At 40.8% G+C, this 143,522-nt stretch overlaps 7 protein-coding genes across 11 annotated transcripts; 2 read left to right on the forward strand and 5 right to left on the reverse strand.

Moving 5' to 3' along the window:
* Window positions 1-21,066: 21,066 nt before the first annotated feature.
* On the reverse strand, window positions 21,067-34,784 carry rgl3b (ral guanine nucleotide dissociation stimulator-like 3b). The gene is made up of 17 exons (XM_006805046.3): window positions 34,397-34,784; window positions 32,380-32,669; window positions 32,068-32,112; window positions 31,762-31,961; window positions 31,494-31,651; window positions 31,161-31,403; window positions 30,920-31,023; window positions 30,494-30,578; window positions 29,098-29,166; window positions 28,444-28,530; window positions 27,898-27,930; window positions 27,457-27,578; window positions 24,869-24,958; window positions 24,465-24,594; window positions 23,610-23,912; window positions 22,785-22,899; window positions 21,067-22,661 (listed from the first exon to the last, which is right to left on the reverse strand). Exons 1-17 carry the CDS (start codon window positions 34,433-34,435, stop codon window positions 22,522-22,524), a joined length of 2,253 nt encoding a protein of 750 aa, XP_006805109.1. The 5' UTR covers window positions 34,436-34,784; the 3' UTR covers window positions 21,067-22,521.
* Window positions 34,785-43,721: 8,937 nt separating this feature from the next.
* LOC102794288 (choline transporter-like protein 2) lies at window positions 43,722-62,491 on the reverse strand. 4 transcript variants are annotated; one of them, XM_087839571.1, is made up of 22 exons: window positions 62,335-62,491; window positions 55,391-55,439; window positions 55,237-55,310; window positions 55,062-55,146; window positions 53,894-53,978; window positions 52,962-53,075; window positions 52,801-52,861; window positions 51,820-51,940; window positions 51,592-51,675; window positions 51,388-51,500; window positions 50,126-50,257; window positions 49,921-50,020; window positions 49,627-49,719; window positions 49,094-49,178; window positions 48,698-48,960; window positions 48,498-48,592; window positions 48,255-48,358; window positions 48,071-48,144; window positions 47,903-47,973; window positions 47,458-47,546; window positions 47,280-47,364; window positions 43,722-46,815 (listed from the first exon to the last, which is right to left on the reverse strand). In XM_087839571.1, exons 1-22 carry the CDS (start codon window positions 62,360-62,362, stop codon window positions 46,637-46,639), a joined length of 2,184 nt encoding a protein of 727 aa, XP_087695697.1. In that variant the 5' UTR covers window positions 62,363-62,491; the 3' UTR covers window positions 43,722-46,636. The 4 variants fall into 4 exon arrangements, with proteins under 4 accessions (XP_087695697.1, XP_035769894.2, XP_006805111.1 ...); XM_035914001.2 differs by lacking the exon at window positions 62,335-62,491 and adding an exon at window positions 57,733-57,888; XM_006805048.3 differs by having other exon boundaries at window positions 43,731-44,482.
* A 4,010-nt stretch (window positions 62,492-66,501) lies between these two features.
* On the forward strand, window positions 66,502-71,839 carry gcdhb (glutaryl-CoA dehydrogenase b). The gene is made up of 12 exons (XM_006805049.3): window positions 66,502-66,610; window positions 66,835-66,950; window positions 67,310-67,342; window positions 67,455-67,595; window positions 67,720-67,782; window positions 68,158-68,328; window positions 68,464-68,593; window positions 69,537-69,753; window positions 69,873-69,976; window positions 70,104-70,229; window positions 70,617-70,777; window positions 70,996-71,839. The coding sequence occupies exons 2-12, from the start codon at window positions 66,848-66,850 to the stop codon at window positions 71,067-71,069; spliced, it is 1,323 nt and encodes a 440-aa protein (XP_006805112.1). The 5' UTR covers window positions 66,502-66,610; window positions 66,835-66,847; the 3' UTR covers window positions 71,070-71,839.
* A 6,865-nt stretch (window positions 71,840-78,704) lies between these two features.
* Window positions 78,705-81,205, forward strand: LOC148102879 (uncharacterized). The gene is made up of 2 exons (XM_087840232.1): window positions 78,705-79,279; window positions 80,247-81,205. The coding sequence occupies exons 1-2, from the start codon at window positions 79,051-79,053 to the stop codon at window positions 80,540-80,542; spliced, it is 525 nt and encodes a 174-aa protein (XP_087696358.1). The 5' UTR covers window positions 78,705-79,050; the 3' UTR covers window positions 80,543-81,205.
* Window positions 81,206-83,658: 2,453 nt separating this feature from the next.
* On the reverse strand, window positions 83,659-93,499 carry farsa (phenylalanyl-tRNA synthetase subunit alpha). The gene is made up of 13 exons (XM_006805051.3): window positions 93,327-93,499; window positions 93,084-93,221; window positions 92,679-92,777; window positions 92,474-92,592; window positions 89,749-89,841; window positions 89,135-89,263; window positions 88,943-89,058; window positions 88,771-88,855; window positions 88,585-88,684; window positions 85,875-86,043; window positions 85,648-85,725; window positions 84,807-84,921; window positions 83,659-84,184 (listed from the first exon to the last, which is right to left on the reverse strand). Exons 1-13 carry the CDS (start codon window positions 93,471-93,473, stop codon window positions 84,079-84,081), a joined length of 1,494 nt encoding a protein of 497 aa, XP_006805114.2. The 5' UTR covers window positions 93,474-93,499; the 3' UTR covers window positions 83,659-84,078.
* Window positions 93,500-95,408: 1,909 nt separating this feature from the next.
* Window positions 95,409-110,244, reverse strand: ilf3b (interleukin enhancer binding factor 3b). 2 transcript variants are annotated; one of them, XM_006805052.3, is made up of 18 exons: window positions 110,177-110,244; window positions 108,795-108,891; window positions 107,872-108,092; window positions 107,591-107,765; window positions 106,116-106,263; window positions 104,596-104,687; window positions 103,334-103,429; window positions 102,956-103,067; window positions 102,742-102,839; window positions 102,063-102,174; window positions 101,816-101,929; window positions 101,351-101,556; window positions 101,018-101,197; window positions 100,654-100,935; window positions 99,113-99,245; window positions 98,295-98,342; window positions 96,365-96,760; window positions 95,409-96,256 (listed from the first exon to the last, which is right to left on the reverse strand). In XM_006805052.3, the coding sequence occupies exons 2-18, from the start codon at window positions 108,795-108,797 to the stop codon at window positions 96,126-96,128; spliced, it is 2,547 nt and encodes an 848-aa protein (XP_006805115.2). In that variant the 5' UTR covers window positions 108,798-108,891; window positions 110,177-110,244; the 3' UTR covers window positions 95,409-96,125. The 2 variants fall into 2 exon arrangements, with proteins under 2 accessions (XP_006805115.2, XP_006805116.1); XM_006805053.3 differs by lacking the exons at window positions 95,409-96,256; window positions 96,365-96,760 and adding an exon at window positions 96,782-97,770.
* Window positions 110,245-112,209: 1,965 nt separating this feature from the next.
* Window positions 112,210-115,886, reverse strand: LOC102796312 (prostaglandin E2 receptor EP1 subtype-like). The gene is made up of 3 exons (XM_006805054.2): window positions 115,553-115,886; window positions 113,362-114,284; window positions 112,210-113,065 (listed from the first exon to the last, which is right to left on the reverse strand). The coding sequence occupies exons 2-3, from the start codon at window positions 114,235-114,237 to the stop codon at window positions 112,787-112,789; spliced, it is 1,155 nt and encodes a 384-aa protein (XP_006805117.2). The 5' UTR covers window positions 114,238-114,284; window positions 115,553-115,886; the 3' UTR covers window positions 112,210-112,786.
* Window positions 115,887-143,522: the final 27,636 nt, after the last annotated feature.

Here is a 143,522-nt window from a genome sequence, read left to right on the forward strand (position 1 = left end):
GACTTGACTGCTAAGTTGTGATGGGTGTGAGCAGTTTCCTGAAAAGAGCATGCAGGAATGAAAACATATAACACTGCATTAACTGCCCGTGTACACATACAGACGACAAACATTCGGTGGCATCTGTAATATAATTTTAGTCAGTCTGACAGAAGACAATGAGATCAATCATTAAATAAATATTAACATAATTATACATAATTAAATAACTATATTTAATGGCCACTGTCTGATCTGAAAGCTTTCCTGGAACAAAGAAAACTAGAGACTGTTTTGTGGAGGGATTAGATCATCTTCAACGTCACCGAGTACAAAAATATTATCTGTTTAAACATTCAGAGTCACATTTGTTAGTACTGCCACCTCAGACAACACATTACTAAAGGGACATTGTGAAACCTTTGCTTACAACATAGGTGTTTTGATTTGAAACCGCAGCCATGTGTTTTAAACCTATCAAAAACATTATGAACGCCAACGTTTGGTACAGTTCAAATGAAAACCTCGGTGATCATTTATAGCTTTATTTAGGATTTAATAGCTATTTAAAATCAGGCAACACAAGCTCGCTAAAATTAAATAAATAAATAAAACTGGGTTGACTCCTGTTGAACGGTTAACTGCATAAATGTGCACATATACACTATCTGTATTTGGCATCTTGTCTCTAACACTGTCACTCCCCAAAGGAAACGCTTGCATGTCAGGAAGTTGGAAGCTACCAGTTAAAAGTTAAAAGTCACTTTTGAAACAGACGATTTATTATAGCTGCAGAACACAGCTTAGATTTTAGATTCTAGACCTTGAGCTCATCGCTCCCCACAGGTATGCTATGAGATATAAAGCTGTGGAGTGATACGTCAACACAGGGTCTCCTTTGACCCTACAGGTGGAGAGGTTGAAACAACAGGGGGTAATGCAAGCAGACGCAGCAGTGGGACATTTTGCAGCTTAAATGGAGCGCCAAACTGGGTGGGTGTGTTTGCTTTATGACATAAGGAGAGCGAGGCATGTTATGTGTATTATGCAATGTTCAACGCAGCTCGAGTTGCCTGCCTGAACTAGCCTGCAGGCTTCTAAAAATCTATTTTTTTAGGTCACATTTATTAATGCCAGCCAAAGGGTGTAACATGCAGAGTGCTCACACAATCCCAAGAGTTCCCTCACTGGCCTCTAAACCTATTAACAAGTTCACCGATGGAGCCAGTGTGATAACTATTGAAATCCCTTATAGTCTTCTAGTGTTCATTCATCTTTATGTGTGTGTCCATGTTAACTAATTTCTTGTTGTTGTTCCGCTCCACTATCCAATCAGAAACAAGCTGTCCATTTTCACTAGATAAAATAGTTATTTTACCTTTTGTCACACTCAAGAAACGAAGATAGAGTTAACATACAGCAGTCTGCACAGCTGCAATCAACCCCCAAGTCGTACTGAGGTGGAAACTGAGTTCTGGCACTAATATAGAATGAATAGGAGTGTCACAATATGCCACTTTAGTCAAAAGCTTCAGGCGTGCTATATTTGAAAGCCTCTTTATCATTACTGTCTGAAAACAGGCCAGGAAACGGGCCATTATTATTATCTTCAAATGTAAATCTTCATTGAAACACATTACAAGCTAAAAGGCTTTTACAAGCTTCCATCTGGTCTAATGTTATGTCTTCTGATGCCTGATAGCAAACAGTCTGAAGCAAAAATAGATATTAGTCAGTGAGTCCTTTGTGGGTACACAGCACACGAGCCAGCTCGCTGGAAGCAGACGGGCAAAATGTAGGTCAGCTCCACCCTCTTTCTTCAACACGGCCCCACCTTGTTTTTTACCCTTCGACGAAATAAGATTTCAAGCACTGGAGCCTCAAATGAACCTCGGGCAAAGCAACGGAAAATGTGGGGTAAAAGTGAAATAGTGGGCAGGTGGGGTGGGGGCTGTTAATCCAGAGCAAAGAGAGACTCCAGCAAACAAGGGCATGCTAAAAATTCAGATTTGGCACTCCGAAAATGGTTTCCCCTCCTCCTCCTCCTTTTTTTCCCCTCCTGGAAATATCTGCCTAGCTCCAAGAACTCTGACCATATACAGCAGCCTGTGGGATCAAAAATCAACAGACTAAACTGCAGTCACGTGTCTCAGCTGGCTTTGATTCAGCCCCACGAACTGACTGCAGGAATGTCATGTCTGTGCAGTGACCCCTGTTAGAAGTGACCGTTATCTATCAGCAGGTTAAATTCATTTTCCACAGTGTTACTGCATGGCCGTCAGTGTGCGTGTTTGGACCGCAAACAAAGCCACCTTTTAAGGAAGAAACAAAGGTGGTATTTGATCTCTGAGCTCGAAAAACAAAACAGACAGAAAAACAGATGAAGGAGTAATTTATATTGTCTCCTGAGGCGGAAATGTGAGTACGGAGTTGGGGGTCATGTAGCAGCTGACTGCATGGCTGTGGATGGGTGACTACAGCCTTCCGTTATGAGTCTGCTGGCTGGGGCAGTGTGTCACATGCTGAGAAAAGCACACTTTCTCTCCTTCACACCACTGACAGATGCAGTGCTGTGGTCGTTAGAGGGTGGATGACTGAGAAGTGGGTTTTACATACCGAGGGAAGCTAAATCACAGGTTATGCATCACCAACTGAGCCGTTATGAAAATATTAAGTGGGAGGAAAATGTTTCTGAGGTAATGCTGATGAGTCACCTTCTTTAAGGTGGTGGCATGCTTTGAAACCTTATGTGAAACTGATTAGATCTGAAGACTTCCTATATTCTTTCTTATATCCATACATCACAGAGACACGATAATAACGGGGCTGCACACTGCCCCAAGTCAACATGAAACGTGAGTAAAAAGAAAATGAATCATATAAAGAGAGCAGTGACACAAGGGCGGCAAACAGCAGCGGGAGGGTCGGCATGACTGCGGTTTGCAGATATGGTACTGAAGATAAACCTCAGAGAAGGGTTTCCATGTGAGATAACTAAAATTTGATCTGAAAGCAGAAAGGCAAAACAGCATTCTGGGGCCTCTTACACAAGTTGGAGGAAAAAAGCAACTTTTGTTTTAGACTGACGGCACGGAAACGAGCTCTGCTCAACCGTGGCCTTTGAATGGAAAACAAGAGATCATAAATACAAACAGGCGCTAGAAAGCAAAGGGTTGTTTACGCGGCGTGTGACTGGTGGGACAGCGAAACAGGTCAGCTGATGAAGCATTACGTGTTTTTTTCTACAGGGTATAATTAAATTCCCACGCACAGACACGCTGACGTCCATCCAGAGACTCCAACCCGAGTTTTGCTCATGTTGTCCGCTTTCTTCTCGCATTGTTGACACGCATCCACTCTCACCGCTCCAGAGGGGGTTGCAATACAACTGATGCTTCTCTACACGTGCAAAAACACCAAATCTATTTCCTTATCCAGTTCCAAATGGGAAAAATCTTTGGTCTAAAGCAGAAAATGTTGAATACAGACTGCCTTGCTGGAAAGGTTGGGTTGTGTCCATCTGTAATTCAATGAAAAGTTTCTTTTTGCTCTTATACTGTTTCAATACTGTGTATACACACAGACCTGGGTGGGTGCAACTTCTTTTATGACTTCACAAGAGAAAAAAAATAAATATTTGTTTAAAATCAGAAAAGACAGAAATCCAAATTCACTACAGACTATAGTACTATTCCACAAGCTACATGGTACTGGGGGCAAGAATAACTAGATTTACAGCCTACAGCCAGCAGCTCTGTAAGGCTGGATCAGACCTGCTCTATGGAGAATTTGTGCTTACGTCCACTAAAATTAGTTGATTTCAACCAATTTTTTAGTTTAACTAAAATTGATTTCAACCAATTTTAATTAAACTAAAATTGGTAGATTTCAACCAATTTTAGTTGGTTAGGGAGGAAGCAACAGGTCTTTCTCCCTTGAGGGCATCATCTTTCCAAGTATAGTTAAATCCAAGCAGAAATCAAAAAGGTGAATGCTATAAAATCCCTCATGGTGCTCTAAGAGTCACAGACAGGTATTTTACAACAAACATCACCCTAAAAAGATCTAATAATTGAATTAGAACAATTGGAAAACTGTAAGAAGAAAGTTTATGCCTTGTGAACATCAGATTTTTGGGCTAGAGCTTTTTCCACGTGCTTTATTTTACAGTATTGTGTGATTGAATGATATATCACTCAGAAATCATCACGTCTTTTCCAGTATAAACTCTTTTCTTAGTATTTGCTCAAATACAGGACTTTGCATGAGTGCTGGTTTTGTTTTGGGGTTTTTTGAAAATTTAACTAGTCAATACTTACGTACTTTGATGTACGCTATATAAAGGCAATCCATTATTATTATTATCATTACGTGTCCCAAATTACAGACCCTGATTGATTTTGATACTAAGGACCAGTGATAATTCCTGGCCTTTATCTTTAATAGTTTTTGAGATACTTATAATCAAACATTGCTGCAGATTTTTTTCAAAATGTGTCTTGAAGACTATTTGATATATGAAGCTAAATTTTCACAGCAACCATTCTATATGTTCAAACTTTATACCATTAACTTTTTATGTAAATTAGGCTCATGACAAATGATTACATTATAGAAAAATCCCTCTTTTTTAGATGTGCTCAATTGCTGATGATCAGTTTACCAGATGCATCTGATTATCAGCATCTGGCTACAGCTGTGATGCAGAACTGTGTGACTGTATCAGAACTGTACCTAATTTTTTAAGCTCACAATCAGAGATGTTTTGCTACAGAGTGAAGCAGGAGTGTAATGAAGATTTCCAGATCTGTTCCCTTTATAGTGACATCCATATGAACATAAACATGCAATAGCTGCAGGTGCAGAGAGACTGTCCTTTTCACTGACATCTCATCCCTCCCCACAGTGGCGATGGCCTCATAAACAAAGAAATTGACCGTGACTGTGGATTCCTCTTAGGCCTCCGTGTGGATCTGGTTTATTGTGCCAGACACACTCAGACAAGGGCAGGCCTTGTATCTCAGTCCATGTCTCTGTAGGTCACCATCATTTTCGATTACATCGCACCCCCGCCCCACGCCTCCACGGCTTTGAGGAGCAGCAATCTGTGAAGATGGATGAGGTGCCCGCTGAGGAAACTCACAGAAGGAAATTAAAGGGGATTTAATTGGAATAATGACTTGAGTTCATTAATAACACTTCTAAGTGCAGTCAGTTTACCCACTAGAGCTGTAACTGCAGTCATCAGGGCCAACGGCAGAGCAGGGCGAAGAAAATCATCTTCTGTTTAGTGTTCCCTCAACATGTTTCGACTTCAAGGCTAACCCCATCCAAGACCAATGAACAAGTTACGGCCTGTCCTAAAAGAACAGTCCATATTATCCAATCACATCAATCCACTGTATCAGTTACAGAAGCTACTTTCATCACCTCAGCAGGTAGTTGTGTATCCAGCTGGGATCCCTTATATAAATAAAACATATTATGTTTCTCAAGTTAAATATAGTTTTAAAAAAATAAGTACAAGCCAAAGAAATGACATTTCAACCAGAAACATTTGATCTTCTTTGGAATAGTGTCTATTAATAAAGGTTTTCAAGAAGTTGATTCTGTTCATCTGGACGTAACGTTTTCAGTGGGAGAAACGTTTCATCGCTCATCCAGGTGACTTCTCCGGGGGATTTCCTTACCTGGATGATTGAGCATGCATCAAAACATTAATAAAGGTTATATGTTTAGATAAATGACATATTAGAAGCGCGAGGTTGGTTTTAAACACTGCAAAGCTGTGGAGTTCCACTTCTCAGCTATTTTAACACAGAATAAATCAATCCACTGCAAGAAAAATCATCCACACATGAACTCACGAACTCGTGACTCCCGGGACTCTCCTAGGAGCAGACCCAAACACAAGTCTCCTCAAGTCTGCCAAAAAAAAAAAAAAAAGAAAGAAAATGTAAAAATCAATGATTTTGAATCAGAGTTTTGCACAGCAAAGACAGCTTTTAATGAAAAGAGTCTCATACAGCTGTGAATCATGGTGGTTGAAACATGATGGTTTCAATGACTGTGTGGTTTGCAAACAATGACTAAACTATGACTTCTTTATATCAAAGAATGATTGAAGATAATGCTAAAAACTGCAACGGACAGAAGGCAACGATCTGAAACATAGAAGCAAACGCAGGAAGAAATGGCAAAGGGAAGAACTTAAAGATTTTGAGAAAAAAAATACACATTTTATCCAACTAATGTGCTGTGGGAGGATCTGAAACAGATCATATTTGGGGTGAAATAAAAACACTTTAACACCTTGTAACCAAACCAATAAAGCAATAAAGTAGCCTCATATGGAAACCTTGTGCCGTGTGTATTTGCATCTGTTCTTTTCTAAGTGGTTATTGTTCACTCAGTAATCTGAAAAACCTTGGAGAGATATCTTCTATTATCTCTAACATACAGACAGCAGGTCTGTATGATTTCACAGCAGGAGTTTGGCCAAATATCACCACTCAGGTTCCGTTTAGATGAAATTCATGTCGTGTGTGGCATTTGAAACACAGAGAAGAGCAGTTTTTAGATAAAAGGAAACAATCATTGATATAAATTCACACGGACTAGCTCACACAGGCCTGGTACAACCTCCTCCTCATGGCCTCATTACAGAACGATCAGCTTATCAACTTGCATATAAATAATAGCAATAAGAGATTAGCTGGTTTGATTAACAAACTGAGATAAACAAACTGCAGCTAACTTCAAACAGGGGAGCCGTGAAAATGAGTGCACATTAAACCCATATTGCTCTGTCCACTTCTGACATTACTTATGAGCTGTGGGTGACATAAAATTAAACTTTAATAATAAGTATAGACAACAAATGACAGCTATGTTACTGCCATTTATTAGGGTGTTTATTCTGTATTGGGTTTTATAGCACTTTAGCTCCAAGGCATGGCTGATATCTGGGCAATGAGCAAATGTCATATATTTATCATGTTTGTAACAACTCTATGACCTCGGTGCATGGATACAAAATAATAAAGTGATGCAATAAAACCCCTAGAAGGCAGTTTGATGGAAGCGTTGAGTGGGTCAGTGTTGTATCATTACAACACTATTTACACTCGACATTAAAAAGCAATTTCATATAGAGATCCTGTCTGGATAAGTACAGGTGTGCACTCACTGGCCACTTTATTAATTACCCCTTGTCAGAACTGGGTTGGAAGTGCGTTTGCCTTCACAACTTCCTTAATTCTTTACAGCATAGATTCAACAAGGTGCTGAAAAAATTCCTCAGAAATTTTGGTCTGTGTTGACATGACAGCATCACGCAGTACCTGCAGATTTGTTAGCTGTATCCAGTTCCAGAGCATCCCAAAGCTGCTCTATTGTAATGATGAGATGTGGTAACTGTGGAGGTCATTTGAGTGCAGTGAACTGGCTTTCATGTTTAAGAAACAAAGCTTAAGATGATCTGAGCTTTGTGACATGGTCAGGAACAACACTCAGGTAGGCTGTGGTATTTTAAAGGTTAATTGTATTTTGCTTTAATACTTGAACAAATTGTTTGCCTTGTGTGAATCCTGGGTGTATCTGGTACATAAAAGGCCTGTTTTATGAAGTTTAAAGGAGCTCGTGTACCGCAGATCTAATCATTGCAGTGATGTTAGTCGATGCAAAGCTTGAGCTAGTTGATAATAATCATTTTTTTACAGTTAAAGCCCCAGAAAGTATTTGCAAAGATTAGCCGCACTATGAGGTGACACACTTGGTATGTGTTGTTTTTGAACTTGGGAATGAAATGAGAGCATATCTGATTCCCCTCTGCTCCTGATCCTCTACGTTATATCCTAAAAACTATGCAGTTTTGTCCTTTTTCCTTTTTTTTCCTTTTGATTACTAAAAACTAGAAAAGTGCAAAACAAAGGAAGCTTCTTTTTAAATCCAGGATTTAGTGTGCTTTACAGTGCTGTATCATATTAAACACTTTTGTCACCTATATTTCTCTCAGTGTTTTCTTCTACCAAACTTGGCATAGCCATAGGATGCTAATCTCCTGTTCCACCACATCCCAAAGGTGCTCTAATGGATTGAGATCTGGTGACTGTGGAGACCAGTACAGTACAGTACAGAGACCTGATTGTCATGTTGAAGAAACCAGTTTGTGATAATCTGAGCTTTGTTATCCATGTTATCCTACTGGAAACAGCCATCAGAAGATGTGTACACACTGTTGGCATGGTCAGCAACAATACTCGGGTAGCCTGTGGTGTTTAAATGATGCTTATTTGGTACAAAGGGGCCGAAAGTGTGGCAGGAAAGTATCCCCCACACCATTACACCACCAGCAGCCTGAACTGTTGATACAAGGCAGGATTGATCCATTCTTTCATGCTGTTTATGCCAAATTGTGACCTTACCATCCAAATGTTTCAGCAGAAACTATGATTCATCAGACCACCGGTGTTTGCTTTGTTTTAACGAGTGGTTATTTAAGTTACTGTTTCCTTCCTTCTATTTTCTCTTTCTCTACTCCCTGTAAACTCTAGAGATGGTTGTGTGAGAAAATCCTTGTGCATCAGCCGCTTCTGAAATACTCATCTGGCACCAGCAACCGTGCCAGGCTGAAAGTCACTTAAATCCCCTTTCTTCCCCAAATTCTGATCCTCAGTTTGAACTTTACCAAATATATGCACTCAAATGTTTGAGCTGCTGCCCTGTGACTGGCTCATTAAATATTTGCATTAACAAGCAGCAACAGGTGTACCTAATAACGTGGCCAATGTGTGTGTAAATGCAAGTAGTAAACCCACACAGTGTGGTCAGAGAACAATGTGGTAAGACAGGCCACATCTGGAGTAGCTCCCCGGAGGGTAACTCGTGCTGACACTGGAGATCGGCAGAGTCTGAACCTGTCCTCAGAACATCTGCTGAATGTGACCGGGCCAACCATGACACACCACATTGTGAAACTGCTTGTCAAAAGCACAGCGGGGTTAGCACTCACGTGTACATTCATTAAACATTTTCTTCTGTCTCGTCCTTACGTTCATATTCTCGAAGACAGGACTGCGCAAGAGACCTACACGCATACATATAATGTCACATGACCTTCTTAATGATTACTTTTCTTATACCTTTCAGACACTATCTTTAAAATTATGTATAAAATGATTTATTATATGTCAAATCTGCCCTAACCACCATTCACAGCACAGTAACCTGCCCGTGCTATGCCAGCCAAAGCAAAACATGCAGAGCACATGCCCCTCCCTCCAAGTCAAACAGTTTCTTTAAGTAGTTCATACAGTTAGCAGCATGCAGCCAAGTGCACAACAGCATGTACACATTCACACCCGGCGCATGAGTCTAACTGGCACAACTGAGACTGGCCTCGCCATGCTCTCTGATGCAATCTTTGTTTCCAAACAAAAGACTTCAACTTTCTGTTTCACTTTAATGCTGCTGCTAATGAGTTGCAGTCTGATGACTTGATTAAAACAAGAAACTCTTGACCTTGCAGGAGCGAAGCAGAACTGGTGGATCTGTAGTGCTGTGGGGGCCGTGGTGTTTGAAGTTAACCCTGTAAGACCCAAACCATCAAAAAATAGCCAGAAAATTCAGATTTTTTGGCACTGAGATGTTTATTAACCTTTATAACAAACTCCACAAAAAATGTCCTATATCATGTTGTGTATGATATATTTTTATGATTTTTTTTTTTATCACATTTGATACATTGGGTGTTTTTGGCAACTTTGTGTTAACAACGATGTTCATTTTAGACAAAAAAAAGAGTTTTATAATAATATTTTGAAATTATGGCAAGTATTGATCATGTTGATGTGATAGAGGTCTCAGAAACTCATGTTTCAAATATGATACCGAGGGAATAATAGGGTTAAAGTTACATTAGAATAATGATAAGTCCATTATCCTCATTTTAGTGCAGGAACACATTGATAGCATTTAAGTATTTTAGTGTTTTATGAAAACCCCATATCATGGCTTTCAACTAACACCTGCATAGTCACATTTGTAGCAGCAACATTTTAGTCCTGCTCCCTGAGTTTAGTTAATTCTGAAGAAGTGAATCACTGCACGAACTCACCCACCCATCCACCCACATATACACGTACACACAACTGCAAGGTAAAAGCACACAAACACACACAAACGTATGTACATACACCTAGACTTTATTAATGATCAAATCAAAGTCTTATCTCCCTGCTCACAGCAGAAGCACCAGTGTGAACAGTGCAAACACCCACAGACATATATTATGGTCCTCTATAGCTTCTGGGAAAAGAAAGACCAAATGTGTACGCTTGCTTTGGTGCCACGTGAGTTCCTGGTTAAGTAGGTCAGTCAGTAAGTCAGGAGTGGCAGGGAAGGAGTTCACAAACACGAGCTAACTCCATTACCTCACGTAGTGGATTAGTGTCAACAGGCCCATCCATCTGTCTACAGCTATCTTGGCTCAAGTGACCATGAGAAGAGCAGCACGGGTTTGTGTACCTGTCCCCCGGTTCGGCCAAGTTAAGCCACACAGATAACCTGTAAGCTGTGCACGCAAACATCCACATGAGGGAATGTGCGGTCAGCAGTGCACCGAGTCAGGCTGGTGAAGTTACACCTGTGGCAGTCGATGCTGAGTTAGAGCAAACAGGCGGCTGACACAAAGCAACACATCCTGTTTGCTGTGTAGTGTGTTAAAGTACGAACCGGGAGAAAACAACAAAAAGAAGGTGGAGAAGGTGGGGGTGGGGGGGAGGGTGGCTTCCTGGTGCAATAACCTCATAAACAACCCTCCAGGAGTGTTTTGACTGCTGACTGAAACATATACAGGAAGTGTCCAATTGCAGCGTCTCTGGTAAAGCCAGCAAGAGGCTAAAAATTTTTTAATCTGTATGCAATGAGGAAGTTCTCTGGTTTAAAGTGTTTTATTACTTTCGTAACAAAACAAAGTACAACTTCATGAACACAGACAGGGTTGTTTTTCTTCTCACAGAAACACAGAGCTGACATTCAATTTCTTGGTGTGCTTATTTATAAATCCATCAGATACAGTACAGCAATTACTTTTATCTCCGTCACTTCTAAAAATATTTGTTTCTTTAGCCTCTAAACATGCCCCTGCGTGTTAGCAGACACTGTCACTGTCTGCTGTGTAGAGTGGAAATGCAACTGTAAGGTTTGTGGCAATGCAAAGAGTCTGCAACATACAAGCTGTCATCCACTGTTAGTAAGACAATAAATAAGTACATGAATGAATATATGGATTGTATACACTTTAAAAGCACACCTCGTATTCTGTTATCACAATAAACTGTGATAACAGTGAGAATTTGGTGAATTTCACTGTTTTGTTGATAAAAGACCCGTTTACCTTGTCTTTCTTTTGATCTTTCTCTTCTTCAACTGAAAGTAAACTATGACTGGCATCCTGTTAGTCACTCTCATTTTTCGGGTAAATAAGATTTTCCAGTTGAGAACACTTTGAGCCTGCGTACTTTATATTCATAATTTGTTTTGATGGTCACAGTTTCCAGTACATTGCCTGGAGTTCGAAAACTTTAAAACAATCAAGTTCCAAAAGCATCTACAGTTTCAATTTGAAGGAATAAATCTTAGTTAGTTAGTGCCAGAATACAAGCAGTCACATAACAAAAGAACCTTGTTTCTTCTGTGAGCATGTGGCTTCTGCCAGTGCTAGAGTTTGACGTGCATCAGTTGCATTATTTTTATTCACCAACTTTTCCTAGAATTGTAAGATCAAGACTTCTTGCTTAAATGTTCCCATGCGTTCCAACCTCTGAGGCCTAGAGCGGTTAGTTGGCATGCATTTGCCAATTTATCTGCAAAGACTCGCCAGCAAACCACCAAGCAGCAGAGGAACTTCACCTTCAAAGTAAAAGGTGTGCCTTACCACTAAAACAACAAGTTCTGCTTTTGAAAGTAAACAATCTCCAGATGCACTTTTTATAGTTTCACTACAGCTCAGCAAGTGGTTGGCAACTGTTTGCAGACAATTTGGCATCTTCAATGCAAGAAGAGACCCCAGAAAACTGCTCACAACCAAAAGTAATCATAACGAGGTTTTCAGTGCATCACTGTATACTACGGTTGGACGATTGGACAAATTTATCGACCATCGACGACAGGCTGAGCTGTTCACCGATCGTTTTTACAAGAGGGATTTATTTATTTTCCCATGAGTAAGTTTGCTAATAATGTTCATTGAAGCTAAGAGAAGCAGTCAACGAAAAAAACAATGGGTCTGTTTTAATGGTACCCTCTACCAGCTGCGAGCAAATGCACCCTCCTTAGAGTGCGTGATTCATTTACTCAAACTCATAACAAGTGGTGGACATGTAAATGCTCATCCAAGTTAGTTGTGTTTGAGTCCTTTGCTGGCACTATACGTCTGCACAAGCGGCACACCCCTTTGGTTAAATAATCAGGTTTATCTCTTTCATCTGGTTTAAAGCCAAAGAAATCCCAATTTGGCAACTTTGTATTTGTTTTGGCAACTAGTTCCTTCATGTTTGGACTTCTTCTGTGTTCTAAATGTGCAAATCAGTTCATGCATTATTACATTGCTCCACCATCAACAAGTCACCTGCGCAATTATATTGCCTACTGTCATTTATTGGACTGATGAATGTTGGTTGGAAAAATTCTACATATCGCCCAGTCTTACTGTATACCTCTTTGAGACAGCAAGCAATCTCCAACTACTTGGCACTCGGTTGGGGAATACACATTTTTCCCTAGCAACAAGTAGTTAAGAAAGGGGTTACTGACTGGTTTCTAGGCATGTGTGACTTCAACCACGAATCCCGTTTTTCTCTAGCGGCCGGCGGTCAGTCTGGTCATATGACATTTATTTGATTTACACATTTAGTTTACCAAGCACATTTTCATCAGTGATTAATTATCTGAATAAAGAAATCTTTTTACTAAAAAATATTGTTTCATGTTAATTGAGAGTGAAGAAACATTTTTGGAGCTTTTGCTTTAATGGTGTAGTCGCTTTGAATGGCAGGTGGATAAAGATATAGGTGACTGTAGCCACCAGCTGTGTTTCACCTCTGCTATTATGAATCAATGAAATCCCTCCACTCTCTTTGTGCTGTTGGTGCACTCCTGAGCAATTTTAATGAAGTTATGCAACAAATGATATTGTCTGTGCTATTCAACCTTGTTACATCTGTATCTGTACTTTCAAGTCCAAATAAGGTCACTTCTGAATCCGAAAACTAAGACGGAGAAGCAAAATGCTAAAATAGTGAGCGATGGCACGCTTTTATATATACACTATAATAAATCCATGACCACCATAAAGCCAGTAACAAAAACATATGCATGCCTTACAGTTGCATTTTTTCACATTATAAACTCTGATCATGCCACCTTGATGTCTTGACAATAAAATCACTTCAATTGCTGTTACATAATTTTAAGTATTTGGGGCTGAAATGAGCTTGTGTTTACCCCATGTTTGGTATAAACGGCTGAAGCACTGTGGCCTGCTTCTAAAGACATTTATGCAGAATTGCATTTAGTAGCACTGCCTCTCGCCGACTGCCAAGAAAAAGTTAGGAGAACGCTTGAGGCCTCACTGGAAGTAAAAGCAACAGCTGTGATTACAGAAGCAGATGGAATAGAAAGCGAGCGCAGTAGCGAAAAAAAAAACACACAAAAAGTGAGATCCCTGAGGCAGATACGCTGAAGGGGAAAGGAGGAAGTAAAGCAGGCAGAAGTGAGCTGTAAGTGCACACAGTGACAGCAAAGGAGTCAGTTTACAGTAAGGGCCTCCCTGCTCCTCCCAGCCACTCAATCCTTCCTCCTCTAATCCAAACACCTGGAGGGGGAGGGGGGAGGGCAAACAGCGGGCCCCATGTGAGTGGTTGCTCACATGCAGCCAGGACTCAACGTGTTACAGTAACACCTTTACTGGGGCCATGGCAGGCAGTTATGTAAAGCACACACACACCCCACACACACACATACATATATATAAACCGAGGGCATGGGAAAAGCTAGTTAGGTTAGCAGGTGGACGTGGCAGCAAATAGGACAGAGGGGATTGAAAACCATCAGCTGTTGTTTGTGTTTGTTGTCCTGCTGTTTACAGTACAAAAGCGTGTTGCAATAAGCACACAAGCCGGCCACCAAAAAAACACAATGTGCCAGCAGTTTAGATTCTGGCAGGTTTTACTGGAAGTGTAATGACCAGACTGGATGAAAAATCAAAGTGCGAAAGTAGTCTCCTCTTTGTAGTCCAGGTCTACGTGATCCCAGGAATAGCTGACATGTCTGGCCCTGCGGAGCGCAGGGAGATGGGCTAACAGGGTTAAACACACACTCGTTCACACAGAGGCAGTGTCTCCATAAGGCTTCTACTTGTGGGAAAGTTCAGCTGAAGTCCCCCTCAGAGAGTGTGGGTCGAGGATTTGCGCGCCACTTGTGATGTCGGTGATGACAATTAACATTTCAGCTCAAACACTTGGCTGCAGAGTGACCTTCTGCCTGAGCGTTGAGCAAATAGGGTAAATCCTAGAAAAGCAGTGATAGAGCCTGAGAACTGTTTAGCATTTGGGTGTATACACAGAACTCTTTTTTTATGAGTGTGTATTTTTTACACCAGCAAAATAGCTTCCAAAGTATTGTATGTGAGCAGGGTGGAAGCCGCCCCCACCTAAATTGTATTTGATCTCCTCTTTTACTCCTCTTGCTCTTCTAAGAAGCCCCCTCCTGCTTCCGAAAAATCCACTGGCATTTGTGGCAAAGCCTTTTCTCGGCTCTGAGGCAACTCCTGCACTGACAAATCTTTATTAATAGCAGCAAGTGCCTGAGCCGTTGGGACATGTTAATATTCAGCCCGAGCAGGACTCTGCCATGAGTTGCAACAAAACGTGGAGAATAAAAAAAGCTCCAGCCACAAAACAAACTTCCTATTCCCGTTAAACTAACGTAAAGCTTGTTGTTGTTTCAGGAGAAACTAGGTTATCAGCGTGCGCTTAAATCAGGGAGTGGGAATGGGAGAATGGCTGCCATTGTCTGTGAAGCAACAGGCAGAGCTGAGGGAAAGGGTGGGTTCTTCAGAAGAAGGAAAAAAAACCCGGCTCGAAGAGAGAGTGGGAGTGGAGTGGAGAAGGGTGGGGGGGACAGGACAGCACGTGAAGGCAGGGAGTGTGTTGTCTGAGAGCCATGTGCTCAAGCCAGGCGTGTGAGTGACTGGAGCTGCTCGCGTCACTGCATGACTCACACTACAGAAGGCTGCTCTTCGCACATCTCCATTCACATACACACAGATGCATACGTAGACACGGATAAATCCATCAGAAGCGCGCCCGCCTAAAAATAGACGAGACAAATAAATAACTCTTGGAAATGCACTCAAACCAGGAACTTACAATAAACACAATAGGCCCACCCTGCCACGCCAGGCCTCAGACTTAATGAAGATGCAATGATAGGAATAAGGAAGATGCATCTTAGGAGCGGCAGGTGATGGCTCAACATAGCAGAATAAATGCAGTGAGACTCTAAGGCATTCTGTATTACTTTCAAATAATTACACCCCCTCTTTTCTCATTTAATTTCATCACTGCTGAGTCAACACAGGCATCATTTACTCTTCTGTCCTCTTTTGTGTTTCCCGAGTCCAAGCATCACAGTCAGTGTGATATCACACTAGTTTTTCAGGGGTTGTTTGGAGATATAACCTACTTAAATGCACACGTGTCATCTGTTCACGTCAATGATAAATTTATTCATTTTACAAACCTTTGGACTTTGATAGGTCAGCTGTGCTTCAGCAGGATGTTTGCTCATGCTCAAAGCTTCCTGGAATCTGAAAGCATGTCACAAAGAAAAGAGTGTTGGAGTACCTCAGTGCTGTTATTGAGTCTGACTGAAAACAAGGTCAGATGACATTTACTTAAAATCAGTTCCACTTCTGAACTTGAATGAAGAAACAAACATGCAGCTTCGAAGCCGTGTGGGGTTTATGTGCGCACAGCCAGAGCTGTGTGCTTGAGATGAGGTTACTCACACATTGGAAGCTGAAGATCTTGACACATATTGTGTAAATGTCAGTGGAAACCAAAATCACACAAAAAGCTAGAAAAAAAAAGGGTTCAGGGCAGTGGTGGTATAATTTCTTGACCCATCCATCCATTCTCTTCCGCTTATCCTTATCAGGATCCCAGCTGCCATAGGACTAGAGGCAGGAGTGTACCTCCCACCAGTTTACAATCACCAGTGGACCTAACCCAACTAACTGCATGTCTTCGGACCGTGGGAGAAAGCCAGAGTACCCAGAGAGAAAACCCACACACATGTAGGGAGAACATGCAAACTCCACATAAAACAGGTCCAATGATTTGACTTAAACCCAGGACCGATATTTCGGATAGTTTCAGTAAACTACCTCCAGAAATTTGCCGACATTTGGAAGTCCTTATACTGACGATTGTTGCTACTGAGAGGATGATTGTTGTTCTCTCACTGACAAATTCAAAAACTGCAGCGAAAAAGTATCCAGGAATGCACAGGAGGAACCAACACCACAGGACATCGGTACAGCCAATCACAATCATGCATTGACCTGACATGTACCTACATTTCTAGAGAAGTACACATCAGGTGTAGATGTATATGGGTAGACCATAGCTAAAGCATAAATCTCCCACTAAAGCATAAATCCACCTTAAGTGTTCAACAACCAAGTTTTGGAAAGGCTTTGGAACAGTCTCCGACTCCAGCTACATTTAGCTGATTAAAAAGCGCCTAAAGCATTTTTCTTACCTCAGCCAACGAGGTTGTGTTTTTGTAGCATTTGCATGCATGGGTGTCATCATTCTAAAAACTGCTTGAAAAGTTTTGAATGAATGCTGATAAAACACTGTAGGGGTGTAGAGTGAGGTCACGTTAGGGATCCATTAAAATTTGGCTTACATCCACCAAGATCTTCGAGACCAATCAGTTGAAAACTGCTGAAGATGGTGATTCTTGATCACTTGCAGAAGTAGAGGTAACCCACAAACATCAGGCAAGCCTGAATCTCACAGATCTTCTTACTTAGTTTAAAGACAAAGACATTTTTACACCCTTCAGAGCAGTGCGAAGAGAGATGCAACAGTATTGCTCCATAGTAGCACAGCTTCATTAAAAGTTTCTCAAAAGAGAACTTTATAACTAACCCCGCTTCACAAGCTCCCAGCGTGTGACAAAAAAGCTGCACTGTGGCATCATCAGCCGTGGTGAGGAAGCGGTTAAAAATTCTGATCAGCATCCTACGTTCATTCCAGAGGTGAGAATGGAAAAGCGTGAATAACTCTCGTGGGCGTCAAAACATCTGTATATTAATTTAAACGTGCAGAGTCGCCATCAAAGTAGGGCGTCATGTTTAGCCCTTTATGCATATGCATGAGCCATGTGCACGTATGCCGTAACCAATCTGCACCCTGCCAAGCGTGCCCAACAGTGCTCGGGTGCAAATTATCACACTCACTGTCACTCACATTGATATGCTGTTTGTATACACGGTGTCTGTGTGATTATTTTCTAATGCACACGTGTTAATTACACGAGGGTCAGTATGTGGACTATTCTCGACCCCCCCCACCCCGCCTCCCACTTCCTCTGAGAATGAGGAACAAGGTTGTGTTTATCAACAGCGTGCAGGGCCCACACATGCAAACGAGGCTTCGAGCTGGCTTTGTTACAGCTTCTACAGCACACGTGTGACATCCGCAGAGGTGCTAAAAACCACAATTGTAGCAAGCTGACCTCAACAACCCATGCAGCATCATCGCACTTTATCTCAGCTTTTGAGCAGTTAAAAAAAGAAAATGCATCTCCTCTAAAGTGGGTGAGGAACCTGCCCAATGGTAGCAGTCAGCTTTTCACAGCCTCACATGTTCCCTGCGAGTACAAACAAAACAGCAGTGTGTTTCATAAAGATAAGGACAAGTCGTCTTTCACATGCTGCACTTCATCTTGATGCAAGAGAAGAAAAATTAGGATCACAAGCTTGGCCACTGTAAGCAAGCCCTCCTCTCTTTTTGTTTTTGCTGCACTTCCCCCTTACCCACCACACAGGATGTGATATCATTACACCTTGTGCAAAAAAATGCAGAAGTTACAGGGGTCACTGGATGAAAGATCAGTTACCTGACCGCAACAGAACCTGCTAAGTTTTATTTGCTGGTTGATTTTCTTTTTTGTGTGTGTGTGTGTGTGTCTTACCATGACATGATTTTATCTAATGGATTTCACTGGATAAAAAGAAGTTGCTTCTATGGAATGTATATGGAGTGAATCACAGATGTGGGTGCAAAAGTTAAAACACAAGTCCACAAGCCTGCAGATTTATAAGCAATGGCGAAAGAAATTAGTCTCATCGTTTTCTGACCATAACATATATCCACAGCGGGCCAAAAACAGGATACACACCTCAGTTTAGGAGTGTGCGTGAACATGAACTGAAACCCTCTAACTTCCTCAAACACTCCATGGTCAAGAGAGGTGAAGATCATCGGTTTTATTGATAACTGGACTCTGTGTCTAGTCCATCCTCATAGAACGTCTCGTGTGGCCCCTGCACAGCACCACTCCAAAGTCAGATGAGAATTGTTCTTGATCAGTCAGAGTGAAGGCCACGGATGATGCACTATTTCCGTGGCTACATGCAGCTCACGCACCCAGCTGAGCTCACTGCCGGACATCACAGGCATGCATAATACATGAGAAAGTGTCCTGTTTCTCCTCCAGAACTGCTGACCTGTGCATCAACCTCTTACACACATACACACAGTGTGAGGCAGGTCTCATCTAATGACTCCAGAACCCACATCCCTTTGCTGAGTGTGCATCTATTGCTGCAAAGTTCTTTGTTTGGGTAGATGGTCCAGCAGCCTCTGCGGTGCTTATCCTGTGATCAGGTAAACCACCGAGCAGCTCCTGGGCTGAGCCCTTAGATATGTTTGTATTATTTATTTATATTTAAATTTAAAAAAACAAAAAACAAAACAGGGCCTCCACAAGAATATGTGGGGCTCTTATTTTTATGCTTTAACAGATCGTAGTGTTGCCTTCATGCTATCATCTATCAAAATATCTATACCCCAAACACCTCTATAGTATTTTTTTTTTTTTTTTTTTAAAGTGTATAATAAACCAACTGTTCTGATATTCAGTGTAGTGAGCCAGTGCTACAGCCGAGTGGCTACTCCACGTCAGTGCAGTTTGCTCGTAAATTAACTCGCCCTTTGCTGAGCAGATAGTGCTCTGGCGCCATCTAGTGGTAAAAGCTATACCATAGTTACTATGTAACTATTTTGGTTTTGTACGTTTACAAAAGATGTTACTGTTAGTTAGTTAGTTAACACTTTGTCTTACCATTGGTGAGCAGCTTCACTCTTCTCCACTGAGCTGAGAAGAGATAGATACACTTTGTTGCAGCCATATTTGTGTGGGTGGGGGAAAAAAATCGCAGTAACTTATTTTAACTTGTGTGTTTGAACCTTTGAAAGAAACAGGCGCGAGCAGTAACGACATTGATGTACCACGCACGAGCACCTGCAGGGGTCAGTGACGTCAAACATTGCGGAAACCACTTCAAACTAAATAAAGTATATAAGTATGATTAATTATCTTTTAATGCGTGGTCTATTTGCAGTTTTCTCCTCGCTCGAAGTGTTACAGGTCATACTTGCTTTTTAGATTCTGAAAATAATTTAAAAGGTCTTGGAGGAACTGATGAGTCGATCTAATAAAAATATGAAAATAGTGGAAAAGAGATGCATTTTTGATTTTAGAAAGACGTCAATTAGTCTATGTCTTGTTTTAATTAGTTCTTGTTTCATTAGCAAAAAATAAATAAACCTTACTGGAACACCTTTAGGTTATATTAATTTGATTTGAAGCTCACTAGCCACTTTTTCGGGTGCACCTGTCAAACTTATTGTTAACACAAATATCTAATACGACAGCAGCTCAGAGCATTTAATTATGTAGACATGGTCACAACGGCCTGCTGAAGTTCAAACAGAGCATTAAGAAAGTTACTTTGAATGTGGCATGGTTGTTGGTCCCAGATGTATTGGACAGAGTATTTCTCAAACGGCTTGTCTGCTGAGACTTTCCCACAGAACAACCTCTAGGACTTGCAGAAAATCGTCCAAAAAATATGAGATATCCAGCTAGCAGCAGTTCTCTGGGTGAAAATGCTTTTTTGATTTCAGAAACACCAGACTACTTCAAGCTGATAGGAAAGTAATAGTAACTCAAATGACCAGTTTTAATCAAGGTATCAGAAGAGCATCACTGAATATGTGGAACCTTGAAACAGATGGGCTGCAGCAACAGAAGACCACACTGGGTGCCGCTCCTGTCAGAAACAGAAGCTTTAATTCAGGCTCATCAAAAATTGATCAACAGAAAAAGGAAGTCTGGATTTCTGCTGTGAAATTTGGCCTGAACATTAAATTTTATATCATCCGTTCAGGCTGAAATCTTGGCACACTCAGTCCAACCTGTCAACACCACAGCTTACCATAGTTGCTGACCATGTCCATCTCTTTATGGCTGCAGTGCACCCATTTTCTGACAGCTGCTTCCAGCAGGATAACACACCATGTCACAAAAGCTCAGATCATCTCAAACTGGTTACTTCAACATGACAGTGAGTTGACCGTACTCAAATGGACTCCACGGTCACCAGATCTCAATCCATTACAACACCTTTGGGATGTTGGGGAGTTAATAATCTCTTGCTCTCTTCCACAGCATGTCTTTTGTCTCGTCTCCCTCTCCCTGACCCTGGCTCTCCCAGAGGTTTCTTCCTGTTGAAAGAGTTTTTCCTTCCCATTGTTGCTAAAGTGCTCACTTTTAGATTATTTTAGGAGGTTTTACCTTACAATATTAACCACCCTGAAGCGGCTTTTGTTGTGATTTGGTGCTATGTAACTACAATTGAATGTGGTGGAACAGGAGATTTGCATCCTCTGGCTACACCACATTTGGTAGAAGAAGACACTGAGAAAAATATAACTGACAAAAATGTTTAATATGAAGCGTGAGATACAGCTCTGTATTGCATATTGAATTCTGGTTTTAAAAAGCAGAGTCCCTTGTTTTTTTAACTGTAGTTCTTAGCCATTAAAAAAAATAAAAAAGGGGGGGGAGGGTTAAAGTTGAAAAGAAAAACTCTGTAGTTTTCAGAATATAATGTAGAGGATCAAGAGAATAGGTCAGTGAGATGACAGAAGTTCTTAAACTTAACACATACCATGCGTGTCAACTCATAGTGCAACTAATCTTTGCAAATACTCTCTGGATCTTTAACTATATGGTCGCCATGCACTATCGCAAGATTTGCAGTAACTGACATAATTGAAATGATTAGATCTACGGTACATGAACTCCTCGTTAGGCTTGAGGGAGGAGGGGAAAAAAAAAAAATCAGGCCATTTATGCACCGGGCAAATGCAGTCTTCAAACGAAAGACACAATTTGTTCAATTATTTAAAAAAAAAAAAACAAACAAACAAAAAACAAAAACAATTACAGTTAAAATATTCTCCATATTCATCAAAAATGAGGAAATTAAATTATGTATTTTCTTTCGAAATGCAAAGTATTTTGGGCTGAGACGACCCAACAGTCAAAAATATGTTACATGAAAGTGCAGTCAGAGTGAATCACAAAGGAGACACTGTAAAAATAAATAGATCAAAAAAAGAAGTTTAGCAAGCCAACTTCACTTAGCCAAAGCGCTAACACTGAAAGCTAATCAATTCATAGAATCAGTTAACCCCCCCCAGCACTCAGCAGCAGTTTCCACATGTACATCCCCTCCAGTCCATCAAAAATATCTGCTGCCTCAGTTACCCAATCTTAAGAATGTAATCCTTCCAGTCGGAGCTGCCAGTTGCACACAGCGAGTATCACAGCAACACCGGAGGAGCAATTTCTGAAACTCCCAGGGTACGCACTGATCCCTGATGATAACGGCCCCGCCCACTTCTCACACGGCACTGGCGTGCCAACACTTCAGTGCACTGAGCCATCTCAGAGCTGACAGCCTGCTGCGGGTCCCCAGGACTTCACCGCCTGTACGCAGCAACTGACCTCGATTCCCTTTTTAAGGCGCCAGTTATTAACAGCACCCAGCTGTGCAGGGGAATAGCCAGTCAATGCTCAGTGTTCACATATAGATAGGCCACTGAAGCCAGCACGTGTTGCTCAAGGGAGGGAGGCATTATTCTGTGCATCTTTGGGTCGAGAGATTTATTGGAAGTGACATTTTTGGAGGCAAAGAAATGGGTCTTTTTCTCCCCTTCTCACACGTCCTATGTGGGGAGTCTTCTAGTCCTATTTTAAGCCCTTTCAGCAGCCAAAGAGGACTGAAACAGAGCAGCTTCTTCCTCAAGAAGCCTCTAAAAATAAAGGCCATTATGCAGAAGCACAGTAGAGCTCAGTTCATTTTGCAGTCAGAGAATTTGCACGTTAAAGTTTCTACTTTGTGAATCGTCCGAGGCTAGAAGTTGCTCTCAGTGGTTTCTTCTGGCTTTTGTGCTTGTGGCGCAGAACAAAGTCAAAGTTGGCTGTTGTAGACATAGCATAGAAGACATTTGCCTTGTCTGGTATGAGAAACTCTGGAAAGATGAAGAGAAACAACAAAAAAAAAAAAAAAAAAAAAAAAAAAAACACTGTCAGAAGAGCATTTTCCTTTCTGTCACCAGTTAAGCAACTTTTTTATAAAGGAGTTCTCTTCTGACCTTTGCTCTGAGAGATGACCTGTGTCAGGGTGAAGTCCTGCCAGGTCATGTGCTCAAGGTGATGTTTCTCCAATGCCCTCTGGATCACCTGTGCAGTTTTGTCCTGGCTGGTCAGCTATGAAAAACAAAGAATAACGAGTGCTGTTACACATAAACACACACACAATAGTGAAGACGGAAGTTCATGGACCACTGCGTTTAAGGAGCATTACCTCTTTGGCTCATATTACACATTCAAAGAGCACTGCAACAGCAATAGAAGCATTCTGAGCCTTAAGATGTAGCCCTGTCCCACTCACAACTGTGACCTTCACAGAAAAGCTTATTTTCAGCAGTTGGAACAAAGTTTCTCTGCCCTCAAATCTGAATTTACCGTTACCATAAAAGTCTGACTTTGTGACAAATGATGAGAAGGATCAGTTCTCCTGATCACATCCACTGAGAATGAACTACGCGCTGTGGCACTTGTTTTAAGGATATAACTAAAGCTGGTTTCACTTCTAAAAGGTTACCTCTACTTTTGCAGATATGAACGATATAAAGCAAATTATTTGAATCGTAGGTATTCACACTAACTACACCCCAAGATAGAAAAGCAGTAACAGGTGAAGTAAACGCAAAAGGCCAATCATATGTTCTGATTTATTCAGAGGACAGCTGCATGATTACAAAATGTTCCACCAGTATGTCCTGTATGATGTGTAGAACAGTAAATATCATTTACTTTGTTTACAGATGACTAAGTGTAATTAGAGATCTTAAAAACAAGCAAGAAAATTCTCCAGTTACTGAACATCATACATCACAACGCGAGGATGAACTCACCAGGATACTTTTGTACATGTTTCCGTTGTTGTGGCCCGGATCCACGCTCACCCTGATGATGCAAGAGTCATCCACCTGACGGTTGTACACGGGCAGTGAGGTCATAGACACCGAGCGCTTGTGGTGGGCCGCTTGAGGCTTCGGCCGTGCCCCCCCACAGGGTGAGGCTGCAGAGCTGAGGTCTGCTTGGCAGTCAGGGGAGTCTGCAGACGAAGCAGCTGAGATGCTGGGAGAGGACGAGGAAGAGGAGGACGAGGACAAAGAGAATGACTCGGATACGTTGTTGTAAGAACTGTGAAAGGACTGCAGAGGACAGAAGATGGGGGACAGAAATGAGAGAAAGAAGATTGCTGAGTATTATTGTGTCAGAGTATTTGAAGCCTTTCACAAGTGTCTGGTCTGCAGGGGAAAGCTAGGCTATTGAACCATGGTGAAGCAGAAGACTGTAGCCCATTAAACACTACTCCAGCTCAGCTAAGCACCTCCTCGATACAAACTCCACTTGTGGAGAGCTCACGCTAGTTTCGATTGCCCTTTTGTGAAGTAGAGATTATGTAACTTTTAAAAAGACATTCAGTGCATTTTACTTCTGAAAGCTAATCAATTCATAGAATCACTTTATAACAAAAACACTTCCCATGTTTCAGAGGTTTGTTTGACTGCTTTAAAAAGGGTAATTGTTTGTACAGTGTAAACAGTGACTTATTCTAAAACCGAGAGACCCAGTCTGAAGGCACAGCGTGACAAAGCTTTCAACAAAGGCTCCACTGTTAATGCAGCCAATGACAAAGGATGGACACAAAACATCCGGGGAAACGATTGCAATGATGCACGCAGCTAAACACGGTCGTTTACCTGCAGCTTGATGGAACAGTTTGGGTTTGGGGAGGACAGATCTTCCATCTCAGACCCACTGGATCCAGAAGATGAAAGACTGATCTGGTCAGCAGGCGGTTTCTTAGTGCCGTCACTCGCCATCTTGAGACTGAAGACAGAATGAGCTTTCATTAGAAATACCACACCCGCACCATTCAGTTACTTGAACAATGTCGTTTAATACCAGAGTATACACATCACACGATTCACTTCCATTTTACTGCATACCACAAGTTGTAATCTAAACATCTCATTGTTCTTATAGTGAGGTAAAACATGTAATGTGAACCAACAGTGGCTTTACTCTAAGTTTTGCGTGCAGCTCTTTGTGCTTAGTATGTGTATGTTTGAATATGCAAACTGGACTATAGCATGAGACTCACAAGGAGAGTTTCATCGAGAGTGTGCGCTGGCTCCATGGAGGTGGCGAACACAAGTCCACAGGAGGCTCCAGGTGTCTCGACAGCTCGTAGCTGTAATAAGAAGATGTTACTGAGCACCAGGGTACCTGACATCTTACTTACATATCACTTCATTCCAAACTCAAAAAATTTAACTCAGAAAAAGAACTCGAAAAAAAGCACAGGCAGACTTTCAGACTTTCTGAAAGGTGCTAGCGAACATTCCCCCATTCTCAATTCTCAGTTTGCACATCCTCTCCTCCGCATGTTAGTCAGCACCAGAGTTTGGTGCACAGAAGGTGAGGAAGATACAAGAGGGGGAGCCGAGGCATTTTACAAAGTCAGACATCTTTGACTCAAGCAATCTCAGGTAAATAGGACATTTGACACAGCTGCATCATGTCTAGGGTGAGTTACCAATTTACAACATGACACAATGAGATAAAGCCATCATGCATATTTTAAATGTCAGACACACACAAGCAATGAAGGACAGCAGGTTTGGCAACACTGATTATATAAATAATAGGGGTGCAACGATACTCGTATCGATATTGAACCGTTCGATACAGTGCTTTCGGTTCGGTACGCATATGTATCGAACAATACAACATTTTTTATTTATTTTATCAACTTTCCTTCTGACGGTGCTGTCTGTGTTGAGCGCTCAGTGGATCTGCGCTCGACAGTGCAGCCTAGGCGGAGTAGTCGAACGCAGATTCACTGAGCGTAGGGCAAACTAGCGAGACAGAAGCTAGGCTAGTTGCAACATGGCAAATTGAACCTCCCCCACCCTCATTCAGATCTAGCGTTTGGAACTATTTTGGTTTTCATGTGACGTATGACCCTGAAGGTAAGCGTGTCATGGACAAAAGTAAAACAGTATGTTGGATGTGCCAGCAATGCTCAATTGGTGGGAACTAGTGTGTTAGCGCAGTTAGCTCGTTAATGTGTTGACGTCTTCCAGCCCCACTCATGAGGCGATCCGCGGTAGCTCGTTAACGAAGATTTGCCGTGTTGTGATGTTAACGTCATTTCAGATTAACGCTGACAGCACTAGTGGGAACACAACCAATATGACTGCACATTTACTCCGACATCATCCTAGTGCAAAGACAAAAACAAGCACGCATGCTACAAACTTTACCCGAGTCATTTAGACAGCCGTTAGCACATGATTCTCCTTATGGGGACCTGATATGTTTAATATGCTGCTGAGAATATAGCCCAGAAGAAGCGTATAGTATAGCTTTTATTTTGGAAAGAGACATTTCTCCATAATAAACTCTCTTTTCCAAAGATGAGTGATTCCTCAATCAGATACAGGGCTCGCAAAATCGCTAGCCCGACATCCTGGGGCTTTTTTCCAGTCGGGCTACCAAAATCTATCTCTGCCCTGCCCGTCGGCCTATCGTAGGAAGGAAAAATATATGTCAATGCTTTTGCATTCTTTCGGAAATGTAGCTGGGTAATTATGTCATTGGCATCGGCCACTGTCAATATGTGACATACTGAAATCGCGTTTGAATTTGCGCTTGTTTTTTGCTTTCACTTTGCAATCGCGTGAACTGTGTATAGAGAGCGACAGCACTGATTGGTGAGTGATGATAATTTGCGCACCAATTCCTCTGACATCGTCTTATCAATCGTTAGCTTACTATGCAAACATGACAAGTGAAATCTCCCGCAGCTTAAACATGTGAGAGGTTGATCGCGCAGAGAATCGCTGAGCGTCATGTGAGTGCCTGTGTAAAAGCAGCAGGATATATATTTTAGTTCTGCTGAGCCAAATAAGACAGGTCAGGGTGAAGAAGTGACAAAATGGAAAAGTTATGACAAATCACACTATAAGGCAAAAAGAAAGTGCAGCTTTATGGTTTCATGGACAAAAGAATTTCTGTGGCTGCAATATGACGAGCTAAATAACCAGGGCTGCACATAAGTGGTCCGCAGGTGCGCATTCGCTGTCAAAATAAAAACGCGCACAAGATAAGAAGTTGCAACGCGTGTTTGCATACATAAGATTTTCAGGAGGAGGACAGACATTTGTTTAGAACTCTTAAAGATGTCGAAGAAGCTCCTTTAAGCAATTACTGTGATGTTCCTCCACCTCCAAAGAAATGTCAGAAGGAGTCCGAACCACAAAAGAAGCGCGTATTCTCGGAAAAGTGGTTGCAGGAGGTGAGCTGGCTTCAAACAAATGATGAACGCACAGAGATGTGGTGCAGAATGTGCCGTGAAAATTTAATAAATGACAAATTAATAAAAAGGCATGAACATTTTTTTTGTATCGAAAAAAATATCGAACCGTGACACCAAAGTATCGAACCGAACCGAACCGAACCGTGAATTTTGTGTATCGTTGCACCCCTAATAAATAATCAGTGTTGCCAAATATATATATATTATATATCTATTTTATATAAAAGAGCGGTAAGTAAGAGTAATATCAAAGGAAAGCAGCTTTATTCGTCCAGATTTAACAATCACATGACTTTATTATGTATATTATGTCTTCTCTGATGGCCTTCCTTTCATGTCCATGTTAAAATCAGGGTGTTTCAGCTCACCTCTCCTGATCAGTGAGCAGCTTGTGTCTCTGCAGCCAGGCAGCAATGCAGGGCTGGTGTCCGAGACTGTATTGGGAACAGGAAGCCTGCAGCAGACGGATCTGTGACAGAACATCAAATTCCTGTAGGCAAGGAGAGGCGTGTTGATGAATAAACAGATAAACCAGGCTGACAGTTGCTTCCGCATAGTGTCACATAACAACGAGATTCTTTATGGTTACACAGCTTTGGTGTTTTAATCACAGTCTGTGCAAATCTTAAAGAAAAAATAAAAAGCTTTCAGCCTGACACTTACTAAGGTGTAGGAATGTAAATGTTCAAACTCAGTTAACAAAGAGCTGACGGTCTTATATGCACAACTTTGCCTTCCCCCTCTCCCCCCTCCCAGCAGTCAAAAACAAAGCCAAACAAAAACAAGGAGTGACAATAAGAAACACTTACTCTCCTCCTCTTCTCAAAGTTTATAAGTCCACCCTGTAAAAACAGTACACTGTTAGCAATTACAATATAATAAATGAAATACTAAGTGACACAATAACAGCACTAAATTAAATGATACACCCTTGTGTTTTTCCATCAGCATGAAATATTAGCCAAAACGTACCAGAGTTTAGTTATCAGGGGTGATTTATGCACTGAAAACTGAGTTCTCCATGATAAAAGTAGTTTCCCAGGCCAAGATGATAACACCAAAACACAGTAACTGGGAAACCGAAATAGTTGAATGAGCCAAAAAGTCTCTCAGTTACTGCTAGAACCAAGTTTATTTATCTGCATATAAATGGGCAAAATAGAGTTTTCCTGAGGCTGAAGTTTATATGTTTATAATCTCCCATGAAGAGCATTTGATGGCAGCGCATACATCATTTAATCAGGTTTCAAAGTATATAGTGTTGCATACATACTGAGTGTATCCAACACATTGTGAACACTTTGAACCCTTAAGTCTATGAAATAATATCCAGAGGACATGTTAGACAAAAGTACCTCCACAGTGTCTGGCAGAGCAGTGTCCAGCATGGTGAGGACGGTCAGATACGTGCCGAGGTATGGAACCGCTCCACTTGATGTACTCTGCAGGCAGACGACACATAAGCACACAGCTAATAGGGAAACGGTTATATTTTCTTGTGCCAATATAGCTGGTCTTTCATTGCTTTATTGTGGCTAATGGGTTAAAATTGACAACATTCAGACAAGACAGGACCTGTTAGCAGCACTGTGAGGTCTTATTACAACCCAGGAGAATGTGCATATGACTCATGCAAGACCCCGGCCAAGTCTATTATTACTGTCCTATAATCCTGGTGATCTGAGGCCATTTGAAACTTGCTCAGCACTGAGTGGAGCTAAACATAGTTTGGGGCTTGTGCCATGATAGATAGATACTCCACCCACACTCAGGGAAATCAGCTCTCTTGTGCCTTGCTGAAATGTAGGACAGGGATTTTTTGCATGAATCCTTTTTCAGAAGCTGAAAACAAATTCTGTATCACATGAAAAGAGAGTCCTAGGATGACGTTGTAGTATCTGCTTACGTCAAATTCAGCCACAAATGACACTGGTTGCATCGCATGTTGTCAGAACCCTGTAACCCCCCCCACACACACACACCCCACCCCACCCTGAAGAATGGCTTACCATCTGTCTGGAGAGTGGACACCGTTTCAATATCCTTGGAGAAACGTTATCAGGCGTGGGACCTCCATCCTGTCACAGAGTCAGACAAAGCTATATTCAGTTCAGTGTTATTTGGATCATTTCCCCTCCCGTCTGTGTGCTCTTAGTGTTCAGTATATGTATGTAAAGCAGCATGTAAAAGATGCCGGCCCGTGTGCCAGCTTATGAAACAGTACAGCCTCTACTTGTTTCTTTGGTGCAATATTAGATTTTATTACACATTAACTCAGATATCCTGTTTAACAGTTAACTTTCAAAGGAAGAGAGGCTTGCAAGCTTCACGAGTCTCAAAACAGACTCAAGCTCCCTATAAGAGGGAGTGACTGTTTTTACATCAATAAAAAACACTGGCTGAATAAAACACTGAAAGGTGGAGGGGGAGGTCATTTTTCACTGAATAAAGCATGTTATTGTGAAGCTGCGGTTGCTATGTACAGAAAGTTTTGGTGATCTAATCCATTTCTCTATTGAACACTTCTACAGTAGCCAGACACAAGATACGGCTGACACAGTTGCCGCAAGGAGACAAAACTTAAAAGAAGAAAAATGGAAAACATTGTGTTCTAGTTTGCCATCAAAACACCGGTAAACATTTCTGTACATATGAACTCAAAAATTAAACTCTCTTAAGAGTGAAAAAACAAAAAACAAACGTACATGAAACAGGAAAACAATCACCTCCAAACTAATATTCTCCAAACTTTAAGCATGTGAAACAATCGTTGTAGCTTTTAAAACTTCAGATTCTGTTGTAATTTTGGCATTAATGTAAATTTACAATCTAAACAATTCAAGATTCTGCGTTAAAACTAATCGCAGTGATTTTAATTAACCTCAAATCCCAATCATCTCAATTGACTGCTGAGAGAAAATTATGCACAGCTGCTCGGGCTGACTTCTCTGCACCTGCGGGTTTATTTCGTCTGTTCATTAGCACGTTTACCAGTAATGCCTTGTGGGTATCAAGGTTTCAGAATAGTATCAGAATCAAATCTTGTTCTAAGGAAATTTACACACCTGGTGTCAAATGATGCACCACTCAAACATGTAAACTTCTCATCAAGCAGCAGGCAAAATTTATGTTCTACTTCCTTCCCTGTCCCCTCTCTCCAAACTGCTCAGAGCAGATGGCTGCTCCTCCCCGAGCCTGGTTTTACCAGAGGCCTTTTCCTGTGAAAAGGGAGTTCTTCCTGCCCGCTGACGCCAGGTGTTGGTTATAAGGGATCACTGGTATTCTCCCCTCAATGTGTTGTATTATAGGCCATTTACCCTGAAGTAAGCTTTCAACCTGGCACAAGTCTAAATGGACGAGTACAAGTGCAAACACTAAAGCATATGTAAGAAGTTTCAGTCTCACCTCCATCAGGAACTCTCTGTTGGTCAGAACACAATTCTCATCAGGGAAGGTCGCACAGAGGTTATCAAACGCAGCCACATTATCTCTGCAAAGACAATGATAAAGAGCCACAGCCATCAGATATTTTAATTATTAACAATTATACAGGATGGCAGGAGTTAAAACTTGACATATTACTGCCTGTTTACACCATTAAAGGAAAACCACAAAAAGTTGTGTCTCACTCATCTTTGAACTTAGAATTTGCTTACTGCAGCGTTTCATGACCCGACCTATAATATGGGTCACAGCCCAGCATTTGCTGACTCGCTCTATAAATTGACCTTAATGAGGGTTCAAACCGCTCGTTAAATGATGATTATGTAGCAAACTACACAAACAGCAAAAGCAAAAGCGGCCTTTGAACCTGCAGTTATCCAACCATACCTGCTGACAGCCGCCCAGGTCTTCCTCAGCCTGTAAACGGCATTGGACTGCAGTGCCGACAGGATCGCCTTGAGAGAAGAGAAGTTCTTCAAGCGACGACACTCCTGTAGAATAAACTTGTACTCAGTGGATGCACATCATTTAAAAATAACCCATTAGTACTTCTTGTGTTGTGACTTAGAACCAATATTAGCATCCAGACGCCTAAAAGCTACAAAACAACCACAGCATTTCAACTGACCTGCGCTACTTTGATCCACTTCTCTATGATGCGAGCCCTTTGCGCTGGCGAGGTGGGAGCTAGAGGGGAGGAAGTGGGACTGCCATCTGTAGGCTGGCAGAGCAGCGACCCGATGACCTGGTTGGTGACTGCATTGAACTGTGCAATGGTGGCTCGGATGGTGGGCGACATGTTTTCCTTCTTATCTCGCTGGGACCATACACAGCCCAGACACTGGTATGGGACCACTTTGGCAAAGAGAGCCTGGAATATCAAGAAAACCAAATCAGGCTCTGATCATTATAATGCAACATGGGGGGAGGGGTGGTGGTGTAAAGTTCTCCTCTAACATACAGAGTCCGCTCGAGTGAGCTGTTCAGCAATGGCTGCAGCAGAAAAATCCATGATGCCACCTTGATCCTGAGAGTTTTCACTGCCTGAATCTTCATCACCAGACCCCAGATCATCTTGCTCAAGATCTGCAGAAGCAGAACTGCCACTTGATGCCACTTCTGAAACAGCCAGCATCAGCAATAATCATAAAAGTGCAATCAGGCCTCGAAGTAAAGTTATGAAAAAACTTGTTGCGCGTGGCCATAATTGCTATGCAGCGAAGGATCACCTTCTTTCTGGAATGTCCTGAGCAGCTCCTCAGCTTGCCCAGCGAGTGAGCAAAAGTTGGGCTGGCTGCGCATGCTGTCATGCACCGCAGAGCTGATCCTCAGGTGATCCAAGAGCAACCGAAGTGCCGGGTGTAGGGGAGGGTCCCTGAAGTCCTCGTTGTACTCATCCAACCACGTCTGGACAAAGGCCAACAGAGGGCTGGAGAAGGCAGGAGAAAAGCAGTTACATTTTTAAAATGACACATTAAGCCAAGGAGACACAGCAGAAACATAATAGAGACACACTTCATATACACTTTACCTACCTCCGGTAACATTTGCCATTATCCAGATCTGACAAAACACTGTCTCTGGATATAAAAAACACAAACAAAAATTCATTCGTTATTGTTTTGTTTGCATATTATAAATACTTAAACCTGCTGCTAACCACAGTCTAAAACCTTTCTGTGCATAATAGCTGTTGTTGTAAGCCTCTGGATAATGAGCACCTGCAAGCTACTGATTATTACATCAAAGCTGGCTGAAGGCCACTGCTTCATCAGGTGGAAACAACAGAAGAAAAGATACTCAAGCAACACAACAGCCAACTTTGCATGTACAACAAGCATCAGTACCTCTGAAAGAGTAGCTCTATGAGCTTCGTGGGGCTGGTGAAGGTTCTGTACGTGGAGAGGAAGATCCTGCTGTAGTCCTGTTCCTGGCAGCCAAAGTCGAGGAGGTGATTTACAAGCAGGTCCAGGGTGGCGGCCTTCAGTCGTCGTACCTTGCAAGTTCGGTACTGCACGAAACCAGAGCATGGGCTCCCCTCAGTAGCGTTTGCGGAGGACAGGACGGGCTCTCGACGCAGGGTGACCCCGTAAACGGCACCGTCTTCCGTCTCTTCGCCCCACTCCTGCACTGGGTTCTGGGAAAAAAGCAGCGATCATCAGAGCTGAAAACATGCACAGACACACACACTATATACACCGAAGAATGTTTCAGGTCACAACATTAGTGTCAGAGGTTGACACACGAAAAGGTAAAAATAGCAAGCCCTCACAGCCAAACACACAGATGATCCTGCAGAAAAACGAGCAACACAAAAAGCCACACTGATCCCACATGAGCCACAGCAACTACATAATATTTGTTTATAGTCATAACCTAGTCTACTATCAGTGTGCAAACAAGCTGTGCTAGCTTGAGAAAATACTTAGTACTCATTTTCACAACGCAGGAAGCTAGAATTTCCAAGAATTTTACAGGTACACACAAATGTTTTTGGACAAATAGACCTTTTAGATCATAAGTTATCACATCAAATATTACATCAAAGCAAAATTCTCACTGAGCACAAAGTTGCCATCACAGTGAGCAATCAAGAAAATAATAAAATGGTGCACTGGAGGACTATAGTTGGTTAGTGCCAAGAGCAGGTGTCATGTTTTTAGTGAAACATACTGGTTTATCATTACATAAAGTTCAAACAAGACAGCTGACCCAGTCTGAAACTCTGCGCACTTAAGAAAGGGAAATGGAGGTTTTTAAAAAATATATATATACTTAATCTTGTCATCTCGTAAGTAAATAATCAAAATTGCTTCAGCTGAGATATCCTGAATTTAGGACATATAAGCTCAAATAAATAAAAAGTTTCTTGATGTTGAAACCAAAGACATGTTGCTTTCACATTCTGAGAAAACTTTACACATTAACTCTGTACTGCACCTCTAGATGCTCATAGCCAGTGCCAAGCAATCTGGGTCACACGAAATTTGTTACTACTGTTCACAGCTGAACAAGACTGAAAGCTCAGTACTGAAAACAGTGTCCCATAAGCTCAGTCCATATATGATATATGGGGTGGGCTTTGCACAGACACAAAGCTGATAAAAGTAACAGACTGTTAAAAGGCTCCGGACATCTCATTTAAAATGGTGGGAGGGCTTGCATGCTTTTTAGTCAATCATTTTTAAAAAGCCATTTTGCAGTGGCAAACGTTCAGCCTCCATGTCTGCTAACCAGTAACACTCCAGCCCCATTGTCCTTCATACTAACTGGAATCAGAGCAGTACAAATGGAAAACTGTTTTCCACTCAGTGTCACCAGTGTGCTGGCGTGTTGGGTACTAAGCACTGCCAAATCCATCTCAGAGTGAGAAAGCATAGATATTTATTATCTGACTCTGAGTGCAGCCGATCACTGAGGTTAACAAGCTGCTTTGGTGTTCAATGATGGAGCTCATCCAGAGGACCCAACGAGACATAACCAGGGAAGCAAACATGTTGTCACACTTGAAATTCTGCAGGCCTAACAATACGTTTGAGTCACAGAAGCATGTGTAGGCATGAAAATGACGACTGCTATTCAAGTTGCACTTTTTTCCCCAAGCAAGCACTGCACCTGGCACAGTGACAGCGTTCAAAATAGTACAAAATCAGCTTTTACCACCATAGCCCCTTTACTTGACAGGAGTGGGATTATTATGATAGATGGGAACACATTTAAAACACATTCTGGAGGTCTTTAAACGTTTTAAAAAGCAATGCTATTCAAATGTAGCGCATGGGAGGAGGAAGCAGAGTTCGTGCAGCTTCACAGACGAGCCTGTGACAGCCCACAGCCACCTCCAGCACATGTCTGATGACTTACCATTGTTATCTCCCATTTTCCCATTTCGCCTGGTTTCATCTCAACAGGTCCTGAACCTAAAATGAACTTCCAGCCTTCCCGAAGAGTAGGGTCAGGGCTTCATCTTCATGTGAAAACTTGTTCCTATGCTTTTCGTGTGTGTGTTTTTTTTTCTCCAATAATTTCGTCTCGAACTACATTCGCACGCCTTTGCCAATTAGCGGTAAATCCCGACTTTCAGCGGACCGTCTTCGTTACATTTTAAGCCGATATACAAACGCGTAGGGTGGTTTCCATATATTTAAACCAACGCGGACGGCATCTTAAGCCGCAGTAGTCCTCTATCACCCTCTGCGGACTCTCCTCGTCGACAGTCTCCCTGCCTAACCGAACCTCCTCGGCTTTATAAACAGGAGGCGACTCCTGGAGCCGAGTGAGTGCTGAGGTGTGTCTGTGAGCGGAGGGGGCGCATCGGACTCCGCCTTACTTTTTCCCTTTAAGGACAGGTGCCTGCTTGCATGTGTTTGTTAAGAGTTAAATGAAACATAGATACAGTGTTTATGGCTATAAACACATTTTTGTTTATTTGGGGTTAAGAAAAACATACTAATTCTGTGGGACTATTTTTTGCAAAACTCAAGTTGACGAGAAGCTGTAGCTAACTAGCTATGCTACCAGCTTGCCACAGTTATCAGTTTTAGAGAGCATGGACTGCTAAAGTGACTCTATCTGGTTTTTACATGTAAATAAATAAATATAGCCAAAATGGTTTCAGGACGTTTTCCACACATACTGCAACCAGTAACATGTACAATTCAACTGCAAAGCAAACTAAACTCTTTTATGGAGGGAAATAAGTGCACACCTGCCATCAGTTCAAGTGACTTTTAATGAAAATGTGTCAAGTTCAACTGCTCTTGAAGGTCTTCCTTGACTTGCTGGTTCCTACAGCCGAGCAAGAGCCTAAAAAACATTTCAGGGATCTCATTGCAAAATAATTTCCAAGGCATTACCTATACCGTGGAATATTCAATTCAATTCAATTCAATTCAATTTTATTTATATAGCGCCAAATCACAACAAATGTCGCCTCAAGGCGCTTCATAGATACAGAGAAAAGCCCAACAATCACATGACCCCCTATGAGCAAGCACTTTGGCGACAGTGGGAAGGAAAAACTCCCTTTTAACAGGAAGAAACCTCCGGCAGAACCAGGCTCAGGGAGGGGCGGCCATCTGCTGCGACCGGTTGGGGTGAGAGAAGGAAGACAGGATAAAAGACATGCTGTGGAAGAGAGACAGAGATTAATAACAGACATGATTCAATACAGAGAGGTCTATTAACACATAGTGAGTGAGAAAGGTGACTGGAAAGGAAAAACTCAATGCATCATGGGAATCCCCCGGCAGCCTACATCTATTGCAGCATAACTAAGGGAGGATTCAGGGTCACCTGGTCCAGCCCTAACTATATGCTTTAGCAAAAAGGAAAGTTTTAAGCCTAATCTTAAAAGTAGAGATAGTGTCTGTCTCCCGAATCCAAACTGGAAGCTGGTTCCACAGAAGAGGGGCCTGAAAACTGAAGGCTCTCCCTCCCATTCTACTTTTAAATACTCTAGGAACAACAAGTAGGCCTGCAGAGCGGGAGCGAAGTGCTCTAATAGGGTAATATGGTACTACAAGGTCATTAAGATAAGATGGGGCCTGATTATTTAAGACCTTGTATGTGAGGAGCAGGATTTTGAATTCAATTCTGGATTTAACAGGAAGCCAATGAAGGGAAGCCAAAACAGGAGAAATATGCTCTCTCTTTCTAGTCCCTGTCAGTACTCTTGCTGCAGCATTTTGGATTAACTGAAGGCTTTTCAGTGAGTTTTTTGGACATCCTGATAATAATGAATTGCAGTAGTCCAGCCTGGAAGTAATAAATGCATGAACTAGTTTTTCAGCATCACTCTGAGACAGGATATTTCTAATTTTAGAGATGTTGCGCAAATGGAAGAACGCAGTCTTACATATTTGTTTAATATGTGCGTTGAAGGACATATCCTGATCAAAAATGACTCCAAGGTTCCTCACAGTGTTACTGGAGGCCAAGGTAATGCCATCCAGAGTAAGAATCTGGTTAGATACCATATTTCTAAGCTTTTCAGCGCCGAGTACAATGACCTCAGTTTTATCTGAGTTAAGAAGCAGAAAGTTAGTGGCCATCCAAGTCTTTATGTCTTTAAGACATTCCTGAAGTTTAACTAATTGGTGTGTGTTATCTGGCTTTATGGACAGATAGAGCTGGGTGTCATCTGCATAGCAGTGAAAATGTATGCTATGTCTTCTAATGATGCTGCCTAGGGGAAGCATGTATAATGTAAACAGAATTGGTCCTAGCACTGAACCCTGTGGAACTCCATAATTAACCTCAGTGTGTGAAGAGGACTCTCCATTTACATGCACAAATTGGAGTCTATTAGATAGATATGATACAAACCACTGCAGTGCAATACCTGTAATACCTACAGCATGTTCTAATCGCTCTAACAGGATATTATGGTCAACAATACCATATATTGGAATACAGTAAGCACAGTAATCAACAAGGGGGGAAAATATAACTGGATGTCCCTCCAAAATTGATGAAAAGACTGGTCAGGAGCTGCAGGAATTCCAGGTGGGGACTGGTCATGTACTACATGTAATAACAATGTATGTAGTCTTCGTGTGAGCAATGTGGTAACGAGGAAAAACAAAGCAAAAGAAATGCATTTAAAACCTTTGGAAAACAAACATCTAGTCTCAAAAGAGCATGTGGGTAAATCTTTCTTATGAGACCAGTGTTGAATTTTTTGTCCATAATTCTAAAAGATATGTTTGCCACAAAAACAGGACTGTGCATCACCAAAAATACCCACATGGAAGATTTATCATCAGCTCGAACTGGAGCATTAGTCAAAGTTGGGGGGAATTGTCACAAAACATTCCGGTATCTGCTAGAACACTGCAGAGGAATAATACATTTGAGCAAAGCAAAACCCCAAACTTACATCCAAACTAACAAAAGAATTAACTTTTCAGAGGATTAAAGACTTGTAGTGACCCAATTGTAAATGACACATTATAGTGTATATGCACTAGAAGCCTGTTTAAAATGCTACAGTATTAATCACCCAAAAAGAAAATGTGCATTCTGGGTAATGAGTGTTTAAACTGATGCTTTTGTTGCTAATACCTAGGCTGGATTATCATATAGGCATTGTGCACACTGGACCAGGGTTTCATGCCACTTGGCAGTACACCCAAGCAGCAAATTTTAGGTTTTGGTGCTTTTATAACAAAAAACATGGGTATATATTTTTATTTCTTCATAATAGAATTATTATTTTGTAGAATACCAAAGCTCAAGTTATGAAAGAGGGAAAAGGTGCTCTCCTTAATGATTCAGAGCTATTATGTGTGTATAGATCTTGTTATTGAGGAAAGAAGAAAAGTTGGATAGGTCCCATCAAACATTTGTGCCCAAAGTCTCCAACTTGATCATGTAAGCATGGCTATTTTTATAGCAGAGTGTTACTAAGCACGGTCATATTCAGAAGCTGTCCCCTACATCATCTGCCTGAAAGTCCTCCTCAGTAATCTCCAGTAACTACACATCTCTGTAAGTTCAACATTAGACCATGACGGGCGTTCAAGCTAATTGTGAGATTCCAAAACAGGCCATAGCCTCTCCTTTAGCAGGTGAATGTAAACACAGTCTTCTAATGTCAAACTCAGCACATGTCACATCATTTTCTGCTGTGAACATAAAGCATATAAGCAAAGAGCTTGTTGGTTACTGACGGTTCCAAAGGGTTACACAGAAAACATAAGTATAATGGAAAAATGTGTGAAATTCAAAGTAGGAGAATGTTATCAGGATCACCTGATATGGTCATAAGATCAGGACATCTGCAGATTTCTGTCTGTCACTGATTCCACTGATATGTTGTTGCTAAAAAGAAAGTAAGTTATATGTAATTAAGTATGTATTTTATAGATTTTTAAGCTATATTCAACTTTATTGTTGATGATCTGTATGGAAATATATGTATGCTTAATCCCCATGTTATTTTTGTTCTCTAACCTATGAACTATGAGGAAATAAGTGCGTATGTGTGCTCGTGTTCCGTCAGTCCACTGGCTCCAGCGTTTCGTTGAGCCAACTGTTCTGTGAAAAGCTGGTGCTTCTTTTCTGTACTTGGCATTTTTCTAAGTCACATCTTTCTTTTATTGTTCAACAAAAGCATCACGTTGTCTTTGTTTAGTCTCCTTCAGGGACTCCCTGAAACACTCGTGATGCGTGATCAAGTGTTGCCAGATGTTTTGGGTTACAACTATTCATGGGTGCTATCTCATACAAGTTGTATTGAAGTGTTTTGTGGTAACAAAAGCAGTGAAACAATTGATAGGAGAGACTTCCTGATTCTACTTTGTCTCGGTGCAGATCACGTTTCCATTTTCCAGCCAGAGATTCCCTAAAGCTACGTCACTGCTTTAACGCTTACGACACCCTTAGACGTCATCCACCAAATTCTAGTCACTGTTGATGGTGCTGGCGTCTTGTTCTGTTGGGAGGCCAGAGGCACTACTAACACAGGCCAGTTGTAACACGCTCAGTTCCTCAAAGCAGAAACTTTGTTTTGAGAAACTCTGCATGCTAATGTGCAGAATTCATTCACAGAAAAGGGATTTTGACATAAGAAAGTTACTTTTTGGGATGTGAATTTAAATTTATGTCAATTGTTTCCCTGGATTATATTCATGCTAATATAGGCTTTGCTATCTAGAATACAAGACTGGACCCTGGATGACATATAAAAGGAGCAGAATGTCACAGAATTGGAGCCCCGCTGTTTGTCTATCCTTGGCACCTTACTAAATGGACACATTTAATGTAAAATGATTTAAAACAACATTTAAAAATGAAAATACACTATTTTTTATTTACACATTTTTGTCTAGACTGTTTAAAACAGTATTAGCCTACAAAAACAATTACACATAGGCAGGAAAGAAGCATCAGTTTCTCTTTGTCATCTCTTTCATCTCATATTATTCTATTTAGGTTAGAAACTGTTCTTGTCTCATCAAATAATCAGTGTGTTTGAGAAAAATGGTCATTGCATCTCAAATCATTGTAAGCCAACTCCGAGCTGCTGAAAAAATGTTATGCTCCAAAGTTTGTACAGATAATGTTGGCTTTGAAATTGAAGTTTGATGCTTGTTTGGTTGGTTGGGTTTTTTTGCCCATTGAAATGTGAAGCAGCTTTCAGCCAGAATACCTCTTAAAAATATTAGACAATAACCTAAAATTTCCACTGGTGTTTCTTACCATTGAAGCGAAGGACTAAATTGTAATTTGGGACAGAAATAATATCTGATGACGAATTAAAATATGAAAAAGGAGCACACATTAATAAAAAAAACTTCACAAAAGACAACTAGTGACCATTTCTCAATGGTATATAGCCGCATTTCACATCAATGCAAGATAAAAATGAAATGAATAAATAAATAACATAAAAAAAATTTAGTCAAAAAATGAAGAAAATAAAATAATTGCTTTTTTAAACTTTTTAGACAGATCTAAAAGTACAAGTGCTAAACATTTGTTAGCTAACATTATTAGAAGCCACTACAGTGCTGCAATTAATTTGAGATATAACAATTTAGTATGAATGCATTTTTTTCTGTGTTGCAATTATCTCTTTCTGCTGTTAGAATAAATAAAAATGATGTGATGCAGTCAAGCTAACCCATTCTTGGAAAATAAAATCCTTTCTCAACTGGGTCTACCCACTTCCATGTAAACTGTTGGGATGATGTCATACATGACTTGTCCTCACTAAGTGGTGATGCACAGGTCCAAATATATCCAGTTCAGGCTCATCGCTTCACAAAACAGCCCCCTGTAGACTTCTTCAGACCTATGCATATCTTCTTGCATGCTGAACTATGTCTGGCAGAAGTATGTCTAGCTTCTGAAATGGAAGCTTTGTATTTACACTCATTCAGTGTCATTGGGTTAGGGTTAGGGTTCCTAACAACTGCATTTAGTAACAATTTGGATGTCTTACTAGGAACTAGTGAATTGTGGTGATGCTTGAGAAAGAGAACAACCAATGTTGCTGAGATTGGCAGCTGGGTTTCTCCTGGAAATGCTTTGATCTGGAATAAGCTGTGGTGCTAACTTACTTTTCAGAGTCATGCCACCTTCAAATATGTCACTGTTCAACATGCAGTCCTACCTTCACATACTGTCAGGAATGTGTGTAAATATGTGAGGATCTTGAGTGGCAGACTGTCTGTAACTAGGCGCCTGTCTGGGGTTACGGTCTTGATTAATGATTGGGCTAAAAGAGCAGCATTTGCTTCTCGACTCCAGATACCTGATTGATTTATGATATTGCGAAGCCGTAATGGATAAAGAAAAGCTGGCCAGTGGGTCCCTCATCCCATCATAAAGAAACACATTTACAGGTAGTTAATAGAAGACTCTGGATTTAGGAATTCAAAGACTTCAGAGGTTGACTTGCGCACAAAAGGTGCAGCAGCAGTACGGAATGCAGACAGACCGTTTCTTATCTGCATAGCACCTGAGACGAATACCTTTCGAATGTCACCCTAAGCATCACCTCATGACAGGAGCTGGAATGGACATGTGTTGTTTATCGACAGCATGTTCACCAATTTGGATTTAGTCTCAATCTTTTATAGCCACAACTGGTGAACTTGATGGTGCATTTAGGAGTTCACAAGTATTATAGCACAGCTATCAATGAAATACTGAGCTTACCTTTACAAAGATGTTACTCTATAAGAGCTAACTGATTCAGTAAAGTGGTTCTACACAGTTTCTATGCATTTATAAATTTACAATGGTAAATTACATACCCTGCAATATATTAGCTTGCGTCCCACACACAAAACAAGGAAGTCCTGTCACAGCACAGTTCTTAACGGGCCTCATTATCTTTACTCAGCCTTTATTTAATAGGGGGGAAAAGCGCTTGAACTAGAAACGACTGAGGGATTACCAAAAAGCTGTGTTACATTGTTCAGGGTTAGAAGGCTCACACAGAGACGGTGAGTGCACACCAGTCAGTCTCAAGGACTCCACCACTCTTGTAAATGATTCTCGGGCTGTTCAGGTGTTCTCTGGAAGGAAAAAAAACAAGCTTTGTTGACCACTTCAGGACCTCTGACGTGAAACCGCTAAGAAAACAGCATCTTGTGGGATCAGAGGTCTTAAACATTGTTCACCCAGGTTCCCTGGAAGTATTCATAGAGCATGATGTATTATGCCACAAGTCAGGTGGGTTACTGAATCAGCCCGCTGCATCTACGCAAACCACGAGCAGATCAAATCAGTCGGTCATGGGTAATGTAACATAAGTGAGGTCTTGGCCAAAAAATACCACAAACCTGCCCTCTGTGCATGCTGACTCAGAAACAGAATAATGCACGGATTTGAAGGTAGCAGATGGTATTCCGGTTCTGTGTCGTAGCATGTGTCACGGGTGTTTATAGTGTCATGGCTTCATATCACTGAATTTTGCATCTCAATCCTCTTTGCATGTGGTCTCTCCGACCATGTATGATATGTCTTTCCTTGAATGACTCATCGTCCATGTGGAAACTCTAGCATGTAGCGCTGCAGTGGATGACAGGTTTGAAGGAAGGGTATGACACTTGGAGTTCACTCAGTATTGGCATTAATCAAACATTTACTTAGTGTCACTGAGGAGCTGTACTGAAAATGGAGGGAAGCGACACTGAGGCGGTGGCTCAGAGTCAACGTGACAAAGTGCATGCACCATAAACACAGCTTGAGAAGTCTTTGAATTCTTTAAAACAAGAAAGTACAATGCTTAAAAAAATACAGGTTCAAGTACAGCATCAAGTCAAAATGACCTCCAGTAGGACACTAGTGTGAATGTCTCTGACCGAACAATCAGAAATAGACTTAATGAGGGTGGCCTGAGGGCTTGATGTCCTGTAGTGTGCCCTGTGCTCACTGCCCGGCATTATGGAGTCCAACTGGCATTTGCCATAGAATACAAGAATTATTGAGGTCCACCAATAGCACCCTTTGTTTTTCACAGATGAGACCAAGTTCAATACTGGGATGAAATATCTGGAACCAGTGTCAGACCATCAACTGGTCCAGTGGGTCCTGGATTCCTCGTGGTGTGTGACAATGCCAAGTCTCTTGTGACAAAAGTATGCAGGCAGTTCCTGGGAGGATAAAGAAACTGACTCCATTGACTGGACCCCACAATCACCTGACCTAAATCCAACAGAAGAACTCTGCGACATCATGTTTCGGTTGCACGTCAAACTGTTTGGAAGCTCAGTGTTGCCCTGGTCCAGATCTGGGAGGAGCCCAGGCATGTGGGAACCATACACACTGCTGAGAACCATTCTTGAGCTTCAGTGAAATTTCAGCAAAATGGACGAGCCTGCCACGTCATTTTGTTCCCTCCTTTATCTTTGAATTCAGCCCTCTATAATTTGATAACTGTCACTTTCATCAAACATTGTGGCATCCTATTCCTTCCTACAAATTTCCCCCCAAAATTATTAATATAGATACGGAACATGATTTTTTTCCCCATAACGATTAGATGTGTTTTCAAAGTGTTCCTTTATTTTTTTTAGCAGTGTATTCATTCAAAGTCAAGGGCATCGTGTTACCTGTTCTAAAACGCTCTGCATTAAAACATTTCCAGAAGTGTGTCTACTGGCAGCTCTCTGACTGAAGGCCCTGTCTCTGAACCGTAACGGAGTATTTTAAAAGTATTCAGCTATATTCCATTACTGCCGAGTTGTTGATATGACTCCTAGAAAGTTGATTTTTATCAAACCCTGACAGACTTTCCCGCATTAGTCATTAGACACTTACATAAAGCCAGCATTTACACACTACAGGTGATTTTACTGTGCCACGCTGAATGACCTGTAGTGAGGATATGCACACCCTCTCATGGTCAAACGTAGAACAGCAGTTAGTTTGTTGAAATCCATAAAATCCTTACTATGTTTTCTAAGTTTAAAGCTAAAAGGAAAGATGTGACACTTATGTTAGTTTTGTAAGGATTTATTCAAAATCAATATATAGAATTTTTTTTGGGGGGGGAAATGGTCACGCTTTCAGTTCCAGCAGGGAACAGAAAGTGTGACCATTTAAGCTTAGAAAAGAAACTAACCTGAGCTTATCCCCAGTACCTGAAAGACTCGAGTCACATCAGGTCACCTTAAAGCCTTTGGTATATGAATACATAAAGAGTCACATGGATTTTTATAGAAAACTATGCTTTATTTGAAAACAGTTCAGCTTCACAAAAATGATATAAAAAAAAAAAAAAAAAAAAAAAATCCCCTCATCCGAACCAGCACATCTATCAAGATACAAGGTTTTTTTGCTTTTGGTTATATTTCCATATGGCTGCTGATGACAGGAACGCCGCAGCACCAGATGCTTTAGGCAAAGTGGTATAAAAGCACTATGTATACCTGACTGCTGGGGTAATGGCTTTGGTGCCTACATGGTTAACTGTTAATTCAATTATGACACAAGTTATACATATTTATAGATATTTTAAAAGAAAAAAAAATACAAGAATAAAAACAGATCATATTACAAAACTGTAGCAGATGACCCTTTATATGTACCTTCCCGTACTACTCAAATATTAACAGTAAAACATGACAAAAAACAAGAATTCTACATACCACTAACATGTTTGTTCATTTTTCTTTTTCAGTTGATAAACGTGCAGTCTCTACGTTTTTAAAATCCACAAAACCTGCCAGACTTCATGATGCTTTCAGCAAGAAACAAGATGTGGAAATGTGGACATTTTTAGGTCTGTGTGAACTTGTTATCCAACTTCAAACTCAACAAAACCCCAGCTGTCTTTAGCCCACGATCTCACCCCGCTAAGGCGTACGCTACTACATGGAGTGGTCTACAGAGCAGGGTCAGTCTTGTTCTTCTTTTTCAGGATTTTGAGGAGCTTCTCGGACATCATGTAGGGCCTCTCCGGGCTGCCGTCATTCCTCTCCAAATCCTCCACTGGAAAGAGGTCAAAGAAAAGGACATTAAACCATGCTTTTGAGGACTTAGCATAAGTTTAAATGAGCATCAGATTTTGCGATGTATATTCACAGGTAGGAAATCTGAATGAAAACCTTTCAGTTCTGCAAAAACAAACAAAACAAAAAAAAAAGCATTTTTTTTTTTTTTATTAAACAGATATTACTGGTTAAATTGTGTTTATTAAACCAACTGCACTGCAAAACACACAGTCATTAAAATAAATATTTTAAAAGGCAAAGCTACGCTAATTTACAATTTAAAAAAACAAAAACAAAATTGCACGACTAAAAGACTCCCCAGCATTCATTAAACAGAGACAAATGTGTTATGGCTTAGAGTGAACATAGATTAAAGTGCTTCACTGAGTGTATTAAAAAAAGATTCTGGTTGCATCAACTGTAAACACTAATATATTAATGTGCAAAACATTAATAATGCTGTCAATTAGGCACATGATTGGCTTCAAGTTTCTATTAGGTAGTGGCAGTGCGAGCATGTTTTATGGAGGCAACGCCGAGTTAGAAATATGAAGTCACCTCATAGGGAGCCATTCATTTACCCAGATGTTCACTGAAGTTTCACATTTTCAACAGCCATAAAACATCTGCCAGCTTTCAGCACGCTAAACAGGATGAAGCGAATGTCAATAAATCTCTGAGTGTGAGGTGACATCACTCGCATCACAAAATTCATACAACAATTAAACACATACCAAACTCCTGCCTGCTGTAAAGCCCTTCTGTTCGTTTAAGTTGACCCTTCTCTAAGCCCCACCTCCTCACTGACAAATAATGTCTGTTGTGCTGATTTATTTGAATTATTTTGGAAAAAAAAAAAAAAAAAAAAAAAAAAATCACAAACTGTATATAAAAACACGAGCATGGTCACTATGACATCACCCTTTGGTTTTTGGAACCCCGACTTTTGGCCCTTCCCATCATATAATGTTTGTTTGTTTGTTTTTTTTAACAAGACATCAAGTGTGAGGGTGGATCTCTTCAAGTCTGTTAGAGTAACTTGGACCATAATTAGTAGTTTAATCATTTTTCTGTACTCATCAAGATATCACACTAGCCACTGATGACATCATCAGTTTGAGGATTGCATTTACTGAGGTCATAAATATAGTAAGTAGTAGGCTTGTTTTCCCACAGACTTCCATATAACTTGAGGAGTCGCCCCCTACTTGCCGCTAGGATAAAAGCAGGTTTAAGACACAAATGCAACTCTATTACACTACCCTAATACATAAGAAAGTAGTTTGTTTAAAAAACTCTGGTTATCGCTTCTACAGGGTTTGGTTACCAGCTGTAACCAGAGTTTTCCTGTCCTATACTGTACTACAGTAGTGTGATTTTGTTTGTTTGTTTGTGTGTTTGTTTGTTCGAATTATTATTACAATTATTTCCTAGCAACAATCCATGCTTTAGGCTTACTTTTAGGCAGTCTGCTTTACTTTTGGTTAAAATATTTGCCTAACAAGCAAAAGATCACCAGTTGGGGAGGAGACAAATTCCTAGCAGGGTTACATCAGGAAGGGCATCCAGTGTCAAAATCCACAAGATCCAATATGCAGATTGGATCGCTGTGGTGATGCCTTGCGAGTAAAAGAACCACCGAAAAAATGAAGCCATGTGCTTTACTCTTAAATGTGTTTTCTAAATATAACAAATAGTATTAGACAGTATTTGCTGTGAGTTTGTGAAATTCTACTGAAGACAATGTGGTATACGCTGCTGTATAAAACGCTACTTAGTGTCGGATGTAACAGTTTTTAAAGACCACCAGAGGCAAACTAAACGAAGCCTAGATAATCCATTTAGGGAACGTTCAACGTCCTATTACCTCAGGAGGATGCTGAAATCACTCTGAACTGAAAAACGTCCTTCATTCATTTTGAAACTTGCGGGGTTGCATCTGCACAAAGTGGACTAAAGCAAAATGCTGAATCCCTGCCATTTTAAGGCGTGGTGTTTTGTAGCTGTACTAGTATCTGAGAGAAGTTAAGGGAGCAGATGAGAGAGTCCCAGCTCATACTTTGAAAGGGTTCAAAATAAAGAGACTTTCTGGATTTTGCTCTGCCTGTAATTAAGTGGAAAATCTGAGTTTTTCCCCCCACAAACTCCTCCTCTAAGCCGTGTCCTCCTCCTGAGCCTCCCATTTCAGCTGGGTGTCTTCATCGTGTTGCTGCTGCTGAGCGGAGGGCTCAGATGGATCCTCCTCCTTGTTCTTCCACAGAATCTCACGAAGACTTGGCGACATGTAATAAGGCCTCGCAGCTGAGCCGTCATTGCGCTCCAGGTCTTCGCCTTATCGTGTTTTTGATTATTTTGTGTTAATGGGTGAATGTGAAAAAAATTTATGTATACACCAGGGTGTTAGAGGGCAAGTGGGAAGGGAAAGGGAAATAAGAGGGGGCGAATTAGGAAGTGAGAAATAGGAAAGGAGACACAAAAAGAGAAAGAAAGTCAAATGGCAAGCAAGCAAAAGCACCCAAAGTATCACTTCATCACCAAGCAGCAACATTTGTCAGGCTAACAGGAGCAGGCTGTTATTTTGAAATGTAGCACACCGTATTTCATGCAATTTAAAATTAGTGACAGCCCAACACCAGAAGCAAAGTGAGAAAAGTTTTCATTTCGTTCATTCCTAACATTACGCCCTTCCTCCTTTTTTTTTTTTTTCCCTTTCACGTAAGAACCTGTTTGGACGTTTGCGTGGATAATTTGAATTACATACAGATGTCACAACTGACTGAGAATGTGTCACTTACAGAAACACAGGAACAGAGTGTCCACACACATGGAGTACACGCTGAAGAATGCATGGGCGATGAGGTATGAGCAAACCACCATAGTCTGATAGAGATGACAACAAACACACAAACATTATCCTTCAACAAAACAATTAAAGACAAGAAAAGAAAAAAATAGAAATTCAGTCCTGCTTACCAGGATGGGTACCCAGTAGTAGTTCAGGGTTGGAGCTGTATTCTGAAAGGCTTTCACTCTCCCAGAGAAGAAGAAGAAGGAAAAGACCCCTGTGGAGAGAAACCCCAAAGAATATATAAATACAATTCCCATGTACACTACACAGTCTGAGCTGATGATTACAATTTGTATTAGCTATAAATAATGTTGTACATTATAAATCAGTGGAAGCGATCCAGTCCTATTTAAAGCTCCAATTAAATCCTACTTCCAAAAAATAAACAAATCCTAAAACACCACAGCCAGTAAGTTTGCAGGATTTCATCTGCTATGCAGACATTTCTGGACTGTGAGTTGAATCGGTCATCCAGCGATGGGTCGACACAATCCTTCCAGGAAATGCTGGTTTAGTCTGATATTGTCAATATGAAGGAAAAAAAAATGCATAAACAAAAAGCAGACTCACCCAGAAGTCCAACAATGAGCAGTTTGCCCAAAAATAAAATGAAATCTGTCACTTTATCCAGCACAGCCACCCTGCAGGGATTTAAAAACAGGCATTTACTCCAGTCAGCTTTATACGATTAAACATTTAACAAAATGCTTTCTGATGAGGTGATGATTGTACACTCACCTGATCACATTCCTCATGAGGAGGAAGAAGGCGTCTCTGGCAGAGGTGCAAAAGTTTTTGCCATAGATCGCCGCCTAGAGGCCAAATGCAGTCATTATGTCAAGATAACACTTAACATTATAAATACCAAGCTTTTAATCACGCCAGCTCAGAGACTTGAATAAGTAATAACTGAAACACGTACCATAATATACGCATTTCTGTTCAGGAACTTGACGAATTTCTCCAGACACCAGAAACAGCACTTCAGACAGCACAACAGGAACTTTGCAAACTTATTTTGGGCTCCTGTGAATGAGAGCAATTAACCTTTAACAGATGTTAGACATAAATAGATCACTTTTATAGCTCATATTCTTAGAAACGGTGGACTGCAGCCTTGAAATGACATCTATATAATATTGAACTCCATAAAAAAGTAGCAAACCTTTCAGCTTGTGGTCCAGATACTCCAGCAAAACCCTGATGATCTGGATGATGGAGAGGATAAGGGAGCCAAATGCCAGAGTCCCTGTGTGATACCTAAAACAATTAAAGAATGAAAACAGGAAGTATGTTTCAGGACCCGGCAAAGCAAATGTCAGAAGACAGTTTTACTAAAAGTCTTCACCCAACACAGATACAAACCTGAGAGATCTCCCAAGAGAAGAAAACACTGGGAAAGCAGGAATGTCATCTGGCTTTTTGGCAGCCCAGTAGTAAGAAGCAAACGCCCCAGCTAGGGTCATCTGTCCCAGTCCCAAGACAAAATTGGCACACCAAAAGAAGAGGAAGACGTTGTAGAACTGCAGGGCAATTAGGTATTTGTGGTAAGGGGTCTCTCCACCGTAGAAAGCAAAAAGGCACTTCGAGTCAGGACACTGGGCTTTTATGGGACTCGTCGAGTAGTTCTGAACAAAGACACGGTTAATTTAGTGACACCGCAAATGTATTTCTCAAATCCAAAACATTAAATCCAAGCGGCATGCATGGAAGTAAGTGAGATGAAAATTTAACACACAAATGAAGAGGAGAAAAACTTACAGCTGGGTCACACGTTTGTCTCGAGTAGTCACAATTTGTCTCATTGAAGATTTTGTAGATAGGCTGATTGGACGTGGACAAGAAACTGATCAGTTCTGTTAAGGCTTACCATCATTAACTGATAACAAAACTGAGACAAATGAGTGTATAATAATACTACTGATAAAGAATAATATGTATGTTCCTCTGTTTTGATTGGGTTTATTTGTTCATGAATGCAGTGAACTTCAATCACGCAGCTGCAGAGTATGCATGATCAAACTTCAACCTTAGCTTTTTAACTTACAAGCCCTGTTCATCATCCCTGCACATACTCCGTCTAAGGTATCTTTACCTCAACCGTTCATTCAGTTCATTCATAGACACATTAATTTTTTAAGTCAGTTTAAAAGTTTAAATTCTTCAAGAACATTTAAAAAAAAAAAAAAAAAAAAAAAAAAAAAAAAAAAAAAAACAGTTCAGAGTTGTATTTTTCCATTTCCTCATCAACCCTAAATAACAACACTACCACGAACAATAACTTGAAAGGATACACAGCAGTTACTCCCCAGTAGGCAATGACCACAGCCAGGAGGAGGAATGTAAACAGTGGGTAGAAAAGGGAACACAACATATGTCCAATTGCTCTGAAAACAGGATCACAGCATCAGTGGGAAAAGCAAATGCAAACATCTACCTTCACAGTTATGAATCAGGTTCTTTATCTGCACCCTTAATGCAGCGCTTAAATCCATTACTGTCAGTCACTCTAAAATAAACAATATAACGTCTAAGTTTTATTGATCCGTTTCTCTTCTACTTGCTACAGCTCTAAAATGAAGTCTGACCTGCTGGCTTCTTTAATAAGAGCAATGGCAATGAGGATCCTCTTCCAAAGGAAGATGAGCAGCAAAATGATGATGACCTCCACAATGGCTAGAATAATAACTATATAAGGAGATAAGAGAAAAATCACGTGAGTGTCTCAAGTTTTAATCAACATATGTTGAGTGTGGATGATAATCCATGGAGATTTTGAGGATGTATACTGACTGAAGGCCAGCCAGGTCTGTCTAATTTGCAGGTAGACTGTGAAATCTGTCTGGAAGCCCAGATCCTTGATAGTCACATTAGCGCCAGCCTCTCCTTTCAGGGCCGCATACTCCATGTAGCAATGGAAGATACCTAATCAGCAACAGGAAGCACACAGAAAAGCAAATAAATTTTTGGGGAAAGCAGGTGGAAAAAAGGGGCCTTGTTATTTCCTTTTGGGTTTGCTTCCAAACAGACGAGGAGATCTCTTTCATTTCAAGAGTCAGATCAACTGTGAATCGGTTACAATGATAACTTTGACATCTACCTGAGCAAGTCTGCAAAGTTTAACTAGTTGTTTTGCTAACACTCCACATTCATTTTTCAATTCCACTCCTTTAGAACAGATTTGTTTTCAGTTGACGGTCTTATGGTCGTCTGTTAAAGCCATAAAAATACAAACTTGCATTGCTTTTTCTTTGACTGTAAAATCAGTCTGTCAGTGATTCTTCAGTAGTACACTGGAGAGTAGCAAGGTAGCAGAGATTGAGGGTTACGTGCATGGTAGGAATTAAAAAAAAAAAAAGCTTAAAGCAGTTAAAATAAAAGTTAATTACTTGAGACACTGAAACTGAACTCTGCGCTAAGCTTGCCAAGTGTGAACAGCACTGTTTAGAGATACTTTGAAGTAATCTGTGAAATGATCAATGACTTGGTAATGATGGAGAAAATTCTTTTCCCACAATAATGAATGTGTGTTTTTTTAATATACGCTTTGTAAGCATATGCAAAATTCAGCATTGCCAGCTGTTTGTTTTTGCATGAGACATGTTTTCCCAAAGGTGTCTCATACTCTCATTCCTTTTAGTGTGAAAGGATCAGGTTAGGATATGACAGGACGTGACACTGTGTTTTTCTTCACACTCAACTAAACAAATGACACACATTTATTCAAATAGAAAATCTAACATCACAGCTGTGGGTCACTTCACTCAAACTTTGCATCTTCCTTTCATGCAAATTCCTTCAGTTTGCATTTTTTCCACACTGACTACAGTTTTCTGACAACAAGGACTTTCACAATTTATCCCCAGTCAAAAGTTACCAACCCTGCATTAATATTCCTGCTGTGCTGAATACTAGTGTATTCACTGAGCATCCTCACGGTTATACCGACACTCGTGATTTACTTACTGACCAGCTAGTCTGGACCTGCTTTCTGGGTAGGACCAGATTACTAAGCCATTATGAACCACAATGATATTTTCCACCTTGTCCCTTACCATAGCCTATCACCGCTACCAACATGGCAATCATGACCCAGACCATGATCCCTGCCAGGAAGCGGAGGAGGATGAGGAAGAGGAGGCTGATGATCATGGCAATAACCAATCCCCTGCAAAGAGGAGGTACGGTCAATTTAAGGAAAATCTCTTTGCAATACAAACAGAGCTGACAAGGATGAAAAAGGAGAGTTTATTACTTACAAGAGGATCCAGTACCAGCAATGTGTGAAATCCTCAAAGATTTTCATCACCACCTGACGAGCTTCCATTACCACAGTGGCATTCCTGTGGAGAGAGCCCCGTGTGTTTATCTGCTTCAGGAATTTCTCATCACACTTTATTTGTAGTGGCAGGCTGACACAGACCAAGAGATAGAGTAATGTAGTTGAAAACTAGCTGTGTCACAAAATTCTACTGATGTATACTCACTGTACACCAGCAACAAGGTCTTGGGCGTTTCTAATTTCATTTCCATCATTAAATGTGGAGCTGTTTCCCACAGTTATCACCCCTCCTTTCATGCCCAAAGCTGGGAAGCACCTGCGGGTGACTGAAAGAAAAGCAGAGAAACGTATCATTGTCAAAAATACAAAAACAAAGAAATGAAATGTGTTTCCCTACATGTGTAAAGAATAAAACAGTTTTATGTGTAGCGAGATGTTTTCATAGTGGGGCTTTTTTGGCTTCTTTTTGTAAATTAATTATTTAAAAAAAAAAAAAAAAAAAGGTGTCATTTTCAGCTAATAGTAAATAATTTGTACTAGATATTTGTTAAACTATAGTACTAAAATATTTTATAATTCTTCAGCCAGGAAGGAGTGCAGAAAGATAAAGAAGTTCAAGTACAGTGCAGATAAGCAGCACAAATGATGTGATTGAATCAGATCCAATTTATGTTGTCCAGTTGTTAAAAATGGGGGAAGATGGGTTTGTTTGTGTGTGTAAATCTGAAGGTCTCTCTGCTTGCCTTTTTGTAAAGGTCAAAGGTCATGAATCATGCAATGATACTCTAGTACAGCGGTCCACAACCCCCGGGCCTCGGACTGGTACCGGTCTGTGAGTCGTTTGGTACCGGGCCGCAAGAGTTGAGGCTCAGGTGTGAAATGTATGGTTTTCAGGGTTTTCAGCGTTATTTTGTTATCGTTTTTATCATTAACTCGGTTTTCCTTGGTCTTTTCACGTGTGTTATGAATAAATCTTCTTTTTTTCGGTACTGGTACTAGTTTTATTTTGTTGTATTTATCCGCGACACCTTAAAGGCCGGTCCATGAAAATATTGTTGGGCATAAACCGGACCGTGGCGCAAAAAAGGTTGGAGACCGCTGCTCTAGTATCATTGCATGAATATTCCACTCCCCTAAAATTCCTTTGAAAAAGAATCATTTACACATATTTAGAGATTCTACTTACAGGGTTTGCTGGGAAGCAGCATTGCAGGACAGAGACGTTGCTTAAGGATTTCTGCAACACCCTAAAAACACAGTATATCCAAAACATAAGTGAAGGTCTGTAGAAAGCATTCGAATATATCGATACCCGAGATAGTACAGAAGACTTCAAGTACAACTCACCATTGTGTTGGTCACTCCTTCTTCACAGAAGTTTTTATAGTAGGCAAAGTCACTATTGACAGCGTATGCTTTGATTAATGTCATGAACTTATCAGGGCACTTCTCCACACACATCTAAAGATGAACATGGACAGCAGGACAGTCAGGCCACATTCCCATCACAAAAGCAGTCAAAGAAATAATGTAATAATAATCCTTCTTCAGCTTGTTCTTAGCCATCTCTTCTACAGAAGTGAGGCTTTTCCTCACATCCATTCCTGTACAGGGTTCTAGTTGTCGTTGTTCGGGGGTGCACTGGTGAGAGTCCTTTCTTTGAAAGCTTTCATTTCGTACCACTGGCAGGCTTGTTTTCTACTGTGTGGCTCTTTGAATTTCTTTATGACACTTCTCACTCTAGCCTGTGATACCTGGAACCGCAGTGATCTTTGTATATCCATCTCCTGTTTTGTTAGCATCAATAATTCTTTAAGCTTAAACTGATTTCTTTAGCTTTTGACAATAAAATGTCCCAAAAGAACAGTTTAAACCCATGTTGAAGTTTTTAAATTGTGCGTAAATTGGAAAATAACCCTCAGTTTTCAGTTGATTTTGTAAGCATTGACGATTACAAAGCACAGCAGTGGTTTGTACTATGGCTCAATGAAAAGGTCAGTTTTTCCAGGCCTAAAAACACTGACCCTGTTCATTTTGTTTTCTGAAATAATTCTGTTATTTTGGCCAATCACAAATGTATTTTTTCTAAAGAAAACTTGCTGATAGGGGGCTGGGGGAGTAACTTTTATCCTCATCTGTAAACAAAAGCAAAAAGCCAACTCTTCCCCAACTCTACACTCATAATTTTAAGCCTTCACAACAAAGCACATAGTGTATATTGTGCTTTTCTTTTTGTTTAAATAAATATTATAAAGATTCATCAACAGAGGAGTTGGCACCTGTGTGGTTGGGCACTGGAACTCCAGCAGCACCATGGGACTGGCACACTTCATGATGTTGAAGTAGAACAAAAAGGGCTTCTTCCTGTTGGGAACAAGACCAAAGAAAGTGCACAGAAATGTACACAAATTTCTAATTAACTATTTTTGTCCAGGGACAACACAATGCTGTCACAACACTGTTTGCAGGGTTTATTCAGCTGTCCTGCCTTTCAATTGGCTAACATGTGCTAGGTACTTTCCAGTTTACTTTTACACATTCCAAAAATACATGGTGTGGCTATTGAAACAACCCAAAAAAAGTATACAAATAATACAAATGAATAATAGTACCAGGTAAGGAAATTCCCAAAAATTGATTCTTTTCAGCTGGGACTGCAGAAGTCACCTGGATGAGGGACGAAACGTTTCTCCCACTGAAAACGCTACGTCCAGATGAACAGAATCTACTTTTTGGGAACTAACTTAATGTAAACATGCCAGGAAAACCTTTGAGTTAACTTGTTAGTCATAATGGATTGTATTAATGTTGCCTAATTAAGTTAGCTAGCTAAGCTTTCAAACCAGTTGTATATATTTATAATTGATTTTGTATATCTTTTTAGATGGTTATACACAAAAAAAGCCTGAGGAATCGAAAACACCACGCAAAACTTTTGAGCCACCCTTCATTTCTGCTTCCAAGGAGCCAGACTCTCTGGCCACTTAACACTGGCCTATGAACCATCAAGGCATAAAAAATGCACCTAACTCAAGGAATGAACATGAAAGAAACAGACAAAAATAAATTAATATATGTATCTTTAGGGACAACACACCGAACACTAACAAGCTTGTTTTGAGTTGTACAAACTCTGTCTTTTGTCTTATATACATCCATGTATGTTAACACATTTCAATAAACTGTTTCAATTTCAATAAACTGATTGGTGCTGCGGCTGCGGCTGCAGCACCAATCCGACTATCGATCTCCTGCTCCCTTCTCCCATCACTCGTGAACAAGACCCCGAGATACTTAAACTCCTGCACTTGGGGCAGGAACTCGTCCCCGGCCCGTAGTGGGCACTCCACCCTTTTCAAACTTTCAAAATACCCTAAAGATCACACTCAAATTAAGAAAAATAGAGCAGCAGAGACCGTTTTATCTATACTTTGGAAAGCAACTCACTCGAGTGGAGTGCCAGCCTGTCCACAGAACTGGCCTCGGCTGTCTGTGGGGTAGATCACCTTTCTTGGGTCACCCTGGGACCAGGCTGGGGTAGAAAAGAAGGAAAAAGACAGATATAAAGGTTATGAAACTTGCATTCAGTTTGGATATTTGTGCTTCTGTGTTGTCTCCTTACCGAGTATTCCCACTGCAAGGTAACCAAGTATGGCAATAATGAACAGAATGCAGCAAACAATGTCTGTGCAGCCCCTACAGTGGAGAGAGTTCAAATGGTTAATGGAGTCCTCTGTAGTCATCTGCACAGTGTAACAGCCACATCTCTGTCTCACCTGTTCTGGATTGGGCCCCTGAAGCTCGGGTCATGCTTCCTGGGCTCACCTGCATGAAAGGAAAGAAATGCATTGATCAATCAATGAGCTCTTAGCATTGTGGCAACTGAAAGCATGGCTCGCTGAGAGGTTTAACCCTTTAAAACCTGAACCATGAAATAACTGCCAAAAATTTTGAATTTTGACTTGAATAATGGAGTGGGGTTTTTTTACCTTTAGACAAAATATAAGAATATATCAAATTTTAATCTGCATACATGAGTTTTAATTTGTAACACACTTGCTACATAAGCCATATTTTTGCAATTTAGCCATTAAAAATGTCATGTAATTTACATCATTTTTGAGGGTAAAAAAAAGTCACGCTGATGATATAGATGTCACACAAAAAAACCCCTCACAAAACACATGTATCAAATACGATACGCTGGGGTTTAAAGGGTTAAGTAAACATCTTTATAATAGCTGCTCATTAATTTATGTTAAAACCAGAGCTGGATCAAGGCCATGGAGGAGTGCGCCAGAGTCTTCCTCCCATTTTTCTCCCAGATGACTTTCCCTGAAGGCCAGACACGCCCAAAAACTCATCAAATTCCTCCCTGCTGACTAACCAGGAGCTCATGTAAAACTCATAATACAGCAGGAGCAAACAACCCATGTGTAAAGCCACCAGCGGAGCTAGTATTGTGTTTTTCATACAGCTCTATGTCAAAACAAAGCTATCATGCTCATCAAACACATCTTCCCAGTTCATAAAATGAGCAAACTTTTTTCTTTTGTCTAAATATGGTTAGATTACAACATGCTGTCTCTTATAATAAGGACTATGCTTTCTGTTTTTGCAGCTGAAGTTGCAGGTTCAAGCAAACACTTGAGCTTGCTACAGGTTATCTGACGGTAGTGTGTCTGCTATCTAAGCAAATTTCACTTTCCAGTTCCAGTCCAAATTCTGGTTAATTGTTAATCCACAAACGCTTTAATCCAAATTATACTTTTAATGCTAAATTGTCACAAGAAGCATCCCAAACCTGACGCCTGATGTAAACAAGCAAGGAGCAGACCTGACAGTGAGGGTTGGTGCTTTAGTGGGGATATCCTGGCAAATCCTCCTATCTTACACTTAAGATTTACAAAAGCTCAATTGGAAAGTGTTTGCAGCGGTCTGGGCTCTTTTCCCAGACACTTCTATAGAACTGGAAATGTCTTTTGCAACCACAGTTTTAACGTAGCAGCACGCTAGCTTCACATTTCATACCCATCGTTTATACCGTCTATGGTTTTTGGTGTAGCGGCTCAGCTTTTGAGCTTTAACACATCCTTTCAGCCAGCTCTCGTCCTTGTCTTACACTCACAAGCAAAAGGCAGTTGGTCTTTCACAGCCAGGCATATCACCTTTCTATAAGATTACAAAGAACTATCTGCAAAACAGTGCTGAAGGAGGCAACTTCAACACTCTCACCTCCCATTGGTATGTTGCTGACCTGATCAGTGGGTCCATAGCTTTGCTTTGACTAAAGAGTTTAAAAAAAAAAAAAAAGTCAGCATTTCAGTGCAGTGAATATTCAGCCTGCGGTATAAAAACAATGCTTGCCAAAGGAGGGCGGTTTGGCTCATGCTTAATGAAAACTTAAAAGCTATTAGCTTGCGTTGGGAGGGACTGTTTCCTGTTGCCATTACTGTGACAATTATGCCACAAAAAGACATCTCCACCAGCTTCAGGCCTACATCATAACAGTGCCCAGACATACACTATTAATAATGTGTAGCATATGGAGTCTTGAAGTATAGACAAACACAACAGCTATGGTGACTCTGAAGTATGTGACTTATGAATGTGGCCAGTGGGGTTATGTTGCAACAAGCATTTACAGCCTTTTGAAGAAGTCACCACTTCCTGTTATAGTGGGCGTAGATGTTGTATTTCGTATGTGTTCTGGTATCTAACTTCTAACATATTTCAAACAGGTTTAGTTTTTAACTTTGTTCTGTTCTTCGGTATAAATACACAGATTGAGTCCAAGAAAGAGATCTGCACCTCTGGTGGTTATCTATATTCAGCCTTGTAACAATAGTGCAGGAGAAAACACTGATAAGAGACTTGCGTAACCTCACACACCTGTATCGGTGTGCACACACATCCACTGCCGGCAGTGACACACAAACACACCCCTAGTCTCAAGGCTGCCGCTGCACTTTCAGGTGTGAGCACTTATGCACTATACAAGAAAGCTAAACAGCCGATCTAAAGATTACCCAGTGATCACCAGCGTGTCTTAGATTCTTTTTTTTTTTTTTGAAAGAGTGCCTAGTTGAGGCAAAAGTAAAGATAAACAAGTCAGTACCGTTCTTTCCATAATATTCTCCACCCTCAGGCATGTTGAAATTCCTTCTTGGGGAACAAAATTTTCTTCTTCTTTTCACAGCTCCTTTATCTGGTTCACTTCATCCACCTTTCCTATCTGCTGCCACAAATGACTGAGTAAGGGGAGAACCAAGTAGTTTGGTAGGAAACCAGTTCAACCTGTTCCTGAATAGCCGCACAACAACCAATGCTCCACCCAACCTATTTCACAGTCCCATCCCCAAACACCTCTTTGTTTATCCCGAAAAAAAAGCAGCCTCTTTCCGACCTGTACTTGATCTCCCCCTACAGTACCTCCCCAGCACTTCCAAACATGATTTCTGTCGGCCTGCTTTTCCCCTCTTGTTTCCACGTAAAGTTGCAGGCAACTTTAACTCATCTACAGAGAGGCTGGAAGTAAAAGAAGGTGTGGGTGTGTGAAAGAGTAGGAGGAGACTAAAGTTCATTTGTGTATGTGATCAGGAACATGTGTTTGCAGTAAGCAGAGGAGGAGTTCTCCATCTGGGGGTGGTTGGCATAAATGCTCTCACTAATTGAATTCAGGTGTTTGGGATATTTATGGCTGTAAAATGGTCACCTGCAGCAACGTGACAGCTCACAAGCTTCTAAGCTTAAACACATCAGTATTGAGTAAAAACTAAAATGGTATATGTTTCCTTCCCACGGATCTACTGCACTGGGGGCAGAGTGAAACCCAATAAATCTTACAAGCTAGTGATTTTTTTTGTTCCCTGCCTGTATGATTTTGGTCTCCACTTCTGTTTGTTCCAACAGCCGAAAGCAATCAGAGCGTGTTAAACGAACTCATCATTTTAACAAAGAGTCCACAGACAGACTAAATGCCACGAATGCTTTCCACGGACACTCAGAGAAACCAGAAAAAAGGGGGAGCTGTAATGAAAGTTTCCATCCAGTTTTTTCTTTTTTTTTGGCTAATGTTACTGCACAAGAGAATTACCACTGCAAGCCTTTGGTTTCCTGTACTTCTCTAAACAGCAAAAACGCGTTGCAATAACTGGCACGGTGACACCGATCCAGCTCTTTTCCTTGGAAACTGATTTGAGGTATTAGAATCAAGTGTGATGGAACTGGTCGAACAGTCATGCGTAACTCATTAGAAATGACCTCCATCTGCAGACAGCTGCTACAACACGTGGGGCGATGCAGTGAGGGAAATGAAGCGAGCACATTTTTTATTTGAAGTTTTAATCTGATAAATACTCTCCAGTGTGCTGCAAGACACACTAGCATTTACTGGAAGCATAAAAAAAGTATAACATTTCCAACATGTAGAAGCGCTCTAACTTACTAATGAAAGGCCATGTTGGTTTTTAATGAACCTTCACAAAGACGTTTACAGTCCAATCTGCATTATTGTTGTGACTGAAGCTAAAGCTCATGTCCTCCATTGTTTCTTCTCAGCAGTATTTTTTTATTCATGTGCAGCATTTACTCTTTAGTGTGTCCCAACATTCCTGAGCTTCCCTGTTTTATTTTCTTGATACCTTCCCACACATCCTGGAGTTACATGAAAGCTTCTCAGAGTGTTTTCTAAGGACATTCTGACCCTTTGCAGCACAAAACACACAAGTGGAGCTATATTTTTGTTTTTCAGCTGACTGATATACTGGCTATTCATTTAGGACATTTTCTAAAATAAGATTTTACACTTTTATTCTTTAGAAACAATTCAGTTCTTTCAATTTTATTTATTATAGCACCAAATTAAAACAACACTTCACCTTAAGGTGCTTTATATTGTAAGGTAATGACCCTGCAATAATATAGAGTAAAAACCAGGCAACCCCCTATGAGAATGCACTTAGTAACAGTGGGAAGGAAAAACTCCCTTTTAATGGGTAAAAACCTACAGCAGACATATGCTGATCTCAATATTGGAAACACTTCCCATCTTTAGAGTTGTTGTTTGGGGTTGCCACTTTCTCCCCACGTAGGTTCTCTTTGGGTACTCTCTCTGGTTAGATTCATTGGTAAATCTAAACTCCCTTTAGGTGTGAGCGCATATGGTTGTCTGTCTCTCTCTGTGTTAGCCCAGCGACAGACTGTCCAGGGTGTACCCTAGATCTTCCTCTATGGTGGCTAGGAAAGGCTCCAGCTGGCATAAAGTAAAAATAGATGAAATGTTAACAATAGCTTGTCTTGCTCTCAAGCTGCATAAAACGTTACCAAGGGCTGCCGCTGGTTGCACTAGCTTAAAATCCTGAAGCTAAAGGTCACAGCCCTTCCTGTCTGTGTCCCACATGTCTGTCAGTACAGAAAGAGGGTGTGGATAACTTCAGTCCAAGTTCAGATCTATTTCCGGTATTACAGAAAAAGCAACACAATGACCACACGCAAAAATGCAAGCAAGCTGTTGGATCCTTTGGGAAATGGTTGCAAAGATTTGGACTCGACTTTTGCAAGAGGAGTGTTTCTTTTGAAAATTGAAGTATTTTCAGACAGCAGCTAATCTTTAAGCTCATCAAAAATGAGCACTTGCACAACAACTTTAAATACATCTGATGAGCATATCAACTCCTATTCTCTGCTGTCAGATGCAAGGAAGAGATTTCTGCTACAGATATGATGCAAAGTGAAACCCACACATTTAATTTCAACTTAGGCTTGTAACACCTATCTAGAAAATCATCATTATAAATACCACCAGCTGACGACAGTAAGTCTCTATGAAGCTGTTTAAAATTTTGTTTATATGACATGAACACTCAAGCACAAATTGGCACAATGTCCTGTGATGATAATAACAGGAACTGTGAGTGAGATTAAGATGTGATCTACAAACACAGACACTGCCAGGGAGAATAAATACAAGACCATAGCTCAGTTTTTACCCAGTAACTCACTCTTAGTGCCTCACACTCTCGCAGTTCAAAGCAGCTGACAAAACCACAAAGCTGTTAGCAGAGTCACATAACCCAGATTGGTCTGCAAGGGTATGATCAGGCACCGTTCAGTGCAAACAGAAGGCTGCAGTAATAGATGTATTTTTATTTTGTTTTTGTTTTTTGTCAATGCAGCACACGAAGTGAAATGAAAAGAAAGTGAATGGATGAAATGTTTCCAAAAAAAATCTGAATGTAGTTTCAGCATAGTCTAACATGACATGACGGAGAGATCAGGGGGGCATGGAGATCAGGTTTCAAACTACACTACTAAATATGGCTTGTAATTACGCCTAACTTGCACCAGGGCGAGGCTGCATGGTTGTTTCAGGTCCTGTCATTGAGGTTTCTTCATATATTACAGCCTGAAATTACTCCAACGCATAAAACTGGTGGAGATCCTATAGTGTGTTCTGACATTTTCTGCCACATGGAACATTAAGGTTATTGTTCTTTTCTTCTTCTTTTTTTAGTTGTTTCTTTTAGCTGGTATGAAGATTCACTGAAAGATATTAAAGAATTTGAGAGGCTGTAGGCATTCTTACTCACTTTCGCAACTAACTACACTGAGCAAACTCACATTGTACAAAAAGGCACACACACATACACAATATTCATTGCAATCTGTGGAAGGTAAATTGAATCAATTAGCCATCATGTGGCAAGCAAAGTGGGAAAGGGTGTGTCCAGGGAAGAGCAGGAGGAAAATACTAAGAACTGCAAGCAGAAGTAACTGGCCTCGCTTTTCATTCCTTCCTATGATCATGTTAACAGTATAAACTGCAAGCTGCATGTGAAGAGACTGGAAGTTTGTACAAAAGGCACATGTTATTGGTCCAAAAACAGACTTTATGGGGGAAAAAAACCCACCTCGCTGCATAACTTTTTGTTTGTTTGATGTTTTTTGTTAGCTTAAATCGCTCTTCGTTTCATAGAAAACCATTTCCCCTGTACTGATTTCACTGAGCAGAAAGCTGTACTACAATTACTATTGTGTGCAAGAATAAAAACACATTTTTAACAAGTATTTTGGGATAAGTGGGGGCATAATTACACCCATATTACCTGATTACGAACTACAACAGCCAAAACAGAGAAGCACTGATACTGTAGTTGGAGTCTGCGTTTGAAATGAAACTAAAGATAGCCTTCCCAAAGCAGACTGAATGCACTCGGTGGACAAAATGAGACCCTCTTCACTTGTTTGAGGAATTTTCTAATAAGCTGTGCTCTATATGCACGCTGGGTTAGCTGAGCTGCCTGCCATAGCAGTCTGAGGAATGTGGCAGCAACTGGACAAGCACAACACAAACTGGGGCATTGTGCACCCTGACAATATATAGCAGCATACTTCAGGCATCCTGTGTTTTCACAACACACACGCAGAACAGGGCTCCCGTGCCGTAACTGAAAACATTGACTCAGAAGTAAAAGCTAGCTTACCTTGCGTTAGTTTGTGACAATACACGGGTTCGACACTTCGCCAGAGAAAGTGCTAACTTGAAAAATTAAAAGTCGAGAATGAGGAAAGGTACTTTACTAAGCAAAGCTGCTGGGACCATTGTGAGACCTACTTTCGCAGCTCCAAAAACGCAATAAAACTTGGTTTTACATTAACTGCCAATAAGGACTTTGGACAAATGAAGTGAGCGTCTCCGTTTCAGGCTTTAAATATTTACCGTATTTTGATTTCTCTTCCAGTTCCATGATTATGAAATGTTTCTTCTGGACCAGAGATGCTCACGTACGACCACTAAAACGCATTTCCAGCCCTGACAGACGTCCGTGTGCTGCGCTTCCCTCAACTTGCTCGCTTTGTATAAGTCCGCTCCAAAATCTTGACCGTTCTGCCAACGTTTAAAGGGGGATTCCTCAGAGGAGAGCACTGACCAATGAAAATCAGGGATGCCATGATGGACAGGATATTCAACCAATCAGATGCCGAAGGCGGGAGTTCATGTTCCCGGAGACTGGGTTAATTTCTGGTGCCGTTAGTGATACAGGGCTTGTTCAGTCTATAACAATGCAGCAAATGCGGTTCATCTCAATATTTAACGAGGGCTTGATGATTTGTTCGGATATTATTACCAATTCACAGCGAAAAAATAATATTAATTGGACCAGAATGCAGCAAAGCAATGACATAGCATAACGTTCATTGGCCGATGAAATCCAAGATAACATTAATTATAAAAAGCAATTTATTCATTCATAATTCAACTTACAGTCTTAACATTACCTATTCAGACTCTGCACTGTGTATGAGTCACGACAGCTCCCCTTGATCCAGAGAATGCACGAAGATCCATGACACAAATAAATTTACTTCAGGAAATCACTCAAGTATTTTGAGCGAAATACAGTTTAGCTATTGAAAGCAAATTCGTTGTGGAAGGGGAATGCCCTTACATGATATCATGAAACAATAACAATAACATTATCAATCAAATGTACTGTGGCATACAGTGGCGGTCCTAGCCTGTTTGGCGCCCTGGGCGAACACTCCCTCTGGCGCGCCCCCACACACACACACACACACACACACACACACACACAAAACATATTAAGGATTGTACATTAACATAAAACTGTTGTACACACACACACACACATATGAAGAGAGAGAGTATGCATTGTATGCAAACGGCTACCAAACAGCCATCATAATTCGTCATACAATGAGAACAGGACAAGTCAACAATCGACAATGACTAATTAATATTAAAAATCTGTAACATAATGTATTGTTTGGCGTTTAATCTGTTACTGTTACTATTTTTACCATTTCTTCTTGGAGCAACTGTAACCCACATAATTTCCTTAGGGATTAATAAAGTACTCTGATTCTGATTGTTTCAGGATACATGACCTGCCATTATCCAATCACACATCTGCTTACCTGTATCTTTTGCTCGTTTCTCCTCCTCTTCTTTTCTCTTTTTTCTAAACTGAAGACATGATGGCTTTGAACTTTTCTTGTCCATCTTCCATTGGTTTTAATTTTGAACTCCAGTATGAACACCCATCTCAACCCAAGGATCACCACAACATGATCTAACACACCTACACCTTAGTTCACAGATTCACTTTGTCTAAGGTGTATTTCTGGGATTTCAAACAACCCAGGATTCAAATCATGAATACATAATGGGCTCGGGTTTACAACATTATGAATGAAATGTGCTCTATTTGGAAGCAGCAAGCCCTCCCTCCCCTTCTGACGGGTTGTGTGTGAGACTTTTAATCATCAAACTGTAAATTTAAAATTTAAAATTATTATTGATCCCTTTACCTCTGGTCCTAAAGTGTATATTTATTTTCTTACTCTTCTTATATTTATTGTTTGTTTACTTGCACTGCTGTAACTGGAGCCTCGTCGTCTCGTCTCTCTATATACTGGACTGTATGTAGCGGAGATGACAGTAAAGTTTACTTTGACTTCGGCAGCAAGCAGGCGCACCGAGGGCTCTCGCGCTCACTTTTCGTGTATAGACTTTCGAAAAAACATCGGTGCAAATTATAAGTCTGTATTATAATGTCTGGTGTTTTCGTGTTTATTGGTTTGTTTTTATTTTGTTTTATTTTGCGAGTTGGTTATTAGATGCTGCTCCAGCCGGTCAGAAAATCCCCCACCGCCCCGCTCTCTCCTCTCAGGCGCAACAGGCGCAACTCGCAAACGAATGGCGCTCTTACTCCCAGCAAATGGGCAATAGAAAGCCGATCGGTGGCTGTGACATTCCCAATATGCGCTGGTTGACGTCGGGGCAGCATGAGTATGAGCATTTTTTATTTTTTTTGCCAATGCCCGTAATGCTGCCCCCCACCACGATGCCGCCCCGGGCAACCGCCTGTGTCGCCCGTATCTAAAACCGCTACTGGTGGCATAGGAAGAGACAAGAAATGACAAGAGCTGTTTTAAGACAGATTTTTGAATTGGGCTACGTTGCTTCTTTTTAATAAGTCGGGTTTCTTTATTATTTGAGACTGTTACGTCCCTCTGCAGCCCCTAATCTCCTCAATGTTTTCAGCTGGTGCTAATTGGCACACCTAGTCAGGTGTGGATAAAAGCATACCTGAGGCAAGCTTCCAGGGAGCTCACTTGTCTTTGTGACACCAGCCATTTTAGCCAACCTGGTATTCAATTTTAAGAAAAAACCTCTTCTCACTAACACTCTGGTATTCATCTTTTTTTATGTTGCGGCTTCTGAGCCAGGTCGTAACATAAGTGGGGGCTCGTCCGGGATTGTTTGGACATTTTTGTGGAGACTAAATATCCGTTTGTTTGACTTTTAAAGTGGGTGAGTGATGGTGTTCACTGTGATTGAGCAACGTCCCTTTAGTAAGTGTGTTTCAGCTGGGTGGCTGTGCTGCCCTTCCATCAAAGCACTTGTTTGTTGTTTTGCTTTGTTTTAGTTTGTGTTTGGTGGTTATCCTGGGTGGGGGTACGTTTCAGAGTTTGGTAGGAGACTATATCTCTGGTCTGGTGCCTGCTCTCAAGTTTGCCTTTAAAGTTGCCTCGAGCCTGGTACACCACTGAAGACTAGGTAGGTAAAGTTAGGGTTTTATTGTTTTTTAGCGTCGTTCCCAGACGAGCCCCCACTTATGTTACGACCCCAGCTCAAAAGACGCAACATTAAAAAAAAAAAAAGACAAATACCAGAGTGTTAGTGAGAAGAGGTTTTATCTTAAAATGGCATAGCAGGTTGGCTAAAATGGCTGGTGTCACAAAGACAAGTGAGCTCCCTGGAAGCTTGCCTCAGGTATGCTTTTATCCACACCTGCCTAGGTGTGGCCAATTAGCACCAGCTGAACACATTGAGATGATTAGGGGCTGCAGAGGGATGTAACAGACACTATGGATTTAAAAAAAAATATCTAAAGTATTACTGTATAACCTATAATTACGATAACTTTATTTATAAAACGCTTTAAGTGCTGAACAGCTATTTCAAGAGTAAAAAAATAAATAAATAAAAACAATAAAGAATATGCATATCCATTGACAATATGCATCATCATTGGCACTGATTTAAAAAATCTAATAGAAACTAAGATGCTATCAAATAAAACGAACAATATTTAAGTGTAAATATGTGGTGTAACAGATCTTGTGACGTGAAATCAAAAGAGACATTTAAAGTGAAGGTATCTTATTCATACTTGTGCAGTCTAACTACTGTGTTGTCCTCTTACCTCCAACCTATTTTGGCAGATGGCTGCCCCTCCCTGCCTGCTTCTGTTGGAAGTTTCTTTCTGTTAAAAGAGTTTTTCTTTCCCACTGTCACCAAGTGCTTGCTAATATTGTTTCTTTACCTTATAAAGGGTGACTGTTGTTGTGATTTGGCATTATTCAAGTAAAACTGATTCGAATTGAAAGGAAATGTTATTAGGGAGCAGACAATTACTAAACTGCGCTATTTTAAAATTCCTCAATTGAAAGTAAAATAATTTGTAAAAAAAAAAAAAAATCTAAATAAAATTGGGGGAAAAAAATGAACGAAAAACGAAATTATGATCTGGCGTCCACTTTCTGGAATTAGGGTGTTGACATGATCTTTCCTTGTAGCGATCACGCTTTTATTTTGGGAAACGGGAGCACAAACTGCCACTCCCCCGCTAATGAGCCAATCAGAGTGCGCTACAGCTGCCGAAGAGTCATTTAAAGTCGGTCACTTTCAGTGATAATAAATGGCTACAAAAAAGCCGAGCGGTTGTAGTGTTACCTTTTTGGTCTCGGATATTATGTGTGTAACCTTCATTAGAAAGATGATTGATTCTATGCGGGAATAGTGGAGTACTGTTCAGTCAGAGGCGTATGGTTAAGGTATTATGCCACACTTGTCACGGCCTTTGCGTGATGACGTAGACTGAATGTGTTTACGTCCAGTCATGTAAAAGTCATCCAGGCAACCTAAGAAGAGCTAGGTCGAGGATAAGTTGTTCCACTTGACGCAGGTAAAACTTGGTCTTACGGTTGTCATTGGAGTATTAACAGTTATTCTCAATACAGAATACATTTTTATTTTAGCTATTTGGAAATTAGCACATTAATTCCCAACTTAGTAGTGAACTAGCGCTGTTAGCTTTTAGCTACAGAAGTTACCTAATGTAGCACTAGTTAGCCTGACTAGCCTAAGTGATAAAGAATCGTGGATCTTAATGGTCTTCTTCTTTTCTAGACCCGTTTTCGTCATGGCATTGAGAAGCGCTGTGTGTCGTCTCTTAGTCAACCCTCACAGATGTGCTCTCATCACAGCTTCCAGAGCACAGGGAACTGCAGCACCTATCACACACGGTTAGTACTGTGAAATCCGCCACTGAGGTATACGTGGTTTCCTCACCCACAGTGACATCCTCCCATCAGTGTCGTTATGATTAGCATGATGTTCAGACTTATCATTTAAAGTTGACAGCCAGAGGTAGAAATACAGGGGTTTTAGATTTGAAGCTGCGTTTGATACCGAAATAAATATACCTTCAGCTCAGATAGTGTTCTCGAAATGACACTTGCATTTCCATTTGCTTTTTTTTATAGAGGGGAAAAAACAATATTTTATCGTATATTAGGATATATTAAATAGTCACAAATCCTTAGTTCATAGTATTAATGTTTTTCTGTTGCGTGTTTTTGTTGTTGCTGCTGTTCCTTCACAGATGTGGAGAAGACAGAGCAGAAGCCTAAAGCACGTACGTGTTTACTTTAAGAAAAAATTCTGACTAACATTTGTAAATTGTACCTTTAACCCAGAACCTTTTTTTAGACTTTAAGTATTAAATTGGTTCTCTAAATGCCTGATAGCGAAGGTCCAGTTCGACTGGCGTGATGCCCTGGACCTGGAGGGTCAGTTAACTGAGGAGGAGATCATGATCAGAGATTCCTTCCGGACCTACTGTCAAGAGAAACTCATGCCTCGAATCCTGATGGCGAACAGAAACGAAGGTGAGAGGGGGCTTTTTATTTGCCCACATGTATATGCAACTAGATTGCTCATTTAGTGTTGTATTACACAGGTGTTGGCTACATAACTGCACATCATGTCTGGTTTTGTCATTTTTATCTCAAGTGTTCCACAGAGAAATCGTGTCAGAGATGGGAGAGATGGGTGTCCTGGGTCCAACTATTAAAGGTCAGTCCAGTCACATTTTAATGAAAAGCTGTAAACTCTCATCGTACTTCAGTTGCAAAACAGGCTTTTCTTTCTTTTCTTTTTTTGTACATTAATGACACAGCATGGACTGTGGACCTGTCCACACCGACGTTGTGTGCAATATTTGCTTTTGGGAAGTCTCAATAACAAACATTTTAGCCTTTTCCTCTTTATATATATACTTAACATTATTTTTTTGTATGTCTAAAAAGTGTTTGGAAACAGAGTTACTGGATTTTGCTTTCTTTCCAAGCTCTTTAAGCTTCCATGACCTGGATGACTGAGAATCTACACAGATATGTTCTCATTTTATGCACTGTCTCTGCTGCTCTTCTTCCTGTGTTGAATGCTAAGGTTACGGCTGTGCTGGGACAAGCTACGTGGCCTATGGTTTGATCGCCAGAGAAGTGGAGAGAGTGGACAGCGGCTATCGTTCAGCCATGAGCGTGCAGTCATCTCTGGTGATGCACCCCATTAATGCCTATGGAACAGAAGAGCAGAAACAAAAGTACCTCCCCAAGTTGGGTAAGAAGGGAAAAGAGTAAAAATACTTTATCAACAATAATTCTGATATTGACGGTTTAACTGTGAAACTCCAATGCAGACCTCATGAGCTCTCAGGTATACGTCTTACTGACTGTGTGATCCCCTCTGCCCCAGCTCGTGGAGAGATCCTGGGTTGCTTTGGGCTGACGGAGCCTAACCATGGGAGTGACCCCGGAGGCATGGAAACCAGAGCCAAATACAATCCGTCCAGTCGCACCTACAGTCTGACTGGCTCCAAGACATGGTAAGCAGTGTCACAGTCCTTCTAGGACACATCTAACCACACAGCAGCCATATTAAAAATACGTTTGCCAGTTATTTTGGGTTAACAAGCCCACGCCACATATTTACATTACTGGAAGTGTGCAGTTTTGTGGTTCCCGCATAGAAATCACTGGTAGAATTGTATACAAACTACTGAAATTTTATAGTATTGTTCTGTTTATTTTTATCCTGCTGCTTGAAGTGGACTTGGCTTGAAGGATTAATAATGTGTTTGGAAGTTATTTTGAGAGATGTACCCCATTAATGCCTATGTGTCCATATTTGCCTTATGTTTTTCTAAGAAGTGTAAATATATGACATGTTGATTGTATTCGTAATATTCTGAATGTTTTCTTTGTAAATTGCAAAGTATAAACAGAGTTGACTGGTTTGTTCTTTTGGTACAATTGGTTTTAACCACGTGTGTGTGTGTGTGTGTGTGTGTGTGTGGGTTTGGTTTTTGATCTTCTTTCACTTCTTGTAACCTCTAAGAATTTTCCTGCTTAGTCTGTTGTGTCATTAGATGTACACACGGGGGAGCTCTTCACAGCTAAAACAGTAACAGTGGAGTGTATAATACTAAAGTTTACTAGGGTAGTTTTTATTGTTTTCAGGGCCATACCTATCCTATCTTTGTTTAGCAGTTAAAATAAAATTTAATTCTGTAAAGCTTTATGTTCAATTTACATCTTGTAACACAATAAATTTAACCCCCCCCCCAAAAAAAAAAAAAAATTAATTAATTAAAAAATTGTGACATTTTTTTGTAATTGGTCAAAACTGGTTGATTTCTTATGGTAAGAACCATCCACAAAGCTACAGTATGATACTATAAAATATAGGTGTTCTGTGTGCTTTATAAAAAAACAAAAAACAAAAGTTGTCATGTGTCTTGATATTGTTTCATTTGCTTTCTCTTTCAGGATCACCAACTCCCCAGTGGCAGATATAGCCGTAGTCTGGGCCAAATGCGACGACGGGAAGGTTCGCGGCTTTATTTTGGAGCGCGGCATGAAGGGCCTCTCAACACCAAAGATCGAAGGGAAGTTCTCCTTGAGAGCCTCGGCCACCGGGATGATCCTCATGGACGAGGTGGAGGTTCCTGAGGAGAATCTGCTGCCTAAAGTATCCGGTCTGGGGGTGGGTATAGTAGCATGTTTAGAAAATATTATTTCATCCCTTTGTTTTATTCGATCACTAACTTATTACTTATTAATTGAATAGTTTCTGTCACTCATGACTACTGTTTGTTGTTGTAGGGTCCCTTTGGCTGCTTGAATAACGCCCGTTACGGTATCGCATGGGGGGCTCTGGGTGCTGCAGAGTTCTGTTTCCATGCAGCTCGTCAGTACACGCTCGACAGGTCAGACGAACAAATGACATTTTTTTTTAATCCACATTTTTAAACTCTATTTAATTTACTTATCTTAATGTAGTGTATTAATTATTCATAATAACATTGTTTGTTTTTGTTTTTTATTCCACAACAGAATCCAATTTGGAGTACCATTGGCAAGAAATCAGCTGATGCAGAAGAAAATGGCTGACATGCTGACAGAAATCACCATCGGCCTGCAGTCCTGTCTGCAGCTGGGCAGACTTATTGATGAGAAGAAGTAAAAGCACCTCTATCCTCTAACTAAAGGGCATTAGATGGGATGCGGCAGACTCTTAGCACCTCTTGCCATCCTTCAAACTAAATAGTCGCTGTGGTCTCTTTCTGTCAGGGTGACAAGGGGAAAAACATCCCTCAGTGCGTCTCAGAAGTGTCGTGAGTCAATAAAGGGCTGAAAGCTAAAAGAGTAGAGCCTGAATGTCATCGAAATCATAAATATTTGATTACCTAAGTTTCAGTCTCATTTTGGGTGTCTGTAGTGTAGTCATGTGAAGGTATTGGGTACAGTAAAAAGATACAAACACAAAAATGATCTTTAGCTCTATCTGATAAAGACTCACACTTCATTGAAAAACAACGCTTAACAAATCTGTTGCTTCCTTAACAGAGCGTCTCCAGAGATGATATCCATGCTGAAAAGGAACAGCTGCGGTAAAGCCCTGGACATCGCCAGGCAGGCCAGAGACATGCTGGGAGGAAACGGGATAGCCGACGAGTACCACATCATCCGCCATGTCATGAACCTGGAGGCTGTCAACACCTATGAAGGTGAGGGCTTGTTTGACAGTCTGAATATGTGTGTTTAAGTGCGCTACGAGGTTTGGTTTTGACTGAGCAGATTATGCACAAAAAAAAAAATAAGTCCATTTTAACTAAATTGCCTCATCACTAAGTGAGTCGTTTTGTAGGAGCGCATTAATCCCCAGCAGCAGCCATCTGTGCCCCCACCTCCACATGAGTAACCCCTGTGTTATCTCCTCCTCCAGGTACCCATGACATCCATGCTCTGATCCTGGGCAGAGCCATCACTGGATTGCAGTCCTTCACTGTGGGCAAATAGTTCTTCCGTTTTACCAAAACAACAAGACAGCTGTCAGAAATGCAAATCGCATCAAAACCGTTAGAAGTCATGAGCAGGCTTCAGATCCCTTATGGACGTAATTGATTGTAAAAAGCATACATGAGTGCGTTATTTAGGGAAAAACGTGTCATGTTTTGAACATGTCAATCAAGGTTTGGACTGTTGTAGAGCGTAATTACGTCAGAAGAGATTCTTTTACACCCTAAAGAACATTTTTTTCACAACAGGAAGTGACTTTATTGATTGTTTGCTGAAAAAACACGTATTTTGAATAATTCCAAATAAGGTCAAGATCCAGAATCACTGGCGTTATAGTTGCGTTAAAAAGATAAAACTGTCGTTATGAAGCTACAAAACATAAATGCCTGTTTTGCTTGTGAAGTGTCATGCATTTGAAATGTTGAATTGGTGTGTCAGACACAGTATACTGTGATTACTTGTAGCACTTTACAGGATCTAACACTAATGGATCATAACTTTGCATGATTTGCGAGAGGTCAGAGTTGTTGATCAGCGCTCAAATAAACGTTAAAAAAAACCAAAAAAAAGACCGGCTACATCTTTTTGCCCTGCTTTCATTTTCGGTATGGTGACAACTTCAAGACTTTTTATCTAAATAAAAGTAGAAAATGTGAGGCATTGTTATATTTGTACATGATTAAGAGACAACGTACAAGTTGCATACAAGACTTCATAAAGTGTGAAAATAATTTGTGTGTCTGACAGGAAATAAAAGTTGTTCAGTTTAAGCTGACTTTAGGATTCTTTCTTCTGTCCTCGAGGAGCTTAATGCCACCTCTCAAATCCAAGCTGTCTTTGCCTTTTCCCTCATCTAATGAATGTTGCTGCCCTATTCGGGTTGGGTGCGGATTTCACTGATAATCCTCGTCTCACTTTGTTGTAGTTTAATCTTTCTCACATGACACAGCACATGTGGAGTCAGAAAAATGTGTGGAGCAGATCTCTGCACCTGTGTGACTCAAATGTCAGGACTCCTGGCCTGATCCTGTTTTTCAGTGAGCAGAAATGCAACGTAAAATAACAGTCGAGCTCACTGGATCAACTCTACGTGAAAAAACTGAAAGGGTTTATTATAAGCTTAAAGGTTGTTTTAATCAGCTTTTGATTTCATGTTTTTGTATGGCGACTTGCTGCAGTTTTCAGGGTTAATGGCTGTCAGTGTCTGGGTTTACATTTACATTATAGACGCTTCCCTTAGGCCAGGGGTCGGCAACCTGCGGCTCTTTTGTCCTTATACTGCGGCTCCGGGTGGTTTGGGAAAATAAATGAGAAGTATTTAGCTGAAGTGTATTTTATTTGTGTTTAGTTCTTTTTTTTTTAACTTGTAGTTCTAAATTGGAAGATTATTGTGATTTTTAAATATAAAAATAAAATTATATCTTATTATTTTTTCACCGCTCAAAATAAGCGTCACACTCGCGGAAGCCGGTATACCCGCCGAAACACCGTGCATTTATCGAGACTTTCGACCCCAGGTAGGCCAGTTATGGATCTTCGGATCTACATTATGTTAGCAGCGCCACCATGAACTATGTTAAAACAAACACCGCTCACGCCTCACAGATGACAGCTTACAGTCCTGCGTAAAGATGAAAGCCCCGAATTGCAGACGCTGTGCGCAGAGGTTCGGGACGATAAGTCTTATTGTAAACATATCACGGCAAACCCGACGATGTTTGCATGAACATGCTTTTCAGCATCTCTTTACTGACCACTTTTCACACACGGTTGCTGTACGCATACAGCCGGCTGTAGCTTTTCAGCTCACAGCCCGACAACACAACAGCAGAGAGAGCGCAGACTTTAAGGTGGCGAGGCGTGATTGCGGGTGCCGCTCAGGTGCGTCCGACTCCCCTGCAGCGACGCTGCAGACCACGCCCCGCCACACACATTAACCAGGTAAAATACATATTTAGGCAGAATTTTGCAAATATCTATTTTTTAGCAGCATAGTGCTTTTTTTTCAATTACTGACTAAAAGTCAGGTCAAGGCTCCAAAAGCACAAAGGCGATATAAGGGTGGCGGCTCACAGCAGTTTTTGTTTGCTATATGGATCATTTTAGTTCAGCTGGGTGTCTTTCCTTTTGTTATATTTCTTTAAGAGTTCAAAATGTGTTAATTACATAAATAAAATGTAATTTTCTCCGTAGCACTTCATGGAGTTCATAAGCAACACACCTTAGTTGCTCTGTGGATTCTTTTAAAAAGCAGTTTTAGATTTCAAAAAGTATTTGCGGCTCCCAGTGTTTTCTTTTGCGTGAAAACCGGGTCCAAGTGGCTCTTTGGGTGTTAAAGGTTGCAGACCCCTGCCTTAGGCAGTGTTATTAGAAGGCATAGAATACATTTTTGTTGCTATGCAGGTTTATCTATCAGTGAAGCCAGGTGATACACAGCAAATGGTTAAACTGCAGAAATGTCTTAAAGACATAAAAATCTTTTTCTACTTCGAAATTCAGATAAAACCGGCTATTGTAATTAGCCCTAAAAATGGAGCTGGATGTAACTTCCAGATGGACTTTATACCAAAACAACAAACAAAGGGAAACTATCTGAAATATCCATCAAACCTACCTCATCAAAGTAAGCAAACCTAATTACAATAATTTACCTCCCTAACTGAGATAAACAGGTGAAAACTATAATCGGATAACAAGATTTACATGATAAACAACACCTCATGGCATCAGTCGTAACAATGTTAAAAAAATATGTAGGACTGTTTGCTGATGCTGAAAAACTAATTATTGCAGTTATCACTTCAAGGCTGGACTAGTGTACTTCATTTTCAGGTCACTCTATAAGTTCCTTAAAAGCCTGAGTTAATCCAACACACTGCAGCAAGACAAGGACTAGAAAGAGAGACCATATTTCTCCCATATTAGTTTCTTTTCATTTGCTCCCTGTTAATCCAGAATTGAATTGAAAATTGTTCTCTTTAAATATAAAGTCTTGATGAATTGGATCTATTTCTACCATAACAGAGCACTTTGCTCTCAGACTGTTTCCTAATGTGGTTCATGAAAGTAGAATGGGAGGCAGAGCCTTCAGCTTTCAGGCCCCTCTTCTGTGGAACCAAATCCCACTTTGGATTCGGGAGACAGGGTTATCTTAAGGGTTTTAGGATTAGACTTAAAGCCATTTTTTATAAAGTTGGGGCTTGATCAGATGACCCTGAACTTTTCCTTACAGTGCATTCAGAAAGAAACAGCAGTTCACTTGCATTTGTTTAGTGAGAGCCACATGTTTTTGTTTTTATACACTGAGGCACAGATCTGGAGTATAAGCACAGTGGCCTCTATCATCTGTAAATGGAAGAGCTCAGGACTCTTCCTAGAGCTGAACACCCGGCCAATCTGAGCAATCGGAGTAGAAGGACTTTAGTTCGTAATGTGACCAAGAACCTGATGGTCACGCTGACTGAGCTCCAGTGTTGCTCTGTGCAGAGATGAGAACCTTCCAGAAAGACAACCATTTCTGCACCAATCCTCAGTCCGGCCTGGGGTACTGTCTGCTGAATTCTGAGGTAAAAAATGAATTGAATCCAGTTTGGAACGAGGCTGTAACATGAGAAAATGTGGAAAAGGGAAGTGCTGTGAATACTTTATGGATTCACTGTAAAACTGGCAACCCTTTTAAAATGTAATGACCTTCAAGGTACAAGGTTTATTTATTCATCATTTTAATCACAGGGTTGCATAATCAAATGCACTTGTAGTCCCGTAATGCTTCTATCATTTCTTTTTTCTAACCACTTATCCAGCCAGGATTGCTGGGGGGCTTTTAGCAAGAGGCAGAGCACACCCTGGAGAGGCTGCCAATCTGTCATGTGGCTTCAAACTGCTCACAAAAATCTAAGAATACCATTCTTTTTTTCCCCTCCTGCATAACTCTGTGACGGGGAAATATCTGCTACTGTATACTGAGCCTCCAACTTGAGCCTCTATTATTCCCATCCCCAGCTTTGTGTTTTTTCAATAAGTTTCCACTGAGCAGCTTGGTGCTTTTCCTTTGTCTACCACTACAGTCTGTTAAAATCACTACACACAGCTATGTTTTGTGAATTCTAACATTAAAGAGTCTTTTTTCTGTTGGTCAAGAATAGAATCAGCTGTGATACAGTAAAAGCAATACTATAAAACAGTTTTCTATTTAAATCCACCAATCTAAGTATCTTCTCTGTAACTCTCCCTCTGTTAATATACTCTTAATGTGTTTGACAAAAGATAAAACAGGACTGTAATGTCTATAAGTTATCTCTTCAGCAGATTCAATTCAATTCAGTTTTATTTATACAGTTCCAAAGCACAACAACAGTTGCCTCAAGGCGCTTTATATTGTAAGGTAGGCCCGACACTAATACATACAGATAACAATCCAACAATCATATGAAATGTTTAGGAGATTATTATGTGTTAAAGCTTCATGGGAACAGATACAAAAAAACAGCAGTGATGTGCTGAAGGGGTCACATCAGTCCAGAAATATAATCATTTTCAACAGATTCAGACAAATTTAACTCCACTTTAATGATAGTAATAAATGATAAATAGTCCTTACACTACGTTTGCTTCAGCTGTGACATATCAACAGCACACAACAGTGTCCTGCTTGTGCACAGGCATCCGCTCTTTTGTCTGTACTGTTTTGTCTCTCCATGTCTACCTCACTTCATATCCAGGACAAAATGTTGTAGGTGCTTCAGATAATCTTTGTTCTTTTTAATCCATAAGGCCATGAGGGATGTTGGGTAGTGCAAGCCACTGTACAGATAAAGACCTCCATCCTCTCCAGTTCCATCGCATGTCTGTCGCTGCCACTTTGAAGTGGAGGGGATTAAAGAGCTGACAAATCCCCAGCCTTACATGATGCCCAGGCATGTTTTACATGGTGCTTACATAAGGAAATTGCTTTTTTTTTTCTCATCCAATTGCCTTTCATCCTTTTGGGTATGGATATGTGACTAATTGTACCCAGCATGGACTCTGTCTTCAGGGTTCTTTCTGTCAGGAATGATGGAGGCTGACATGATGGTTCTCTTCTTATGGGAAATTAGAGGACTGCTCATATTTCCTCATCCAGGCATTAGCAGCAGCCATGGCGGTCTAATACTTGGATAATTAGGAGGCTTTTCATCTCAAATAATCATCTGGATTATAACCCCAGAGAGTTAGCAGCTCTGTCAAAATGAGTCATCGCCATGATGGGACTCAAATGGCAGAGTTTTAACACATTTAGTAGGAAAAACACGACAATTCTCTGACCACATCCAAATACCGGATTAGTTTGTCGGTATGAGCAGTACAATTTTTGGACGGCAGGTTAAAGCCCATCTTCAATTTAACTCAAAGACTTAAAAGCTACACATTTTTTGGACTTCTTAATCCTACATGTGATAGCAGCAGGCTCTACCATACTTTGCATTGTATGTTAGGTATATTAGGTGAGACGGTTGAACTCTAACAGCCCTGACATAGAAATATCGAGCACTTGCAGTGTGAACTTTGGTAAATCAGGGTGTTAACACCCAATATCTCCAAACACACCTTTACTAATAACATGCCTGCTTGTCTCATCACTACATCTATGGTGAACGATTTTCTATTCTCGCTTGAAGATAGAAATTTAAATACCAATCAAATGCTGTTAACTGAGGTATTAGAGTACTGATTAGGCCATAGCCAGAGGGTGTTTTAATGGCACATTAATACGTGTCATTTCCAGAGGGTTTCCTGAGTCTCCCAGCACAGCCTCAAGGGCAAGGAGGAGATTCCAGGAGACACACAGTTACTCTAGGACATCCAGGCGGTATCTGCTCCTTTGTGCAAGGAGAAATAGGAAGAGCACTGCAAGAGCTACAAATGACCTCCAGCAGGACACTGATGTTGATGTCTGGGTAGAGAGTCCCCATGACATCAGGAACATTCCCAGATGTTGTCAGGCATGCATATCAGCACATGGGGCCATACAAACTAGAGAACCATTCAATGTTGCTGCAATTAAATTTTTGCAAAATGCACTAGCTTGCCACATCATTTGTTCACTTTGATTTCCAGGGTGTGTTTGAATGCAGCCCTCTGTAAGATGACTGTTTTCATTTCCATCCAATGATCTGGCATCCTTTCCTTCCTAACACTTTACCCAGTCTGTATCAGTGTATATAAACGTGGCTTTTCCCCATTAAGTTGTGATGTGTTTCCAGAAATATTGGCTGGGATCAGTACCTTGAATGTATCAATAATTTCCAGGACTAAAATAATGGCTGTTACCAGAAACACCTGGCTTACAATTTGTAGTGCTGATCTACTAAATGTGCCCGTAAATGTCCAGTTTCGGCATAGCTGGCAGTAATTAGACATACTTAGATTGAGATTTAGATTGTTGTCTAATGCAGAGTAACTTTAACGCATAATAAATGCTCAAGTGTGTCTTGGAGGTGTGTCCATGCATGTGGTGTGCATGTTTTTTGCCGTAGGTCTGTAGCACACAGGCATCAATCCATGGATCCGTGCTCTGCTGCAAGAAAAAAATCAATATTAATGTATTTAAGGAAGTAATCGTGCTTCTCTCTGCAGGTGACGAAACATTTGATCTCACAGTATTTTTACAAGTGTTTGTCCCCAGAGTCAGGATCAAATTAAGAAGAAAAAAGGCTTTTAAATAATGCTGCCCCCTTGTATGATCTTACTCCTGGAACGAGGAGCTGAAATTGTCAAAACTGACTACTATGGAGTTTAAGTCCATTTTCAACCAGACTTTTACATGGAAAAATAAAATATATCACTATAATGATGACACAACCTGAGTGTAAGGTGAATCTTTGTTATATCCTTGACCGCTCTGACAAAAATAATAGCGAGATGGGTTTGGACAAGATGTTGGACATAAGAAAAACTCTCATATGCTCGGAGAATACCTCTCTGACTTTATGATTATGCATTTATTTTATTTTAAAAGAAGGTCTGGGTTGTTGTTTTTTTAAACAGTGATCATCATTATTGTGAAATGCAAAAGAATGCAAAAGTCTCATTTCTCCTATTAACGTCTGCAGGATTTTACACTTGAAAACATATATTTAAGAAAAATTATAATTAGCATTTTTTTTATTATTTAAAAACAAATACATAGCATATTTACATTTTGACCATAACCAGTAACCGTGACTGCTGCAGCAGTATGGCAGTGGGCTGTAACGCATTTTTAAAATGTGTTTGTGTGATCATTTGAGACTGTGAAAGTGGATATGCTGCAAAGAAGAGTCTTTGCCCACAGTTACCTTCAAGTCCACCCAAAGGTGCTAATAAGGTTCAGCTCGCCCCCGTGTCCCGTCTACAAACCCGCTATTTATTCAGTTTAACTGAAACACTGACATTGCCTCCTCCGGGGACGTCCTGAGCTGTGTACTTGAGCAGAAATAGCATCTCTACGCGGTAGAAAGGACTAGTTTCCTTTCAGGGGACTTCTCGGTAGCGCTGCATAAGCCTGCCGTGAGCCGACAGTTTCCAGCAGAGTGAGGGTGAGTGGGCTAAAGTGGGCGGACCTGACAGTTTACAGCTGCCGGCGGGACGCATGCTTCATTTCAGCACCAAGGACAGAGCAGGAGGCAGCAGCACCCACCGCACCTTACATAAGAACCCCAAGCCAGGAGCGCTCTTTACCGCCGAAAGACTGGCTGGATTTGGTGTCTGAGAACAAAGGATGAAGTAAAGAAGTGAGATGCAAACTTATCAGGACTTCGTTTTCGTTTTGCCCTTCATATTTCTTTTATTTTCTTTGCGAAACTGGAGAATTAACCTTCATATTAACGGCAAATTGATTTTATTATTATAATTTTTTGCGTAATGTCTTCGTGTAAGAAATATCACCCTCGTGTGTGGAGTATGGTCTGGTTATAAGAAGTGAGAAAAAAGCCCACACGTGTCATCACCTGTTCCTGTAACCATGAATGGTTATAATTTCACCGATTTCAACTCCACCCGCGAAGCACGCGCTTACCCTTACTCAGCGTCGGTAGACGACCCTCTGTACCGGCAGTACACACCCCCGGTGAAGGAGCTCATCCCTTTACCAAAGGCGGTGCTGTATCTGCTCATGGCCGCACTGGTAGTAGTTGGAGTTGCCTATGCCATCATTGGACACCTCATCAAGGATCTGGCCATTGACATAACAGGTACGTGCCAGTCACCCAGAGCAGGCAAATCAAACTCCTTTTACACCGTGGGCCGTGTATGCAGCCCATTTTGATCTGAATGGACCTGTGAAACTTCCTTTTGTGTCAGTGTAAAGAAGTTCAACTACACATTTAATGCTTGAGATATTTTAATGAAAGAAGTGCAATTTTACAGCTCACTTTTTATCCACATGATAAAGAAATGCTGCTCTGGGCTTAAATTGTAAGAAACAAATATGTAAAATTACAGAAATGGTTCTGTTAGCTCATTGTGCAGACTGTGCTGAAATTATAAAACTGAACTTTATTTGTTAATTGACAGAATGTCTTTTTTTTTTTTTAATTGTGAGCCCAGTGTAAAATACTAAATTTCAACAGTAGATTGTGAAACAACAGGAACTTTGTGTTTTTAATTATTCATCTTTATTACTGTGGTGGAGAATGAATGGAAATAGTAGTAAAAGCTGTAAAACCAGAGAAAATACAGTTACAAGTATAAAATTAGTGGCCAGTTCTGGCACCTGGGTCTTCTGTTTGGTACTCCTGACCTCTGGGGAAATGGTTGGATTACAGCTGTTGTTTCTCTGAGAGTAACAGGGATGCAGCAGCAGTGAGGATACACTGAGTACAGATGCATGTACTTTTAACACCACTGTGATCCAAATGGGTTCATCTGCACTCAAAGCAGCTGTTATTTTTGCTCTATATGTTAATAAACATGCCAATAAAATGGGGACAGTCAGTGCTTGGTAGCTTTAGTTTAGCTTTAGTACTACAAAGACTTGAACCACTTGTGCATCACTTTCAGCCAGACTGTTCAGGAATTCAAGCTTTCTTTTTAACACAAACCTCAGTTATCCGTCAGTTTTCACCATTAATGCATCACCTTTGGTCAATTTGCCTGCTTTTTCACAGCTTTCAGTTTGTTGTGAATACTCCTTTGCTAAGCCCTGTCTTCATTCTTTAGAGTGTGTGCTCGGTCCAACTGGAGATGAAGACAAAGACGAGAATGATCCCCAACGCATGGGCAGCCATCCCCCCTCGGCGCATCCGTTCGCTCACAATGCCTTCCACGTGTGGGACCAGGACGATGTGGTCATTCCTCTATCTCGCGACGAAAGCCCCCAGACCAGTCCGCTGCTGCTGGCCGCCATCCCCTACATCCCATCATTCTTCCCACACTCTCACAGCCCACCGAGTCACGGCTCTCCGGGTTTCCCCAACTGCCCAGAAACAAGCAAGGAAATCCCGGGGGAGTTCTGATTGTGACATGGACCTCGACTACACGCCTGAGTGTGCATAACACATGACTTTGACAGAAGGAGATGGCTGCGAGGAACGCAGCATGTACAAACTGCACATCTCATATCCCGTGTCATTACCAGCAGACCTTCAGTGACTGTGAAGCGAGCAGCAGTAATGAAACTGTCTCTAACACGTTAAAGGATTTGTCAGTATTACACCACATGGCTTAAGACTGTTGTCACAAAATGAGAAAAGCTGACCACCTCAGGCAGGGAATCCAAAGAGGAAGTGATTTAGAGGAGAAGATCAGCACTTATTGTCTCTGTGTGCCTGATCTTCAGTGAGATACATATTAGATAAGTACAAAAAGCACGACATGTTGGTATAGCATGTTGATATAAAGTATTTTTGTTGTTTTTCCTGTTTTTTTAAAGTAAAATCTGTCTGAAATGTATCAGGGGAGCTATTGTGTCCAGTGTGAGTGACATATGATGATCCAGGGCGTGAGATTGAAAGACTGTCCATCTGCTGCAGCATTATAATCCACCTGCACAACAACAGATTAGCTGTAAAGTCTGCTCACAGATATGCATTTTTTGCAGTGCAACGTGTCTCTTTGTTGGTGATTTTAATGTTATTTTGCTATGCTTCATGTGTGACTCATAAAAGAGAAAAAGGAACACAAAATCTGTTTCTGGAGTCTTTGACAAAGCTGCTTCCAACCTCCTGGCCTTCTCACACACTTCAGTAAAATGTTATTTGAAGACACTCGGGGATTAGAGGAAGACTTAAGGGAGTTCCAGCTATTCAACATTTACGTACGCAGAGCAGCTTAATCCTGCAGCTTTAGCGCAGGTGTCGCACACGCTCGTGGATTCCCTTTAGTTGTCTTGTACACAGAACGGGACAATGCAGCTTATGGCTCAAAGGTAACCAAAGATCTGAACATTTTAAAAAGAGACATTCAAATTTGTCTTAATTTAGCAGAGCAGAAACCAGACGGGAAATGATTAAGTCCTAAAAACTGTAAAAGACCCATCAAATTAATCTGAGAACTGAACTTTCTCTGAACTTTGTCCAAGCAAAACAGGACATCAGCAGACTTCAGAAAGAAAGGAATTGTAAAATGCCACAGGAGGCCAAAACAACTACAAAATAATAAAAGTAAATGAATACAAATTTGAAAGAAAGAGTGGTGAGCTCTGCAACTTATAAAAGCCTGGATTATCCATGGAACTGTGGTGGATGATCACGGGATCCTTTCTGTGTTTATAAAATACAGAAATGAAGAGCACTTTACCATGAGGCAGGAAAATACAGAGAGTTTAAACATTTCATCAGCTTCATGAACAGAAAGGTTGTGTTAGTCTTCACCATAAAACATCTAAACCTGGGCAGATTCTTCAAACTGAAAGAAAGATGGGGTGAAAAGGGCATTGCACCATCTTTGTAGTCTTTTACACCCCTTCTAAAACACTGCTGAGACAGTGTGATGCATGGGCATGCATGGCTGTCACTGACAATGCATCTCTAGTATTATACTGTTGATGTGACCGGGATAGAAGGAGGGGGAGAAATTCTGAAATGCATGCTGTACTAAACGGCATGGACATTGCTTCACAGAACAAATAAGCCTAAAATATTCTAGAAAAACAACCCAGGAGTTGTAAGTTGTGGAGTGACAGAGTTAAGTCACCTGACATTAATCTGACTGAGCTGCTTTATATTAGATTAATGAGTCCAATTACATTTGAGCCCCTAAAAATAAAGGCATGTGTACAGCCAAAAGTGGCTCTAAATACTCTCATTTTAATATAGTAGTTATATTTTGGTTTGGTCCATTCAAGCCCTCGGCCCATCTGAGAGGCATGGTGAAGGTTTGGGTCAGCTGACTTCAGTGTTTAATAGGTAGTTGTTAGAAACTCGATTACTACATGTTGAAGTGGTGACGCATATCACTCTAATCTCTTTGATGGTCGCGGTACAGTTCAGTTTCAAATGTGAGCTTTTGCTAACCAACATTAGCATGAGCAGAAAGCTCGCTATTCAGCATAAGAGCTATCAGGACTGTTATGTGACACTGAAATTTAGAGTTTTACAACCTGATCTGTCTTGATGCATGCTCAGTCATCCATACATCCATCATCTGGATGTAGTGTTTTCAACCATGACTGATTTCTTTAGTCTTCAACACTGATCAAAGATCATTGATCACTGATCAACGGTCACTGTTCACAGAGAGTTGGGGAATGGCTGCAATCACAACATTGTAAGATGGTTAAAGATGTACCCTTAGGCCCCCTCCTCGATTCAGAGATGGTCTTTCCCTTTTCACGTAAATGGCCTCCTTGACTCCGCGCTCAAACCAGCGTTACTCCTGTCCACGATGTGTACATCCTCATCATTGAAAGAGTGTCCACTGGCCTGTAGGTGTAAATAGACTGCTGAGTCCTGGCCTGACGAGGTAGCTCTTCTGTGTTGTGCCATCCGCTTTGCCAGAGGTTGTTTGGTTTCCCTGATGTATAAATCATGGCAATCCTCCTGGCACTTAACAGCGTACACTTTGTTAATCTGTTTGTGTCGGGGGACCTGATCCTTGGGGTCGACTGATTTTTAGCGCAGCGTGTTTTGGGGTTTAAAAGCCACGGAAACGCGGTGTTTGCAGCCATTCCCCATCTCTCTCTGAATTGTACTCATGGTCTTTGATCAATGATCATGGCAATTTGCATATTAATGACCAAAGAACTGACCTCACAGCCCATTGTTCATTCAGTGGGCTTGTGCAAATGTACTGTTTATAAGATTGGGGAAACCTGGAGTCAGCTGAGACTGAAGAAGACACTTGGATGAGTGATGAAATGTTTCTCCCACTGAAAACGCTTCGTCCAGATGATCAGAATCAACCTTTTGGGATACGACCTGATCTGTTTTATTTTAATATCTTTTTAACTTTGTTGTTTCTCTGGTAAAGACGCAGACGTCACTCAGTCGTCCTGCTGCTGATCAGCATCTCACTGAAAAGCTGCATGCTTTTAGAAATGTGTGGGAGGATTACCTTTACAGTGTATGTTTCTCATACATGCATACAAGTAAAAACACACTCATTTGAAGAATTACAAGCCAGACTGCACTGATACCTGGAAAAAGCTTTTATTTTGACTTCCAAAAGTTGTAGTTTTATTTTTCCTGTACAAGACGATTGAATATAGTAGATCAGGGTCAAGGTGGTAAAAAAGGCAGTTTGTAACAAATTCAAGGCTCATCCTCATTCACCCAGCTGCAGTGTGGAGTTCATAAAAAAAATGCTGCTCTTTTGTGTTAAAGCCCTTTGAAATCAGATCTGTCTGAAGGCTGTGGTGAAAAAAAGCCCCGTCCCTTTTAGTGCTACAGGCGCTTTCAGGCCAACTGCTTTTACTGGCCGAGCTTTGATAAAGGGGACAGCAGTGGTGCGGCTTTGAGGAGAGACATGGGTATGAGGTGTTACGCAGTAAAGATAAAAAGGAAAGGGTCCATCCAAATGAATAATAACATTGATAACAACAGCTGGGCGGTACTCAGGAGTCCAAGCGGCATATAGGGCTGTCGTAGACCATCTGTAGGTTCACCTTGTGTCCCACCAGCTCTCTGATGTTGTTGATGCCGTATTTAATCATGGTGGGCCTGCGAGACAGAGGAGAAGCCCGCGTGAGCGGTTGTTCTGTTGGGAGACGCGATTATGTTGTGTCTAACAGACGAGAGCGAAAACAACAGAGGTCAGAGTAGTAAAGGATTACTCGCCCGGGATTATGGAACATTACCCAGCTCACTCACTCCACGGTTATTAGCTGTGACATTTGGTCGTAGTTAAGACTCAATTAGCGCTCGATTCAAACAGCAAGCTGAATACAGTGTGCGACGGCGCGACCAGCGAGCGACTCATTTGGGACGACTTCACTTTACAAAAGCGGGAGTGAGCAAAGAGAAAGTCAGAGACTCACAGTCTGACCTCAAATAATTTCACAGGATAATAGAAATGAAACTCACGTACAAGCAGGAGTAATCCTCCACAGGAAACAAACCTACATTTCTTCAATGTGGGTCAGTGCAGTGCGTAGACAAGGAGTGATTATGAGTACACACAGACTTAATCACACACCTTTAATCCCTACATGGAACATCTACTATAGTTTGGGAGATACGTACTGACGTCCTTCCCTTTTAGACTCATGCTGTGTTTAGCGTGGCTGACCTCTCAGTTTTCCTTGTAGCTAATTACCTCGTATTGCTTTTCATGCATGCTCACCTTTCCAGAGACAGGCCCCAGGCAATTACAGACACATCCTCAGGGAGGCCCATGGGAAGCAGCATCTCTGGTCTGAACACTCCTGAGTTTCCCACTTCCACCCACTTTTGTAATCCTGTACACATGGAAAGAAATGACAAAAAACAGGGATGTCAAACTCATTTTTCACTGTGTACAGCCCACCAACAAGGACAATTTCAACACTACGTCTCAGTCTAGACGATTACTGATTGCGATGTGTCACATGAATGACCATGGGGGAAATGGTAAATGGACTGATTCTTATATAGCGCTTTTCTACTCTCTCGGAGTACTCAAAGCGCTCTATACAACATGCCACATTCACCCAATCACACCCATTCTCACAAGCACTTTATCTATACTTAGTGCTATCTAACTACATTCACACACATTCATACTCCGATGGACGCATCGGAGAGCAACTTGGGGTTAGTATCTTGCCCAAGGATACTTGACATGCAGACTGGAGGAGCCAAGGATCGAACCACCAACCTTCCGATCAGTAGGTGACCTGCTCTACCTCCTGAGCTACAGCCACCCCTGGGGAGGTCTCTATCATTGGTGAAAGCTATAAAACTTACAGTTAAACGTCTAAAATTTATGTCCTCCACATTTTCCAAAGCCTCCCAGTGGGCCAGATTGGAGTCTTTGACAGGCCAATTCTGGTCCCCGGGTCTTATGTTTGACACCCCTAATATACACCATCAGAAATGTCTATAAAAGAGACTACTAGGACGTTCTTTTGTCTTTCTTAAAGCTCAGTTACTGTTGTGTGTAAGTTAGACTAATAGCGCTACATAAAAACAGAGTTGCACTGTACCTTCATGGTAGCTGAACACTTCCATGCTGGGCTCTGTGTAGGGGTTGTAGGCAGGCTTGAAGCGTAGTTTGGTAATTCCTAAAAAAAAAAAAAAAAAAGGCGTTTGGTAAAAGAATAGGATATTGTAACTGTCTGAGTATTAAGAGGCTTTCTATAAACAGCTATCAGCACATTTGTCCCTTCCAAACTTTGGTCTTTCAAGTCCAGTGTCCTCTATCAGTCCTCACCTAGTTTGGTGAAGAACTGATGCAGAACACCCATGAGGTCTCCCAGAGTCAGTCCATAGTCGGCTACTACGCCCTCTATCTGGTGGAACTCGGCTAGATGGGTGGCATCGAGGGTCTCGTTCCTAAACACGCGGTCGATGGAGAAATACTTGACGGGGGTGAACTTCTCCTGGTTGTCAGTGTGAGGAGAAAAGGAAGGGGAGAAGAGTTTTAGAGTTATTGACTGGACACATACGACGTCAAAACAATGTGAACCCACACCTAAAACCATCTGCTGCTGCTGCTCTTCTATGGAGGGAATTACTCACATTCAGACACAGGAGCATTAGTGAGGTCAGGCGTAAGGCCTGGCTCTCAGTCAAGTTTCCAGTTCACTGTCCAAAAAGTCAATGGGTGCTTAAAGGGCAGGTCTTAAGACATGGTAATGACAAACGCTGTGTCACGATCCTGGGTCTTATGACCCAGCGTTTTGAGTTTTAGTTCATTTTAATGTTTATAGTGCATGTTTAAGCTCATTAGTTTTCTATGTTCATTTGCTTATTATATTCCCCTTGTGTTTTCAACCCTTGTGTTAAGTCTCCTTTATTCTTCATGTGTTTCATGTCTGTTTCTTATGTTGTCAAGTCCATGTAGTCATGTCAGTGTTTCATTGTTTCCCATTTTATTTTTGAAAGAAGTCCTGTGCTTTGGTGGTCTGTTTTGCTCTTTTCCTGTGGGCGTCGTTATGTTCATGTTGTGTCTACCTTGCCTTTCTGTCCCATGTTTCTGCTCCCTATGTTCTGTCTCAGTTGCTGTTAAGTTTACATGTTTTGAGTTCAGTCAGTGTGTTTCCTGTTTTACTTTGAAGGTCCACGTCTCATGTGAGTGTATCTAGTTTTGCTTCCCTTGTCTCGTCCAGCCTGATTACTCCCAGCTGTGCTCTCCTTCTGTGTCTCATTCCCTCGTTATCCCTCTGTGTATTTAAGCCCTGTGTTTCTCTTTGTCAGTGTGGTAGTCTCCCTCATGGCTGTGTTTCCTCGCGTTTTAGTTTACCCATGTCCCAGTTTAGTTTTTCATGCCGTCCTGCAATAAAGCAGCTTTTTGAGTTTAATTTCATTGTCGTGAGTCTTGCGTTTGGGTCCTTCTCCTGCCTGCACACAGCCGAAACATGACACGCTGTGCTCTTGTTGTCTAAAACATACTCTGTTTTACTTCAGAAAACAAACATTATGTTGAAATTAGAGATGGCACGATACCACTTTTTTATGTCCGATACCGATACCGAGATCATAAATTTGGATATCTGCCGATACCGATATGAATCCGATATAGTGTGTTTTTTAATCAATAAAACTTTTTTTTTTAAATATCTTGCTGCATTTTGTATAAGTTCATACTCAAGTTTAAATAAATAACAACACTAAAGCTATTCTGTTACACCTGTATGTAAAAAATACACTGCGTCCAAAATATTTCATAGTTCAGCAACACTGATCAATCTAATAAACTTAAACCTGCACCATCCTCCCTAATCTGGTATTTTAAAGAGTACTTAGAAGAAATTTTAAGCAACCTAACTAATAGGGTTGCAAAAAAAAAAAAAAAAAAAAAAAAAAAAATAGGGAACCACCCCCCACCTCATGATACTTAATCGATGTAATCAAATTTAATTTGATGCAGGGGGAAAATGCACAGAAATAAATAATTTTTCAAGAATAATTAAATAGATTCAACATCTTTCTTCAACAGAACTGCACAGATGGTATCTTCCCAAAGGAAAAAGTAGTATAGCTTACTAGGGTATATTAGACTTAACAGTTACTATATACAGTAATGGACTTCTATATATTTTACATCAGATTAAAACTTTGGGTGTAAGAGTCAGATAATTATTTATTAAAAGCTACACATTTTAAATGAGAATAAGAAAGAAAAGTATGTCTTTGTGCCCCCTTTTCCCTGTTCATGCCCTATCGGCCCCCCTGGCTAAACTTTGCTAGATCCGCCCCTGCACAGTTAGCTACGTAGAAAAAGATCCTGGTGTAGAAAGTAATATTAAATAAATTCTAACAACAGCTGATCAAGCTTAAACGTGCTGCTGTTGTTCAGCCGCTGGTTTCCTCTTTCTGGTGAGAAGTGAGCCAAAAACTAAGAAGAGAGACGGACTCACAACAGAAAAGTCGATCAGCTGATCATTAAGCTGTTTCACGATTGAAGTAGCAGCAGGAGAGGGAGAGAGAGAGAGAGAGAGGCAGTCGCTCCAGGTATGGTTGTTAAGCTTAACGTGGGAATGCTTTACAGACATTCAGAGATGAACTTACACACTTGCTTTACTTCTCTCTGGGAAAACGTCCTCGGAGATGAAATGCTGGTTTGCTAGCAAGGCTACAAATACACACAGCCGCTCTATCACTTGATGCACACTGCTGCTACGTGCTATGGTTATGAGCCGAGTTACGCTGTTTAGCAAGTTTTGTGAGGTGCTTTTTTGATATTTAATGGATCGGATTACATTTTTTATTTCTCGCTGATATCCGATCCAGTAATTTGGGTCAGTATCGGACCGATACCGATACGTAATATCGGATCGGTCCATCTCTAGTTGAAATTACATTTACTGACAGGGGAATTACACTCTTAGTCGTGAGCTGTATTATGAAGTGTTACCAAGAAATCAAATCACCAGACAGCTCTGATTTATATGGGAAGTGCAGCGTCCCTACAGTCTCACCTGCTGTGCCAGTTTATACAGCATGCGTGCGCTGACTGCTGTAGTGTGAGTGCGGAGGATGTTCTTCTGAGCCTCCTCTATCTTCCAGTCATACTTGTACCTACAAGACAGATGATAAAATGCAATGAGATGCAGTGACAGCAACGACACTGTTACTTGTTAAGTGAGCTTGTGATCACGCCTCACCCCTGTGAACCGTAGCCTCCCTCAGAGTGGACCTTCTTCACCCTCTCCAGGTAGTCCTGTGGGAACTCGTGGGCGTGCGCTGGGTCTGAAAAACAGCGAGTGAAAGGTGATCAGAAATCATTCTCGATTGAACTCGCAGCTCATTTCCACCACTCGGTGACCTCGGGCTCACCGGACAGGAAGAAGGTGTCGTGCTGGTCTCTGGCTGGGTGCTGCTGGGGCTGGAAGAGGGAGTCAAAGTTCCAGAAAGAGCTTTCTATGAAGTTGTTGGTCGGCATCTCGGTGAAACTACAAGAAACTGACGGTTAACTGGGTGTTTTATTATGCGTATGTGTGCGTTTCTCCCAGTTTCACAGCTGCTCACCCCATCTCCAAGAAGATCTGCCGGAACTGCGTTCGCACCTTCATCAGCGGGTGTAGGTGACCGCAGTCTGGGGCAACACCCATGGCCTCAAAGTTGTAGGGCTTAAATTTCTTCTCTCTCCAGTTGCCACTGGAACACACCACATGCAGGAAGGTAACACAAAAACATTTCTCTCAAATTATTTCGCCATTTTTAATCTGTGGCTGAGATGATTGAGGCGGGCGAATCTACAGTGCACGTAATCAGCACGCAGAATATCAATTTGAATTTTGGGCAATGCAACATCTGGATACTGCTTTTAGCCAAATCCTCTCTATGATATGATTTCATGCAAAAAACAAAAGTGTGCAAGCGCTCTTTTCATGCTTTCAGCATGAAAGCTAAAGCATCTGTCCTGCCCTGCCTTTAGGACTGAGTCCACATCTTTGGACTTGTCCCCTTTTATGGGCAGATTTTTTCTCTGTCCTCACTCAGGACCCTGCAGGCTGACACTGACTGCCAGAGGAGGGCGGGCCTGGGTTGGAATTGAACCCAGGCCTCTGCAGTGAGGACTCTGTGCGCACGCTTTACCTGATGAGCTACTGAAACTCTGAGGAGAGTGCATCTCTACATACCTGGCAATCATCTCAGGGGTGAGCTCCGTCTCCTGTTTGCTGATGGTGGTGCTGAAGGAGTTGCCCTTAGTGATCCAGTAAGACTTCACAGTCCTGAACACAAATTAGAATGACCTCAGTACGCAGAAAGGTACTGCTGTTGACAATCTAAAGACCGTAAAAACATGCAGTTATTTTTATTTTGATTCATACTTTCATAACAGAAAAATCATTTCAAAATAAAGGATTTTAGGTACTTCTTGCATGAATTTATTGATTAGAATAAAATAAAGCAGAACATTCTTAATAGCAAGAAAGAAAGTACACCTCTGCATGGATTTGAACTTGTGACCTCACACTTTCAAGCCCATTTCTTTTCCTACTGAGCTAGTGTAGCACAGTAACAAATCCATTATGTACCACACAGATTAGTTGTGATGGTGTTCAGAAAAACAAACATGTGTTTAGCTCCTTTCTTGCAATAATGATCCAGATTTCTCACTTTTTAAACAGACTTCCATTCTACATGGAGACAACACAAATATCCACCCATCTGTGGACCAGCTTTGGCCCAGGAGATGACGTCAGGGTCTGCTTTGAATAACCAGTCAGAGGAGGAAAGACAGCTATATAGCCACATATATGTTCTCACAGAAACATGTCGTAACCCACGACATGATCACTTCCCTAAACTACAGAAACTCTGATGTGAAGCTAATTAGCAGAGATCCTGTGAGGTTAATACAAGAACCTTTGTGACAAACCTGCCACGCTGCCACATCACAATGTGATGGTTAAATCTGTCTCACATTGGGAGGATTATTTAACCATCAAACGTAAACATGAATAAAAGCAAAATATTTTGCTGACAGGATAGCAGGGTCTCTAAGGAGATGGATACTTAGTTGTGCTTTTGTTGTCTGGCGTACAGTTCATGAGCAATATTCTTTGTGAATAAGAAGATTTTGGAAGAATACGCACCTCTGAGTTCATTTAAGTGATCTAACACCAGGCAGAACATCAGACATTAAAACAGCAGGATGGAGACAGATATCTTTCTTTGCAGAATTTAGCAACACAACTTTCTTATTCAAACTCCCCATGTGACTTCACAAACCAATCAGGAGCTCTAGTTCTACACTTAGGTAAACATGGGAAAACCAACTAGGCAGATTCAACAAATCATTATTACTTTTTCTAGCGCTCCTCACAGCTGTTTCCTCACATCCATTATTCTTAAGCAGGGGCTCTGCTGCTGCTCAGAGAGGATGCAACATTTATGGACAAGAGTGTCATTTCAATCATCAGTTTAAATGAAGTTAAGCTGGTTGTTAAACTTAATTTGTGCTGCTTTTAGGCACCTGTGGGCTTATTGGAGTGGTGCTGATGCAGGCAGGCGGTTTATTTGTATAGCACTTTAAAAAAAAAAAAAAAAAAAACACCAGGCAGACCAAAGTGCTGAACAACACAGATCAAAACAACTAGCAAATTAAAAATACAATAAAATTAATAAGAAAGGTGTCAGTTTCCTACACAGTTAAAAGCCAGGGAATAAAAATAGGTTTTCAATCTGGATTTAAAGACCTACACTGATGACGCTTGTCTAATATGGAGGGGAAGGTTATTCCAAAGCATCGGAGCCACAGCTGAGAATGCAAATGTAAACTGTTAAGACACAAGAATCATTTCAGACCTGTACAAAAGATTTATAGAGCTTTTAGGGGAGCAGATCATATGCAGCTGTAATAATAAAAGGATAAAAGGCTTTACCTAAAAATATCATTATTTAATATTATATTATCTGAACTAAAGCCATATTCCAAACACACACACACACGAGGTTACTTTGCATCCTGGACCTGAGTGCGCTTTAGTACATCTTTATTTGTTCCACTTATTTTACTCCATCACTCTTCTCCATTCAAATGTAAACATCACCCTTCCCACCACCACGGCCACTCTAATACACACACACACCGCAAGTGTGGTTGTTTTTAGCGCACAGTGACACGCCATCCACTTCCATGCCTTCACGGATTCATCGGTTATTTAACACAGTGATGAATTTTCCACTCAGGCTGAATGCAGCTGAATCACACCGGGGATCACCTCTTCCATCACATTTAATCAAATGAACCAGACTTACAGGGTCAAACATGCTGAGGCAGAGGAGTGTCAGTACAACCATAATCTGATTAAGTAAAGCTCATTTTAAAGCTTTTACTCTGGAAATTGTAAGACCTTTTTCCACTTTCCATGACTGGAAACAGCAGCTGCAAATATTTTTGGGACCATTTAAAAACATTTATATCATGTGTTTGCCCGTCCCTCCCGCCTGTATGTAAGAATAATTTCTAACTCTATGAAACAAATCAGCTAACATGATTCAGACCACTAAGTGACATAAAATCTGATGGTTTAACACTCCTAGCTACCATTGCAGCGATTTGGCTGAAACCCCATGAGCAGCAGACTTCATAAAGAAATGTGAAGTGAAAATATTGCCTGTTGCAATACTGAATGAAATTCAACGCACTTAACTATGTTTTTGAAGACCTCTAGAGACGTCTGTCTACTTTGTGCATGTTCATCTCTTATTACTGCTGAGCTTGATGAAAACTTGAATCCAGTAATACCAGGCAAGCTGGAATGAGCAGGGAAACCTCTGAGTATCAATTAATCGTCTCCTGCCACCTACTGGCAGAAAAAGGTACACATTCACCACTAACTAAACAAGAGGACTTACACTTCAGAGAGCAGTTTTCTCTTCTTCAGCTCATTCTTTTCTTTTTCTTCCAGCTGAGTGATGTTGCCTTTCTGCACCAGAAGCAGTTTCTCCCTGACTTGGTCGTCTATGCTCTCCACCTGGGGATCAAAAACACACCTTAAAGAGAAAACTGACCTCAATCAGAAAAGGCAACAACAAAAGGCGGGTATGATGGAACACCTACAGTCCTGAATATCCTGGGGCCACCCTCGTGGGCCTTGTCCACTCTTATCCACTTGCTGGACATGGCCTTGCTGAAGCCGATCTTCCCAAATGGCAGTTTCTACACAGAAATAATAGCAGAGTTTAAGAAAGTTTAACTGAAACATCAAAAAAGGCTGGAAATACATGAGAGATGCAGACATTGGGAAATTCAATACAGATGTTTGACAAACATAAAATACATACACGTAAAACCTGAACATAAACAGCCGAGTGGATGTTGTGTTCGTAATATTGTGGATTTTCAGGGATATTTAAGAATCAAAACCTTGCTTCTCTTAAGTGTGTAGCAAGTTACCTCCGTCAGGTACCTAATGCATTAGATTCTTTGTTATTCTGATAATAATTAACTATTTCAAACACTAACCATGAGCTCGCTCTGAGCCAGGCCCTCCAGGGGGATACAGCTAAAGACCCGGGATTCATGGCTGCCCTGCTCGGCGATCTCGGTGCCCTCCTCGGTCAGCTCCCAGTGCTTGGAGGAGCGCAACTCGGCTGAGATTACCTGTACAGCAGGTAACAAACACGGCTGTCAGCTCAACCTATTGCATCAGTCACCGTGCATTTGACTGTGACAGCCTAACTTCCGCTGCTTCTTCGTGAAACTTACGTCACCGAGAGCCTGGAGACTCTTCACGGCCCCGACGATAACCTGATGATCCACCCCGAGGCTGGTCGCCACGGCCAGGCTGTCCACGCCGTCGTCCACCTTCTCAACCCGCTGTAAAAGCGTCTCCAACACACCGGTGTCCGCCATGCTGTAGCCCTACGAAGCCCGAAAGAGACCGGACGTGACGTCGCTTTCTCGGAGGCCGAACATGTAGGAGTAGCTAGGTCGTATCCTTCTTATTTCATTGACCTGTATATTGTTACTCTTATTTGCCTTGTATGTCTACTGTACAAACTGAACTGGAATGACTGACTGTTCGCTTTATAATTTCAAATAAAGTTCAGAAAAAAAAGAAAAGAAAAAAAGAGTAGCTAGGGCGACATAAAATGGGTTACCGTAAATATTGTATTTCTGTGCAATTTAGTTTTTGAATTTGAAACAAACAGAGAAATTGTTTCAGAATCAAATTTCTAATATTTTAATAAAACAAAATAAATACTTACTTTAGTTTTTTTATGGACACCAAATAGAAAGATTTTTGACTAATAATAATAATAATAATAATAATAATAATAATAATAATAATAATGGATTGCATTTATAAAGCACTTTACAATCCCACTATTCATTCACTCTCACATTCACACACTGGTGGAGGCAAGCTACAGTTGTAGCCACAGCTGCCCTGGGGCAGACTGACAGAAGCGAGGCTGCCATATCGCGCCATCGGCCCCTCTGGCCATCACCAGTAGGCGGTAGGTGAAGTGTCTTGTCAAAGGACTCTTGTCACATACTGCTACTACTATCCACTGGGGTGGTGTCGGGCGGCATGTGCCACGTACAATAAATCATGAAAAATTAAGTTTCAGTTTTTGTTGAAAAAATGTGTTCATGACAGTGCAGATTTCTGGCATTTTGTGTAAATTTAAGCATGTAACAATTTAATTAGACAATAAGACAATTTAGTTAGACTTGTGTTTGTAACTGAACCACCTCATGTTGTGTAGCTGATTTTATACTTATTGGGCTACATATTTATTATACAGACTATACAGTACACAAATTTCCCATGTTTTATGTAACTGAAATGTTTAATTGTGTGGGCTAAAAAATAAGACAGTTGTAGACTTTAATTATATGAAAAGTGTACATTTACTGCATTTGATGCATTTTAACCATATATAATACATATTATACAATGTAACACCAGCATTTGTGTAAAGAAAAAAAAAGGCTGTGATTTTGCCACCCCATTTGATTTCCATACAAACCTAAGAAAATTTCTCTAGATCCGCCCCTGCATAGCTAAACATTGTTTATCAGGCATTATCAATAGATGAAATTGGACCTATTATGCTACCTACAAGCTCCATAAAAGCTAGTTTTATTTTAGGACTCTACTAGAAAAACTTTGCTGGTTGTACACCTCAAAGTAATCCTTATTTATCTTACACTGGGTCTTTGTGTAGCACCAAGTTCAAAAAGAGCGACTTAAGCTTCTTTTTTCCTTTGTAGCCACCGTCCTAAAGCAGACTAAAATTGCGTTGTCATGGCAATCCAAGTATGGGCGGATATTATGGTGTACAAGGTGGTCGAACATCCCTTTTTCTGCGAAAAACGCTTTGGCCTCCTCAGCACATCCCTTTATATAACTATGTAATTGTAAATAGCAATAACATTAAATTTAGTGAAAGCTACTGGTTTAATAATAGGCAGATGTTTATGTATATAAATATGTTTCCCCCACATGTTTCTCAAAGGATGAGTGAGAAAGCATTATTTCTATAACATAGTTACAGTCGGACTATATTTTATTTTATTGATTACTAACCTTTAACAAGCTTTTCCGCTTCAGTGATGCCACTACATTACAGATTTATAACCCTAGGGGCATCTATGAACATTTAAAAAGAATAAAATAAAATCATAACTTATTTTATCCAGTTTCCAAATGCTTATAGCTATAATTTTGGTAGCGTTTCCCGATTTCTTTTGAGCCTGCTTAATATTACCTGTGAAATACCCCACTTTATATGAATATAACTGCTAGCCGATACGTTTAGTCAAAACTGTAATGAAGGCTTTTATTCAAAATAAAAGTCTTTTATTGATACAAACATAGTTTGTTGTACATTAACTGAAACAAGTCCCACCCAATCCAAAAGCTACATTGAGCAGAAATGTGACTTTAAACACCAGAACGTAAAGTGTACTTTCTAGTAATCTCCAAAACCATTTATTAAAATAACTACATCACAGTAGGTAAATTACAAAATAAGCCAAAATTACAAGCACTGAAGAAAAGTAGTTTTTGGGTCCACTGAATTGTTACAAAAACAAAAGGAAAACAAAACACACAACCCTGTAGTTTAACACCACAAGATTGTACTAAATTTCATGTGGAAATAAATGCTGTTGCCACATAACTTTTAAAGGAAACCAAGTCAGAGCAAGCAAGTGATTTGTAGCATCGGCTTTCATATTTAGTGATGAGAATGGGGACTGGTAGTATCGATTAAAAAATAAAAAATAAAAAAAAAAATAATATAATTTTAAAAAAGACTAAGCACTGACCAGACCACTTAAACAGACCAGTAAATTCAGCCACAACTCGGCTCTGACACATCAAAGTCCAGGTATCTCGTTTTGTGCCCACATGTGCTACATACAAACCAAAAGCACATACGAAGCAAACATAGAAAAGGCAGAGAGCACAGGCAAGCCGTCAATCACTTTCTTTGGAGAAGGCTTGAGACACTGATGCGGGGTGCTGGAGATTCACAGATGGAGGGACGCAGTCTATCTGTACTGGTAGTTCATGCTGCTGTCGCCTCTGCCGTAGCCCACCGAGTTGTGGTACTGAGAACCAAAGCCCTGGTTGCTACCTCCTCCACCTCCCTGTGAGTTGTAACCGGACTGGTTGTTGAAACCTGCACCAAAATGATGACAATTAGTGATGAAAATGTGTATAAATAAACATTTTTCTTAGAATCCTTAAAATCCCAACACTTTACCAGCGTAACTGTAATCTTGATTACCTCCAGCTCCTCCTGTCACTTGGCTCGGGTATGCAGTGCTGTACGAGTATCCACCTGCTCCCCCCTGGTTCTGGTTGAAACTCTTCTTTCCCTGCCCGTAGCTCTGGCCATACTGGTTATAGGAGCCCTGCCCTGAGCCGCTGCCAGACTGGTAGCCCCCTGCAGGCCCACTATTTGTCCCTGGGGGACCTGGAAAAGCTGCTTTCCCTCCTTTGTGCATAGGGGGTTTCTTTTTGAGGGGCTTGCTGGCAGAAGCGGCAGTGTAGGCTCCATCATTCTGGTAGTATGAACTATAGGATCCCTGTGCTGGGCCCGGTGCTGTGTTAGCTGGAGGGCCAACCGATGAGCTGCCTGATGCCCCAGGTCCTCCGTTTGTACCTCCATTATTGTAGTAATCTGTGAAACAAGGGCATTGCATGGTCATAAAAACAAACATAGCATGGCAGCGGCTGCACCTACTACATGTTTCTTAATGGCAATACATTGTCACGCACAATCAAAACAAAGCCTGCAGTAGCACAGTGATGAATGAAGTCACATTTATTTAAAAAAAAACAAAAACAAAAAACATAAAAACAGCTAGAACAAGTCTTTTCTTCACCAATACGCATCAGATCTTCCAATTCATCCACTCTGTCTTCCAACAGCTACAGTTCAGAGCTTAATACTTAATACAGATGGAAAACTGAAACCTGCAGACATCCCCAAAATAAGAACATCATGCATTCAGTGCAGTAATGACTTAACAAGTGTTGCTGATGTGATACAGAAACAGCAGATTCTTTTGTTGTTTTCAAATAGACCACATGACCACTTTTTAAAAGCAAACTGGAAAAAACATGGGAGTGAGTAAAAAGCATTAAGAGTGAACTAAAAAGCAATCCGCGTGGAAATGTTCTCAGCATTTGCATCCAAGAAAACGTTATGAAGACAAAGAGAGAGACCAGGCCATCATCGTGGTCTTGACAACAATCCAAAAGGCAGTATAGTCCAGCTGCCAGCTAATCACACTCCAGAAACAAGCCCCGTCCCCCAGTATGACGGGTGAAGATACTCTGCAACAAATCGGCCCTGCAGCTTGCAGAGATCCAGGAGTTTGGGTACATCCACGGCAACTTGAGAGAACACAAGGTGTTATGGCTACATGCATGCAAGTGGCACGTCATCTTCCTGAGGTGCCATGGTTACGACAAGAGGAACTGGCAAGACAGGGCAGAGGGTAGTTGTCACTTTGTTCCCAGGGTTGAGGACTTGGTGGTGAAGGGGAGTTCGTGATGCTTCGGGAAAACTACTGAGTATTTTGTCCGTTTTTATCCTCGCTACAGCACAGTTTTGGATTTTCTAAGACTGGGGGAACATCTATGTCGCAAACTCGTGGTAGCCATAGCAGTCTGAGACAAAGTCACCTAAAGAGTGAGACAGGGCAGAGAAGGGGGAAAAAAATGATCAAAATTAGATTTTAATTTTAGTTTGAATTTTTTTCCCTGCCTTAAAATGGTGGCAGGTGAAATACTCATTGGTCAGATTTTGTTCAAACTGAATTTTTGTTTTGGTCTTTTTTAGATTTCTCTGCTCCTGTCACGCTCTTGTAGGTCAGTCCTCAGAACAGGCTGCCAGAACGAAGAAAGGGGTACTCATAAGAGGCGACTTGTCAAAACCAGATTCAATCCTGTGGCTTAAAGCAGAGAAATGTAAAATCACTGAACTGGGAACAACCCAGCATATGGTCTTGCTGGCTGGGGGAAAAACCATTTTTACATAATAGACTACATTTCCCAGAGTTCTAGCCAGATGCAGGAGGACAACATCTATGCTAACAAACTGGCAAAAATATATAATTCTGAAGCTCACGGGGTAAATCAGAGACTAAATTCTCAAAGATTACATTCTCACCCACAACAAGATTAGAAACGAAGAAATGGACACTCACTGTATCCGGAGTTGGCGCTGTTCCCATAACCATATGTTCCAAAGCCACCTAAGGAGGAGCACATACATTTTATTTTCAAGAGATTTAACACTGTGTCAAGTAGGGGTGGGGGAAAAAAATCGATACTGTGTAGTATGGTGATATTTTGTTTGCTAATAATGTATCGATACAGGGACAGCAGAAATCGATATTTTGCTACAAAAAAGGTTTTTGTGCTCTGACTTCAGAGCATGTTGATCCTTTTTCTGAGCAAGAATCCTGACATTCCTTCACTGTCCAAATGTGTTTAACTTTTTTTTGGCAGCAATAAACATGACTATTACTTATTTTAATTTAAGACATGTTTTATTTTAATTAAGTTTAAAACTCTTTAATTTAATGTAAAATTATATTTTGTTTTAATTTACTTTCAAATTCTTCAGTTGCTGAATGGGCTGCATAGTTTTCATAAATTGCATAGTTCAGAATAGCTATAATTGTACCAGATGGTTGCATTGAGTTAAGTTGGACTAGACTGTAATACAAACCGTCGTGAAATGAGAGAAAGACTGAGTGTGAGACTTTGATACTAGATCAAATGAATATTGATAAAGTTTACCTTTATGTACAGAATCTGAATATCACAAAATATTTAAAAAAAAAAAAAAAAAAAAAAAAAAAAAAAAAAAAAAAAAAAAAAAAATCGCAATAATATCGTATCGTGCATTAAGTATTGTGATAATATCGTATCGTGGGATGTATGGTGATTCCCACCTCTAGTGTCAAGCACACTGACCAAGTCTACCAGCAGTACCAGTAAACCCCGGATCTGTTTTTACCTCCTTGGCCGTAGCCGCCTCCGTTATTGAAACCTCTGCCTCTTCCACGACCTCGCCCTCCTCTCCCTCTGCCCCTGGGGGCGCCGACATCTCCAGGTCCAGGGGGTCCCATCATGCCAAACCCTGGCGTGTGCTAAAGAGGAAATGAACATCACTTAAAAGGAGTTCAGCATAACTTTCTGCATACCTGTGTTTCAGTAACAATGACAAAAGTACATAACTATATTTTACAGCTAGTCGACTTCCCCCATATGAGTAATAACACAAGCAAATGTTAGTTATTCATCTTAGCGTTGTGCCGTACCTTATTTGCTGATATCTTAACTCTTTACGTCATAAAGACAACATTTGATGACCTCCCCTGTACCTTTAATGGTGAGTTTCAACACCTCAGTTAATACCAATAAAGACATTGTTTGATGACTATTACAGTAGTTTGTTTTCAAAGGGTAGCTGCACAGGCAGAGACCACCTTCGTCAACTTCTGTTGCAAATCCAGTCATTTTGTTCTATAAGCAGGCCTAAAATATGACAGGAAGCACTCCGCGCAGAAAAGAGCTTCAAGGGATACTCATGGTAGACTTTCAAGGGTAAAGAGTTCAACTCAATACCATTATACTTTTGCTATTAATAGCGTTAGCAAACAAAACAGTTAACCAGTTAGCTGTAACCTAGCCATAGTTCATGCCATTAGCAGATTAAGTAGTTAGTTACCAGATCAGCTCAACGGTCTGGGTAAACTGGCTAACAGCATCCACTCAAGATAGTATTTTGCTACATAACATGGATGAACTGCAGATGATCTTATCAGGAGAGCCAGCGTTTTCCACCATTAACCAGAAGATTTCCATTTATTGCAAGCCCTACAATGGACTATAATTTTCTCTTGACAACCAAATCCAAGATAGCAGTGGGAGTGGAAGAGAGCATTGAAGAAAGATGCTCATTAAAGTGTTTTTCCCCCCTTTGTTTTTTTTGGCAGATACTTCTGTTGTGCATCTTTCAGATAGAATTCACTTGTCAGCCTGTTAAGAGGCAACTGTCTCATGTTTTTAAGATGTGACACAATCCTTTCAAACATCAGTAATTAACTCAAATAGATGAACAGAGCATGTTTAATTTTAACTCCTCATTTCTTTTATTTGAGCAGTAATGGGGCCATTATACTTGCTGCATTGCCTGTGTCATGAGCTTATTTTGACGTCACATGACAGGATCTTCTTTTGGCACTTCGGCTGGTCATGCAGCTCTTAAGTTGGCGTGTTGTGTGTACAATCGTTACGGCTTTTACTGCCATTTTAATATGATGCTCCAATACAGAACACCCCCCCCCAAACACAAGACCCTACAACTTTACTTCACTGCAAGACGCAAGATGTAAACTTGTTGGATGTTACTCTTTCATCACTGTCATGGTACATTACCACTGAGCTGTGCAGGAACTGATGTACACAAAATACAACATGCACCACAGTTACTTTAACTACAAACATGCTTTAAGCAAAAATCTTGGGCCTGGACTTTTGAAATGGGATGCTTACCATGGGTGGTCCCTTTTTCTTTTTAGCACCCTCAGGTGCAGAGCCTTCAGGGAAGAGCCGTTCCAGTGCAGCCAGAGCTGCATAAGCCTTAGCCACCTTTTTATTGGATCCTGTGCCCTGGAACTTCTGCCCGTCGATCTCCACCTCCATGACAAAACGTTTGTCGTGGCTGCCGCCGGTCTCTGATATGAGCTCATACTTGAGGCCTCGACGCTTCTCATTCAGCTCCATCACTGGGTTCTTGCCGTGTTTAGTGAGGATTGGTCCCTGCTGGCGAGCAGTCTGATAAGAAAGAGTTGGTGGGTAAAATGACACATTGAGCAGTACAGGAAACAACCCAAAAGCTGGTTGCTGACACACATACCTCTGCAGCTTCAGTGCTTTCTGCATTAGCTGCTCCTGCGGCAGCAGTGATAGTTTCGACAGGTGGCACTACTGGCTTCTGTTGTTCCACAGTGTTTGCTACTACTGCCTCGTCTGCTTTTACTGCTGGCTCAGGAGACTTTAGTTCTACTCCAGTGGGCAGGCCCATGTCCTGTAAAACCTAAAAGGGCCCACAGAAGATTCAGTGTAGGTTAAAAAGACGCAAGAATAAAATCTAACTACAAAAAGACAGAATAAGAAAAAGACACTGAGGTTTAAGGCAACAATGAAATCTAATATGCATTTCAGACAGTCTTGCAAATGTTTTGCCTACCTTTACAGCTACGTGCAGCTTGGCAGTGCGTTTCGATGGGCCTGAAGCCTCAAATGTCTTGCCATCTACCTCTACAGCCATTGTAAAGACAGGAACATGAACTGGGCCGGTCTGGGAGATCAGCTTATACTGTAGTCCTGGCTTTAACTGATTGAGCCTCATTAGGGCATTCATGGCTTGGGGAGGCTCAGCCTTCTCCTCTGCAGCTGGTGATAAAGTCAGAAAAACAGCATTATGATAACAATAACAACATACAGTAAAATCAAAATGTTTTACTTTAATTATCAGACTAGTGAAATTTCTTTGACCAGAAAGTGGTTTTAAAAATTATAATTACTAAACATCTTTTTTAACCTATTGAAAGTGAACAAACATCAAAATTGTTAATTTAATTCAAATAGAAAGGAAACCTACTGGTACACGTGCTAAAGGTTCACATGCAACTTGAGCTAAAAGAGCACTTACATTTCTTCTGCAGTTTTTTCTTTTTTTTATTGGGACTCTTGTCATCAGTACCCTCTTCTTCCTCAATAGGCCTCTTCATTGGTGGTGCATATGCTGTGCTGGGTGGGATTTGCACTGAAACACAACAACCAAAGTTGTGCAATGAGATCATTCAAATTATACTAAATACATATTAAATATACACCATGCACAGACAAAACTTCCATGTCTAATGTGCCTTTGTAGACGACTTAAATCTCAGGTTTACCTGTGTAATCGATAGGAGTCTCAGGTCGAGGTTTCTTGGGCATCTTAGAAGGAAGTGGATCCATTCCAAGCACTTTGTGAAGCTGTCCAAAAGCTGACAGTCTTAAGGCATGCTGAGGACAACAAGCACATGATGTTAACTATATACCCATTTATGAATATGCAGAACACAGACTGTATAGGAAAGAAGGACACAGACACGGTGACATCACTCACTGGTTTATGAAGCCCTGTTGTTAGTGTCAGAGCCATTTCTTTTGTTTATTCGTTTATTTTAAGTCAGAAGTGACTATATTTGGACAACGGGTTAAAGTGCTAAGTCACCAGCTATGGCTAGCAAAACTCATCAGCATGCTGCAACCATAAACTGCTTGACTGCATCATAGAAACCAGCTAATTCAAGTTAAGCAATAGAGTTTAAAAGTACTGGAGTTTTTTTTCCCCCCAATGACCCCAATTTTAAAAATATAATTAAAAATATGAAATAAACAAATCTCTCTCCATGCAGATCATGTTAGGCTGTTTTTTTGTACCAGGCTGTAAACATGATTTTTCTTTCTTTGCTGCATATTTGGGAATTTAAACACAGATGTCGATGGACATGAGCTTGCTTTTGTAGCCAGCCTCTTGGGGCCTTTTTGAGGCGCTGCTGCTGCCGCCACACTCGCACACGCACTAACCTGTGCACTTGCTGTGATGTCTTCTCTTTGCTGCTGGTCCAAATGACCAATTGCATCTGTTGGCTCCTTCTCACATGGATCCGAAATTCCAGGCCCATCTTACAACATAAACAAACGACAGCATTGGCGTGTGCTTAGAAATAAGCACACAAACTAAACAAGTACAATTACACTTGCACAATTAAAGTTTTGAGAAGAGATCTCAGGTGTATACCTGCCATGAGGATTCCTGAAGCCAGACATTCTAAAACCCTCCGCAGAGCCTCTCCTGCACCCATGGGCCGGTTCCCTGTGCCAATGGCTTTCTCACAGATCAGCTCCAATGGCTGCAAAGCATGAGAGATAGGATGCTATTTTTAAGCCCAGTTACTTACACAAAGAGATTTCAGGTCATAGTATTAGAACGTGAGATAGTGGTGTCTTGAAAGCAATAACAAAGGAATTTTAAAGTTTCTTTTTTTGTTTTTTGACATTTTCATCAGCCTTAGGCAATATTTATTCAACATATGTGATAGTCCTAAAAAGGCACAATCAGCGCATATCTATCTAAAATTTATTTATTTTTGTTATAAGGCTGTTTTCTTTTACTCACCCAGCCCCGGAGTGGGGCCCATGTGGGGACGCGGGCGCATAAGTCCCTTAGGATCCGGATGACAATGACACAGGAGCGAAGCCCATTGGCTCTAGCCTGAGGAAACAAGAAGGGGTGGGGGGAGGGGCACAAACAGCCTTAGTTAAACAAAAAACAAAACAACAAGAAAAAAAAAAACAACAACAACACAACAGAAAAGCAGACTGTACGCAACAAAAAGCAAGATAAATATTCAAATATGTGGAAAGATAAAAATGAAGCCACACAGACTACAGCAGCTTAGCTTTGTCATTATGGTAAATGTCCAGAGAGATTAGGTGACAGAATGATGTTTGATCGCTTTGGTGGAAGCCTAATTATGTCTGCAAATCAATAGCCAACATGATCGATGGTGTAGTTACTGCTTGTTTCTGTTTGTAGGGGGAAAAAAAGCATGCATATGAATGTGCGACTAAAGCCACCTCAAACTTTATGTCAACTTTAAAATGATTAACAAGTGTGTTATTTCAGAGGATATGCATACATGTGCTGTCATTAAAAGAGGCCATGACTAAGTTAGTGGCAAAGGAAGTTTAAAATATGACTCGAGGTGCAATATTTCTGCTGCTTTTGTGGCACACAGAGTAACAGAAACAGCCAGAGAGCAGAAACAGCTGAGGCCACATACTCTACAATAACAAGCTGCAGAGATGGAGCACTGATCGTTATAGTGTCAAAGCCAGAAATGAAACAGGCGAAAATACTACAATGAGATATAATCAAACACAGTTAACTAAAGGGAACCCTTTCTCAGAAAACTACCAAAAGTGGAGCTTGCGACTTGCAGAAGTGTGAAAATAATGACAAAGCACTCACAGAAACACTGACATTAGAGAAATATTGCACCTGGACAAACCATGGATTAGTTCCCCCCCTCCCCCTTTTTTTTTTACTGATTTGAGTTAGAAGCTATTAAGCTAAATGTGAAAACAAAGAAAATCAGGGACTGAAAAGCAACAATTTCTCAGTTTATGAAATGATAAAGCAATAAAAATCTGTTATGTGAGTAAAACAACTCTACAACAGTGCAATGACAAAGGTTTCCTAAGAAACAAACATCCAGGTCATCAAGAATTACTACAGGAAGTACACTTCAAAAGAGTAAATTTTAAAAAAGAAAGAAAAACAAAAAACACATGGAACGCCCAAATAAAAGACAAACAGCATAAAACCAAACTCAAAACTACTTCTGTTTTAGAGACAAATAAAGACAAGATCCAAACCTGGAACCACTTAGCGTGGCGGAGAGACGCCAAGGCAGTTAGGCATTTCTGCCTGTCCAGAACATCCGGGGGATCGTTGACTGAAAGCGTTTCTATTGGCAGGTGGAATAAGAAGACAAGGTACAGTTTGACCAAGGGGAGTTCTGTCAGCCGGCCAGGGGGAACACAGGCAGCCTTCCCAAACCACAGCCAGGAGGGGAAAGGGGAGGGGGACCCCTCCACTGGAGAACCACCAAACGCTCCCAACCTCCCAGTTAATATGGTTTGACATGACCCGGCACGTAACAATTACACTTAAATTCCACCGGAGTGACTGTAATGCAGAGTGCGTTGTAACTGGAATATGTAAAAAAATAAGAGATTACAAGAAATAAAAATAAATCCCTGACGTAGAAAGGCGACTTTATAAAGGGATTATAGGTTGCATCAAATGGGAGGTTGTCTCTCCATAGCCGCTTCAACTCAAATGGATGCTTTAGTTTCATTGCCTAAAACGGTCTAGTTTTCTTTTTCTGGCGCTAACAGGAGGTAGAGCCCCTCCCCTTCACCCCTAGATTGGGTACACTGCGCTTTGCCCCTTCCGAGACAGAGAGCGGCCAGTTGGTCAAAGGTCCAGCGTCCCTAAAAATTGACAAACTAGAAGGCTTGACAGAGAGAATCAGAATTGAAACCACAGGCAAAAATGATCAGATACACAAAAAGTGGGTATAAAAAAGTCCACACTGCAGCAAAACTGATGGCTTAAAAAGAAAAAATAAATAAAGTCCCAAACTGGGCCTCACTGTGAGCACGAAGCTACAGATAAAGTCAAGGTAGAGGTCTATTGTTGAAAACTCAAAAGACGCAAAATACAACAAATGTTTTGTTGTATAGCTACCAATAATCCAAATAACGACACGTTTCACATTGCCATTAATTATTACTAGCTGACATGTGGGACCAACCCCTGGATTTTTGGGTGTGGTTGGACAGGCAATTTCAAGTGTCCCTTGTCATTATCTGCAACCCCGAGCCTTCCCTGCTCAACAACATCAGAGACTGTCAATAGCCCACTGCTGGGTGTTACTGCACGTTTTGCTACTCATTTTTGCTGCAATGCAAACTGTTCATCATCAATGATAAAACACATGCAAACAAAGTGGTCTCTCTTTTTGTATTTGGTTAAATTCTCAGTAAGCCTTCATTTCTTTGGTGACCTTGATCATTAAGGGGGAAGAAAAAGCCACGTCTTCAGAAGTCAGTAAACTACCTGCCCTATACTGTATATTGGGCCATCAAAAATGTCCAATTACATTACATGGAACTACGAGTGTCTAGAGAGCTATAAGCATAGCACACTTTCATTATGTGACTGCATTTCTTGTCCTCTAGCTCCATTGAAGGCCCAATAAACAATATCTGTCTAGGCTGGTTACCTGCCTGGCCTCCCTGCTGGAAACAGGGTGCCACTAAAAAGAGGGGAAAAAGAAAAAAGAGAAGAAAAAAGAAAGAAAAACTGAGGCTTTCAATCAGGAGCTTACCTCCAGCTGCAGCCCTCTCAATCTCTTCACGGACCAAAGGGGACGTCAGGTGAATTGTGAGGGTGAGAGGGGGCTCCTTGGTGTTCTTTATGACGATGCTAGCTTCACGGATCTGTTGGGTCACCACATACTTGTCTTCTGTGATCGACTGAAAGAAAGAAAACGAGACAATCAGTACAGTTTATAAAAATAAAAAAAGACTTGACACTGGTGTCTTTAACTTATCCAGTCATGAAGGAGGACACGTGTAGGGATACCAAAGACTATACAACTGTAGGATTTCCTTAACAACATAACACTACCCAGGGATCCAGAATGAAAACTTGGAAATCTCTTTTTCCCCTAAATTTGGGTTTATAAAAAGCCCTAATGTCTTGTTTCATTTCAAAGATATTGAGTTATTATAGAAATCTATGAAGTTAGCAAATATAGATTCTTGGTCCTAGATCATTTTGTTTTATTAAAACTGCTACCAGTAACTTTTCCCCAACAGTTTACATACCAGTACAGACGTAATCTCAAGCTTATATCAATGGATATGTTCTCATCCAACCAAATTCTCACTGGTGAGGCAATCGCAGATTTCACTTTCATAAGAACAAAGGCAACGACTAGCTTTTCCATAATACTCATTACTATCATTGTTCCCACAAATGTGTCCGTCTGCAGACACTTTTGGGTCAGAGGAGTTTTCACGCTTCTGATTAGCTTATTTAATGCTTACATTTTTCTGAAATTTTAATTAAAAAGTACTCCCAAGTGTGAAGGGCTAACCCGAAAATACAAGCTTTCCGGGCCTAACACAATGTTAATTAATACGTTTAAAATACAAATACTGGCAGGTGGACGATTTCAGCCAAATAACATTTTCATTGGTTTAGTGCACCCTTGAATTCATTTTAGCTTTACATTTCCTCTTCCCAGCTCACAGAAAGAGGAGCTGCTTTTGGGTTGGAGTCACTGCTTGTGTGCATGCTGCCAGTGGGAAGTTTTGTTTGTCCTTACTGCACAGGATGACACGGACACCCAGAACATCAGTCATGTCAAAATTGAAAAGAATTTTCCCAACTCAGTTTAATTTCAGTTAGCTTTCAGCTTCTGCTTGTTTCAGTTTAGTCTACATTGTTCTAAAATGGGCCGTTTTAGTTTTTCCAATTACTATAATGAAAAATATGTTTAATAAGGCTAAGACTTCACAGGCATTACAATACAAGTAGCATCACAGCCACGTAGGTACCCCAAATCTCTATCAAGACATGCCCCAAAGCTTCAGATTGATAATGCACCACAAAGACTAAAACTAATATAGTTTATAAACATTTGCTCATTTAATTTGCCTTTTTCTAAATCTACTTTTTATTTTTATTTGTGTTAAATCACATCTAGTTTTAGTTTAGTTTCAAGTTATCTGAAATAGCAATGTTATAGTTAAATAAAACTTTTCAGAATATAGAGTGAATCGTCACACTTCTCACCTTGAGCTGTGTAACAAGGTTTTCAGACACCTTCTTCAGCAGACTGATGGTAGGCTTGTCCTTACAAAGGAGCACCAGCTCTAGGTCCAGGTCCCCCTTCAGTAACAGGCCTTTAGCAACCAGTCCCACCCTCATGACGCCACGCAGAGAGCGGGTGGCCTGATCCCTATGCTCACTTTGAAAAGACACCGGATGCACAGTGGAGAAGAATAAAATGAAACAAAGTCAGATTTGGTTTTAAAAAGGTACTTGTTTACTCACCAAAGTCTCCAACATCTCACCTTTCTTTATCAGTCTCTGTGCCTGAGTCAGACTTTGTCGTCCCCTTTTCCTGTTTATCCAGCCAGTCAGAGACGGCCTTGAGTGCTCTCTCTGTGTGAGACACCATGTTTTGTACACTTTCCAGCTCTTCCTGTGTCGGGTAGATGGCAGAGTGTTTTGCCATAACATGGCGGTCGTCATTCATGAAGACACGCATGGCGCGGTGGCGCATTGGTGGTGGCTAGTGGTGAAAAGAAACAACAGCGTGAATTTAAGGGAACATATCTGTCACATGGCTAGACGAGACTGGTTTTAATCAAAGCATTCCCATCGTAACACTACCCCGACTTCAATGCATGACAAGAATGTGCACGAGATTTATTACCTCGCGTTCCACAAATAAAAGTCTAACTTTCTAACTTTTACTCTTGAAAATACATTAATACCTCATCTTGAATTACCCTGGGACAATTAACCTGATTAACACACTTATGCAGCAGCTCCTCAAACTTCAGTCGAGGTTCTATTCAGACCAGTTATTCAACTAACTTTACTAATCCAGCTTTATGAAATAGCTCCTGCTCAACCTGGAAAAAACATTTATCAAGATTAAACGAGCCACCAAACTAAGACCTCCTTCCTCTGACCTTGTTTGATGAAATGAAATACTGAACACAGAGGTCAAGCTTCTAAAACTAGTCATTACACAAGCAGAGGGTATGCACAGGCAACCAAAGCCAAATTATGGGAGAGTGATGGCGGTGATGTGAAAGCAGCCAGCATGTGTTCCCAAAGCCCCGGGCATCATGGAACAACAACATGCTGGCTGCATCTGATGGGTCACAATCATTTGTCCTGTTAACACTGGTATTTACTATAAATGCCGGGATATCCTCTGCCCTATAAACAACACGCAGTAAGACTTGAAAAATGAAAATTTTACCATTGCTGTTGTGGAGACCGTGACGGCTGCTTTATCCAGTGACCCACAGTATTAAAACGGTCGTCTTGGCAGCAGATGACTTTGCTGCTGTCCGAGTCTGCAGGACGGAAATTTAAAAAAAATAATAATCAAAAACCAGGGCAAAATTAAAACCAACAATTTTTTTTATTTCAAGTTTGCCGCTGTTCGACATTCAGTGGCTCAGAGGTGAAAATGTTTTTACACTTCACTGGCATCTTTGGTCTCCAGCTGCAGCAACATAGTTGGCACAAATTTACAAGCCTCAGGCACTAAACGGGCCCAGCCTCTCCTGCTCCACAGTAATAAATAAAAGCGCAATTAATGCGACTCACTCGTGTCTACAAACCACAATATTTCAGAATAAAGGGCAATCATGTTAGATTTTTCTTTTTTTTTTCTAACCAAAATAAAAAAACCAGGCTGGTGTAAACAGATTAATGTGAGTGGAGGGGAACAGCAGAACCTTCATGGATGACTGAGTGTTCATCAGTGTTGTCTGACGTGATGAGTTTAGCTGCTACTGTGTTACTACAGCAAAACGCTAAGATCTGGATCAAATAGTGGCGTGAAGTGGGCGGGCAGGACTTCTCATTCAATAGTAACGACACACCCACATGTCTCACATACTGTAGCATGCATTCCCATCGTGGGTCTACCTTTCTGTACCTGGATACAAAGCTGACATAATGTAAAAGAGCTGAAATCTTAAACACGGCTCGTACTGCCCCGTTTTCTACGCTCCAACCTGTCAACGACTTACCGAAACATGGCACAAAGCCAAAATGAGCTCACGTCGCACTCCCCACGAGCCACTAGAGCACTAAAACTTCACAGTGAAACGTAACCTTTACGTCAAGAAACAACCAGTCCCCGAACCCTCGCAGCTCCAACTCGTGGATTTAAAAACAGACGCCATTTTAATTCGGCGCAGTCTGGCTGTTGACTGCAGCTAGCTCGCATCCCCGACAAAAACCGACCGCCTGCGGTTTAAAGCTGCGCAGACATGCTCCACAAATCGGGAAACACAGGCATGTCTGCTACCATTATTCCTTTCAATTGCAAAATTTGATAATATCATGCACATTAACTGAGAATTTTGAATTTAAGTACTTGTCTGCTGCTCATCAGACACCAAAATGGTAGAGGAGACAAAACGAGACCCCATTGAAACCTCAGCTACAGTTAGCACTAGCATGCTAGCTTTGCCGAACAATGGCAAAAAAAGCTCAACATCTGAAGTCTACGAGCCCAGGACGGAATATACAGTCGAGCTTCTGAACTACTCTTGGTATTCAGCTTCCTTAGTATGTTCATTCCTAAATACTTAAAGTCATTATTTCGGAGCTTTTCTTGTTACTTACCGTTGTGTAGTTAACACAGCGCTTCACGCTAGCTCCCGGTCTCGGCAGCAGGAGCACAAATGGAAACGCCCACGATCTGGGAAGAGAATGGTGCTCATTGGACTAAATTTCCACGTGACTTGAATATTTACAAATAGAAAAGAGGAACACCGTCTTTGGGGCGTGTCTAATAATCAATTCTAAATTGATTATTCTAAACACTTGGCTGCAATTCAGCAATGTTTGGGACTAATGTCACGACAGTTATCTTACATAACAAATATTCGTAGTCATTTCCACCGCTTGTGTGTTACTGTGAGAGATCTCCATAAAGTTTCCTCCACAAGAATAATGACAGTTATTTAAGGATTTGGTCTGAAAAGTAGTGGAAAAAGCTACTTTTCAAAAGAAAAAGTAGCTTTGGTATCTTGTATGAAAAAAGGGGTTGCAGAAATTATAAAGAAAATATCACAGAATACTTTTCTTGATCCAGATATAGTATTACAGTCTGGAATAGTCTTTTCAAATTAAAATTGTCTCACATCTTATCAAACTCAGTTCTAATCAGCTCACGAAAACTCGAAACATTTCAGCATTACATTGTTACTGCGCTGGTTATCTGGAAATCAAACAGTTGACTTTGACACACCATCAGATACTTTTTTATCAAAGGTCTATCACCAAGTTATCGTTATACATAATTTATGAAAAGTATTGTTATTTTTGTGATTCAGTTCTGTTCCAAGACTTCATGCAAACTTTGAGAAAAGCGCATTTAAGCACAATGTCAGACTCCGTGATTGGCTTTATAAAACAAATATTATTGCGACGCATATAAAAAAATCTATCATAGGGTGAGAGGCAGGGTACACACTGGGTAGGTCACCAGTTGTGTTGCAACAACACATAGTTTACCTTTTAGGGAAATATATATCCACATGAACCACTGCCATTTCTAAGGTTTTCCAACTCTTAAAATTACACTTCTCTCATTTATATGATGTAAGAACCCATATGTGGATTGACAAAAAGATTGATAACAATGACAAACAGCTTGTTTGTGTTTGTCCAAAAGTGCAAAATCAGACTAACAGTCCCATTAAGGCTGTGATGGAAAATTCTAACACAGACTGAACGACTCTGTTCCCATAAGATAACGAGTGGTTAAACTGAGATCTTTTAACTTTTGACCTTGAGGAGTTTAGAGTGGTAGCAGACACCTCCCTTTTGCTCTGGAATGCACAAAACTGTTTGAACAGCATTTTTTTTTTTTTTGTTCTTTTGCTGTGCAGCCCTGACCGCTTCACAGCAGATTAACCTACATAAAATTAATATGTTAAAGATTCACTTTCCCTCTTTGTTGCTACTGTCTTTAACTTTACTGTAGATTTTAAAAGCTAATGTTCACTAATTAACATTAAAGGTTTTCAGTTTGTAACAGTTGCTGTTGTAATGCAGTGTATCGCCGCATGGCGGCGCCTCCTGTCTCATGACTGGTGCGTCACCCCCGTTTTTGTTCTTCTTCTACCATCTTTGTAATGGATTCTTACGTGGGTACGCGGACTAGAGTGCTCTCAAGTAATGTGTGGTAGAGGTATAGCACTTTTATTTTTGATATTTTAAATAAATGAGTGCTTGTGGGAAGTTAGAAGCTGTTACTCATTCACTATCCATCTCCACCGCACGTTATAAGTTCAGGTCAAGAGCATCAAGTCACTCTATATTGTAAGCTTAAGACACTACCCCCCTCCCCTCCACAAATTGAAGCTTTTGTAAAAGCAAAGAAATCTGTGCTGGTTTCAAAAAATTTGGACAGAGTGATCCATCTGATGTGCTAAGCTAACCTGTTGCCTGCTGTGATTTGATCTTCTTGCCTATCTCCTAGCAAAAACATTGTGGTTTACTGCCCAAAATAAGGTTTAAAGGCTAAGTCTAAATTTGAAACTGAACCTAAAACATTCACAATAACTGCCATTATAAACTAAATTTTGGGAAATATTTTATAAATAAAGGAAACTTTTTCACATCTTGTACAAAAATGATCAAAATGAAAATTTAAAATGAGACAATACAACTTTTTATTACATTCCCTTTAAAAAAAGAAAACACAATGTCACATTCAGTTAGCTCTTGCAGCACATAGCTTCACTTCAGCCCCTGGACACTCGGGGAAAAGTAGATACACTACTGATACATTAACAAATACACAGTAAAGACGCTTATTCACATTCATGTCACAACCCTCCACTGTGCACATACGTGGAGTTTTTCACATCTTTTTGCTGTTGCCTAAGCATTTACACAAGTCATTTACATTACCTCAGAGAAGTAAAAGAAAAAGACAACATCAAAGGCCAAACTTTTTAGTTGAGATGTTTTCTTTAAGACTAAATAGTCTTTACTTTAGGAAATGGGAACACGGAAGAGTCCTGCTCATAGTGTCTTTTTTATTTTTTTTTTACATCTGCTTTCAAGCAGGACAAACTCTTCTCTTTACCGTAGTCAGCGTTTTTTCCCTTGTAAAACCACAAGAGGTTCTCCTTAGGCAGTAGGTGATCATCCAGCTCAGAACATTTGACATCCCCACTCACAATAACAGTTTTATTTAAACCGGGGCAGCTTATGCTCTTTTTATTTAAAACTTTTGGGATCAACTTTTGTTTTCTCTGAGTTCTGAAAGGAGCCGAAATCCCAGCGCCGGAGAGTGCTTCCCCTGAAGCTGGCCTGCTTTTTAGTGATGCGGTAGATTTTTCTGAGGATGGCACGTCTCAGCAGGATATAAACCCACGGGTCCAGGATCTGATTGCAGGTGGCCATTCGGACACCTGTCATCATGAGATGTTTGTAAGTCTCTTTGTCACTAAATGTGGAGCTGGTGTAGGACCGTACAGCTGATATCAATCCAAAGATCTAAAAAAAAGAAGAAGAACCTTTAGGCTCATAACAAATACATGCAAAGTTATGTGAGCTCATTTATCTTCGAACAAGTATAAAGCAATATTTAAGCCAACATCACAACTTTCATCAAACAGTCTAGTGTAGAGTCCAATTAAAAAAATCGACTTTGTTCTCTCTCTCTCTCATATATATATATATATATATATAAACTTGAAACTCTGTGATTTGAAAATTCACACCTTTATCATATACTGCATCGGTATTGACTCTAGCTCTGTCAAACGTGATCAAAGGTCCCACACACTCACCAGCAGAGGGCTCCAGCAGATGCTGGAAGTGACCATGATTCCGACCAGCTGGACCACCATCTCCGTGTCATGAGACCTGGTCGTGTACCGCTGGGAGCAGGACCTCTTTAGCCGGGCTCTCACCAGTGTGATCCCGCTGATGGTGTTGCACACAAAGGCCAGGCCCAGCGAGCTCAAAGCCAGTCCAGAGAATAATATCATAAAGGCCAGATCTGTGGCTTTAGTGCCCTCCATCACCCTGATAAAGCACCAAGTCCCTGGGAACTGGGATGTATAATCACCAAGACTGATGAAAGGTAGAAGTGCTACACACAAAGCTAGGAGCCAGATCAGTATTAGCGCCATCTTTGTCCGAGCTGTGGTCACCAGACGAGCGTGCAGCAAAGGACTGGTGATGCCCAGGCAGCGCTCGGCGGCCATGGCACAGCCTAGGAAGAGTGGGCACAGGCCAAAAAACACCATGCAGCCCCCCAGAAACAAGCAGGAGGCGTCTTGATCTGTAGAATTATCTTGAAAACTAGAGCCCAGGCCGGCTTCTGCCTCTGTGCTTGTAGAGTATCTACTCAACACCAGGGATCCGGGGATAACATGTCCAGCCAGATCTGTGGCAACCAGGGAGCTTGCAAAGAGCAGAAACGACGCCTTTGTCCGCCGACGGAAGCGGTTGTAAGCCTTGACAAGAATGATGAGGGCTACCACATTGAAAATGATGCCCAGTGTCATAGTTAGGCCAGCAGCTGTGGGGTTGCTTCGGGGTTGGGTGGTGTTTTTTGTTACTACGGCCTCCATCTTAGGCTCTTTTGCCACGGCGGTGTGGTTAGAGAGGGGAAGTAAGGCACTAATGCCTGAGGAGTTGGAGTGCTGCATTGCCAGCATCACCACCGGACTCTCGAACTGATGTGGGTCTTTTAGCTGTGGACACACTGAGAGGGGAAAAAAGGATTGTTAGCATGTTCTTAGGGTCTTCCCTCTGACTTACAAGCATAAACGTGAGACTCAAAAGCTTCCTAATTTAATTCATTTTTGAGGAATAACAACTGTAACTGCACAAACCACCAGATATCTAACCAGTGTCTCAAAACTGACCGATTCATGAGGGGAAGAAAAAAAAAAAACCTTAAACAAGTTCTGATTTTTACTTTCAATCCAGTTGATAATTTTAGGATTTTTTTCAGCTGTAACATTTCTATCCCACCCACATCTGAAGAATACATATGACCTGAACGATGCTCCAACTTGTCTAAATTATGCAAATCGTTATGCATGACTGTCCACCACCACATAAATCCACTATGACCGAGCAGCATAAACTCGTTGCAGCTATTTATACCACTGGTCAGCATCACAGCTGGCCAATAGTTTAAATCAAAAAAAAGAAAACCCAAACAAACACCCTAATCCTCAAGATCCACACCCAGTCCGCCCTCTACTTGCTCTCTGAGAACATTCAAACAGCTCTTTCACGTGTTTAATCACCACGTACCCCTGGAGGACCAGCAGGTGTGTGTACATGGGAACAGTGTTAAAATAACAACAACTTTTTATTTACCGTCTTCTCAGTTAGAGCAGGCGAAAGGTGCTCGGGATAACGTGACTTACATTTCGAGAGCCACAAATTTGTTCTGGGCACCCTCAGACGGCTCGGAGCAAATAGCCTCCCTTATCTTTTCATACTAGTCGAGAAGAGAAGTCTGAACAAGTTCTGACAGCCATCAAGACACTGCTACACACATTCCTTTAAAGTGTAGTTGCAGTACAGCAGAGGCAGCAATACAACTATCACTAGGTTAAATCAAAACAGAGGAAATCATACATGCAGACTCGCGCAGAGACAGCAATCTATACACAGGGGAGAGAAATTATGTCTTCTAATCTAAACACTTTGAGAGTCCATCTGTCCATCAAAAGACATTTAAAGATTTAGTTGTGGTTTGTTTCTTTATGTGAACCCCATATTATTATGTGCCTGCTAACATATCATCAGAAACATGAGTAAAAAAAGAACTATTAAAAAATGCTGAAAGCCCATAAGGACACACAGAAGTTTAGGTTAGTCGTTTCTTTTACATTTTTAAAGAGTTTGCTTTGAAGTTGTCAGTCATAGGTTTTCTATCTTCTGATATAAAAGAAGAACAAAACACACACACATTTTTTCATGTAAAGTTAACATTTTAAAAGCTACTCTGCTTACCTGTGCAATGTAAAATCCATGGGAATGATCGGGATCACTTTGATTTTGACGCTCAGTCACCTTCGATGCATGTGAAAGCACGTTAATCCAAGCTGTTTTTTTATTTTGTCTTGTTCCCAAAAGGAGAACGATGACTCCTTCACCTGGAGTGTTTCCTCATTAGAAAACTACGTAAGGAGCTCCTCTCTCAGAACAAGCAGCCTCTCTGTTGCATTGCACAAGCATGTTCTCTGTGAGGCGCGAGTGCGACTGGCTGCTTTTATACTAAAGAGCTGCACCGTGCACACACCGCCTCCGGGAGTCTTAGTCATTGAAAATCACTTATTTCCTGCAGACAGACTTTCATGAGTGCAAGGAATGAACGGGCTAGAAATCCCATGTCCCACATATGAATATTTTAAAATCCGGCTGTCTCGGGCTCCACCTCACCAAACAATACAGGGGCTCAAATGTTAAGCCTACAACTATGTATAGATTCTGAAATCTACATGGACAGACCTGCACAATTCTGCAGGAATACAAAAAGCTTCTTTAGAGTGTCTCTTTTAATGTGCAGTGATGAAGCTGCTGACTGAAATAAATCTGACTTTGTATGGCAGCAGTCTTCTAAGGATGTTTCAAATTATATTTTCTGTCACCGCTAGAAAGATGACTCTTTATATTAAACATATTAAACCAAAGTGTCAAAGAACAAACCCACAGTTTGCACGAGTAATTCAATATGAGCCCCCTAAATTCCCCATTTCAGACACTTTTTTTCTTCCCTTGACTCTTTATGATGTCATAGAGAAGGGCTAGCCCTCTGCTGTGAGGACAGAAGTGCCCCTAACTTGCTGTTTAAACCTTATATTTTTGTGAGGGGCAAGTCAATCACATGAAAGTTGGCTTAATGGCAGGGCGAAGCGAGTGAAAACAGCTTGTTTCAGACTACGGGTGAACTGAGGGGCTTGCAGCATAAAGGCTTATTTTGCATTACTCAAGTTCAAGACACAAAACATTAAGTTAGAAACGATTAAAATGCCTCCTTTGATTTACTTTAACCTGCATTCCATATTTGCTTTTGCTGCTAAAGAGACGTGTCCGTGTCTGTTGATCCTTTAGAAATTACAACACGCACTCCGTTCTCCAGAGACTCATCTGAACAACATCAGCAGCTCTGTGGTCAGCTCTCATCAATGTAAACCAGCTGTGCTCCCACCGATACAAACATGTCTGCTTCAACCTCTGGGGCCCACAGCTGCAACACCGTGATTTTCCAGTTCGCCAGAGGACCAGACAGACTGCTGATAATAAACTGCTAAGACTGCACTCAGTTGATGAAAAGAAGGTATCCGGAGCTACTCGGATTTCCAACATCGCCAATCGGCCGTATCTCTGCACTTAAGAAACTAATGAAATTCCTCTTCGAGCAAGAGGACGTGTTATTATACTGTTACCTTATATCAAAACAGCATGAGGAATCTGCTGTCAAATGATAAGGCTAATGTACACAATACACCTCTATGTTCCTAGACACAATGCTGCTGCTGTGTGTGTGGAAAATCTGCTTTGACTGGCAAGGAAATGAAGTGAGGAGTGTGCACGTATACCAGATCAGTTCAATCAAAAAAACACAAGTGCTGTTTCACATCTAAGCTTGTGAACTGCATGTGTAAGTGTCCCACTGAATGACACAGCATGCCATTAGAGATAGGTGCAGCTAAAGCACCATTAGCTTGGGTTAATGCAGTCCTGTCCGGTTTTAAAACCTTGCACACATTTAACTAAATGGATGAGTTCAGTATTCACGAATGGGAAAGAGCTTGGGTGGAGAGACGGAGGTGCAGATGAATGATCCACTGTTAGGATGGTTGGACAGGAAGTTTGCTGTGGGGAACAAAAAAGGAAAGGTTGCCAACTATGGACCGTTTTCCATCTACAGAGCTACACCACAATGAGCCATAACTGTGACCTAACAGGACATCATTTTCTTTCCCCCTTTTTTCTTTAGTAGCAAAAAAACAGACTGTTAAAGGTCTGTAACAACACGTGCACTCATGCTGTGATCAAATATGCCAAAAAGATGTTTATTTTTCTTCTTTTTAGGCTTTATGAGTAACCGAGTCCAATTACAGTGCTATACAAAAATGTGTTTTATTTAGCCGTAAACATTTAATTCCAGATCGCATGCCAAAACATACTTTAGGGAGAATGTTTCCTTGAAGATGCAAAACGAGATCAAAGTAAAAGCTAACAAAAAAACACCAAAAAAGGTGGCTTTAAAAACATCTTTTCCATCTCTGGATGTGTGCTGGGCTGTGTACAGAAAACTGCACAACAAAAACAGCTGTAAGTACGCCTTTCATGTGATTTTGTGTCACAGTGAACAACAGACGTCAGCTAAGCAATAATTCTTACTGTTCTTAAAACAAACTCTACTTGATACCTTAGATACCAGAAGGCCCACCCATGCCAGCGGTCATGTTTTGGACCTTGAACGCCTCGCCTCATTGCACAGGAATCTTCTAGGCTGAATGGCGTTGCCCGTGGCCGAATATAAACAACAAGAGTTCATTAGAAACACTGACCTTTGCAGGAAGTCCCATGTTTTCCTGTATTTACTCCTTGTTTGGACGTCTACTGAAAAAGTCAGTGCCCCTTCATCGTGGTCTGTCTACAATGAGGATCATTTTGTGACAGTTTCAAGTATGATGAGGTTTAAATGCTGCTTGTTTGTCAGACTGATATCTGGAATTTATTTAGTAGGAAACCTCATAATTGCCATGTTTTAGAAACGACATTTTTGCATAATTGCACATGTTTTGCTGTTTGGTTTGGTCTAACTCAGTGAAAGTGCGTTTGTCGAAAACAGAGACTAGAAAGTTTGGAGAAATTTTGACTTGCACTTTGCTTTAAGGCTCTGAAGATTTCCTCCATCTTTACCGTAACAATTTCAGTACATAAATGAATGCAGTGTGCAGTGTATGTACAATTACACAGACAGCAGCATCCTGATGTCATTGCTCGCTGTCGTTTCTTCTGAGCTGTGTGGTTGCGACGCCTTTAAGCTTTTATGTTACTGAGGAACATTTTTTTCTTGAAAGTGACAAAACAGAAACAACTCTGCAAAATAACAGTGTGGGTGGCCATTTCTGTGGAACTAGCCCCTATTAATCTTCACAAGTCTCTTGGTTCTTCTTCTTCTTCTCTTCTTCTGCTCCTTTTTTGGTAAAAAGCCTTTAAATGCTGTCAGTGTTTAAAGAGGTGAAGCTCAACTAATGGCAAAATATTAAGTTAAAAGGGAGTATACAAAAAATACTGGGCTGAGAAGAGGATTTCATTTTTTGTGGGTTTTTTTGTTTATTTGTTGTCCATGGTGGCCTAGACAGGCACACACACACACACACACACACACACACACACACACACACACACACACACACACACACACACACACACACACACATAAAGCTCACAGAACAAAAACAGTTACAGGGGAGACAATAACGCGATGAACCAGCAGCAGAAGTGACAAGCTAACAGCTAGCAGATAATAGCAAACATATATCTACAGGACTGTATGACTCGTGTAACTAAAACACACATTACCTGCATGTTTTTCTCCTCATGATTCAAATGATTTTGATTTTAGTTTCTGTCCCTTACACACTACACTTCCACAGTGCTCCATGAGATTTTGTTTTTTTCTACTTTCATGGTGTTTTATCCAACTTCTTTTTATTCAAGTTTAGAATTATATACCCAAAAGACACCAACGGAGTCACCAATTAGCCACCCATATGCTATGTAACTGAAAAAACCTGTGATGGACCAAGCAGTGAAGGAAAGTCGGACACAGGTTAAAGTCCATTAAAGGTTTTTTATTTAACCCCAAAACAAAATTGGTTAAACTACACAGAACATTTTTAAACTTTGGCCCATAAAAGAGGTCAAAATAACAGAATTCTACTCAAAAACTGGCAACAAACGATACTGCTAACTAAAAAAACTGACCTACCTAACCAAGATACAGGAGAAACTTAAATAGTGGCTGATCAGCCCACAAAAACTCAAAAGGAGTAAAACCACAAAACCTAACTAAAACAAATTCTATTCCCCCCATGGTCCAGAATTGTGGTATGACCCAATTGGCAGGCTTGCTCCGCCCCTTTTCCACCTCCTGGCTCATCAATCAAGGGACCGGAGCAGCTGCCACAGACATAAATCATACATACATAACAGTGTAAACTAAAATGCGCACACTTATTTTAGAATAGAGTATTATGTGAGTATGTAAATTAATTCTAAACCAAAACCAGTTATTTATTATCCTGTAAATAAAATCTTATATTTAAAGAAAGAAAAATGTGAGTGTAGTGTTATATGTAAGCCTCTACACTGATATTTGGTGGATATTTCTACTGTGTGACTATAACTGCAGCCACCACAAAAAGCAATAAACAAAATATTAAATATTCCAAACGTTTTCGTCCATTTTGACCTAAAAACTAATAATGACATTGGAGTTTACATTCATATGAGTTGTAATGCTGATAATCCACCGTAATCAAAACAATGCAGGGGCAGCAGATCAGCCAAAGTCAAAGAACACTGCCACACACTTCCTTAATTGTTTTGAGGTTTGTTGCTTTATTGATCGCTTTGATCATGAAACTGTTCAGCTTCTCCTCTTCCCTGCACGCAGCAGAGCCAAACAATGATCTCAGAATCCCTCTGAAAGGCGTGACAACCTGATCAGAACCACAGCATTTCATCCAGGAGGCCGCAAGCTCGAGAGAAAACATCGAAATATCAAAGGTCTCCCTAAAGATCCTCGCATGTTGAGTTAAACACACCTTCAACAAGTGACCAGCAAACCACACTGTTCCTTAATGTAAGTGAACAGACTTATCACTTACATTACAGACTTACAGACTTATCAAGGCTCTTTCATGAAGAAACGGGAGACTCTAATGGATCATAATCAGTTTTATGAAATTAGAATACAACTCAAACATAGACTTTGACTACATGCAAATATAGTGATGATGTAAGGTCCACAAGTACAAATGGGTGCTTATAAAATAATGACATTGTTGTCAAATTTGCAGCCAACAGAAAAAAAAGAAATCAAGGAATAAAGCTGTGTCCAAGATCTAACATTTGTTGCTGACGGTCACCACGGAAACACAAAGATATCTGACGCTGCTGAGAAACTTTCGACCCTCCTACTGTACAGATGTCCAAGACCTTCCCGGAACAGTGATGGTATTTCTTCCAGAAAACTGATGGGTGTTGATTTAAGACTTGCTGATCTCTAATCTTGAGGGTCACAGTTACCAGTAAGAAGTGAACCACCTTCAAGGTTAATCCTGAATTTAATCCAGAGTAAGATAAAACCCTGCTTTGTAGTACAGGCCTCAGGAAGTAACTAAATACTAAACAGAGACAAGAGACTCACGTTAACAGAAAGTCAGAGACAAGGCAACAGTGGAAACCAAACAGAAGGAAACAGAACAATGAGAACAATTCCTCATGTTCCTCATCTGAACATGAGGAATAACAAACTTAAAATAGCGGCTGAAGCTAATTTAAGACCAAGAATTCAAGTGCTGCGGCAGTAAATCATAAACAGGCATCCACGACTGAAATATTAAAATACGGCTAGAAGATAGCAATGAACTCATGAACCAAAACATGGGTTACATGCACATATCGCTTTATTATCAAAGCTTTCAAATGACACTGTAAGAGCAGGGACACACTGACTATCAATCAGCTGCATTACTGCAAACACATAAATGCTGCAGTGACACTGGACGCTCACTGGATTCAGCAACACTGCTAGGTACTGGAAAATCCATTTCTTTTGCAGGCTCATTTCTATGCATCAACATGCTTTCCATCGACTGCTTATGGGTGAGTGGTTTATGGTTGGATTTGGGTGCGTAGAGGGTGGGATAGGAGGCACGCCTTTCCAGTTTGAATGCGATCTATAAAAGGAACATTGCCTGCAGGTGTTCGTGGGTTACTAAAGATATGGGGCCATTAGAGACGTTTGTGCAGTATTGATCCAACACTAAGTTTTATAAATGAGACCCAAGGTGTGCAAAGTTTGCAAATGCCAAGAGGACTCAAAGCTACCTGTTGTAAGAATTTACCTTGTATTATAAATAAATAGATAAAGCAATAGATGGATGCAATGTGGATCTATACTGTGTATGCCTGATGTGTAATTATGCATCGCGTGTAAGGCGATACATTAATGTTATGTGTAAAGCGAGCTCGACCCCTATCAAGTGACCATGAAAGCAGTTAATACTGCCTGAAAGCCACTTATGTTTTTGTGCTGTTTCCTTTCAGCCGCACAAATTCACACAACTTATCCACTGTCGTCCACTAATGTCTTTTTTAGTCTCTAGCTGGTCAAAAAGGGAAACTAATGCGGATTTGTTTGCTTCTAACATGACAAGGATCCTCTCCCTCTCCCAGCTGACCTCCCCCGGGGTCGCCACATGTCACTCCTGCCACAGCCACTGCACATTTAAATCTCTGCAGTCAACCCCCAACGTACCATATAAAAACGGCATTAGCGTTGCACATATTCAAACACGTCAAACACTTCTGGTCCACCTTCTGATCGCTGCGACTGCCTGGCTCCTTCCTATAAAATCTAGGTGTACTGTAGTCACTTGAACTGCTCACATCATCATTCCTGTCTTTCATCAAGCGGACTTAATGAACGGCCACTTCCCGTACTAAGAGAAGTGCAAAATAGCGGCGGCACAAGGGCGGACACCACTTATCATTTGCTTTCTGTATAAATCAAATGAAAACTCCATTAGTGAAAATGAATGTGAAAAAATCAGGCTCTACCCAGATAGAGGCTGAATCATCCCGAAAAGGTCAGACACAGAAAGAGATGAGTCACCCCTGCAGACGACCTCAATGCATAACTCTATTTAATGCATACGTCTGTCTTGTTTCAGAGCAGGCCTGCTGCAGTTATGAGGCAAAACGTTGGTTCACGAGACTCACGTGATGTGTGATTATATAATGGAGGGCCTGCAGGATACATTGCATCATCTGGGCCTGGTGGCTGTGGCTGTTGCAGTGACTCCTCAAAGTCCTCCACAGACAGTTGCAGTTCACTGACTGAGCCCCCTGGTCAACGCTTTTAAAATATTCCCTTTAAGTGGTTTTGACATTTTAGCAGTTTATCCTTACTGGCCTTCAAAATACCAATTCCCTCATGATTATTGACTATGTCCATTAGTGTCACTGGAGTAGGGCGATAAGTTAAAACTCTGTGACAAGTCTGAGCTATTTTAACCTTGACTGCTGGTCGTCATCAGCCTCAGCTCCAGGCGGTGACATTAAGCTTGTTTCAGCTTGCCTTTGCCCCTTAATGTCCTCACATTGCAGAGAATACACAGTGATGGATGGTGTTTTGCTTGAATGTAGTTTGGTGACTGCATGTCGTGGTCCAGGCAGGCCTGGGGTTTGTTTCCTTTGTCTCTGTCTCTCTCTCAGGTGGAGAGTTGAGTTGCACCTGCAGGTGTTCTCCTCATGTTTCCGAGCTCCAGCCATCACACCTGTTGCTGCTTTGTGCACTGACTGGCTTGAGCAGCTATTCTCTGGCAGATCGATGTTGCCCTGGTGATGGTAATCAGCCTCCAGCGAAAGAGGCATTTGATCCTTCTCCTCACAAACCGGTTTGAGTAATTGGGCCCCATCGTGTCTTAAAGACCTCATAGTCCTATATCATCCCAATAGAGCACTTTGCTCTCAGACTGCTTACCTATGGTTTCTAGAGTATTTAAAAGTAGAATGGGAGGCAGAGCCTTCAGCTTTCAGGCCCCTCTTCTGTGCAACCAGCTCCCAGTTTGGATTTGGTAAACATACGCACTCTCTACTTTTAAGATTAGACTTCAAACCATCGTTTTTGATAAATCTTATAGTTAGGGTTGGATCAGTTGACCCTGAATCCTGCCTTAGTTACACTGCAATAGGCCTGGGCTGCTGGAGGGCTTCCCATGATGCACTGAACGTTTCTTCCTGTGTTATTGTAGGGTCTTTACCTTACTACATAAAGGGTTGTGGTGATTTGGTACTATAGAAACCAAATTGAATTGAATCTCTCCCGAAAACCTACAACACTTTCACAAGGAAGTAAGCCTTTCCTTCACCTCTACCTGCAACTATTCACCTGACCTTGCATTTGGAAAAGAAAAAGATTCCACTAACCTGCCCGCACACTCTCCATCACATTCTCACCTGCTCATCTGAAATCCTCTGAGCATCTACTTGTTTTCTCTTGCAACCTTCTAAGAAGTGACTGAGCAAGAGTAAAAACTAAAAATACTGCATAGGAAAAATTTACTTCCAAAATCCCCACCATACACAGACCTGTGTTCACCTCTCCGGCACATTTCCTTCACCATTCCAATCTCACTTACCTGCTGTTCACCTTACCTGCCTTGGAGGTCCAGCTCTGTAAAAGCCTCAGTAAACTCTCTCTCTCTCTGAGTCTGCTTTTGAGTCCTGTCACTTCAATCATGGTGACACTGCAGGAAGTTTTAATTCAGAGCTCTCTACTCCCCTTATAACCACACATGGATAGATCCGATTGTGTGACTATTTAACAAACTGCTGTGATGTCAAACTGATTCCCTGCTATTCCTTTAACATCATTACGGCTGCATTAGCTGATAATTTGACAAGTGCAACAAGCTGTAGAAACACTAGTCTGTGCAAAGTATAAGCCGCTCTCCTTATAAAGAGCCACTGTGTCAAGAATTATTTTTGAATCTCAGTTTTATTGCCTGTATATTTGCACGAGTTCTTGCTTTGAAAGTGCTAAATTTAGGGGGACGACTTAATTGACTCATGCAAGGGACACACTGAGGTCTACGGCCAGCAGTTTGCTGCTGTTTGCACCATTAGTGATGAGCCTGATGTAGCTGAGACAGTCGTTGCCAAGAGGACTAATTATTTTTTGGAATGCCAGGTGGAGATATGAACAGGACTGATGCCGATGGAACACTGGAGCCAAAGCTTTGGCTCTGTCCAGTAGCTTGTCTCCATCTCCTTACCTTAGTCATTTGTTTCACCTTTAAGCATCATTCTTTTTCGGGCTTTCTAACCATCTAATTTTACTCTCTGCCAACTCTGCAGAAAAACACATGCCTGTTTAGCAGCTGAGAAATTCATCAACCCGCACTAGCTGGTTTCTAGCTTGCTATTTAGTATCACACACTGGCTATATCGCACGTTTTTATCGCCTTTATGAAGCCGCAGTACTTTAAATAAATCAAACCCTGCATTTAAAAAAACACTGAGCTGAAAGACACCAAAAAGCTCAGTTTGTTGTGTTTTAAAAGGCTGCTGAATGAAGAATTGTTAGCTATTAAGCTGCTTTCAAAAGAACACTTTTTTTGTTCTGTTTTATCCAAATTTGAAATGTCTTCCTGGTAAAAATATTACTTTTCCATAAGTTACATAAAAAAGGGGAAAAAATGACCAAAGAATGACAGTTACACATCTCTACTTCAGGTCCTTTGACTATGCTGCCATTTCTCATTAGACCCCATGTAAAAATGACCTTTAGAAAATCAAGGGATATCCAGCTCTGTCCCCTGCAATTACTTGTTTTTTTTTCCTCTGTCTTCAGTTTTTCCACAGCACAAGTCAAGTCACTTGCGTGAGCCGTACTGTCAACATGAATCAAAGTGCGCTAGCAGAGCAAAGACGGCTAACTGCAAAGAACCTGTGGAAACTTTAAGAATCAGGTGATAGTTATGTAAGCTCTGAATGTGCTCTCTGGTTCTTATGTTCATTTATCAGTCATCTATATAAACTTTGCCTTTAATATAATAAAGTAAGAAAATAACTTGGGGCACAACAAATCTTTATCCAAGGTCATAAAATGGTGCTAAAGTTAGCAACACTTGGTTGATGGTTGGTTCCATAAAACTGACAGATCGGTGACCCCTGCTCCTCTAGTTTAATAATGAGTCTTCTAGCTTTGAATTAAATTTCCCAACCACTCCATAGATCCTCACCAATACTACAGGATAACTTTTAGTACAGTTTTTTCTTCATCTAGGACAGGGGTAGGCAACCTTTCTGATGATGAGTACCATCTAAAATGTCCTCAGAAGTCAGTGTGGCATATGACTGTATTAGCAATAAATTTAATAACGCTCTATATTAACAGTTACATACTATATAGAACCACTTTATAGAATTATATTTGTTCACAGATGTTGGCAGCTATCAGCGAATAGTTATCAGCTATTTTGAAACAAAAAAATAAAAAGACACTTTTTATCCATAGCAGCAAATGAACTGTACAACAGAAAATGCAAATGCTATTTATGGTCTCCTCACACCAATGATAAGAAAAATAAACTGAGCCAATATGGCATGTTTGTTAATACACTCTGATCTCTGGTCTCCCACTCAGAGACACCGGTCTCCAAGCGTCCAGCATTCAGGCGGCTACCTGAGGACACTCTTCATGTGAGAGAAAATCTGCTCACACAGATATGTAGAGCCAAATACTGTCAATAAGGCCTCTGCAATGTTCTGAAGACAGTTAAACTTGTCAGGTAGTGATGTCCAGCAGGTGAAAATGGAGCTCCATGAACACGCACAGCTATGGATTCCAGCTGCTTCGATGTTGCATTAACTGGCATTAACTCAGCCAGTTAATGTGAGACAAGTCTAGCTGCTCATTAAAGCTTTCTGGTTTGATCAAAGAATAAAACATTGGTCCATACACCTGAAAGTCTCAAAAACGCATTGTGAATTCTGTCTCAAATTTCTTCCTTCTTTTATAACTTCCCTTCAACTCATTCATGTCACCTAAAAGGTAAACCTGTTTCTCCATCACCTGTTCAGCTCTGATGATTCAGTAAGGACATCTCCTGGTTTCATCTTCATGTTTCCCTCTCACCAGATATCCAAACCGACATCATGACCAGCAGCTTTTACAGCTGTGGCTCCAGCAAACATCAGCTGATACTAGAAATTAATATTAAATAAATTCTAACAACAGCTGATCAAGCTTAAACATGCTGCTGTTGTTTAACGCAACATCCGCTGGTTTCCTCTTTCTGGTGCAAAGTGGGCGATAAACAAACAAGAGAGAAAAGCCGATCAGCTGATCATTGATCAGTTTCATGATTGAAGTAGCAACAAGAGAGAGAGGGGGAGAGAATGAGAGAAGAAGAGGCAGCTGTGCAGCGTAATGACACAGAATAAATCCAGCTTTGTGTGGTTTTTTTCATTGTAGCTGAAGTTCGGGACAAACTGTGTTCCTTTTCAGCTCAATACGAAACACGTGATATTTTCTATGAATGACGATTCGTCTTTTTACGGGACTAACTAACTTTGTGAATTAAATAAAGTTCACTATCAGTAACATCAAAGCACCCACCCAGCTGTATAAACTCCATCATGCTAGCTAGTACGCAGTACGAGTTATTGTAACTGACTGTAAAAAGTCAGCACAATGAAAATAAACTCCACCTAAATTTGGTTTATATCTGACCCAGATAGACTGCAGGTCATAACTTCTTACCTGAAGTTCAGTTCACCTTTCCCTCATCCACCTACTGGCCTCCACCACTTGCTAATGTCACTGAATCTGTGGAAGCTCTGCCATAGCCACCACCAAACAACTGAGTTATTTTTACACACCGGCCAGCATCTGGCCAATCCACCACCTTTCATTATTTATACCGTTACAAAAAATAAAAATAAAAAATCATCGGCCCATAAAAACGAAAAATCACCATCGGCCCACTGAGCAAATGCCCGGTATGCCCGATGGCCAGTCCAGCTATGGTCGTGCCATCATTTAACCCTTCGCGTGCCAGCCGTGGCACGCGTGCCCAGGGTTGCCGACCCCTGATCTAGGGGTTAAAAAAGCCAGTTTATGATCATGTACCTTCAAAAACCTGTCATCAAATCTCTAAGTAACTTATTTACAAATATAAGTGTATATCAGATTCCCAGTGACAGTAAGCAATAAGATAAAGGTTTATTCGTTCATAATCTGGCCCTATAAGATCAATCCAGCCTTTAACATTTGATGGGAATGCGCTTGGCTGTAGACCTCACCCAGCAGAGCGGGTCACTGCAGCTCACAGAGTTGTAAGTGCCAGAGCTTTTCTCAAAGAACCACTTTGTTTATTCTTTTTTTTTTTTTTACTTAAACACTTTGCTCTGAATAAACATCAGATATCACAGAGAGGGCAGAGGCATGAATTCATTCTGGTAACAAAACGTGTCAGCTGAAATGATCTGCTTGAGAGAGGCCTCAGTTTGCTAATGACAAAACCTTCTGCTTATTTCAAGGATATTGCCAGTGGTTTTCTCCCTGTTTATAGTCCAGTGTCCATGAAGCTCAAACAGAACGATCCAGTTAACCATTTTTAGCCTCAGTGTTTTGGACCCTTGAAACTTTTCCTGCCTCACCTCCAAGGTTGTGTTTGGTTTCCAGTCAGCTGAGCGTGTTAGAAAAACCAACTTGTAAAGATCATCATCAGACTTACGCAGCACGCTCAAGACAGATAAGATAAGACAGCCGCAGCATGATGCAATTTGCTGTAAACAAACTAAACGATTTTGCTGAAATACATTTTTCCAAAATTTCATGTCCAGCACCATTTGGATTAAACACGTCTCATATGGGATAAATGGAAGCATGCAAAGAGGAGCAAGAGAAAGATCTGCAGAAATGAAAACTGATCATATAAGGTTGTTCATTCTTTGTTCATTCAGTATCAGCTTTCCTTTGGAGATACAGGAAAAGTCTTTCTGCTAATTCTCCTTGTCCATGATTTGCTCTAAGCTAAGCTAATGACGTCAGTTCTGTGTAATTAACAGTGGATCTATAAATTCCATTTAATTAAATGATGTTTATAGCTCCCCATCCCCCACCTATTACACATAAACTACCATGTGAGTTCAACATATCTCCCCAGAGATCGAGAGCAAATAAATAAGTGATTTTCTAATGCATTGTGCAGCGTTGGTGTCTCCCATTCAAATTAACAAATTACTAATCGCCCTTCCTTAGAGTCAATCCAGTAAACTCAAACATGCTGCTATACATGCACATGAGTCACGAACTTCCACAGAGGTACGGATGACTTCATAAAATAGGTTTACTTGCATTGTTTCATCGAAAACTATCAGAGAGGACTTCTAGTGAATAAACCTATTGTCAGTTAAAAAGTTAAAAATCACTTTCTTGCTAAATTAATTTGAGATAACAAGTTTAGACACTTTAAAGCCGCAGCGATGACACATAACGTTAAATCTATGCTTTGTTGAGAGTGAGTGAGATTTTAAACAGCTGACCTGATAAAAAAAAATTATCAAATATTTCAGAATTTTAAATGAATCTTTAAATCTTTGAATCTTTTTTGAGTTTGAGTCTAAAGTTTGACCTCATCAGGCTGTTCAGCTCTGTTAAGCTGATTGATTTGACTGGCACTGTGACAGTTAGCTGTTTTTCTTTGGTTAAAAAAGGAAACTCCTGGAGGGCAAAGGATTTGCCAGTAAGCACCATGGGTGTGATAAACACTCTTGTAAAGTTGCCATCAAGCTGCGTGTGACTACAAGAATATTTTAAAAGGCCTGTGCGAGCTTGTTTTCAGCAGCCCCGAGGCATGCTCGCTGAATGACAAATGGAGGTTCGTGTTGAACTGTCTCTTAATTTGTTCTGTTCCACTCTTAAAACCCAACAAAACCGCTATGTTTTGTGGCTTTGAATCAGTTGGGACTTTAAAACTCTCGTGCTCAAACCTGGAAGCTTCCCTGTAAAATCACAATCTGATCACATGGCCTCTGACAATGGCTGGCTCAATATTGTTTTGTTTTTTTTTGTTTGTTTTTTTTGTCTTTTTCTTTGATCTTTAGCCATCAGAATTGTTGTCTTAAGGCCAAGAAAGATGCCAAGCAGATTTATTTTACCAAGTGGATCATCATGGCCTTGCCATATTGGTCCATTTGATTGACCTTTATTATAATTATGTATTTATTTTATTTTCGGTTGCTACAAATGGGACAGACATGACTGGGGGATAGGACAGGGAGAAAGAATGAAAGAAAGAGAGGGAGAGAAAGAAAACCAGAGGGGAGAAGAGACAGTGAGAAAGGGGGGAAGAAAGAAAGAAAAACAAACAAAACACCTGTATGGAGAAAAAAAAACAGAAGAGAAAGCAAACAAAAAAAAGAGCAACATAATAAATACAGCACCATCACAATAAACTAGCTAGCAGTAGATAACAGTAGATACTAAATATTAAACGATATTGTGCAGCATGCAAGATAGACAGCGCACAATGTGCTTTGAGGCAGCAGCCAAGAAAGGTGTAGTCCGTGTCTGTGAACACCCGTGTGTACACCTGTGTGCACGCCTGTGTGGATCAGCATGCTTGTATTCCAAAGGTTTCTCCATGTAATGATCTGCTAGGGAGTGTGGGGAGCCATAGCCCCGTCCCCCAGGGCATGAAGCAGGTATGGAGGAGATCCAGGCCCCAGATATCCAGAGGCCCCAGAGTACGAGGACCCGAGGAGGCTGGCTCTATATTGAATCATCAGTGCTGCTCCTTACCGATCACAGCAGGGAGTCCCTCCACTGGTTTCTATCAACTGATCCAGTCTACCCACTGAACACAAAGGGTTACAGTGGTTTGATCAATAATGTGTAATTACTATGTCATTACTATTAGTGTGACTTCTTCTGCTTATCCCATTCAGAGATGCAGTTGGGTGAGCTCTATCCCAGATGTCATGGGGCAAGAGCCGGGTTCTTTTTTAATGCATTATCTCAAATCTGCATTAAAGCAAATCATCTTTGCCATTTTTCCATGTGGATTCTTAGAGCAAATTAGCATGTAGCAAACAGTGTTTTTTGTTGGGACAGCAGGAAAGTCTGGCACTAAACTATAATCAAATCAAACATAACTTGACAGGGCTTGAGTGGCAGTCTGCACAAGAAGCAAATTTCTATATTAAATTGTAAAGCATAAAAATAACGCCTTTGCATATTCTGCTGCAAAAATATTGTTTTTTATGCAAGTGGTGATCCTGAGGCAAAAATGACAAAGCTCTTTAACTTTATTTACTAAGTCACTCTCTCTCACCTATCAAAATGTTTGTGTAAAATGTTTGTGTATATATATCAAAATGTTTGTGTGTGTGTGTATGTATATGTATATGTGTATATATATATATATATATAGTAGAATAATAAGGTCTTTGACAAAAACTAATTTAAATGTCAAAGTGTGGTTTAAATTGGCTGAATCTGGTTTACAGACTCACATCCAAACTCCTCATAAAGGCCTCATTCACAGCGTGCCAGCTTGAGTGTAATGGGCTCCCCTGCCTGCACCCTTCTTGATTGAGACCATATGAAGCAGTCCTCCCTCTGCAGCACATCACCCATACGCAGCCCTCCATCTGCCCCTCCGTGCTGTCAGTTGAACACCTGGATAAGCATTTCCGTTTAATCTCTCAAAAGATGTGAAGTCATTAAATAGCTGTCATTTGGCACTAACTCTGACATCTCAATCTGTGGCTTCTTTAATGGCTTTGCTTACTGGAAATGCAAATGTTCCACCCTTGCACACTTTCCAGTGAGTTCAAAACAGTGCCATTAAATTTCAAGCCAGCGATGTTTGATTTTGCTGGTGGAAATGACAAATGTTGCTGTCTCGTTCGTTTAGCTGAGCGCTCCACCGGTTTGCTGAAAACACTGTTTCCAGCTACAGCTCGAGTTCTTAATAGTATTCCTGCAATTGTTACCACAAGTGTTGAACATTGTGATTATTATTTCATATCTATGAAAGAATAAATTGGCTTAAGTAATATAACAGCTAATTTTATCTGAGAGCTATCCAGTCTTTTATGGGAACAGAGCAGACACTGTCAAACCTCAAACTGCCCACAGTCTGATCCTCAAACTGCTTTGAGCTACATTGGATTAGCTCTGCTGTCTGTAGCCTGACGCAGTCTTATAGGCAGGTTACAATATGGTTGCATGATTGCAAACAGTAATATTATCTTAAATATGTCTACTGGGCTGACTGGTGTATAAATGTCTAACGGTTCAGGCTAACAGGACTCTAAAATTCACAGTAACTGATAGCATTAGAAAAGAGTTAGAAAATGAGATGAGATGAGAAACATTTGAACAAATATAAGATATTTGGGAAATTATTTTTAAAGCTGATGAAATGATGATCAAATAATAATAAACTATGAAAGATTTCTTATATCTGTCATCGTGACAGTCCAACTGCATCAGTCTGTTAGAGTTGTTCTGCTGCCAGTCCGGTAAGTGTTGCAGAGGGTGGTCAGGATTATCCGTGATTCAGGATAACAGTTGTTTAAGTGTAAAAAAAAGTGTGCAGGTTGTATCCAGCCTTACAGCCTGTGTTGGTCTTCCAGTTCAGCCAGATGAAAATGTGGATGCCCGGGTACTTTTACCTTTCATCAGCATTGTGTTTCGGGATAAGACGTGGGTCGTGTAGCCCTCCTTTTCCTTCTGAAGTCAATCCCCATCTCTATTCACATTCAGAAGCACTGAATACATCTATCTACTGCAGAATCATCAGAGTATTTCTGCAGATGGCGTGACCTGGAGTTGTCAGAGGTGAACAAGGTGCACAGGAATGGAGTCAGTTAGTCAGTAATCCATGAGACGGTGTTCACTGACATCAAAGAAGGCGACTTTCACCACGTGGCCTTGGCACACACTGTATATGTACTTATTTTTCGAACTGATGCTGGGTTATGACCTAACACGCTCACAATCCTAAAACCTGCCTAATACTGAAAAAGTATTAGGCAGGCAGATTGTGTTTGTTACAGGAGTGGGTGAAATATATACTGAAGTGGACATTATTATTATTTTGTATGCATTTTTTTTTCTTTGTAATGTTTACACAAACTGGATGCTGTCTGTCATTGAGGTCTTACCCATCACCGCTCAGCTGCTCGGATCATGCTCAGCTCAGATTGTCTTAGAGTCAGCCTTCATTTTAACCCCGCCCCCCTCCTCAACTCCACCCCAACTTGGGTGCCTACATTGTTCAGAAACGTATGGGAAGTAGCTTTCTTGGCTTTCACAACATATTCAATTAAACTATAATGTTCTTTGAGTTGCAGTGACGGTCCTGGAGCAACATTAAAAAGATGTCATAGGACCAGCACGTACTAAAGAAGCTGATACTTTCAGCTGCTTGCTTGTCACAAAGGGTCGCTCCGCATGTTTGATCTGGCAGAGCTTCAGAGCAGATGTTCTTCCTGAGGAAAACCCAAAGGGGATTTGTGTCTCCGGCTGGAATTGAACCAGCAAACCTTTTGCTTACCAAGAAAACATGCAAACCACCAGCTCATTCAAAGAGCAGTTTAAATATACAGCAAAATCCCGGGAATTTTACTTCGTCTAAGTAAATTAAATGCAGACAAATCTGACTGCTTGACCCGCAGTGACTGTGACAGTTTATTATTTTAATGTTTTGTCTTTTTATTTGTTGATTTATTTTAAGTTTTGAAGTTTGCGATTCTGAAGTTTCAAGAGTTCATTTAGTGTAACTTGTGAATAGTGTTTATGTTTTTAGTGTTTGTGTTGCTTCTTGCAAAATCTCATTTTACAGAAAATTTACCAGGAAATGTTTTATTTTTATAATTTGAATATTTAAAAATAAATTCTGACTCAATACATTTTAAATAAATAAATGGTTATAAACACTGTAGCTAATGCCATTTATCACATCGTTAAATGGCATATTTGGGTGAAATGTGAAGGGTTAGGGTCAGGGATGTAGAAACCCCTGACAAACATCTGCGGCGCCCTTTGAAGTGGACATTCTTTCTCATATTGCCAGAGAGTCTGTACACAAACTGAGACAATAACACCATTGAAAGATTCTATCTCTCGTTTTTCCTTTTGCCTTCCTTGAGCTGTCAAACTATTTGACTTGCAGTCCTTTTTCATTTCTGTATCAGCCATCGAATCTCCTGCTGCAGTTTCCTCTTGACCTCGAGCTTGTTTCCCATAGTGACGTGGTCCAAATACAATTGGGGAAACTTCCTGGAGAGGGCAGAGAGCAAAACCTATTTGTCTACACTACAGTGCATATGCAGGTACCATTTACCAAAATGTGTAATTACTTAGTTAGAAAATCAGCTAATTTGCAAGTATGTCATTCAACTATATTATCTGGAAAATGACTAATGCGCCCGCCAAACAATAACAGCACCCAGATGCTTGCTTAGGTTAGATAGCGTCTTTAGAGTTAGAGGAAGGTTTCAGTGACTCACAACGCTTCTAATTATTTACCGGTATAAGTGATACACTATTTTGCCAAAAAATATTTACTCATCTGCCTTCACATGCACATAAGCTTAAGTGGCATCCGAACTTAACCTGTAGGGTTTAATATGGTGTCAGCCTGCTCTTAGCACCCTCTGCTCTAATGTATCCAAAAGGGGTTCTGTCAGGTTGAGGTCAGGACTCTGTGCAGGCCAGTCAAGTTCTTCTACACCCAACTCGCTCATCCATCTTTATGGACCTTGCTTTGTGCACTGGCGCGCAGTCATGTTGGAACCAGTGTTGCCAACTCCTCAGTAAGGAAAATCGCTATTGGTTGTCCTAAAAGTCGCTAGAAGTCGCTAAATGACGTCATCACCTAATTTGCATAATTGGTCATGCTAATGTAATTGTAACCTATGCTGCTGGAGAGAGAAATAACATCGTGGACGAGACATAAAGTGAGCAAAAAACGTCCTAAATGCATTTAGAATTTATTTAGAACTACAAATTAAATTTCTTTTAGCAATTATTGTTTTTTGTAATGTCTTTCACGTCTTTTTTAGCGACTTTTTTTTAGAAAAAAAGTCGCTAGGGGGTCTGAAAACTCGCTAAATATAGCGACAAAGTCGCTAAGTTGGCAACACTGGTTGGAACAGAAAGGGACCATCCCCAAAACTGTTTCCATAAGGTTTGTGGTACAAAACTGTCCAACATGTCTCAGTATGCTGAAGATTTAAGAATTTACTGGAGCTAACAGGCTGGGCCCAACTCCCGAAAAACAGCCCTACACAATAGTCCCCCCGCCACCAAACTTTACACTTGGCACAATGCAGTCAGACAAGTATTGCTGTCCTGGCAAACACCAAACCCACACACAGATTGCCAGACTGGGACGCATGATTCATCACTCCAGAGAATACATCTCCACTGCTTGAGAGTCCACGGCAACATGCTTTACACCACTGCATCAGACCCTTTGCATTGCACTTAGCGATACAAGGCTTGGATGCAGCTGCTTGGCCATGGAAACCCAAACCCTGATCTGTAGGTAAGATTTTGCTGAGTGTTTGGACAGGCAGGTATAACAAAGAGCACTAAAGAGAAGGGATTTGAAAGTACATACAGGTCCTTTTGTTAAGGTTCAATGCAGGGGACCCAAACGCAGGACTCCTGAATTAGCTGAACACAAGGGTTTATTTACAGAGTTCACCAGGTGTATATACAGGAAGTGCAGGGCAGTGCTATATACAACAATGTGAGGGATGGGACTCCGGAGAAATCCAAAGGGGGGAATCACTCGCTCTCCAACTCTCCACATACACGACTGCAGTTCCTTTCATCACACTTGACACACAGATTCACACGGGAAAGGTAATCCAGGGGGTCTGTAGAAGAGGAAACAGGAATGAGTACGATATTCACAAAGACACTCGACTTATCTTGAGCTGTAGCTTGACTCGCACTGACGCGTAATAGACAACGATCCAGCGAAGACCAGCAGTCACCTCCTGGCTTAAATGCCGTTCACCTTGATGGGCATCAGGTGTGTTCTTTTCCGTGGGCGTGGGCCGAGGGCGGGGGAGAGGAGGAGAGAGAGCGCGAGAAAGAGAAAAGGAACAAAAGGCCGATCAGCATCTCGCCGATCCCCCAGGCCGTGACACCTTTATGGACATGTTACAGATTATCCCCTTCTTCACTTCATAATGAAGGAGGGCAGACCACTCTAGAAATTAGCAATCATTAGCTGAAAAAGTACGAGAACATCAGAGATTAATATAATAATAATGATTTCATATTTTGGTTAGTTATTTAGGGCAACGTTTTGTGTTATATTTGCATGCTAACTCAGTGAATATGTTCTGCACATCTTCACCTAAGTTCATCTTTGTCTTGAACCTCTTTACTCCAGCGCACTGCTTCTGGTACTAGCTGTTGGGTGAGCTAATAAAGCAGCCACAGGAATATCCCCCTGGTCAAAGCTCACTGACTGAGCGCTGATAGTTCCAGTTTAGGATGCAGCTGCAGGAAGTTTATGTGACATCCGTGATCTACAGCATTAAGCCCTCTAACTGTGCGGCGCAGAAGTGGATGACAAAACAATAAAGCAAGGAATAAATCTGTGTCTGACTCACTGTATGGAAGTCATTATCAGAAAAGCCAAACATTCTGATGGGAATGTCACTATTTAAATAACTTCTTTGCAGTCATGTTTAAAATAATTCAAACCTCTCGTTGTAATGACTGTTTTTGGGGATAAAATCCTTTGGTGCACTTTCCTGACTAAACCAAGTTTTCAACCACTCAGCATCCGCTCTGTGCATACTGCTGTCCACATCAGCTGATGGGCTGCAAGTGCAGTCTGTGCTTCTCATAACTTAAAGAGTTAGACAGAAAAACAAAATATGAAATGGTGCTTAATGGTCCTCAATCTTGATTTGGAAATCCCTTTGAGACCAGGTTTACGCTCAAGCAGGAATACCACTTGATGAGTATCCCGTAATAAAGCAGTAATATGACTCTTCATGGCATCCCTCTGGACATGCCCATGCTGCTTTTCCAATACGGTGAAGACAGCCTTTTTGCCTTCAGTCTAAACAGCGAGGTCACAAATCAAAATAAGGAATGCTGACTGACCTCAGAGTCACCGAATAAGATGCCTGAGCAGAGACCCTGGGGTTAGGATCTAGTGCTCCTGAACAGCACCGCTGAGCTTGATCTTAAAGAAAAGTCCATGCCAAGCTTAAAGCTGTACTTTGAGCTTTAGATGATATGTGTATCTAAGAGTGCTAAGAGTGATTAATGAGCTATAGCTGAGGACAACAGAAATGTTGATCTGCTAATGGACCGAGGGGACAATTGAAGTAATCACCAAAGCTTTTATGTCAGAGCAAATCTGATCATTCACTAAAGACCAATTACAATAATAAACTGCTGGGAGCTGTCAAACACACGCCAAGTCAGTCAAATCAATTGTTGTTCATCCTCCTTCATAAGAGATGTAGTGTGGACCAACTAAGTCTGAAATGATGTAACAATACATTATTTCTAAGAGCTAGTGTTTTTTTATATTTACTTCTGAGTCTTCATAGGCATCACTCAAATTATTTGTCAACCTTAATAAACATAAAGCAAAATCAAAGATTTATTTATTCATATAATTAAAATAGAAAATGTGCTTGGTATGAACTGAACACAACATAACAAAATTTACATGTCAGTCAGCATTTTGGGAATAAATATGTATTTTTATTGTATCTGATGATGTTTCATTTTCCATTTTGTGGTGAAAATAAAGTCGTAATAAATGTTAAATGGTTCTTTTTCAAAAACAAACCTAATCAAAGAAATGCCTGTCATCGTTTTGTCTCCTCCGGCCTCGAAAGGGAAACTGGCAAGCGCCTGCAGATGCTTTGTCTTTTACTGGCAAATAAGCACATCAGCTCATGTAGCAGCAGCTCGTTTGCCAGATGCCTTTTAGATGAGGTAATACTCAGTGATTTAATCTGCCCTACCATCACTAGGATCTTTTATTGATCAAAGTCTATTTAGAAACAGCTGCTGCAGTAATGCTGTATAAGAATCAAATTAGAAGAGCGGCTTTCTGCTGTTGATAGATTTTTGTTTCAGAATCAAGAAGCACTCGTTGAAAGAGTCGACAAAATCTAAGAAATCAATAAATTACCGTCCACCTAAAAGCATACACATACACACAGACTCGACTTGAAAGTGATGCTGCGCTGGAATCCTGCACATTCAAGGATTGCGGAAGGGACGATTTCCATCCATTGTGTTTGGTGCACATAAACAACATCCAACTGAAGCTTTTTCCTCCTGCCTGAAATATTAATTTGTTTTTCTTTAGTGATGATCTTTGAAAAGAAAGAGTCCATTTCTGCTCTGCTTAGTTCAGTTATTGTAATTTCAGCATCCTGACCTATTGCATGTCACTTGAAATTTTGATAATACTTTATAATATGGACTGTGCAAAAGTTCTAATCTCCCTGTAATTAAATGGAATTTCAGTGTATTTTATTTGAAATTACAATGTGATTATATTTACTACAAATAGTTATTGTCATTCATTATAATGGTTAATGATTAATTATATTCCTTAGATAATTATGCTGTAAGTAAACGTAAATAATGTGGAAGTAATTTTACATAGTACATGAGTAATCTTAAGTATTGCATAACTTTCATGTATTTTACAGCAAAGCAGACTGCAGACTGCAGACTACTTAATGAATATTAAATAAAAATGAAAAATCAGAGCAATAAGAATTTACACATGTAAAATACATGAAGGTATGCAGTACTTAAAATAGCTTATAGTACTTAAATTTACTTACAGAATTATTTATTTCTCTTTTCCTATAAAATAACCAAAGTTATGCATTACTTAAAATTACTCATGCACTATGTAAAATTAGACATTACTTGCAATTACTTTCAAATGACTTAAATCTACTGACAGAATCATTATTTCTTTGTTTCCTGTATAAACCTGACGTTACCCCCGTATTCTTGTGTACCTATAAGTATTTGAAGGTAAATAGAACATTATAACTTCAGTTTGTGCAGGCTATACATTACGCTAATCCAACACCCCCTTAAATATTGATGCAACAGATGTTAAAATGAAAGGTTCCCAGGAATTTCTCCCCTAGTGGACCCAGGATATGCTGGCAAACATCTCTCTCTTAGTTGGCTTGAGAACATCTCTTCGTCCCCCCAGGATGAGCTGGAGGAGGTGGCCCAGAGAGGCGGGGTCAGGGCATCTCTGCTGTCTGCTGTCCTCACAACCCAGACACAGACAGAAATCAGGAAATTAAATATTATTGAACTTTGGCCTCTTAGTACCTAGGGATGGGTACCGGTAACCAGACCGAAAAGCAGCGCACATTTCGGTGCTTTATTTTGGTGCTTTTTTTTCCTGAAATGTCATACACTTTGGATTCTAGCCAATCATTTTACCTTTGCAAGCGTAGTAGGCGGGCCCAGGTACGTACGTTCTTTTAGAGCAGAGCTACAGATTAAAAATGCCCAAGGCGAAGCGGTCAAAAGTCTGGCTGTACTTCACAGCAAAAGATACAAACTCAGCAGCCTGCAACAAGTGCTTTAAGGTGATACTGTGCAAAGGAGGTAACACCTTGAATCTGATGAAACACCTGGCGACGTATAGCATTTTGTTAAAAGCCAAGAAATGCACCGTATTTGATAGCTTGCTGCGAGACCTCATACCGGGCACATGGGTTGCCTGTTATGGGACCCGGAGTTAGCAACATCCCCCAAGAACCCGAAGAGGAGAGTCCTGGCCCCTAGCCCTGCCAGTGTAGCAGAAATGATGACGGATGATGATGGCAGCAGCAGCCGTTCTTCTCTGCGTGAGTAGCTTAATGTTGTCCGTGTGTAATTTACGTTGAGTAGGCTAACCACGTTATTACATTAATGCATGTAAGGTGAACTAGCAAACACCGTCGTAGTTTCATGCAGCTGTCTTCTTGTTTGATGGCAGATACTCCCTTCACCCTGGCCAAAAAGGCTAAAATGACCAAAGAAAAAGTGGAAAACCGCTAAACATGAGAGGTTTTTGGACAAAGTTTGTGTTTTTTCCATTGATTAAGCACTGCTTCCAGCCAAGAGTGATACCATAAATCCCCTATAGCTGCAGAAAAGGCTAACATTGTTATCTTTTTACAAAAAAACAGCTGAACACGAGAGGTGTTTGGACCAATTTTGTGTTCTCCATTCTTTAAGCACCAGTTTGAGCACCGTTTAAGCACCGGCACCATTTCAAAAGTACCGGTTTGGTACTGGTATCAGATAAACCCTAAACGATACCCATCCCTAGTAGGACCAACTAAGCATAAACACCTCAGCCAACCAGAGCATCGTTGGTGATCGTGTCCATCCTTTTATGACCACAGTTCACCCATTTCTGACGGCTGCTTCCAGCAGGATAATACAACATGTCACAAAGCTCAGATCATCTCATAATGGTTCACTGTACTCAAATGGCCCTTACAGTCACCAGATAATTGAGCACCTTTGGGATTCGCTGGAACAAGAGATTCACATCATGGATGTGCAACTAGCAAATCTGCAGCAGATGCTATCATGTCAATACTGAGCAAAATCTCAGCTCAGACTTTTGGACATTTAAGCCCCTGAGTATCATCATTCTCATCCTTCTTTTGCACACCACTATAAAAACCACTGATCCATCCATTCCCAATGGCCCTTAGGATTAACTTACCACAGAAATATGGATGGCTAATGATAGGTGCATGTATCTAAATCTTCTGTTGCAGACTTCTTACATTAATCATTGTAACACTCTTGAAACTGGTAGATTTGTGTTACCAGTTTTCATTAGTGGAGAAGAAGGATAACTTTCCTAAAAGTTTTCAATGAAAACAATGAGAAACAGCTTGTGTGTCCTTCTGTGCTTCTATAAAAGACAATTGTTATTAAGTGGTATAGCCTCATTGGAGCCAGGGGACTTGTATAGCAGAGGCAAACAGCAGACTCCCAACAATAGTCATTATGTGAGAACAATAACCACTTCAGATACAGTGAAGCCCACTATCCCTATGTTCCCAGCTCACTTCATCATTTTTCTTGTTCTGCTTGCAGCACAATAACGCAGCATTAATAATAGGACTTGGATATGTTTAGAGATAAGCAAGCAGGGTGGTGAGGGGGGTCTGATCCGTCACTCAACACTTTTCTCTCTTTGGCAACTGTGATGAGGGATACATTCTTTTGTGTTTCCAGCCAAGGATCACAATAATAATCCTTGTGTCAGGAGCAAGTATTTTAAACATTGTACAAAAATAAATAATGGGGGAAAAAAGCAGATTTAATAGTGGATTAAAGACTAACAGATTATTAACATGACGAAACTTTCAAATATGTAAATTAGCATTTATTTTGAGCTACGTGTCTGGCCACTTCATAAAAGCTCACTAATGACTACAATTTGCAGGGCTGCGCTTGGCATACGATGGAGGTATTCACTAAAAATAGCTTAAAACAGGGTGGATGAGCGTGATGTCCAGTTGTGGGCAATAAAACCAAAACAATGAACTGAAGGACGTCAAAGGCGCCATCAAGCATCAAACATCCTGTATCAGATTGTCCAGTGGGATCAGTGACCTCCTTGCCACACCTCATCTGACCTCAACCCATCATCCTGACATTCAAACTAAAACAGGGCACATCCAGCAATTCTTTGCCATTTTCTCAGATGAACGATAAAAAAACGCAACTTTCTGCAACCCCCTCTCCATTCCTACTCTGCCCTTAGGGGTCACTATCATAGCACACCTGATATTCTCACTCAAGTGTATGTGGTTGTATTGTGGGAAATGTAGGTGACAGGTATTGAGAAGTAGAATAATGAAATTCAGATAATATTAGCGCTATAAAACCAGAGTATTCTTTTAACTAAGAAGTGCACTGGCTCTGCTCCCATGTCGCCACATGTATCGATGACTGATTAGGAATCTGACTGAGATCAAAGGGTTTGCTGTATTTGCTGAGGAGCACATGGTCTTCTGTGGAATACATTAATGTGTCAGAGAGATTTTAAACGAAGCCCATTCAGACTTATTGTGCAGCTCAAATGCATCTTCTTTTAAGAGTCCCGGCGTTTGTTTTGCCAAGATAATCTCTCCCACTTTCTTGAATTTACTACATGACCGTGTGAGTCTCTGCTGTATTTTTCCTTTTGTGGTCAGGCTGCAGACGGCCCTCCTGTTACTCTGCACAGCTGTGGAGCCTCACTGGAAGCTGCCTCCTCTGCTCATCCAGGACACTAGAGCTGCCATGAAAGGCCGCACAGAGGTCCTCCTCCCACAATACCACATTATAACCTGAAGGATATGTGTGTCACATATTTCCCGTTCTGCCATTTTTGGTGTGTCATCACAGTGTAACAGTCTTGCTGGTATCATAAAAGGCGTGCTTTCACACATAGGTCGCTAGATTCCATTTTTGGCTACTGCCATGTTGAGTTTTTTGTTGTTTCATGAGCCAGAAGTGACTGTATTTGTACACGAGGGTGATGTTATCAGCTAGCTGGTTATCAAGCTGTATGCATAACTATATGGGTGTGTCACACAGCCATAGATAACGGCTAATCAGTGCTACGTAACAACAGCAAAACTGGAATACAGAAAAGCTGTAATTCACTGAGTGTTCCACTGAAATGTTTCAGGTGTCCCCGATATTCCCGAGGTCCAGTTCTAGCAGATATCTAGCAGGAAGCTGTACAATGGCTCTGAAAGGTCAAATGCACTGCACCTAAACCTCCCCAATAATATCAAAAAAAATATTTATGTCAAGAAATTAATCGGAAGTGTTTTTGGTGAGATGATAGTGTGATGGAACAGCTGACAACAGCTGCTAATAGTACAGGGAAAATAACAGACTGTATTAAACGAATAGTGATTAAAAACTGCATCTTTTGATTCCTCGCCACACCAACGAATCCTCCGCTGCTTTTAATCATGTCTCAGTGCAATCATTCTCATGTTTCGGTTTCTGTCACTTCTGCAGCTGTTCCATCATGTTATTGTCACCTCCTAAAAATAATAACCACCTCACTTTTTATTATGTTCTGGTACATAAAACCTTAGAACTGAGGGAAGGTGTAGTCTGGTTTTCATTCTGTTTCACATGACCATATCTCTGTTTGTGTAAAATGTGTAAAATGTCCCTTGACCACCTGCACAATCATGTATTTATACAGCTAGATACTGTATATACAGTGGGGCAAAAAAGTATTTAGTCAGCCACCGATTGTGCAAGTTCCCCCACTTAAACTGATGACAGAGGTCAGTAATTTGCACCAGAGGTACACTTCAACTGTGAGAGACAGAATGTGAAAAAAAAAATCCATGAATTCACATGGTAGGATTTGTAAAGAATTTATTCGTAAATCAGGGTGGAAAATAAGTATTTGGTCAATAACAAAAATACAACTCAATACTTTGTAACATAACCTTTGTTGGCAATAACAGAGGTCAAACGTTTACTATAGGTCTTTACCAGGTTTGCACACACAGTAGCTGGTATTTTGGCCCATTCCTCCATGCAGATCTTCTCAAGAGCAGTGATGTTTTGGGGCTGTCGCCGAGCAACACGGACTTTCAACTCCCGCCACAGATTTTCTATGAGGTTGAGGTCTGGAGACTGGCTAGGCCACTCCAGGACTTTCAAATGCTTCTTACGGAGCCACTCCTTTGTTGCCCAGGCGGTGTGTTTTGGATCATTGTCATGTTGGAAGACCCAGCCTCGTTTCATCTTCAAAGTTCTCACTGATGGAAGGAGGTTTTGGCTCAAAATCTCACGATACTTGGCCCCATTCATTCTGTCCTTAACACGGATCAGTCGTCCTGTCCCCTTGGCAGAAAAACAGCCCCATAGCATGATGTTTCCACCCCCGTGCTTCACAGTAGGTATGGTGTTCTTGGGATGCAACTCAGTATTCTTCTTCCTCCAAACACGACGAGTTGAGTTTATACCAAAAAGTTCTACTTTGGTTTCATCTGACCACATGACATTCTCCCAATCCTCTGCTGTATCATCCATGTGCTCTCTGGCAAACTTCAGACGGGCCTGGACATGCACTGGCTTCAGCAG

This window comes from Neolamprologus brichardi, chromosome 4, assembly GCF_056152115.1.
Source record: "Neolamprologus brichardi isolate AB-2024 chromosome 4, ASM5615211v1, whole genome shotgun sequence".
NCBI classification, from domain to species: domain Eukaryota; kingdom Metazoa; phylum Chordata; class Actinopteri; order Cichliformes; family Cichlidae; genus Neolamprologus; species Neolamprologus brichardi.

What these genes read in the sequence shown, in the direction of transcription:
- rgl3b (XM_006805046.3), bottom strand. Translation starts at nt 34,435, where the DNA reads ATGAAACCAGGCGAAATGGGAAAATGGGAGATAACAATG. An exon ending in CTCTGCCAGACACTGTGGAG is followed by an intron (nt 27,931 to 28,443) that starts GTACTTTTGTCT and finishes CTGTTTTTACAG; the next exon opens with GGTGGACTTATAAACTTTGA. An exon ending in ACATGTACAAAAGTATCCTG is followed by an intron (nt 22,900 to 23,609) that starts GTGAGTTCATCC and finishes TGTTTTTCATAG; the next exon opens with CTGACCAGCCAGGACAAAAC.
- LOC102794288 (XM_035914001.2), bottom strand. Translation starts at nt 57,766, where the DNA reads ATGCCTGAGGGTGGAGAATATTATGGAAAGAACG. An exon ending in TGCTGGTACTGGATCCTCTT is followed by an intron (nt 51,501 to 51,591) that starts GTAAGTAATAAA and finishes TCCTCTTTGCAG; the next exon opens with GGGATTGGTTATTGCCATGA. An exon ending in CTCATGAGGAATGTGATCAG is followed by an intron (nt 47,974 to 48,070) that starts GTGAGTGTACAA and finishes AAATCCCTGCAG; the next exon opens with GGTGGCTGTGCTGGATAAAG.
- gcdhb (XM_006805049.3), top strand. Translation starts at nt 66,848, where the DNA reads ATGGCATTGAGAAGCGCTGTGTGTCGTCTCTTAGTCAACCCTCACAGA. An exon ending in CGTCAGTACACGCTCGACAG is followed by an intron (nt 69,977 to 70,103) that starts GTCAGACGAACA and finishes ATTCCACAACAG; the next exon opens with AATCCAATTTGGAGTACCAT. An exon ending in AGACTTATTGATGAGAAGAA is followed by an intron (nt 70,230 to 70,616) that starts GTAAAAGCACCT and finishes CTTCCTTAACAG; the next exon opens with AGCGTCTCCAGAGATGATAT.
- LOC148102879 (XM_087840232.1), top strand. Translation starts at nt 79,051, where the DNA reads ATGAATGGTTATAATTTCACCGATTTCAACTCCACCCGCGAAGCACGC. An exon ending in TCTGGCCATTGACATAACAG is followed by an intron (nt 79,280 to 80,246) that starts GTACGTGCCAGT and finishes TTCATTCTTTAG; the next exon opens with AGTGTGTGCTCGGTCCAACT.
- farsa (XM_006805051.3), bottom strand. Translation starts at nt 93,473, where the DNA reads ATGGCGGACACCGGTGTGTTGGAGACGCTTTTACAGCGGGTTGAGAAG. An exon ending in TCAGTTCTTCACCAAACTAG is followed by an intron (nt 85,726 to 85,874) that starts GTGAGGACTGAT and finishes TTTTTTTTTTAG; the next exon opens with GAATTACCAAACTACGCTTC. An exon ending in TGGGGCCTGTCTCTGGAAAG is followed by an intron (nt 84,185 to 84,806) that starts GTGAGCATGCAT and finishes TCTGTCTCGCAG; the next exon opens with GCCCACCATGATTAAATACG.
- ilf3b (XM_006805052.3), bottom strand. An exon ending in ACCTTGTTACACAGCTCAAG is followed by an intron (nt 106,264 to 107,590) that starts GTGAGAAGTGTG and finishes TCTTTCTTTCAG; the next exon opens with TCGATCACAGAAGACAAGTA. An exon ending in TTCAGGAATCCTCATGGCAG is followed by an intron (nt 102,840 to 102,955) that starts GTATACACCTGA and finishes TTATGTTGTAAG; the next exon opens with ATGGGCCTGGAATTTCGGAT.
- LOC102796312 (XM_006805054.2), bottom strand. Translation starts at nt 114,237, where the DNA reads ATGCTGGCAATGCAGCACTCCAACTCCTCAGGCATTAGTGCCTTACTT. An exon ending in TCTGCTGGAGCCCTCTGCTG is followed by an intron (nt 113,066 to 113,361) that starts GTGAGTGTGTGG and finishes TCTTTTTTTTAG; the next exon opens with ATCTTTGGATTGATATCAGC.